General features: G+C 43.8%; 2 protein-coding genes across 10 annotated transcripts; both read right to left on the bottom strand.

Annotated features, from left to right (window-relative positions):
* Positions 1-3,631: 3,631 nt before the first annotated feature.
* LOC147631537 (uncharacterized) lies at positions 3,632-7,114 on the bottom strand. Its single transcript, XM_086808051.1, has 4 exons — positions 6,957-7,114; positions 6,548-6,659; positions 5,867-5,918; positions 3,632-4,643 (listed from the first exon to the last, which is right to left on the bottom strand). The coding sequence occupies exons 2-4, from the start codon at positions 6,637-6,639 to the stop codon at positions 4,131-4,133; spliced, it is 657 nt and encodes a 218-aa protein (XP_086664177.1). The 5' UTR covers positions 6,640-6,659; positions 6,957-7,114; the 3' UTR covers positions 3,632-4,130.
* Positions 7,115-29,756: 22,642 nt separating this feature from the next.
* On the bottom strand, positions 29,757-76,218 carry LOC147631536 (calmodulin-binding protein 60 D-like). Of its 9 annotated transcripts, XM_086808049.1 has the most exons (10): positions 75,973-76,147; positions 75,516-75,732; positions 75,170-75,356; positions 75,004-75,079; positions 74,398-74,456; positions 73,672-74,165; positions 72,866-73,026; positions 72,514-72,717; positions 67,419-67,521; positions 29,757-31,156 (listed from the first exon to the last, which is right to left on the bottom strand). In XM_086808049.1, exons 3-10 carry the CDS (start codon positions 75,250-75,252, stop codon positions 30,564-30,566), a joined length of 1,773 nt encoding a protein of 590 aa, XP_086664175.1. In that variant the 5' UTR covers positions 75,253-75,356; positions 75,516-75,732; positions 75,973-76,147; the 3' UTR covers positions 29,757-30,563. The 9 variants fall into 9 exon arrangements, with proteins under 9 accessions (XP_086664175.1, XP_086664172.1, XP_086664168.1 ...); XM_086808046.1 differs by lacking the exon at positions 75,516-75,732 and having other exon boundaries at positions 75,973-76,218; XM_086808042.1 differs by lacking the exon at positions 75,516-75,732 and having other exon boundaries at positions 73,672-74,168; positions 75,973-76,179.
* Positions 76,219-101,133: the final 24,915 nt, after the last annotated feature.

The raw sequence follows: 101,133 nt of genomic DNA, 5'->3' as shown, positions 1-101,133 counted from the left end.
GCGGGCTACGGTCATAGACGTTTTCACTAGGCACAACGGCCATAGAACGGCTTTGTCTCGAAGGACTCGGCACTACGGCCGTATGCCGTGGGTCTCTCTCGTGGAAAACAGGCACTACGACCATACGACACGACGGCCGTGTGGATTTGTTTCGTGGGGTGTGCCGTTGTTCTGTGTTTTTTTTTTAAATAAATAAAATAAAATAAAGTAACGGGCCGGGCCGGCCCTCGCCGCTTCGGGCGTGGCCGCCCGCCCGTGGAGAGTGTCCAGGCTGGCCGCCCGTTGCCAGGTGTGCGCTGGGCATGCCTGTATGTGGTATCAAGGGCTGGCCGCCTATATTTTCATTATTCATAAAAATGAATAATTAAAAATATATTAAAAAATAAATGGTTTTTTTTTTACCCCCTTTTTTTTTTTTTTTCTTTTCTCTCCGCCTGCAGCGCTGGTGGCTGGGTTGCTTTGGCCGCCGCCGCCGCCTGGCCGGCCGCCCTTGGCTGGCCGCCGTCGCTGGCCGCCGCCGCCGCCGCCTAGGCCGCCTGGGCTGGCCGCCGCCTGGGTGCCTAAGGCTGGCCTGGCCCTGGTTTGACGCCACCGACGCCCTCCATCAACGTGGTCTTCGCACAATGCATTGGGGCTGCAACGTCTTCGCAGCCATTGAAGCCTTTCGCAAATGGTCCGTCGTCGCCCTCGGAACGTCACAAGGATCCGTCCTCTTCTATTCCAGCAAAGGCTCCCTATCTTGAGAGCTGTCAGCTGAGCTCCGTCATTGGGTACTGCTTTGCCAAATGCTCCATCTGACTTTCGTCTTGATAGGAAGAGATCACGGGAGCATCCGAGGATGTCAAGGGAATGATAGATTGGATCCCCACCAGGACTGGGACCAGGCCGCCGTCGCCTTGTTGGTAGGGTCTTCGCCCTCTCAACCTCCACGCGCTTGCGTCGCCTTGTTGGTAGCGCAGGTAAAAGCGTGGGGCTTGGGGCTGCTCTTCGCCCCCCCACCCCAACACACAGTTTTGGTGGCCAGCCACAGCAGCTTCGCGTTTCCAAGGCAAGCCCCCCCCCCTTGTGAGGTACGGGGCTGCTGTTCGCCTTCCCCCATACTCAACGCATGTCACAGACAGTGGGCCTATGCCGGCCTCTCCACACAGAAAACGAAATTTTTTTTTTTAAATTCTTTTGCACACAAGCTTCAACGCAGCAAAATATACAAATTGCTTACTTGATTTTCCTTGCTGTGTGTGACGGGAAGAGAGAGAGATAGAGTTCTTCCCCTCCATTCTTCCATGGTTGCCTCCCTCCACACCCTCCATTCGAGATAAGGATAAGGAGATTGTGGATGAAAACCATCGAGTGGGCTCCGGTCCCCCGTTCACGCGCGGACTCTCACGATTCCCTCGAACCACGCTCTGATACCAGTGTTACATTCCCGTAACGCCGCTACGGGCATTACCACAAGAGGGGACGGCCTCTGGCTCACCACCCAGCCATAGAGGAAGAATGAGGATTGCCCCTCATCCCCCAGGCTATATAGTGTGTGGCCTGCCGTCCACACTAGCCTGGCCGCCCATGACTCCGCATGGGCGTCCTCTCCCACTGAACCCTGGACATGGCCATCCGGTCTGCCGTCGGTCACAGGCATTACAGCCTACGTGACATGTAATCAGCCCCCTCTCCCGCCCACAAGCCTCCTCTAGCTGGAAGCACATAGGGGAGACTACATGTATACTAGAGTAGCACACCATCTGGGTCCTCCTGGGCCGAAAGCGCCCTGGGAGCCCTAGAAGTGGTACTAGAAGAATCTGAGTCGTTATCTTGTATATGATCATTGCCCGTCCTTGCAAACCTTGTCCTGGCTTGGTACCTTTGGGCTTGCAATCCTTGGCCAAATGAACCTGTTGTTCAGAAGAGGAGCAGTGACACAGTCATATCTGTTGCACTATAACAAGTGCCTGATCCTGTCCACTAGGAGGAAAACTTACCTGCTCTTAAGAAACAAGGATAGATGCCTCCTCCAAGAGGGAACCCATACCCACAGCAACAAAGTACACAAATCTCAACTCTCCGAGAAGAAAACTCCTCCAAGTGCTTTCCAACGAAGTGAGGCTCCAAAACCAATCAGCCCCCTTTCAAATCTAAGAGAGAAAGAGACTGGACAACAGCAAAACAATCCAAGAAACCACCGAGAACCTCCTACCGAAAGAGTAGGGACTCGTGGAGGAAGAAGAAGATGTAGTGCCACTTGTCTGGCAACACCACATGCAAGAGAACTCACCAACAACTGTTGCCGGAGAAAATTTGCAGCCACAACACCACAACTTGCCTCTGTAGAACAAAACGCAACCAAGAAGGGCTGGCCGATAGCAAGAGGGTTGCTGGACCACAAAAAGCAGCAGAATAGTGAAACGCAAGCATTGTTTGGGATTGATCTACAACCGGAAGGAGCCATGGAAGAAAACTCAAGGCATAAATGAAGAAAATGAAAAGCTCAATGCAAAGATGAAGCAACCTAAACCTAAGCGAATGATACCATGTTGGAAAATGCACAGGTGGAAGCATAAACAAAACTAGAGAGAGCTTGTGGACAAGAGGACCAACCCCTGCCTCCCCCTTCCAAGAGATGAAAATAGAATGTCTTAATGGAACAAGTCTTAAAACAAAATAAAAAACAACAAACTAAACACATCAAAGACTCCAAAACCTTTAGAGTGTGATCTCCTGATCAACACCTGGCAATATTAGGTGATCCCAATAGCTTGGACTAGACGGATGAACAAAGCTAAGCTTGGGACTAGTCCCTAGCAGTGTGTTCAAGTGTAAAGCTTGCCTTACTAAGGCCTTGCCAATCGTCCCTACCTTAGGGCCACAAATGTAACCTCCTAATGTGGCTATGCTAGCTTGTCCATCACATCCTTACTTCGATGTCACACCAGAATGCTCATTGCCGATGGGATGAAGAGAGCGCCCTATTTACCTAGATAAAAACAAAAAGATGGTCCTTCGCAATAGAGCGAGAGAAAGTTAATACCATCAGAAAACCAACAACCCATCCTATCTAACAAGCATCCATCAAGCATGCAAGATTCGATAGAACACAAGCAAGCAAGAGTAGAGAATAAGGTGAGCTAACTAGTATCCTTTTGCAAGAAAATGATTGTGTTTAGCTTCTTGTCAAAAATAACTCGTATATAAGTGACTAGTTCCCAGTAGACAAACCAAACTTACAAATGTTCTGATCTCTATTTTATTAGTTTTAACTTGTCTATACAGAAGTCCTTAAGACTTTCCCTATCCGACAATAAGCACAAGGTAAGACTGCTTTATATGTTCCAACACCGTCTTTAAGAGCCCACTCTAGCGGTTAAAAGAGCGGTTAAAAGAGCAAAGCACCTTTTGATAGGTTGGACAGGTGAAACCATAACTTACAGAGTGGTCAACACATTCCATTTTCAACGCATAAAATCTAAATCTCAAAAAATCATAAGACCTACAAGTTTTGTTGTATAAAATTTCAACACTTTCCCTCTTTGCTTTGGGCTGCAAGTCACCACTTACCCATCTATTTTAAGCTTCACTACAATAATAAATAAAATGAAGTATGTCATACATGCACTTTAAAGAGGGGAAGAAACAATTCAATGTTTGAGCCAAATGACTCCAATTCAATGTTTGAGCCAAATGACTCGTAAGTACATAAGTGCAAAAACTATACAAATTTCCACACCTATGTAAGTTAACATAGAGCTCCATAAAGTGAACTGTATGCTTGACAGGTATTAAGCTATATATAAACCTTAAGAAGTATGGCCACAACTTGGTAGGCAACAAATAAGACGGTCTTACAATTGTTGTTAATGCCGCATGTCATACTACCCATCTACGAGAAGACCATACATATGTAACACATACTTGAATTATTTGCCAAACAACTTGTGCAACATTTTGAAACATCCAAACCCATGAGATCTTACATATTAACCCGCCTGGATTTTGACCATCCAGTATGAAGAAGCCAAAAAAATATGGATGTGCCATGCTAATAAATCTGCCATAAATCTGGTCTCACTGGTTATGGGCCACTTTGCTTCATGGATTGGACTGAGTGAGTCCGATGAGCTATGAATTGTCGATATTCAACATGGTGATTTACAAGGAATATGCTCCAAATGATCCTCACTATCTTCACTTCCATAATCCACCAAGCCTTCCCACTGTGGCCCAGTGATTTCAACCTCAGAAGGGCTGCTGCTTTTAACAGTCCTTGATAAGCCTGTTGATGCAATGGTTTTCTCACTGCTGTCACCTGGCTTGGCACCCACAATTTTAAGACGCTGTGACACAACAGTCTGAACTGAAGATGATGCCACTCTTTTTCTTGAACTAATTAGAGGGACAATGTCTGCAGCACGCTCTGATCTTGAACCTGGAGTACATTCAGATTCCCGTTCCTTCTCAACCAGGCCAGTATCCCATAAATTCACACCTAAACCATCCCATGGCCCAGGGGTATCTTTGTGCGGTACAGTGGTGGTTGCTTCTCTTGCCATCACTACATAGCTTTTTCCTCCTGCAGCAGGAAAACTCAAAGGTGGAGCTCTTGCTGATAGTAAAGCCTGTTGACGCTCATTTTTCTCCACCTCTGCAGCCTGGCCACACCAACAGAAACTGTAAACACATCCATTAGTCTCATGGGCAAGGTAGAAGGCCCACCAAAACATATGATATTGCATCAGGACTAATGTGCAAGGAAACAGCTCTGTGCAGATTACCAAAATCAAAATCGAGTTATCAAGTCGTTACTTTGACCAACAACCCTCAGAGGAGCATAGATGTTGCACTCAAAAAGACTTGGGCAATACCTAGTTCAACGACATATGCACCTACAAAGAAATGAGCCTAGTTCAACGACATATGCACCTACAAAGAAATGAGGCAAAATGTGAAGGCATGCCCTCTTGGCATAGTTGCATGAAAAGGAAATGGACACCACTGATGTCTACGGCCTGAGACTAAGAAACAAGGAGTCTTAACATTACATAGTACACATGAGAGGTAAAATTGTAAAATTAAATAGAAATGAGGAAAAAAGTTAAGAGAAAAAGAGAAGAAACATGGGGTGGATCATAATTTGGAGAAAATGGCGATGGAACTTCGGGAAAAAATAAAACTCAAAAGGAAAACTTTGTGGGGAAAATCTTTGAAGGAGATCAAGAAATGGGAGGAGACAAAATGGAAACAGCCATTTGAAACTGCATTTCTGCATTTTGATTGAGAAACGGCAGTTTCCTATTACTATGCCTCTTGGTCCCAAATTAAGTGCGGCTTCATCTAAGACCCTGTGGCACAACTTTTAAAGCATCTTACGTGGAACATTGCAAGAATGAGACGGGCGAGTAGGCTTTACACAAAAGTTGTGGACGCCTGCCCACCAAAGGGATGACATGACCTGCCTGTCTGGAGCTCAAACATGGAAAGGCAGTGAGCGTTCAACAGGCCAACTGTGGCCAATCAAATGGCAAAGAGGCCAAATACTTCTCCAAAGCCTGCAATTCCTTCTGCACACCAGTAAGCAAGCCGAACAGAGAGCTCCTATCACAAAATGTGTGCACAGACATCTTGTCCAATTACATTAGATCTCCAGCAGTTGCCTGCCTGCATACAGCTTGTATGTACCCAGCCTAAGAGCACAGCTAGGCAGCTTCACTTAAGAAAATCAAAGGTTTCACCAGTTGAGAAGATAGTCCAAGTTATATGCATGAAAGGAGGAACATCTAAAAAATTTCCACCCTCGGCATGGAGCACCGAGGCCGGATTTGCTACTCTTGGTTGACAAGAAAAATGTAATAAACTGTATTTGAATGTGCAGTACCTTTGCAAAGGGATCGTTGCAAAACTTTGCAATGTGTCCTTTCCGTCCACACCTGGTAAAAAACAATTCATAACAAAACACACGCTTTAGAACTTCATCAATAAACATTACAACTGCCCAAAACAATAGTTCCAAGGAAAAGTGCTCTGGTTAGCAACAAAAGAAATGTCATTTTACTAGGGTCCGAGGCTCCAATTGCACAAAAAGGTGGCCCTCCATCCCTGCGGAGAGTAATCTTAGTGGGGCCACCATAAGTCCCATGTATGAGGAGCTCTCTCTGAAACTGACTCAATAACTCGCTTATATAGACCATCCATAAGTTAGGTGCCATAAATAGCCCAAGCCTCTAAAAACTCCTAAACCTCTCTATTTAAATGCGAGATTCCATCCCTCAGCTAACCTAATGTCATGTGCATCCGTTATTCTCGATGCTCATGGACATGGGCTGCTAAACAAAGGTGGCCAACGCTTCTAAGGTTTTAAGAGCATGAATTTATGAGTTCGGTAGAAATATATCACATTATAAAAATCATATTATGTGTTTCTAAAAAATGTACATACTATCAGCCATTTGAAAATCTATAAACACACACACACACACACACATATATATATGTAAATCCTAAATCCTATCATGTGTTCAAGATAAAGCTAGCATATGTATATAGATATATCTCCTACTTGTGGCAAGACACATTCTTGCAGTTGCGTTGCAGGTGGCCTTTCTCCCCACACTTGCCGCAGGTCACTCCTTCCACGCATTCCCAAGCCATGTGTCCCCTCCTGCTCTTTCCTACAGAGAAAATTTATTAGAAACAAAAAAGAGTACATGCATGCGCACATTCATATGTGTGTGTGAGATTGTATATACATATAATCTCCCAAAAAAGAGAGAGAGAGAGAGAGAGAAGATGCATGCGCACATCCAGATGTGTGTGTGAGATTGTATATACATATATTCTCCCCACACAAAAAGAGAGAGAGAGAGAGAGAGAGAGAAGATTTAGCCGATTTTGTTTTTTGATGCTAAATCAATGTTGGTGTTAATTTCTTAAACTGATTCGAAAAAGGGCAAGGTGAAAATGCAAACCCGTTGCAGCGAAAGCAGGTGTGCAGGGAACAGTCTCGGGCGAGATGGCCACCTCTCCCACACCTGTGGCAAGGCCCGCGCTGAGTTCCCATTCAGACGTCCGATTCGGGGCCCCGTGTGCTGTTGTTGCTGCTGCTACTGCTGCTGCTGCCGCGGCTGTTGTTTTAAGACTCAACCCTTGATCCTTCCGAGGGTTCCGTCTAGAGGCGTTTCACATTTCATGTCAGTAGCCCACTTTTAGTTTCACAAACATCCGCCAACCACCATTTGTCCGGGCAATGTTCACACAAGTCCCGGTCTAAAAAATTCATTGGCGAAGGACATGGTCCAACATGTTCACATATGGCTTGTCAAGGAATGACTCCCTACCCAAGAGAAACATGGTTGCTCATTTCTTTTAGCTATAACCAAACCATATGCAACATGATCGAGGCCGAGTGCAACCATGGCCTAAATGGAAAGCAATGACTGCAAATAAAAAAGAGATGACCTTTATAAATATACAAAAAAAAAGTTACCTTTAAAAAAATTTCACAACCACCTTGTCCTTCAATTGTCAACAAAAAAAAACACCATTCACTAACATCATAAATGTATGTGGTGCATTAGTTAAATTAAATGGCATCACATAATACTCATAATGCTGGTATTAATATCATCATGCCCATTTTCATGCTTCACGTTTTAATATACTACCCTATTAATCCTCTCTTTGCAGGTGTATAGCCTCATTTGATGCCTAAGTGAAACCTTTGTGATTCACATTATTTCATATCCGTTTGGTGGCTCCAAAGTGGGTTTTAAGTGGTTTTGTGCTAAAAATATGCCTAGACTTTCGTGTCAAGACATTGCAGGTCCTAAACGAAGGTCAAGAATGAAGATTTAGCCTCAAACGAAGAGATACAAAGAAGTCGAAGAGAAGGATTCAATGTTCAAGATGAGCTATTGAGCATCCTCATCAGATCACCGAGGCGCAAATGGTGCACCACGAAAAAGGGTTGTTTTCCCAATGTTAAAAAACAAACCATGATCTCATGGGAATGATGACCACGTATGAAGAAAAGGATTGGCACAATTCGACATAAAACACATTAGAGACTTCTCTAAGATAGCTTCTCCATTGACTGATCTCACCAAACAAGAAAAAAAATTTAAGTGGGATAAAAGGTGTCAATTAGCTTTTGACACTTTGTTTGCATTGTCAGCAAGTGAAAATTGAACAATATATACCAAGTCAGCGAGATAGGCAGAATCCAAAATTTCAAAATTCTAGAAATCAGAATCAGTCCAATAATCATAACATTGGGAATCAGAAGAACCAGAAACCAACAGCATGGTAGAATGATCCTCAGTTCATTGAGCGAGCAACATTGCACATTTGAGTGCCCGAACAAAGCTAAATTCAATTTTGGAACTAGACCGAAGATGCAAGCGAAGTTAACTGAGAGGACGGATCCGACAATTGGATAAGTGAATCATTGTATTCACTAGATGAATCCATGCAAACAATCACCTTGAACACTCTTGCATGCAAAGTTCAAATTGAAGAATTGGAAGGACTCATGGATGAGTTTAAGGAACAACAGTGGTGCGAAAGGATGGGTTAACCATAAAGGCCCTCAAGAAGGAGTTAGAATCTACAATCCCTACCAAGAATACAAAGAGTAAAAGCAAGAAGAATGATCATCAAAAAGATGAACGTTGCTCTGATAGCACATGCAGACCTCTAGAAGAGACAAGATCAACTGGATGCAAAAGGTCACCTATTGACTCTAAATTTCTTTTCATATTAAACAATGTATAAGAATGAGTTTTAGGGTTACCTTGCTAGTTGTAGAAGTCATGATGGAGTATCCTCTTGATTTGGTTAGTTGTCATTGTCTTCGTCTTCAATCACGTTCATACATTTCCTTGTTACCTCCTCATTACAGTGGTAATGCACTACCTACTCGTAGGTGGCAATATACTACCCAACTATAACCATGATAAAAAAGGAATACTAGGTCCTCGCGCATAAACTTCATAAATATTTCCAAAACACAAATTAGTACAAGTTGGCTTTTTTGGGTGATGTTTTCTTAGTAAAGTTGAACTGCATTCACTTTACCCTATTTATCTAAAACGCCAAATCCTTCCCTCAATTTGGTTGAGTAACTTTGTACTCATGGATATACTCTTTCCAAGTTGGAATATCCATCTCTTACAAGACGCTCGAGCCACTTACTATGAAATGCTCATTAGATTGACCTTAAACCTTTGGCACTACGGCACAAAGTTTGGGACATTCCAGCACAAGATCATTGTTGATCAAATGATATCCAGTCAACAACTATGTCAATATCTAAATCAAAATATGAGTCTTGCTAGGCCGTGATAGTAGCCTTAGGCTTAATTAGCATGAATAAAAATAGCAAAGTCCTTTAAGAATTTTCCCAAATACTTTGTGAATCTAACTCATGGATATCTGCCATGATTGTGAGCATACTGTGAAAACACTTCCACACCTACCTAAGTACACACTGAACACTCTTGGCAATTGGGCCACACCAAATTGAAAAGTTCAAAGCTTTATCTAGAATAACAAGCACCTAGGGTTTGTGACTTCCATAAAATTTGAGCTCATTGGAAGTCAACAATCAATATTGGTTAAAAGAAGCTACCACTTTTTCCCCCAACAAATTTTATCACCCCCATTTGACACAAGGTCGATTGGGCATGAAGGGTCCACGGCCTGAGCGCTTTGTCTCAATACATAACCCAAGAGATTTGTCTTATCGCTCCAAATTAGCACTCACTCTTCTTCTCGTGGAAACCTCAGCTAATCTCTTCGGATCAGCACACCTTTCTAGTAGTGAGGGAGGCAATGATTGCTAGAAAGTGTGCACGTATACAACAATACCATGCGTGAGTATAAAAACAATCAAGATAACTATTGGTGGGCACTCTATACTAGTAACAAAGCAAGATCAAGATCTACATGTATCACTATGGATTAACACCAATCTTTTGTTTTTTGTCTTTGATCTTTTCAGATCAACTCCAACCTTGATTTTACTTCTCAACCACCATGTTCAGTCCTAAATTTGCTAAACATGTTAGGATGCTCTACTAAGCCTTTCGGCTTAGATTTCTAACAAACACAATCATGGTTTATAAAACTACATTGGATCCAATGACAATAAATAACCATGCTTGTCTCGAGAGCGAAGTACTTTTCACTTTAACCATGTAGTAACCCCATCTCATACTGATAACTCCACTCATCTCCCAGTGCCTTATAACTGGTAGATTCTACAAGAACATGAACTTTGCAAAACTAAATAGCCCAAGAAAAATAAGAATTTACTTTCTTATTCATGAAAGTCATTCCATAATGTGACGCTCCCACTCAACAATCACAATACAAATAAATAAATAAAAACGATTTTGCACAATCTTATTTGAGGCAGAAAGAGAACAATTTTGAATATATCGAGAAATCTTACAATAATCTGATATGATGCACTCTTGAAGGAAAGAGTTCAAACCACCCGACCAACCCCGAGCTATCTCATTCGCACTCTCACTCTCATGAAAATCTCACACTCACACTCGCACTCTCAATCTCTTCTTCGATTTTATGATTTTCTATGTATTCCTCTTCTTCACGTCCAAAAGCCAAAAGTAGCCCCTTCTAGAGCTTTCTCGATCCGCATGCCATATTTTTGGCGATGTTGCCCTTTTTGGAAAAAGCATGTTCGGGAAGCTTTCTTCACACGCAGTCATCATTCCCATGAGATTACGGTTTTTTTTTAACACTCGAAAAACAGCCCTTTTCCGTGGTGCAGCATTTGCGCCTCGGTGATCCAATGAGGATGCTCAATAGCTCATCTCGAACATTGAATCCTTCTCTTCCACTTCTTTGTATCTCTTCGTTCGATGCTAAATCTTCATTCTTGACTTTCGTTTAGGACTTGCAATGTCTTAACACGAAAATCTAGGCACATTTTTAGCACAAAACCACTTAAAACCCACTTTTAAGTCACCAAACGGATATGAAATAATGTGAATCACAAAGGTTTCACTTAAGCAAAATTGTTCTATGTACAAAACAGAAAAACTCTCTCATACAAAACTTCACCTGATTCCACCTCTAACCTAATAAAAAATCACTCACAAAAATGATTGCCTGAAAATGACCAAAACCAAAAATTTCCTGCAGCACAAAATTTTCTCAAAACATGTTAGGTGTCCCAACAAAACATTCTACACACTTTTTACAACAAAAAATTATGAAATATATTTATACAAAATTATGAAGCGTCACAATCACCCCTTCTTTAAGAACTCTGTCCTCAGAGTTTAAGAACCCCTTCTTTAAGAACTCTGTCCTCAAAGTTTAAATGAAGGAAACTTTGCATGCAATGAATCTAAATCTACCCATGAAGCATCTTCTAAGGGATATACATCCCACTTAACCTACTATAGTCCTATTTCTAAGTTATCTCATTCTTCTATCCAAAATGTATTGAGGTTCGACCCTCAAACTCCCATCTTCTTGAATCCTAAATTTATCCTACAAAACATGAGAAGGATTAGCAACATAACTTTTCAATAAACTCACATGGAAAATAGGATGCACTTTTATATTGCTAGGCAATTCTAGTTCATAAGCCAATGTTCCCACCCTCTTTAAGATTTTAAAAGGACTAGCAAAACGGGGTGATAGTCTCCTATCCTTCCCAAGAATCAAGTTACTCTTCTTAGGAATGACTTTCAAAAATACCATATCACCGACTTTGAACTCACTAGGTGCATGCTTCTTGTCATAATAGAGTTTATGTCTATGTCGAGCCTTCTTGATACACTCCCTAATAGTATTGACTTCCTCATCCATCCTCTCAAGCATCTCTTTGGAAACCTCAATTCGGTACTTTGGGTCTGAAAAGTTCACCGGTGTATAAAGGTTTTTTCCATAAATGACCTCGAAAGGTGTCATTTGGATGGAGCTATGCCACCAACTATTGTAAGTAAACTCGGCCAAAGATAAGAATTCAATCCAATTGGTTTGCTTTTCATTGACGTACATTCTAAGAATATCCTCTAACGCTTAGTTTACTATTTTAGTTTCCCCATTTGTTTAAGGATAAAATGCAGTGCTCATCTCCTAAGCTCAGTATACCAATGGCTCTGAATGTGGCTTGCCAAAAATTGGATGTGAACTTTGAATCCCTATCAGACACTATAATTTGAGGCATAGCATGCAAACGAAAAATTTCTTTCACAAACAACTTGGCTACCTCAAGAGCACCATCGGTCTTCTTCATAGGAAAGAAGTCAGCCATCGTCGTCAAACGATCAACAACTACAAAGATAGTGTCATATCCTCGTCTAACAATGGGCAATTCAGTGATAAACTCCATTGAAATTGATTCCCACTTCCTAGAAGGAATGTCTAAAGGTTGCATTTGACCTGGCATTCTATGATGTTCAATTTTCACTTGCTGACAATGCAAACATTCTCTAATATAGCATTGGACATCACTCTTCAAACCAGGACAAAAGTAAGCTTTTCGGACCTTATGGTACGTTTTGTTATATCCAACATGTCTAGAAAATGGTGCATCATGACAATCATGAAGAATTTCGGCCTTAAAAGATGATTCACTAGGCACACAAAGTCTCTCACTATAGTACAAGTTCCCCTTGATCAAATGATATTTTTTGTCAACCCTCTCAGATGGATTCTTGGAAATTCTCTCTAGCATGCTCACATAAAAGGGATCTCTCTCAATTTCAGCTCTAATGTTTTCCATTATGTCCGACTGAACGACAGTCAAGGAATTAATCAAGGGTTGCCTACTCAAAGCATCAGCCACCTTGTTCTCCTTACCATCAATGTATTTGATCTCAAAATCATTATGTCCGACCGAACGACAGTCAAGGAATTAATCAAGGGTTGCCTACTCAAAGCATCAGCCACCTTGTTCTCCTTACCATCAATGTATTTGATCTCAAAATCATACTCGCATAGGAGGTCCATCCACCTCCTTTGCCTATTGTTTAACAAAGGTTGAGTAAATAGATATTTTAAACTTTGATGATCAGTCCAAAGTTCAAACTTCACACACCAAGTAGGAAATGTCTCCAATGCTTAAGGGTAGGCACAATTGCAGCCAATTTGCGGTCATGGGTAGGATACGTCTCTCCTTGGCTCCTAAGTTTCCTTGGCTCATATTCTACTACTCGTCCATCCTGAGAGAGAACACACCCAATTTGTGTTGCACTAGCATCACAAGTTACTACAAAAGGTTTCCCCATTTCTGGTATTTTCAAAATATAATTCTCAACAACCTTAGATTTTAAAGTGTCAAAAGCTAATTGACACCTTTCATTCCACTTGAACTATTTTTCTTGTTTGGTGAGATCGGTCAATGGAGAAGCTATCTTAGAGAAGTCTCTAATGTGTTTTCTCTCGAATAGTGCCAATCCTAAGAAGCTCCTCACATCTGTCACACACTTCCCCATTTCTGGTATTTTCAAAATATAATTCTCAACAACCTTAGATTTTAAAGTGTCAAAAGCTAATTGACACCTTTCATTCCACTTGAACTATTTTTCTTGTTTGGTGAGATCGGTCAATGGAGAAGCTATCTTAGAGAAGTCTCTAATGTGTTTTCTCTCGAATTGTGCCAATCCTAAGAAGCTCCTCACATCTGTCACACACCTAGGTCCAGGCCATTCCATAATCACTTTAATTTTATCGTCAGGATCTATGTGGATACCCTCCTTAGAAATGACACGGCCTAAATACAAAATCTTGTCCTTTGCAAAGAAACACTTGCTCATCTTTACATACAACTTGTGATCCTGCAACTTTTGAAGTGCTTTCCTAAGATGAATTTCGTGACCTTTTTTGTTCTTTGAATACACAAAAATATCATCTATGAAATACAAAAAGGAAATCATCCAAATATTCACGAAACACATTATTCATTAAACACATGAAAGTAGTAGGTGTATTAGTCAATCCGAAAGGAAGAACAGTGAACTCATAATGCCCATACCGAGTCCTAAATGCTATCTTAGGAATGTCCGCTTCTCTGATGCGAATTTGGTGGTATCCAGATCGCAAGTCAATCTTGGAAAAAGACAGAGGACCCACTTAGTTGACTCAACAACTCATCTATGTGAGGTGAAGGGTACTTATTCTTAATGGTCTTCCTATTCAAACCTCTATAGTCAATGCAAAGTCTATAAGTCCCATCCTTTTTCTTTTGAAACAAAACTGGACTACCCCAAGAAGAAACACTAGGTCTAATGAAACCCTTTTGTGTCAAGTCATACAACTGAAGTTTCAAATCTCTTAACTCATCCACATTAAACCTATAGGGTGCCCAGGTGCCCGAGAGTAAGGTTGGGTTCCTGGTTCTACCTCTATGCCATGATCTAAGTCTCTAGGAGGAGGCATCCTTGGGAGGTCATCCGAAAAAACATCACAATATGCATCGAGGAGTTTCTTCACATACTTGGGATGGTCTTCCTTATTTGTCTCTTCCTTAAGCTCATCGACAAAGATTAAGAATGTCTCACACCCTTGCCTAATCCCTCTTAAAAGTTTCATGGTAAAAATTAGAAAGGCCTCACTATTCCTCTCTTTCCCTTGAATAACTTGGGTTTCTCTCTCCTTCACTAGCGAAACTCACAATCCTATCCACACAGTTAATGAGGGTTCTGTTGGAGACTAGCCAATCCATCCCAATTATTGCATCATACCTTACACTTCCTTCTCGCTAAGGTGAAAGATAAGTCTTCTAGGTGTAGTGAGTTTTCCCATTGGCAAGTTGGGCGGGCCTCTTTACTTGATTTCTTAATCTTAAGTGTTGTGATTTCACAAGTTTTGGAGAAATAAAGCAATGAGTGCTACCTGAGTCAACTAAAAATTGAACATCCTGATTTCTAATCTTTCCTTTTATTCTTATCACTGAAGCATGTGTATGAGATGCAGAAGAAACGATACATTTCATTATAGGTCTAGGCAACTCACCTTGTTCCCCAGGCTTGACCACCAGAGCAGATTTCAGGCATTGGAGCATGACTGACGTGAGCTAGTGGGGTTCAAGGGTGAGATATTTAGTGGTCAAAGTGCTTGAACTACCATAGAGCGGAATGGTCGGGTGACCGGGCGGCCATATGATCGGTTAGTATGTATGGACATGCCACATAACTAGGTGAGTGTGTGTGGACACACACATTATCTCTAAGGTTGACCAAGACAACCACATTTATTCCAATTAAAAAGATGTGAAAACATCTAAGCTTGCTAGGCTCTTTATTGAACATCTCTACAAACTATATAGCCTACCTACAGATATAGTGTTAGATAGAGATAGGAAGTTCTATAGTCATTTGGTAGTCATTTGGAAGGGAAACCTTCAAAAAGTTGGATATTAATATGAGTATGAGTATGACAGACCATCAAAAGCTTGACGGTCTGAGAGAAAAAGTCAACCAGCTTTTACAGGATTGCTTGGTGCATATGTGATTAAAAGGCAATCCAATTGAGAGGAGTATTTGCCATGTTTGGAGTTTACTTATGATAATTTGAAACATTCATTGACTGGATTTACTCCATTCAAGTTGATATTGTTTTCGTGGATGAAAACTCTTCTTTAAAGGGAGGGGGGGTAATGTCATGTTGATATTGTATTCTCAGCCACTAGCAGAGTTTGGGCATCAGAGCATGACCGACGGAAGCTAGGGTGAGATACTTAGCGGTTAGAGTGCTAGAACCGCCGTAGAGTGGAATGGCTAGGTGGCCAATGTGTATGGGCATGCCACATGACTAGGTGAGTGTGTGTGGGCACACACATTATCTCTAAGTTTGGGTGGTGAATTGGAGACAAGTCTTCTGCCCCTCCTCTCTCCCATTGCTATGGTGAGGCTGCGTACGTAACACTAGTTTTCACATTTTGAGCATTAATAGGATAGCATATTCAAACGACTAGTTTTCAAGAAATTTGTGCAACTTTCCCCTTAGGCATAAGAGCCACTTTCCTAACTATTTAGGGCTTTTAAAAAAAAACTCTCTTTATCGTGATGTATCTCTACAAAATGCACACCCAATATCAATCAAAACTTTAAATTATAAACTTGAAAATCACTCTAAAAAAAAAACAAAGAAATATGGAACGTGGTGGACGTGGCTTTGTTTTTTTCAATGGCTTTGAACATGGTGAGAAATATGGAAACTTGAAAGTTGAACAAGAAAAAACAAAGCCATTGAAAAAAGCAACCAAATGTGTAGCAAGGGTTTGTGTGAGGCTTCTAAGACTTGCTACTAGGAGCGTAGATGGGCAAGGCTAAGAGTAATACAATGCTAGACAACATGGGGGACTTGTCCGAGCACCAAGGAGCATCGTGGACATTAGTAGCTAGGAGGTGGCAAAACAAGGAAGTGCTATTTTTTCATTGATTCTTGGAAGACTGAAAGTTTTTTGTATTTGATAATATAATTTAGATTATGTGTGTTTACCTAGGCCTAAAAACTAGGCCTCATTTTGAAACTTTGATAACTTAATAGGGTTTCATTGTTGCAACCTTGGGTGAATTTGCAAGCATCATTTGAAGCCCAAAAAGGCCTTTAAAGCCCAAATTTAACCATTGCCCCCTATTGTTTTATGTACAAAACAGAAAAACTTTCATAAAAAACTTCGCCTAATTCCACCTTTAACCTAATAAGAAATCACTCACAAAAATGACTACTGAAAATGACCAAAACCAAAAATTTCCTGTAACACAAAAATTTGTTAAAACATGTTAGGTGTCTTAACAAAACATTCTACAACAAAAATTTATGAAAAATATTTATATGAAATTATGAAGCGTCACACATAATTTGTACCGTAGTAGCAACCAAACATGTGCTAAAAAATAAACTTGAATATTGGATATAAGTGAGTCTATACTCGAATGAGCTCCAAGACCATCCACCGTAAAATGTGGGTGGCGAGCGAGCTAGGGTTCAGGGGAGAGGGCACCTAGGCGTAGTATCGTAGGTAGCCAGGTATGTGTGGGTAGGCAAGCCACCATATATATCTAGCAGTGGGGAACCTTATCCTCATTCTGTCTATGGCTGGTGGTGATCTAGATCTCTCCTCCTTTATAGTGACAAGCTACTGCTACCGTAGCGTGACATTGGTATCATAGCACAGATGAAAACCTCGCTTTTCGCGCGACCTTGCTCCAAAACTAAGATAAGATTTGTTTAGGATTTGCCTAATGATTGAAAAATCTGATCAATTTTTTTTTGGCGATGTGGATAAGGTCTCTTCTCAATAGAAGCGGAACTAGTGAGCAAGATAAGGCTACTTCACTTGATTTGCTGTAGCACAACCTGTTGCTTATAACCTAAAGCCTACACACACAGAGGACTACAGTTGTTTTAAGCAAGCCTCCTTCTTTTGCAACACACAAAGCAAGCCTCACCATCTCTCTCTCTCATGCAGCAACGCACGAAGCAAGCCTCACCATCTCTCTCTCGTCGTGTGACAACGCAGCCTAATAGAAGCCAACGCAACCCAACAGAAGCCGTCAAACGTGGCATGACCAACACACAGCCAGCGAACGTGGAGACGAGTGTACGAGCAATAGATCCGGTAACTCAGCCTCTTCATAAAATACGAGAAAGAGAATATCAGCGTGTGGCACAAGAGCTGAAGTTTTCAAGATTGTAGACTGCTTGCTTTGCAACAAGTAGCTAAGCTCGTAAATAGACATGTTGATCGTATTCTAGTTTTAGTTTTAAATTGTTGTGTTGCAAAGCTCACAATCTCAAGCCCTTCCTCTTTTTAAGAGGTGTGGTGTACCCATAGTCACATATGGCAAGAGGGCCCGTTTCGGCACGAGAAGTGGAAGGCCACTTCGGCGCTTGGAGAAGCTGCAACAAGTCTTGGCATTACTTATGCAGCAACGAGGAGGGAGAAAGCGCAGATTTCTCTCTCTCTCTCTCTCTCTCTCTCTCTCTCTCTCTCTCTCTATCGTAGCCGACCAACGCCCCCTGTAGTGCGCTGGTCATCCCTTCAAGTAGTCCGCCAATGTCATAGTGCATCGACGCCGACATCGAGGAGACCGTGTCTCCAAGAGCAAGACGACACACTCTAGGACTCGGTAGCGAGTTCCAATTTCTTCCATGTGATTTATTTATTTCTCATATTTTGTTATTTATCTGTAAATCAAAAATTTAAAAGATAATAAAATTTAAAAAATTTGATTCCAACATGGCTAGTGGGGGTAGTTCGCCACCGTTAGGTGGATTATGAGGGCGTTCTCATATGTTGTCCTTCGTGTCCGATTAACGCCAACAAAACCCCAGACCTTGTAGGTACCTGCTTCCATGCCTATATCCTCTACTTTGACTCCAATTCAACACCAACAAAATCTATGACCTTGCAAGTACCTCCCTTGAGCTTCCATGCCTATATTCTCTACTTCTCTGCTTTGACTCCAATTCAACACCAACAAAACTCCCAACCTTGCAGATATCTCCCTTGAGCTCTCTTAAGCTTCCATGCCTAAATCCTCTACTTCGACACTAACTAGATGTCACCCTGGCCAATGTATTCAAGAAAAAGCCTAATCTCTAGGCATCATGTTATGAGATCCGAGCATAATACCCTATCGTGCGCCAAGATGTCCCGGACCTCCATCTACTCATGCCAATCATTCCACAAGGTCCTACCACTCTGGACATGAACCCATAATAGTGATTGTAATAAATAAAATATTAAAGATAAATAGAACAAACAAAATACTCAATACACAATATTGGGTCCAATCTACCTCCACACAAGATTGAGTCCACACTTCCTCTTAGTATACTTAAATATATTTCATGGATAGCCTTTAGGGCTCAAAAATAGTATGCTTTACTAAAATGTTGACTTTTTCAACATTGGTATTCTTAAAAAGTAGCTTGCTTCAAAAATAGCTTTCTTGAGCATGCTAGCTAGGTTTCTTTTAAAAATAGGTGTGAGCCTTGAACCTTATAAAAGTGCATGTCTTGAAAAATAAAATATGCACAAGGGAGCCTTCACATGTCCTAATTAACATATACATATTGTTAATAAATATGAATAGCATCCAAATAAATTAATGGCACTTGTTCTCACAAAATTAAATATTATTTGTCAATATTCAAAATTGGTCATCTCAAAATATATTCCTGACCAACATTAGCTCGCTTTCATTATCTGGTCCAATGATCTGTACTTGCACCAACTCGCCAATCAAGTAATAAATTATTGATTAAAAATAAGCATCCATATGAAATTTCATATCAATAAGACGATGTAACCAATACTTCCCGCTCATGTATGGATTCATTCATGTACGCATAAAGTAAGCTACGATCACCCGAATTTAGAAAGACGTATCAATCTAAATCCGTCTAGGAGAATTCATCACATAAAAACCTCGAAATAAAATATTCCATGAATTCTTTTAAGAATCCATAATTACACAACATGGGAATATATAAAATATTCCATGAATTCATCCTCAATAACATCCCCCGGAGGTGATAAGCAATTGCGTTCAGCCTATCACAAAATCATCAATAATAATCATGGGCTAGTATCCCTGTAAGATCTAATCAAGGATGGATAGAGACGGCGAGGGCATGATCGGGTAACCAATGAGAATCTTCAATGGGATGTCCATTATACTTGTCTAGATATCTGTGATAAACATTGCCTTTGCTTGTGGTTGTTTGCTCCGGTCTAATATAAAATTTTTCTCTATGATTTCAAAATCTTTATCTAATATAGGTGGGTCATCATATACTAGATAGGCAAGAAGAGGACATCTAAATGGTTTTAAGAGACTAATGTGAAAAGATTTATGAATATGCCAGTGGAATATCTAGACGATAGGCATTGTCATTTATTTTTGTCAGAACTTTGAATGGATTGTAAAATCTAGAGGCTAGTTTAATTATAGGATATTTGTCGACACTTTTGAGTCTTATTTTTTCAAACGAAGCCATACATGATCACCTTGGTTGAAAGAAAATGGCTTGCATTTATAATTTGCTTTAGTAGTATATTTTGTTTAGAATTTACCTATAGACTCATGTACTTGTTGTAATATATAGATATGGTCTCTGGTGAAATCATTAGCGGGACGGTGGCAGGAAAACAGTGTGTGAAAGTCGAGAAGTAGGTGTCAGTAATTTCTTACCATACACTACTTCAAAAAGAGTTTTTCCTATAACTGAGTGTGGTGCATTGTTATAAGCAAATTGTAGTAAATGAAGATGTTGATCCCAATTTGCTGGTGTGGAGATTGTGTAAGACCTTAATAAATCTAAGATGGTACTATTAGGAGCTTTAGTTTGGCCATTGCTTTTAGGATGGAAAGCAGATGTGAAATCACTTTTGGATCTTAGATTTGAAAATAAAGCAATTCAAAAATGATTACAAAATCTAGAGTCACGGTCGGATACAATTACTTTAGGTAGACCATGGTGTGTGAAAACATGTTTGTTGAAAACATGTGCAACTTGTGAAGCATTCAATGTCTTTTTGGATGCAATAAAATATGCTTGCTAACTAAATCTATCAATAAAAGTCCAAAGCATATCATTTCATACATAAGTAATAGGTAAACCAGTAATGAAATCCATAGATATTTCTTGCCAAGAACCTTCTAGAATAGGCAAAGGCATTTATAAGCCATTCTATTTTCCATAATGTCACTTGACTCGTTGGCAAATAAGACATTCAAGAACAAAGTTGGAAACATAATTCTTTACGTTAGGCACATACAATAGGTCTAATTCTTTTTCTGTACTATAAGTATTACTGACAATATCTAGATGCCTCTTTGCCTCATACCATTGTAAAACGTGTACCTTGGAATGCAGATTTAACCTTATAAAGTAATGGGTATGTTTCTAATTGGAACTTATTAATAACAACACATTCTAAAATAAAATCATGCGTACTACCATTATCATGCAACACATTAATATCATAACCATTGATTTTACCCTTCATCTTAAGCAAAGAATAGAATGAAATAGGGTTACCTGCTGGCATATCGCTTTGTTCGGGATTACCATCATCATGTAGCACGTCTTCAGACCAATCTAGAGCATAATCACCATCATCATTAGGATTACCATCATCATGTAGCATGTCTTCAAACCAATCTAGAGCATAATTACCATCATCATTGGGCACCTCTTCGATGTTGTGTAGTTGAGCAATTGTTGGTCTAACATTCTTCCAACATCGAGTAGCAAAGTGGCTTGGTTGGTTGCAGTTGTAGCATATAGGGCGGCGAGGCTTCTTTGCAGTATTAGTGTTGTGACTAATAGGCTTAGGTTGAGATACATTGCTTTGATCATTATTATTCTTTGTATTTTGACTAGGATTTGTGTGTGTGTTGCTAAGTGCTACCCATGGCTTTCTATTTGCATTAAAATTATTAAAAGAACATGACCCAGTGGGAGTACCATAATGGCGAGGCATTGGTTGTCGTCGATTATTATTGAAACCTAAGGGTTGTCGATTGTTGGATGAAAAAGCATTGAATTGTCTCAAGGGGTTTTGTGCAAACCTCTTTTGTGTTCTACATCATGGGCTAAAGAAATAGCTTCATCAAGTGTAAAAGGTTTGAATATATTTATCTCGGCCTGAAAAGTTTCTGAAACCTAAGGGTTGTCGATTGTTGGATGAAAACGCATGGAATTGTCTCAAGGGGTTTTGTGCAAACCTCTTTTGTGTTCTACATCATGGGTTAAAGAAATAGCTTCATCAAGTGTAGAAGGTTTGAATATATTTATCTCGGCTAAAAAGTTTCTTTGAGTCCTGATTTATAAACGACGTTGAATTGTATCTTAAGGGACTTCTTCAAGCATACAGAGCTAAAGTAGTGTTTACCAAAAAAAAATGTGTATTGTGATATTGTCTCACGATCAGACCGTTAGTCAAAGTATCCCATGCACAACCTGATTTGAGAGTAAACTCGGGTGGCAAAAGGCTAGACTTCACTTTACATTGGATATCCACCCAAGTAGGTGGTTTATCAGTGCTTTTACAAATAACATTCCACCATAATGATGCACGGTTAACCATATGGTTGGCAGCATTCTTCTTCAATTCCTCTCTCTATTTGGTTTCTATCAATTTCTTCAAACAAGAATGGTAACCTGTTGATTAAATTTAGGAAGGGTCTAAAGCCCTAAAAAGGTGTTTTTTCTCAATTCCCCAAAATAATCACCAGTATACCAATCCCAAGAATATCCAAAAGTGGATGTAACAAATTCAACACATTCAGCAAACCCCTGTATGCGCAGCAAAATTGAATGTACACAAGGTTTTCTTCCCAACCTTGATCCCAAGTGGTTTGTTGATAGCAATCAACGATCAAAGTAGCCTTGATGATTTTGGCAGATGATTTTGGCAATGCGAATATCTTTAGTTTGTGTGGAATAGCAACTTTATTACCATCAAATCATTATTCGAGGGCGAGGTGCTTTTGTTGTTCATCTTGAAGTAGTTTCTTGAGAAGTTGAATGCAATCTTCAAAAGTCGGTGGGAAGTCGTGAGTTTGTAAATCCACCATCTCAGAGATGGCTTGGTTGAAATCAACTCTTGAATCCATGGGTTTGTGAAGAAGAGGCTTGAATTGATCAGGTTAGGTAGCCTTAATTTTGCTTAAGTGCTTGGAAAAAAAATTTCAAAAAAAATCAAGGATTTTTTGTAACTTTTCTGTAATTTTTGAGCATAAAAGGGTATTTTCGGGTAAATAAAGGGGTTAGGAAAGATTTAAAAAAATATTTTTGGGATTCTAGAAATTTCTGAACTTTGAGAAAAATTTGCAAGAGCTGAATTGGGCTATGAGCATGGAATTTTAAAGAAAAATGAAAATTTGGATGGGGTTTGGAGATTTTATAAGAAATTTTTTATAAGCTTCTCAAAAAAAAAAGTTTTAATAGCTTTATCAAAGCTTTAAGCTTTACTAAGTAAAGCTTATAAGAAGCTTTGTGGTGGGTAACACGCAAACTAGAAAGTAACTTTGTATAAAAATCTTCATCATGCACCATTGGAGAGAGAGAGAGAGAGAGAGAGAGAGAGAGAGAGAGAGAGAGAGAGAGAGAGAGAGAGAGAGAGAGAGAGAGAGAGAGAGAGAGGATTAATTGCAAGAAAAGGCTCAACCAAGAGTGGTTCCAGGGCCTTCAAGGTGAGGGAAATCTATCGGTGATGGCCGTGAAGTGGTTTTTGTATGTGGTTTTCAAAATGGACACGTGGTTTTCCACCTTGGATGGACCATTGGGTAATATATTTATGGATTTTTGTTACCCATTGGATAGAAATTTGGCTTTCTTGAAAAACCTTAAGCTTTGTATGCTTTGTATGAAAAAAATTACCTTTGGCTAAGCTTTTCCACTTCTTTGTCCACTAGCTCTTCACCGCTTTCAAAATCAATTGCAATCACTCTTGGCTCTAATACCACTGTTGTAAGAGGTTGACATGAACCCATAATAGTGGTTGTAATAAATAAAATATTGAAGATAAATAGAACACAAAAAATACTCAATACACAATATTGGATCTAATCTGCCCCACACAAGAGTGATTGGTGTACTTAAATATATTTCATGGGTAGCCTTTGGGGCTCAAAAATAGTATGCTTTACAAAAATGTCGACTTCTTCAAAATTGGTACTCTTCAAAAGTAGCTTGCTTCAAAAATAGCTTTCTTGAGCATGCAAGCTATACTTCTTTTAGAAATAGGTGTGAGCCTTGAACCTTATAAAAGTGCATATGTCTTGAAAAATAAAATATGCACAAGGGAGTCTTCACATGTCCCAATTAACATATACACATTGCTAATAAATATGAATAGAGTCCAAATAAATTAATGGCGCTTGTCGTCACAAAATCAAATATTATTTGTCAATATTCAAAATTGGTCATCTCAAAATATATTCTTGACCAACACCAGCTTGCTTCCATTATTCGGTTCAATAACATGCACTTGGATGAACTAGCCAATCAATCAATTAATTAATTAATTAAAAATAAACATCCATATGAAATTTTATATCAATAAGACGATGCAACCAATACTTTCCACTCATGTTCGGATTCATTTGTGTACGATGCAACCAATACTTCCCACTCATCTACGGATTCATTCGTGTACGCATAAAGTAAGTAAAGATCGCCCAGATTTAGAAAGGCGTACGAATCTAAACCCGCCTAGGAGAATTCATAACATAAAAACCTAGGAATAAAATATTCCATGAATTCTTTTAAGAATCCTTAATTACACAACATGGGAATCTAAACCCATCTAGGAGAATCCATAATCTGAAAACGTGGGAATAAAATATTCCATGAATCTTTTAAGAATCCATAATTACCCGACATGGGAATATATAAAATATTCCATGAATTCATCCTCCAATAACACACTCATTCTACCAATCATAGGGTGTGGACTGCTTCTACTAACTCACTAATGTTGAAAAGTCCATGACACTTTCACAACCCATAGAGGTCTGGCATGAAGAATCTCTACATTGTCTATCACTTTCTATGTTATCTCCACAAGTTATTTGCCATCAGGGCTACCCAACACTTCCCATCACTTTGCCATGCATCTGATTACACATCGATCTCGAACTAACCACTTAACCTCAGTCGCCAACTCCATGGTGTATCATGGACCACCCACATCATCCACTTCATGGTAGCAACTTCACCATTGATTTGGGTGAGGCGAGGATGCGGCCATCGTTAGGAAGGGGGTATATTAGCCACTCCACTGGTTAACATGGTTTTGCATACCTGACCTACCGTAAGATACCTTAACTTTTGTAAGATGGCAATCCAACATATAAAGAAGCCTTACCATGCACTTAATATCAAAAAAGAAAAGTCTATGGACTTAATGTACCTAGTTGCTTAAGACTAGTAATAGAGGTTGAACCATTTTTAAGTTTGGTTGGCCTAATGTAAAAACTAGTCATTTCAATATGTCATTTTTTGTAATAAGCAATACACAATATTCTCTTGCAATAGTTTTCAATATAAGTCATTTCAATATAAGTCATTTTTTGTAATAAGCAATACAGAATATTCTCTTGCAATAGTTTTCTTGTGAGCTCTTCTCCTTCCCTCTTCTTGATTGCATGCTTGCATGCTATTGTATTCTTATGGATGCTTGTTTGGATAAATGTGATTGTACGTTTCTCTCTTCAATTAGCCTCTTCTTTTCTCGCCTTTTGTGAGAGAGAATCATCACGAAGGACCATCTCTTTTTGCCTCTATCTAAGTATTGAGAGCTCTCCCTTCACCCCTTTGGCAAGGAGTATTCTAGTGCGACACCGGAGTGAGGATGAGATGGACGAGCTAGTGCACCCACAATGGAAAGTTACATTTGCAGCTTAAAGGCAAGACTCAACGATATATGCTTCGACAAGGCTAAGGTAAAATCTTGACTTGAACATACTTTAATGCTCGAATAATTTCAAAAGACAAGAATTTTCCTTGAAAATTGTAGCTCTTATATACATTATATGCCAAGAAAATCCTTAAAGTATATGAGTAGGTATGTCCTTACAAGTCTTTAAGGTAGTAATAATTGGTTTCTACAATATTAGGTATATTTGCCTCTAGACTCACTTATGGTTGACTCATGTTTGTTGACTCACACCTCCAAACTCATGGCTCACGTGTCCGAACTCATGGCTCACATCTCTAGGCTCGCGTGTTTGGCTCACATCTTTTTTCACGGGCTCACATCTTTCAACTCGAAAGCTCATTTGACTTGGTTTTTGGAGTTTTTAAGATGTTTTGGACTTGATAAGAAAGATCTTAATCTTAATTAATGATAGTTATACACGTATTTAAGTGTTGTTTTATTATTTTTTGCTAGTTTTGCATGCTTCTAAGCTATCAATTCCAACAATGAAAACATATGAAATGCATGAATAAAAATTACATGTCTCACTCTAATCCAAACCTAATGGAGTTGAATGCTTATGTTTTCACAGTGGATTACACTCCTAATCACAATTGCTAAGCTATTCCTTGGCTTAGTGTAAAAAGATCTAAAGCCTCAAGGCCTTCAAAATCATACAAATTACTAAGAAACCAAGATGCATTAATGCAAGAAGCTTCAAAACAAAATAAAAAATAACAAAGTAAACACAGCCAAAACTCAAAAATCGTATTTTTCGGAGTGTGTTCCCCTAATCAACACAGAGAGCAGTATTGGTTGATTTCTATAGCTTAGAAAGGATGGATGAACAGAGATAAGCCATACACTAGTTCCCGTTGTTGCCGACGCTAAGTAAGTTCAAGTCAAGAGCTTACCTTAGTCTTGCTGGAGCATGTGTCATTGGACCTTGCATTAAAGCCGCAATTAAAACTTCCCTATGTGAATACGCTAGCTCTTTTCCATCACGATATCGCTTCGTTGTGTCACTCTGGGATCCTTCTTGGGATGAAAGGAAAGCTCTCTTCGACTAGATAGAGGCAAATAGAGATGGTTTTTCATGATGGTTCTCTCTCACAAAAGACGAGGGAAGAAGAGGAAGCTAATATCTATAAACAATTAGCAAGTTTTTTGTTTTTCGAGCCAGGCCAAGAAAAGACATTGCTCGACAACAGCATGCAATGATGATAATCAATGATTTCAACACATGAAAGAAAAGAAAAAACAAGGAAAGGCCCAAGCTCCCACCTCAACACGTAGGTGTCGATTGAACTCGAAGAGGTGAGGAAGAAAGCGATGCAAGGAGGCTCGATTGCTGCGTTTGTGCACACGATGACGGTCGAGATTGCAAAATGACGGAAAAAGGAAAGAACTACAAAATTATGGCACAGCCGTCAGATTGGGCGGCTACCTTAATGAAGGTCAGAGACGAGCGTGCTCGTCACGCTCGTCTCTGAACGCTTTTGTCATTAGCTTGGAAATGAGTATATATTGCTTTTTGTCAAAAAATGACTTATATACAAGTGACTAGTTTGCCTGCAAAGAGTGTCAGCTGGAGCCTCTCTCTAAATAAATCAATAACAAACCGGCAGGGAGCTAAAACATCAGGCTGGGTCGTCAGCATGCCCACTCGAAGGGGGGGTATATGTCTCCCTTGCAGTCCAGCTGCAAGATAGCCAGGCTGTGAGAGGTATCCGTTCAGTGTGGGAACCTTGAGCCTTGGTGTCTCACCCGTAGCTGAGATCTCAACGATCGCGCTTGTCTTGACCTGGCAACGCCTGCGGCGAACTCCCGGTCTTGGGGAAACACCTAACCGAGCTCTCTCGTTTCCAGCCGGGCCCTAGAGCAGGCGCCTGCAGAGAAGAGGGTGGGGAGGCGGAGGCTACTGGCGGTGACGGTGCATCAGGGGCGGACTCCAGATGAAGAGGTTGAACAGGATGTGAGCACCGACCGGGTGCAAGAACAGGCCAAGTGACTCATCTGGCGGCAAACCTGGCAAGCCGGAGAACTTTACCCAGTGAAGGAAGGAGGAGCTGTCCAATCGAGAGAAATCACCAAGTGTCGAGGGAGGTTTTACGGCAAGGGGAGCAACAGCCGAAGGAAAGGGAGTTCGGCTGCCTGAAGGTGCCGTTTTGTCCGCGGGGGCTCCTGTCTGATGGTTCGCCCGATCGTCGGGAGTAGCTCCAGATTCTCCTTGGGGGTCGACAAAGGCAGACGATGACAAGAAATCCTGCTACTCTAGCCAAAGGTACCGACTCCAAAGAGAAACTGTGGATCGGGCTCCGCTCCAAGGTATCCATCGCGAGGATTGCCGAATCAACAAGAAGGGTAGAGAGAGAGAGAGGGAGAGAGAAAGAAGGGGAGCAAGAAAAAAAAAACAAGAAAACAAGAAATTCAGAGGAGGAGGGAAAACAAGAGCGTGGAGGTGAAGGAAAAGAATCAAGAGAAGAGGAGGATGATGAGGAAGGTGTAGGAATGGCCATGCGGAGGCCATTCTTGAGAAGAGAAGAGAAGAGAACTTTTTAACGTCGTAGGAAACAATCCCAAGAGACCAAATTGATCTATCCGACAAGATTCCCTCGGTAATGGTCGTCACGGTGGGAGGCGGAGGTCAGACAGTGCAGTTAGAGCTCATAAATTCAGTACAGTGCAGAATGCAGTTACACATGGCAGCATCTGCTGCATTCCAGATTCTGAGCGCTGAGCTGGCAGCATCTGTTGCATTCCGCGTTCCCACTGCTGGGTTGGCAGCAGCTGATTACATTTTTTACAACCTGGTGATTTGACGACTAAGATTCAATGAGAGAGCAAGAACCTTCACCTAACAACGGTTAAGAGGAGAACCTCCCATCACGAGTAATTTAACAGCAATAATGATAGCTACATGATATGCGTAAAACACCTACATTGGTGGAGAGGGCTACATGTCACATGCATGGCATGTGGGCATGCTTAATCCCACAGTTTTGGCTATGATTATGAGCCTTGTCAGGCATTGACCAGCATTTACGGGATTTTTGGTATGTATTTGTCCAAGAGACCTAGCCAACATCAATCGGGTGGTTGTAGGGGCAATTCCATGAGCCTATAAATAGCAAGGCCTAGTACAGTTATTAGTTATCTCATCCCAAGTTTGTGGGACAAGTCATAGGCTTGGGTGTTTCCTTTTGGAGGCCATGTTGGCTAGGATCTATGTACACATACATACATATATAACATCATCTCTCTTCTCTGTGTTCATCTTTGCATTCTCAACAATTCTGAATACATGCAGTTATTCCGCAAATTGTTTACCAACATCTCAACTTGACCGAGTAAACATACAATAATCTATTGCACTGACTTGGATCTTCAAGGTTGACTTCACCATTGTGCGTAAATGTTCAACAAAGATAAATAATTCCACCAAGAGTAATAAAGTTTTCTTCATTTTAAGCAAGCAGTGGCTTGATACGCGATTGCACACATATAGATCAAAGTATTTCTATATCCCTCGAGCACTAACTGATTACACAACTCAGCTTCATCACAACGAGTGTGAACCACAAATACCTACTCAACTTTGCTGTTTTACAGCATATACAATCTCAGTAAGTAGTTGACGAGCTTTTGTACTCAAAAATGAGAGACATTAGCACCTAATTATAAAAAATCAACTTGAACGTACACAAGATCATCGCCAAAAAAACAATGAGGTACACAAGTACACCTTCCAATAGCAGTTTACACCACCAACAATCCAACGACTATAAATAAGAATCTCTCATCTCCACAAGTAGATCTAGTGCAATCAAGGGAGTTCAGCAAAGTCTTAATGGCCCGGTTGCGTGTGCCGGGGGTATAATCGCCATCACCGACAATGAGGCCGAAAACGCAAATGAAGAAGCCAAGTCATAGGAGCAACTAACTGATTGAAGAAGGCATATGAAAGAAAAAACGCTATATTTGTCAACATTCAGCAGTACACAAGCATCCTCACAAACCAATGCAAAAGATGCGCATTTATCACATTCTTAGGGCTTTACAACAATATTACTAAACCAAGTAGTCCTGATTGTTTAGTCCTTGTGTCTCCAAAACCCCTCTTACATCTTGAAGTGTCATTCTACTTTTCTAAGAAATCCCCAGGGGAGAATGCCAGGAGGGTCATTCATACTCGCTTTCAACTCCCAGAGTGATGGGAAAGGATTACTTACCAAGGTTCAAGGAGCCACCTTTATCAATCATTTGATTACAAAACAAAATTTCACCATATCTTAGCAACTATTAATTGCACAAATTCAAGTGCAAGAGAATAACATGACGAAACTTCACATCAAGCCACAAAAAGGCTCCCTCACATTGACTTGTTTTGCCCATTTTACAAAGAAGAATTCTGATTTGTAGCATCATACACTGTTTTTGTGAATGCTTCACAGTCAAATCAGTAACTAGTGGTAGTGGTATTTTCAGTGAGGCTTCACCAAAATATATGTGGACTGGCCTTCAAAAATACAAATGATAGAAGACAGGTGCAAAGAGTGAAAACTACAAATGGAGGGAGATATTCTCAGTAAACTTAGCTTGCAAACAAGCCCACAAGCAAGGCTTTATTACAGGATTACAACACCCCCTTCGTCTCAACCTTTGAAACTTGAAGAGGTACAAGGTTCATGAACAGATGAACACCTCCAGAAAGTGCAGAGAACCAAAATGAATCATACAAGCTTTTAACATACAAAGATGGGCATATATGATGACACGTACGACCCCTCCTTGCAAGGTTGTATGGTGTGTGTTTAAAAGACCAACTAAACCTGGGAAAGAATAAGGGCTTTGACATTGCCATAATGACTGACGTCTTCTGGAACTTAAGAAACACTTCCAGTATAAGCACACATTTCAATCATTCGCAGACAGCTGAAGATATTTTATCCATTACTCCTGCGATTGCCGTCTCGAAACCAGTATCTTCTTGGAAAATAACTGCTGGTACTTTGATGCATGCTGTCTGCCATAGTATACCGACACAAAAACCAGAGACAGCAGCAATGCAGTTCCAGAAGTTGAAAGGAGACACTTCAAGCATTACCAAACACCTGAAGACATCAAACTGAAACTGAAGAGACTATTAGTATCAGTCCAACTGCTGAATCTGCAGTCGCCGTCTGGAAGCCGTTGTCTTCTTTATGAAATAACTACATTTCAGTACAGCCTTCAACTTTATCCAACCCATGTTAGCCTTTCGATGCGAGTTTTCTTGGCCAACATTGTGATTCTGTGAGTTAGATAAGTTTGGAAATGGATATCTGAGGTCCCCTTGCATGACAGAAGTGGAAAAGGGTCCTGTATTGACACTTGACAGCAATACCAGTTCATCATTCCCCCATGCTCTTCCTTGGTTATAGTCATCTGACAATTTTGTATTTGGTTGACATAAAGGCATATCCTCCCCAATGGGCTCATCTTCCTTTGGGTGATAGTTCCCATAAGCAAAGAGACTTTCTAATGTTCCAGGAGAATAAGCATTACTGAATAGTGATTGCTTGATACCAATGCCAACTGTGGATGCTGTGGTATTGCTCTGTATCATATTGGGTATGTAACCTGTAGAAATTGACGTCGCACCATTTTCATAAAGATTTAGTGCAATTCCCTGTCCTTCAAACTGTTGTCTTTCTGGCACTTCAATCTGTGATGGCCCATCATGTAGCGAGTGAGTATGTCCACCTGTAGTTACATGTCAGTTGAATTTAGCAGGAGGTCTACAGCTTAACTTCAGCTACCAGATCACAACAACATTCAAAGAAAAATTAAACAGGAAGTCATCCAATCTGAAAATGGAATGCACAAGAATTTAGTATTTCACTCCTCCAACCAATAAGTTTTTTTAATGAAAAAACAAAAGACCAACACAAACATGCACAAAACTCACTAACTCAGTAACTTAGTCAAAAAGAAGATGAGAGCTCAAGGGGTACTTCAAAATCCACATGGGCTGACCTCAGGACAACTCCAAAATTTGAAATAGAACGAGCAATAGAGAACTCTGTTAGGTTGGACCCAATTATTTATGGGCCCACGTAATACAAACATTTTAGTGTAGAAGTACAAGAGGACCCAGGGGACTTGTTAAAAGCCCAATGAGGAATGCTCAAATGGTCTCTGCCCGCCCTTCCCTTGCTTGCACAGCCTCTTCCTATATATAGATAGCAAGCTCTTTACAATCATCCTCTATTTTGCATCTGGAATGAACCTTCCCAAAACTTTCCCCCATCCCTTCATCATTTCATTGTCTGTCTCTTGCCCACTGCCTTGGAACTCGGGATCCAACACAAATACAGTTGCATGTAACAGTGAGTGGTAGCAAGCCCACCAATCCTGGTAAGTACCCTTACAGTTTGGTATTCTCTAAGAATCTTTCTCCACCTCTCCAATGTTCTCCATCATCTTGTCAGGCCCCTCATACACCTTGCCAGTGCAAGGCTCGTGGCCATCTATAAGTCTAAGCATATGCAAGAATAGTGTTACAGGACTTAGTACTTTACCTCTTTTTTTAAGCATTGTAATTATGTTTTAAGCATGTTTAGCATTCACTAATCATGTTTTACTCTGTATGTGCATATGTAAGTTTGTACACGTGTGTGGGTACAGATACATGTTTGGTGTGTGTGAGTACGTGTGTGCGTGCTCATATGTATGTACATGTGCATATGTGTTTTTGGGTATATTTCTCTTACTGTGTTGCAGGTACAGCTGATCTCTCCTCTTTTTGTTGGGCACTCAAGGGCAGCTCAAGGGGCTACCCAATGGACAGCCTGTGGGACAGTGTTGGGGTGGGGAACAGCCGGGTAGCAGCCCTGCAGCGCAGCAAAGGGAACAACCGGGTTGCAGCCAGCACAGCAACACTGGCAGCCCATCTAGATGACGTGGCGCTGCCATGTGGCAGAGGCGCCTGACTGCAACACAGAGTGGCGCAGTCCAGTAGGCGCACAGTACAGCGCTGAACCCTAAGCGCAGGAGAGAGAACCGAGGCGCAGGAGAGAGAGACGTCGAGCAGCAAAAAGCAGAAGAAAGAGAGAAAGTGGGCTGAAACCAAAAACGCAGAACAATAAAAGCAACGCCCGTAGTTTTAAAAAATATATATATATATATAAAAGAGAGAGAAGCATTCGAAGAGTTTTTTTTTAAAGGGGAAAAGCTATGCTTTTTACCCAAAACTTGTATAAAAAGGGGGCCAAGGCTCTTTGTATCACACAACGAAATTGGGTGAAAGCTTCAAGGAGACTCCCTCTACGTGAAGCAAGGAGTTCTCTTCTCGGAAGTTGTACAAAGGCTACGCCGACTTCAAGAGATAAATAAATACCTGCGGGGGCGCCATGCTTTGGGGCCTATCGGTCTCTTGTGCAGGAGCGCTCTAGCTCCATCTCTTTTTCTTCTTCTCTTGCAAAATTTATTATTCCAGTTCACAAAGAATTTTAAGTGTGATTAAGTTGTGCTCACCGCCCGTCAAGTCTTTGAAGGCCGGTTTCAAGGTTCCATTGCCAGGATCCATCGTCAACTTTTTCAAGAGGGCGAGCCCATGGTCGACACACTTAACACTATGACTCGAACTAGTGCGGAGATGAAGGATTTGTCTTCAGAAGAGGACGACTACTTCGAAGAAGACGAGGCAAGCGAGCAAGAAATACCTCCTGATATGCCAGAATTTGATGGAGGGATTAATGGAACTCATGAAGGACTCACGTTTTCCACAAAACTTCAAAGTTGATTCCAAACCACGGAAGCAGGGGTCTGAGAAGAAAGCTAAGCCTCAACATTCAGCTCCCGTCTACCCAAATTTTCAGCCATACCCTAATTCTTCTTCTTCTTTCCCCCCACCCCAACATGGGCATGACTGGGAGCTATGGTATGCAGCCAGGTATGTATGGAGGTATGCCAGGAGGTATGTATGGAACTGATGGTGGTGGCGGCGGAAGTGCTTTTGGTATGCCTGGTTTGGGAGGTGGTATGATGGGCATGGAGTCTAATGCTGTGGGCAATTCTTTTCTCAAACCACATCCCTATGATAATCTTGTTCCAAGTGAGAAGCCAAAAGATTATAAAGAGGGTGGTGCTGCACTAAAGTTTGATACTTTTAGTGGTGCAAAGGATCGTTTGAAGGCTCTCACCTTCATTCAACAGTTTGATGCGGCATTTTCTGGTGGTAACTTCACTGAGGCATCTAAAGTACGGAAGGGAGCTTCTTTCCTAAAGGGAAATTCTCTTCTTTATGGTTGACACTGACTTTTGAGGTGGATGTTATGACGGCTTGGCATCAATTAGATTCCAGAGATTGTAGCAATCTGGAAGAATATAACAAGAAATTTTGGGATGCTTTGCTACCAGTCACATCCTTTATACCAGTGTCACTGGTTGAGCAGGTAGAGCCGTATTGCTGTGGGTTACCCAAGGAGCTTCATGACTATTGCATTAAAACAAAGGTCACCAATATGACTCAGATGATAGAAAATGCTTAGACTGGATATGCCATGCTTACTGGACAGATGTCAGGATTCAAGAATCAACGTCTCTTCTCAAAGAAAGCATCTAAAGAGACAAAGGAGTCAAAGGACAAAGACACTGAACCACGAAAGAAGGGGCAATCCAAGAAGAGGAAATTTCAGCCCTTTACCTCAAAGAACAAATGAAGAAAAGAAAGAACTTATAGCTGCCAACAAATGTTTCTTTTGTGGAGAAGAGGGACATCAGTACTACAGGTGTCCGAAGAGAGCACTTAAAAACGCAGATGACTCACAAGAAGAGCCTAAAGCAAAGAAATAGAAACCGTCTGCTGGACTGGTACTTGACTTGATAGGGTTGACGCAAGGGGACGCATCTTCAGAGTTGTGCATAGCTTGGGAAAGATTTCGGGATCATGAGGTTTTGATCTTTTTCGATCCTGGGGCTCATGCAAACTTCATCACCCCCGAGCTTGCGAATTGGGCATCAAACCAGAAGACATGGGTGTGTTGCATGAGGCTACTTTGGCTTGTCTTGGACTTACGGTTGAGGTTACGCCGATCATTGGGAAACTGCGTCTCAGTATGCAGACTTACACAGACAGAGAGGATGATTTCTACATTATGCCTTTGGAGGGTTGCGATGTTTTGTTGGGTATGCCTTGGTGCCATAAAGTTAAAGCAGTACTAGATACTTTCAGTAGGAAAATTACTCTCACTCACAAGAATAAGGAACAGACTCTTGATGTTAAGCTTAAAGGAGACTCTATTCCTGTTGTATCGGCCTCAGCCATTTCTCGTTTAATAAAGAAACATCTTTCTGTTTACTTAGTGTATGCTAAAGAGAATCACGACACAATAGAATCCAACTTGTCTGAGTTGGACAAGGAAAGAATGGATTTTCTCAAAAGTTTTCAAGATTGTTTTTCAGAGACTTTGCTAGGGGAGTTGCCACCTGCTAGGCCTGAGGATCATGTGATTGATTTAATTCCTAGAAGTTCACCTCCGAATAAGCCACCTTATAGGGTGAGTGCTGTCAGAATCGTGTATGCGGAAGCTTAACACACGCAATGAGCGAGAGAGAGAAGTTGACGCAGAGAGAGAGAGAGAGAAGAGTTGACGAACAACTTGAACTTTATTAGCAATGAATAAGATGGTAATTACAATGGGTGGGCATGGGTATTTATACCCTCACAATGGAAATGGCCGACTCATGTAGCACAAATTAAATAATAACTTATGTCCTTTGTTAAGACTCGTTCCCACATGAGATACTACTTTTAACACCCTCTCTGTAGCTCATAGTGGGCATAGATGAAGAAACCAAGTCGATGTAGATGCAACCATGGACACCTCAGTACTGGCCGGATACCGAATACACCTCGGAAAATGCACCAAACAACCTGTCTCCTCAAGGAATGCCATCTTGAGCTTCAGCTGCCACATAAAATAATGAATTGCAGACAACTCCACATTCATGATCCCCCATTCGTTGAACTGCGAACACATCACGTTCAAAAAATCCTCTGAACCTTGAACTGTCGACACACGACGCCCAAAATTCTGCTACACAATGAACCAGGAACTCATCCCATCCATAGTCTGCTACCAATGAACTACGAACACATCACGTCCATAGATTTGTCAAGCTGTTCCATGCCAGATGCATGTGCCTTGAACTCCGACACACGGGTCCAAATCACCAAAACGGGAGCACAGACTGCCCCTCTCTGCCACTCACATGCCTCTCTCTGGCTGAAGCACGTGGTAGCATCCATCCACCAAGCTAGAATGCTGGAGCATGTGCCAGTGTAGTCCTCGCCACACTGGCAGACGCCGTAGCATCCCTAGTAGAATCACTGTCACTGTCATCCTCGTCAGCTTTGCCTTTGCCTTTGTCATTCGTCGAGCCTTGAGCTTTAGCTTTGGATTTGCAATCCCGAGCCAAATGCCCTCGCTTTCCGCACTTATAACAACGGCTCCTGGACTTCTTATTGGATTCCGATGCAGCATGTGCCGATTCTACATCCTTCGGAACTCGAATCTTGCCTTGGGAAATGAGCACTGCTTCCTCCTCAATGAGAAAAGAGCTGAGATCATCAAATTCCAGCTTTTCCTTCGTGACTTGTAAGCGTAATGCCCTCGAGACCATCTCGTACTCCTCAGGCAACTTCGTAAGAACCAAGGCAGCTAACTGGGTACTAGTTAATGCACTATTCATAGCCGATAACTGATCATGGATAACCTTTGCCTTCATTAGAAATGACTGCATAGAGGTCCCGGGTTCAAACTTGATGGAAAACAACTGGCCGAGAAGGGTTACTGCTCGCATTGTTGAGTCTCGATCAAACATTCCTGCAAGCTTTGACCACATTTCCTTGGCAGTCTTTAAAGTCTGAATGGCAGGGGAAATTTCCTTGGTGAGAGATTCTGCAATCGCCGACATCGCCTTCGCATTGTGAGCATCCCAATCCACAAGAGATTTGAGAAACTCCTCCTCCTGAAGACGTGTGAACCGATTGCTATCCCTTCGGGGACGTTCCTCCGAGCCATCAACAATGTCCCATAAGCCTTTTCTGCTAAACCATAGCCTCATGATCAAGTTCCAATGCGCATAATTGTCGCCATTCAGTTTGTCGTCCTTGCTCGAACACGGGAGTCCCATCTCGAAAACTCCGTCCGCCTCTTCTCAGTCAACCCGGTCTGCTCGCCTTGCTCCTTACTGCCTTCCTCTGCGCATCACCACCGGCGCTGCCTTGTAGCCGCTTGTGGTATTCACCCAAGCACTGCTTTACTCTTTGTTCGGCTATGCTGGCTGCTGCTTGCAAGAAAAACCGCTTGTGTGCTCTGCCTACAAAAAACGCAGGCCCTTTCAACACAGCTGCCCTTGCGCTAGACTGCACACCTAGCTCCAGCTGCCTCCTTGCTCACTTTGGTTGGCAGCTGCAGATGCTCGCTATTCCCAGCCTTCACCTTCTTCTTCGTGCGGAGTGCATAGCCGAGGATCACGAGCGCCTACTGCTCCTTGCGTGCAGCCAAGGATCAAGAGCTCAGCTCTGATACCATGTCAGAATCGTGTATGCGGAAGCTTAACACACGCAGTGAGCGAGAGAGAGAAGTTGACGCAAAGAGAGAGAGAGAGAGAGAGAAGAGTTGACGAACAGCTTGAACTTTATTAGCAATGAATAAGATGGTAATTACAATGGGTAGGCATGGGTATTTATACCCTCACAATGGAAATGGCCGACTCATGTAGCACAAATTAAATAATAACTTATGTCCTTTGTTAAGACTCGTTCCCACATGAGATACTACTTTTAACAAGTGCAACCCAACAAGAAGAGATTATGAGCCAAGTGCATGATCTGTTGAACAAAGGGTTGAGTCAGCCGAGCTCTTCGCCCTATTGTTCACCAGTGCTTTTAGTACAAAAGAAAGACGGTTCTTGGCGGATGTGCATTGATTACAGGGCACTGAATAAGATTACCATCAAGAACAGATTTCCTATACCACGAATCGATGATATCTTGGACCGGTTACAGGGTGCAGCTTACTTCAGTCGCATTGATCTGAAGAGTGGATATCATCAAATTCGCATCAAACCAAAACATGTGCACAAGACAGCCTTCAGGACAACTTTTGGACTTTATGAGTTTTTGGTCATGCCTTTTGGTCTTACGAATGCTCCAGCAACTTTCAACAGGATGATGGATCGGATTTTCCGATCCCACCGTGCTTTTGTGGACACCTTCTTTGATGATATGATTGTGTTTTCTCATTCAGAAAAGGAGCATCGGGAGCATTTGACCAAAGTATTTGAGGAACTCAGAAAGCATAGGTTGGTTGTCAATGGAAAGAAGAGTGAATTTTTCATGTAGGAGATTCACTTTCTTGGGCAAATAGTGTCTAAGGATGGCATCACGATGGATCCAGCAAAAATTGAAGCGATAAAGAATTGGCTAGATTTGCAATCTATACATGTGCGAAGTTTCTTAGGACTTTGTTCATATTACAGGAGGTTTATCCGATTCTTTGTAGAAATTGCTTCACCTTTACATTACTTGACTAAAAAGGATGTAAAGTTTCGATGGACAGAGAAGGAAGTGGAAGCTTTCAACAAGCTTAAGGAAAAGCTTACCATTGGTCCAGTTTTGGTTCTACCAGATTTACTGTGGATGGCAAAAAGAATATGGTTGCGGATGCCTTGTCTAGGAAACCACATGTGGCCGCCGCCTCTATTATCTTTCATCATGAACTTGATGATATGCGAGAACAGTATGCTCATGATGTAAATTTTGAGCGGATTTTTTGATCGTTTGACTGAAGGAGAGCGAGTTGATCATTATTCTCTCAAAGCAGGCCCATTTCATTCCAGTCAAGAAGAAGATTAATGCAGAGCAAATGGTGAGGATATTTTTGACAAATATCTTCAAGTACCATGGGATGCCCACATCTATTGTTAGTGACCGAGATCCTCGAATGACGAGTTTATTTTGGAGAGCATTGTTCGAGAACATGAAGACTTCGTTGAAGTTCTCGTCGTCTTTTCATCCACAAACAGATGGGCAATCGGAAATTGCTAACTCAGTTGTATTGGATCTTGTAAAGTGTTATGTTTCGGATCATAAGGAGCACTGGGAAAAGTATCTTCCTTTGGTGGAGTTTGCTTACAACACCACCATTCAGTAAGACACCTTTCGAGATTGTAGAAGGCGGGAAGAAAGTACCTCCGATCCTGCATACAAAAGATAAGATCTTTGAGGCAGACCATTTTGTGGAGAATATGGATGAGGCTTATAAGAAGGTCAAGTTGGCTCTTCAAAGGACTCAAGAGAAACAAAGGAAAGCAGCAAACCTTCACCGTCGATCATTGGTTTTTGATTTGGGTGATTGGGTGCTTTTGAGATTTGAGAAGGCTAGACTCAAGAAAATGAAGGGTAAACAGCACTTATATCCTAAATTGAGTATGCGGTACTATGGGCCTTTTTGGGTGATTGAGAAGACGAGTGATGTTTCTTATCGTCTTCGGTTACCGGATCATTGGAGGATTCATAATACATTCCATGTGAGTCTTCTTAAACCTTTCAGAGGTGAGATGCCTACAGATTAGATTGATGAGCCACAACCGGCAGTCGAAGAACTAGATGAGATTTTTCAACCGGAACAGTTTTTGGCACATAAGAAAAGAAAAGTCAGAGGAAAAGTTTCACGTCGATATCTCGTGAAGTTTGTGAACTATTTACCTATGGATTCGAAGTGGATGGAGGAGGGTGACTTGGCAGATTCACCGAGGATACTAAAACTTTACCTCGAGGCTTTTGGTTTGGAGCCTACCTTAGAAAGCGCTTCAACAGGTTCAGTTGAGGATTCTGGAGTACTACCTGTTACTCAAGAGGGGGGTGACTCCGCTCCCTTGTCACAGAGTTCACTTGGATGAGATCTAGAAGTTGCTTGGTGTTCTTATCAGCACACCCGAGATACTGAACTGACAGTATATCTGCCTATGGAACTTCTATGATATGTGTACTAGTCACATGGTTTGATTCATGGATATACGGATCTTTTGAGAGAATGGGGATGCCTATTTTAGACTTTCATTTGATATGCATGTATATAGCCACTTTTGAGATGTTATATGTTATGTAATCCAAACTTAAAAACATATGAGAACACCTCAAGAAGTACTTATGGGTATGCATGTATGCTTGCCTTGATTGATGCATCAGTGTTTACTCATGTTCATGATATACTGCTGATCGTGGGTCCTGTGGGATGGCCATGAGCGGAGCATGTACAACATCCAGGGGGACATGACTATTCACGAGGTGGATGCTCTTGATTTATGTTATTCAGATGTTCTGTTTCAGTTGGCACAACATACCTTTCTCATTGGTCTCTTAGGTTCTGTTTCAGTTTGGCAGATCCTTTGACTGAACAATCGAGGACGATTGCTTTGCTTTAAGAGGGGGGTATGTTACAGGACTGACTATTTTACCTCTTTTCTTAAGCATTGTAATTATAATTTAAGCATGTTTAGCATTCACTAATCATGTTTTACTCTGTATGTGCATATGTAAGTTTGTACACGTGTGTGGGTACAGATACATGTTTGGTGTGTGTGAGTACATGTGTGTGCATGCTCATATGTATGTACATGTGCATATGTGTTTTTGGGTATATTTCTCTTACTGTGTTGCAGGTACAGCTGAGATCTCTCCTTCTTTTGTTGGGCACTCAAGGGGCTACCCAATGGACAGCCTGTGGGACAATGTTGGGGTGGCCAAGGAAACAGCCGGGTAGCAGCCCTGCGGCGCAGCAAAGGGAACAACCGGGTTGCAGCCAGCGCAGCAAGACTGGCAGCATTGAGGTGGCAAGGGGGCAGCCGGGTAGTAGCCAGCGCAGCAACACTGGCAGCCCGTCTAGATGACGTGGCGCTGCCACGTGGCAGAGGTGCCAGACTGCAACACAGAGCGGCGCAGTCCAATAGGCGCACAGTCCAGCGCTGAACCCTAAGCTCAGGAGAGAGAGTCGACACGCAGGAGAGAGAGACGTCGAGCAGCAAAACGCAAAAGAAAGAGAGAAAGTGGGCTGAAACCAAAAATGCAAAAGAATAAAAGCAACGCCCGTGGTATTTAAAAATAATAATATATATATATATATATATAAAAGAGAGAAAAGCATTCGAAGAGTTTTTTTTAAAAGGGGAAAAGCTATGCTTTTTACCCAAAACTTGTATAAAAAGGGGGCCAAGGCTCTTTGTATCACACAACGAAATTGGGTGAAAGCTTCAAGGAGACTCCCTCTACGTGAAGCAAGTTGGAGTAGTATATGATCTCATCTGAAAGGGCTGCATATGGTGACTCTCCCAATGGCCCTGTGTTCTCCTCCTCCCCTCTACTCTCCTCCTCTGCTGTCATGGCATATCTCGATCCTCTAGGAGAGAAGTGGCATAGAGCAATGTATAACACCCTGTCTGTCGAGAGCTGCAGTCTGATCCACATGTATCTAGCCTCCTGGTCACGTGCTACCACCTGTAGGCGCTCCTGTAGCTCTCGCTTGAAGAGTACCGCTATACCTCCAGATCCTCTCGATGTGCTCTGTCGTGTGGTCCCCCTGTATGTAAACTCCCACTGATAGCCCTCTACTTTGGGTAGCCCCCTCTCTGGGCTCTCGTGCGTCTCTGTAAGTAGTGGAGTCCAGTGTCTCGGCTATACTTGTGACTCGAATGTTGAGGCAACGGGCCTGCCTCATCTTCTCCTCCTCAATGGTTGTGTGAAGGATTTGGTGTTCTTCCCTTTGAGTCTCCTCCCTCACTTCTTTCCGGATGTTCTTCTTCACCACTTCAACCCATCCTAACTACTTGGCTTCGAGTTTTCCCTCCATGTCCTTTGTGATCTCCTTGGAGATCTCTTCTTTGATGGCCGTGAGAGTGTTGTCGTTGATCTCCCCTTCTTCCTTCTCAGTGTTCTTGACGGGTACCAATTCCACTTTCAATGCACTCACCTCCTCCTTGAGTGCCATGTTCTCTTGTTCAAGGTCCGTGACCCGTGCTTCGAGGGCCATGATGTGCCGGTGTAATTTGTTCTCCACCTCATTGAGGTTGGAATCAGATGTCTTCTTGTTCTCCTTGATTAGTGCCTTCATTGCCGTCTCGAGGGCCTCAAGCTTCTCTTGGAGACTCTCTTTATGGATGTTCTTCTTCACCACTTCAACCCATCCTAACTACATGGCTTCGAGTTTTCCCTCCATGTCCTTTGTGATCTCCTTGGAGATCTCTTCTTTGATGGCCGTGAGAGTTTTGTCATTGATCTCCCCTTCTTCCTTCTCGGTGTTCTTGACGGCTACCAATTCCACTTTCAATGCACTCACCTCCTCCTTGAGTGCCGTGTTCTCTTGTTCAAGGTCCGTGACCCGTGCTTCGAGGGCCATGATGCGCCGGTGTAATTTGTTCTCCACCTCATTGAGGTTGGAATCGGATGTCTTCTTGTTCTCCTTGATTAGTGCCTTCATTGCCATCTCGAGGGCCTCGAGCTTCTCTTGGAGACTCAGAGCCATTTCTCGAGATTACTCTGCAGCGCTTCCCACAGGCAAGGAGGGGAGAGAGAGAGAGAGAGAGAGAGAGATGAAATGAAATGAAATGATATATTAACGTCCTCAAAAGGCCAAAATAACCTATGAGACCAAAAAGGCTACAACAATTGGTGGATCTGATACAATGTCTGTGTAAGAAAAGCTAAAACAACTAAACAACTAACTGAAACTGAAACAACTATGAGGAGAAGTAAGGTACTAGGAGCTCCTAATGGATAGCATCTGGGAAGGAAAACTCCAGCAACAAAGGTAAGCATCATATACATCACTATCCAAAGATGTCTCTCATCGGTCGATGGCGGATATCCTCAATGTCCTCCATAGTGAGAACTCTGACTGGACGTCTCCCATGCCGTGCTAGTATGGTCTTGATCCTCTGTTGTAGTCTCCGCCGGTGTCGAGATGGGCCTCTCATCTTGGGGCGCCTGGACCGCCCCAGCTCTATAGCCCCATCAATCAGTGTACCTCTGGTGCGGCTATACTCTGGAGCTAGGTGCAATGCCTGCCGGCCTGACTGCTCAATCTCTAGTCGAAAGAAGTTTGTAATCTGCCTCTGTAGGTGTCTCTCCCTCTCTAATCCCCTCCCTCTCAGAGACCCTCTCTATGTCTACGCAGCTCCAGCAAGTATAATCCGAGGCATCTCTGATCCTCGTATCTCATGACTCTGGAAAGTGGTCCGAAACCCTCTCTGATCAGGCAGTGAAAACGGCCTTCATAATATACTGGATAGTGACATGTGTAATGTAACTCTGTCTCTGGCTCCATCTGGCACAACTGACAAATCTTGGCCTCATCTAGTACTCCTCTGAATCTGCCAGTCTCAATCTCTAGCTAGTGTGAGGATGCGCGCATCTGACCAATAGCACACCGTACCCCATGAGAAAGATGAGTATCCATGTTGTTGCCTTGGGGGCTTGAGGAAGGGTGGGTGGGAAAAGGGAGGCGAACAGATAGCGGCGGACAGGGAGGAAGGGCAGTGAGCGGCGCGAGCAAGGCAGTGTGAAGCGAACAGGTTCACGCCGTTAGGGAGGCGAAGGGACTAGCGAGCGGGTGAGCATAGCACGAGAGGGAGGCGAATAGAATAGCGGGCGGACAGGGAGGAAGGGCAGCCAGCGGCGCAAGGAAGACAATGCGAAGCAAACAGATTCACGCCATTAGGGAGGCGAAGGGACTAGCGGGCGGGCGGGCATAGCACGCAAGAAAGAAAGAAAGAAAGATATATTAACGTCTGCAAAAGGCCAAAATTGGCCTATGAGACAACCAAGTAGTACAATGATGTTCCTCCAATCATCAAGAGGAAAATGTGGAGTGAGAATAAAATGTACAAGTATGACAACACGACCATAGGGGACTCAATGGTGGTGTACAAATGAGAGGGTGTGGATGGAGTACTAGGGCTACTAATGCATCTCTATATGCTGAAGGGGTGATACGAGTATGATATGTTATCTACTCCTAACTCCATCCAGTCCCATAGTCTGGGAACAATATGTCATACATCCGATCTGAGGATGCCGTAAAGCTCGCTGGATGAAGCCGTCTGTGGAGGTGCTCAAGAAGTGGTCTCTGTAGTAGAGCATCTTCGTCGGGAGTGGTTGACAGGGAGATAGCCAAGTCTCCTGTATGTGGCCTTGCCAAATGTCATGTCTCATGACTCTGTTCCTCTCTGTCTGAGAGAGGCGTCTGTGTGGTGCAGTTAGGTCATACTGTAAGGGTGGTAATCTGACAATATCAATCCTGTGTGATGATATCCACTGTACCACTTGGGAGTACCATGACCAGGTATGTCCCTCCTCATCACGCTGTCTGGATGCCTCAAAAGCAACCCGAGATACCCGATTGAGTGGGAGCTCCCACATCCTATGTATAAAAGATATAGTCTGGAACATGGCCTCTACTAACATAGGTGGTACAACAAACTCCGCTCGAAGGATATCATGTGGTACTAAAGGTTTGCTGCAGATCATCCGTGAGAGCATCAAAATCTGAGGGCGCTCTATCTGTGTCCATGAGGATGTAGCCAAACCTGGTGCCCATACTGCTGCTGCATACATCAATGCTGGAGTAACTAGTGTATCAAATAGCCACCCCTTAGTACGGGGCTCCTGGAAGTGTGCTTGGTGACACTGGCGTTCCAAAATTGCTAGTGCTACGTACCCTCGTGTCACTCTGTCTCTGGCTGCCTGTGCCATAGAGAATCTCCCTGATGAGCTGGTAAATGTGACCCCATATGAGCCCACCACCTCTACCTGTCCTCGGGCTAGTGTAAGGATAGTCTGGCATCTGACTGCTGCTGATGTATGAAAGACCATAACCTTGGTTTTCCCAAGGTTCACTGTGAGTCCTCGCTCCGCACCACAGAAAGTATCCAGGGCCTGTAGATGCCTTTGTAGCCCTCTCCGAGTATCTGACACAAGAATGATATCATCAGCATATAATAGAATGTGTACAGTCGTACTTGAGATGTCAATCCCAGAGCCTCCTCCGTGTATGATGTAGTCTGCTACCTCGTCGATGTATAAGCCAAAGAGTGTCGGGGAGAGGGCAGCCCTGCTTCACACCAATGGTGCTGGCAATCATATCTGATAGTCCCCCTGGGCATCTAACTCGTCCAAACACTTGCTCATATAATCTATAAATCCCCCACATCATGTCGGGGGGTATGCCCAGTGTCTGTAAGCGGTGGAAGAGGCGCTCTCTCGGGACTGTGTCGAAGGCTTTGCAGAAGTCCACAAAACAGCAATAGAGTCTCTGTCTCCGTGCCCAAGTTTGGTCAATCAGGCATCTCAGGGTGAAAATGTGATCAATAGTAGATAAGGCTCGCCGAAAACCTGCCTGACCAGGGGCACAAAGCCCCTCCTTCTCAGCGCGTGTGCTCAATTCTGCCTCCAGGATAGGCCCATAGAGTTTGGCCAAGGTATCACCAATCATGATAGTCCTGTAATTACCGGGGTCCAACATGTCCCCAGCTTTGTGGATCGGTACAATAGTGTATCGTCCACTCAGCCGGGAAACCTTCTACCAGAACCCTGTTAAAGAGGTAAGCAATAAAAGGAGAGAGTGTGTCAGCTGCATAAATGAAATGCTCACCCTGTAAGCCGGTGTGATCCTCAGCTCTCCCATGTTGGAATCTATGTATAGCTCGAGATACCATATCGGTAGTAAAGAAAACCGATGAGTCGGTGGAGTCTCGGTGGGGCGAGGGATGAGTGGCTGGTGCGGAACATCATAAAGAGAGAGAGAGAGAGAGAGAGAGAGAGAGAAATGAAATGAAATGATATATTAACGTCTTCAAAAGGCCAAAATGACCTATGAGACCAAAAAGGTTACAACAATTGGTGGATCTGATACAATGTCTGTGTAAGAAAAGCTAAAAACAACTAACTGAAACTGAAATAACTATGAGGAAAAGTACGGTACTAGGAGCTCCTAATGGATATACATCTGGGAGGAAAACTCCAGCAACAAAGGTAAGCATCATACACATCACTATCCAAAGAAGTCTCTCATCGATCGATGGCGGATATCCTCAATGTCCTCCATGGTGAGTACACTGACTGGACGTCTCCCATGCCGTGCTAGTATGGTCCTGATCCTCTGTTGTAGTCTCCGCCGGTGTCGAGATGGGCCTCTCATCTTGGGGCGCCTGGACCGCCCCAGCTCTATAGCCCGATCAATCAGTGTACCTCGAAATCATGGAGAAATGGACTATTTTGAGAGTTGTACTTCGAAATCATGGAGAAATGGACTATTTTGAGAGTTGTGTAGAATGCGTCTCTACAAAATGTAACAATCAGCAAGTAGAAGTACGGGCTTTGCAAATTCCTTTTTTTATTTCTTGATATTCATTGCAGATAGGGCGTTGCAAATTGGGCACCCGTTTCACCTTTTGTCTCACGCCCCATTTTAGGCACATTTGCCCCAAATTTTTGGAATGACCATGGGTGTCGCTTCCTTGCCTGGTGTGACAAGAATTGTCATTGCGCAATGTTATCAACTTCTTGGTCGTCACAAATATGTCCTCCTCTTCTCTTGTTGGCTTTGGGAAGCATCTTGCCCTCACAGTTTTCACGCTTCACATAAAGTGACCTTGGGTTTGACCTCCCTGGTAAATATTCCCACCCCTTACACCTCGAGGATCGCCCTCAAGCAAGAGTTTCCCAGCATGAGTTTGTTCTTGTCAAGGTCAACACGCACCCATTATATGTCAGAAGACACAAATACGTGCACACATGCTCGTCCTTGGGTTTAATCGGGTATCCCTTGGCACACGTACACAAAGATGCTCACAAGCATAAATCAAATGAACAAATGAATGCACAAACAGTTCCTTAGTTTTGACACCAATTTCTTGGTTTTTACATGAGTTCCCACTGTAGTTCAACTACCGGTAGACTAACAATATTCATGTCCATGTACTTAGTTCCCATTTCCTTCACTAATAAACAGTGCCTCCATGAGATCGCTAGTCCCATGTCTCTTGTACTTACTCGAAGATGCATAATTGTTTTGCTCTACAACTTGTCATTTTTTGTCACTCTACTTCTTGCGACATTCTGTTGCAAAGTGACTTAGTTTGCCACAACAAAAGCAATCCTTTGAACCTGATCCCGATTGTTGTTTTCTTTACCAATTGCCTCAGCCTCTCTAGCTCCCCTGCCTTGAGACTAGCCTTTTCCATATGTGTGTGTTTTGATGTGCTCTGTGAATCATTGGACTACTCTACCTCTACTTGAATTTGAATAGAAGGCTTGTTTTGAAGTGTTCTTGTTTTGAAGGAAGAGTCATCACTCAAAGACTCTTCTCTTTTATAATTAACATAAACACCAAATACCGAAAGTTGGGATTATAGCAATAGAGGTCTTGAATGGCATATATTCTTTGCTAAGCCCATTCAAACAAACACTCACCAAGTCATCATATTCTATTGAGACATTAATAAATCCAAGAGATTTAAAAATACCCTTGTTGATTTTCAATGCATACTCATTGATGGAGATGTTATATTCTTCTTCTCAATTGTATGCAACTCCTATTTTAACTCCAACTTCCCCTTGCCTTTGTGTTTGTCTGAAACATCTTCACCACGTTTTGCCATGCAAATGGTGGAGTGTTGGCATACTATATATGCCCTATCATAGTGTCTGTCACATTGATTAAAGCCAATACATGACTTTCCTTGCACCTTGGTTCCAATCTTTGAACACCATTATCTCTGCAAGTGTTCTCTTCACGCAATTTCGGAGGCTCCTCATTATCTCCTTCAATATAGTCTCAAAATCCTTTTTCATCAAGAAATTGATTGTTCTGAACTTCCATACATGGAATTTTTTCTTGTGAAGACAATTTGGTTGATGTTGACATCTTTGCACACGTACATACACCCACAATCAACAATACATGTGCAATCACTATTTGCACATCCAGAATGCAGTGCTGCACTCCAATAAACAAAAGTTTAAAATAAACAAAGACAGTTTCAAACCAGAATTTCCCAGAAGTACCTGAAAACACCTTGTAGTGGCCGAATCACAGCGAAATGTGTCTGAAACATAAATTTGGTCGCAAAATATCAATATGAAGTGGTACAAAGTAATGAGCACCATATAGGTACCTTCGCACCTACGAAGACAGCTCCTCAATCAGAGATGTGTAGTTCTCAGAGCTACCCAAGGGGGTCTCGTACCAAAACAAGAAAGGAAAGAGATGATGATTCTCTTATCCATGTACTCCTTCCTTTGCCTTCGTAGCTTCCTTTGCTTTGTCGTTCAACTCCTTAGCCTGAATTAGGCTTTGATACCATGAAAAGATTAGGGGAGGAGAGAGAGCTTGAGCTCTTGTAAAAGCGCCTACACACTCTCACAACAATGGATAAGACACACATAAGGATGGAAGGCTAAAATCTTCTTCTTGTTACCCTCAAAAGAGGTCTACAAGATAAGTAAAACCAACATAAGTACTAGAGTACTATGTACAAGCGGTACATAATGTGAACACGCTAAATAGATAAGTAATGTTATTCTATCTCAGAGTTGTTTCTTTTGGATACAACTTGGACAACAACCCTCGAGTTCTAGAATACTCAATTCCTTACAATGGAATATAAACCTCATGCACTCTCCTTTATTCATGGTTTCTTGGATGTCAAAATACAAGGGCCGGTGACATCCCTGAAAGAATGTGCACAAGCGGAAGCAATGAACATGAGAGAGAGAAAAATTGCAAGCAAGAACTGAGCTTTATTAGCTTGAGGTTACAGAGTACAAGAGCCAGTAAATAGGGCAAGGAATGATATGATAGAATGAATAAAGGGAGCAACTCTTTATACTTGTGCATGAAGCAGTCGGCTGTAGGAAACAGGCCGACAGCTCCATGACAACATGAGAGATGCAATATTTTAACACCCTCAAGTGAACTTGCCTGTCTTTATACTTGTAGCTCCAACACACGGATCCCATGCTCTAGATTTAATATAAGAGAGCTTTTGAAAGCCCCTCTCCCGCCCACAAGCCGTTTCTAGAAGACAGCACACGGGGAGGATCAGGGTAGGACACCAGTCATGTTCTCTCCAGACTGTAAGGCCTTGGGAGAGCTGGGGTTATCACTAGACGAGTCTGTGTCAGTGTCATGTGACTTGTCTTTGCCCTTCTTTGAAGACTTGCCTTTGTCCCTGGATTTGCCTTTGTCCTTTGACTGACAATTCTTTGACAGGTGGCCTTTCTTTCCACACTTGTAACACCGACTCCGAACTTTCTTCTGCATTGTCGAGTGTGCCTGATCAGGTACAATAGACGATGAAACTTTCAATTTCCCCTGAGAAACTAGGATGGATTCCTCTTCCAAGAGGAGAGTACACAGATCATCAAACTCGAGGGAACGTGTTGTGATCTGAACCCGCAAAGCTCGCGAAACCATGTCATAATCTGCAGGAAGCCTAATGAGGAGGAGAGCAGCTAATTGAGAAGAGGTCAAGGCAGTACCCATTGCCACTAATTGGTCATGAATTACCTTAACCTTCATCACAAATGTCTGCATCTAAGTCCCTGCTGTAAACTCTAGAGAAAAGAGCTGACCCAATAGGTTGACAGACCACATTGTAGAGTCCCGTGCATATAGGTCTGTCAGCTTTCTCCAAACAGAAGCAGCACAATCCAATGTTTGCACGGCGGGGGAGACCTCTGGTGAGATGGCTTGTACAAGTGCAGAGTGAGCTTTTGAGTCTTGATTCTCCCAAGCTGAAAGTTCGGTGAGAAAGGCATCCTCCTGGTCCTGAGTCCACTTCCTAGAGCTGGTAGGGCGTTTGGGCTTTCGTTCGTGGCCCTAAACAATCTCCCAGAGACCCTTGTGTGTGAACCAGACCTTCATCTGTAGCTTCCAGTGATCATAGTTTGTACCACTAAGCTTGTCCTCCTTGTTCGTGCAGGGGGGGACCCATGTCTGCCTCAAAGAAGCTATGTCTCAAACAACCTTTGTAGCTAAGCAATCCACATGCTCTTTCAAGCACCTTTCCACAGGATCCAACTAGGGACTAATAGCCCCCTCAAAAGATGCAGGCTGAACAGCAGCAAAAGAAACCCAAAAAACACACCACCGGGAACCTCCTACCAAAAGAGGGAGGGGATCTTGGAGGGAGAAGAGCTGATGTGCCACTTGTCTGATGCACTCACTGAATCTGCAGCTAGACCTCCTCCACTTGCATTTGTAGAGGAAAACGCAGCCTGAGGGCTGGCCGACAGTAGTTGGAGAGCTTGTAGAGCAAAAACGCAGCTAAGAAAGCGAAACGCAGCCACTATTTTGAAAGATCTTCAGCCTGGAGAATCTAGGGAAGCAAAAAACGTAGAGGAACAGATTGTGCAGCAGCCAGAGCCTAGGCGAATGATACCATGAAAGATTGTGCACAAGCGGAAGCAATGAACATGAGAGAGAGAGAAAGATTGCAAGCAAGAACTGAGCTTTATTAGCTTGAGGTTACAGAGTACAAGAGCCAGCAAATAGAGCAAGGAATGATATGATAGAATGAATAAAGGGAGCACCTCTTATATACTTGTGCATGAAGCAGTCGGCTGTAGGAAACAGACCAACAGCTCCACGACAGCATGAGAGATGCAATATTTTAACAATCCCCTTAGCCAATTGCAACAATATTATACCGCAAAGTACGACTGTGCAGACATCAACCATCTATAGAGAGTGTAGCTGCAGGTTTGTTCTTTTTTCATGGAGAGAGAGAGAGAGGGGGGGGGGGGCCACAAAGGTGGGTTGGTTGGGAATGCATCTAACAAGTGCCCCATGTCGGGCCAGCCCCCACACAACCTCACGGTATTGCGTGCCCATGGATGGGTGCCCTCGCGTAGACGTCCACCCTTAATAGAAGAAAGGGTGCACCCTTCAAGCCCTTGGAGGGCCACATAATAAAAGGCCCAGCCTTATTAATGAAGCGTCCGCTGTCACCATTTGGCCACCTAATTGGTCCACCCGTGCTTTCTTATCATGTATGTACATTGGACTGGTATCCATGGCAGTTGTATATGCCGGGGATTGATGCCACTCATGTGATATTGTGGACTTGGCTATCCGTTGGGACTTGTGCCTCTGTGTACATGCCCGAGAATGCCTAGTGGATTGGTGTTCCATTGGGTCTGGTACTTCATGTACTTGCCTGGAGCACGTTTATTTTGGTATAGTCTCATGAACGGGGATTGTCCATACCAATGCTACATTGCATAGCATCTTTATGTGCTTGCTTGCAATTGAAATTACATGCTGATTTCATGCTTGCTTGACCAATGTGTAGTTCCAGGTAAGGGGACGCCTGCCCGCGAACCATGCATGTGAAACTGTCTGCTGAGTCTTGACATGGTTATGTGGCATGTGACAGGTGGTAAGTATTGGTCATAAACCTAGCTTTAGGAGTTAGCACTAATTTATAAGTGAGTGTGTACACACTTCATTAAGTTTTGGGCGACCAAAACTCACTTATAAATTATGGCCAGCCCGGTGTTCACACACACTGATGTCCCGAGGTGGACATAACCCAATGTCCACCGCCCAGACCTTATCCCCTTTGTACAAAGGGAGTAACCAACCATGTGTCCACTCTAGCTTGCTCCACAAAGCACCTACCTTCCACCTACACTAGACAACTCACCACCTCACTCTTCCTCCTCTCTCTAGAGATAGGCGCCTCCTTCATGAGGATGCTAATCACTCTCCTACACACTCCCAATGACTGAAATTCAGCAAAACAGCTCTCTTTATTGCTGTAATTTCTGGTCTTTTTGCTGAAAACCCTAAATTCAGCCCTCCTTTCTTAAGTTGAACCATAGGGGAAGCTTTCCCCGGGTTCCTTTAATCCTCTTGAAGACTTTTGTCGTCAAGAAATGCGACAAATCGAAGAACTCAACACTCCAAGGACTTCCATCGTGAAGACTTCTACTGTCATCGACTCTACTTGCAATTGGTAAGCTTTTATGCTTAAATATGGAAGCAAGTAACAGGAGGGAGGAACCGGATTACAAGATCACATACCCTGTGTAGTGTTCTCTTGTCCTACGTACTCTCTTGCAGATTGTTGCTACCATGTGTTGGTGGAACAATAGAGAGCAGCTCGTAGGGAACATGGGCACTTGAGAGAGTAGTGTGGATTGCAAGTCTACATCGACAACCACTTGTTTGCAATACTGTATTCATATGCATTGGTATCGAAATCTGGTCAGAAATGCCCATGACACTATGTATTTGATTCTCCCAAGATCAATATAGTTTATTTGAGGAAGGGGTCGGACGTTCCGGCTCATTGTGTGTCTCTTGTCAATTCAACAATTTACTTCTTGTATTTGAGCAAGTGTCCATCAAATCCTAGTGTATTTAAGTGTATTGATTAGCATTGTGTTCAACCAAGTTACATTGGTATCAGAGCATACGGTTCTCTTTCACTTCTATCGTGAGAGACATCACCGTGAACACTAGCTATCTCTACACTTAGAACATTATGGACAGCCATAGAGTGAATGTTGGAGATGCTAACACAAGAGAGAGGGACAATGAAATGCATGCCTCCAATGCTTTACATGATGAGCAAACTCATGTGGTGCACAATAGGGAACAAGAATATGTGGGACAGCCGTCCTGTAGCAAAGAGAAGATGCAAGAAGAAGAGTCCATAATCTTAAGGGCTGAACTTACTCGTATGCAGGCTCTTCTCCATACACAACAAGAAGAATTGAATCTCTACGGCCGCGAGGATCGATTGGTACATGACCGTTTGAAGGCCAAGAAAGCTGAATCTTATATGGATCATGCAATGGCAATGATTGCTCAAGAGTTGCACATGCAACCGAGGGATGCAACACGTGCGTGCTTGGCTCGTACCGAGGATGCCTATGCAGAAAAGGCAACCATCCGACATGTCTTGGAATCCCCACAGGTGCCCGAACAAGAACTTATGTCTAAGAGTATGAATTTCCATGCTATGGGAGAGGAACAATTAGTGACTTCACGCCATGCAAGAATACCTTATGTAGCCCATGAAGGATACAATGTTTATAGTAGTGGTCAAAATATATGTCAAATGCCATTGTCGGCTGAAAATGTGCATGCACAACACATGCAACATGGGTTGCAATTTTCTGTTGGTGCAGGTATTCCGCGTATCTCTCATGCCACTCATGCCTTCGAGTGTGCTCGTGAGGGAGAAGCTATAGCTGAAAATACATGTTGAGGGACCAACCATGCATCATGCTTACAGGACACATGTATATGTGCCTTATGCATCACCTTTTGGTCCTAAAATGATGCCAGTCACAAGGGCTGCCCCAATGGACAAACATGGGACAAAACATGTTGAGTTGCAGGCACATGCATCAAAGTCTCGTGACTTCAAAGCCGGAAACAAATCTATGAAGTTTGACGCATATCATGGGGAATATGATGCATCAAAGGCACTTGCTTTTATTGCCCAGTTTGATATTGCTTTTAGTGATGAGGATTTCACTCAGAAATCCATGATCCGGCATGTAAGGATGTTCATGAAAGGCACTGCTGCCCATTCGTGGCTCACGGAGAAGCTCTCACCGAATCCTGTTAGATCATGGGAAGAGTTCAAGGAGAGGTTCTATGCTCAATTCTTGCCTCCCAATACATTGAATGAGATAACAATGAAGTTGGGATTGGGTGAAGTAAAATGAGGGGGAATCAGTGAATGCATATGTACAAAAGTTTTGGAAAGTGCTTTTGGAGGTGTCTCCATGTATGCATGTCACCGAGGCGGAAAGGAAGAGAAGGTTTAAATAGGGATTGCAACCCATGTACAAAGCAGGACTACAAATGTATCCTGGTCACACCTTACATCAATTAATCGCAGCCGCCACTGCCACCGAGCAATTGGAACTCAAATTGAGTCGATCCAATAAGGCTAAACCCTCATTTCAAGGCAAAGAGAGGGCTGTCCAAAACCTGCAAAATAATGGACAACCACCTAAAAAGGACCAAAACCAAGATAAAAATGGTCCAAAGGCTGAAAATAACACTACCAAGAAGCGTCCCTTCAAACCAAGAGACGATGCCAGATATATTGGACTTCGCAGTCGGGCGGTCATTGCGACCAGATGGCCCAAATGACTGTATTGGATTTCGCAGTCGTGCGGTCAATGCGACCAAATGGCCCAGATGACTTTTGATGAACTCTTGAGTTCTCGAGCGGTCCCAGTGACCAGATGGCCTTGAGGAAAAGTCTGAGGGATCCTAGTGACCAGATGGCTCAGCACGGTTTCAATGAAACCAGACAGGACAACCCATGAACAGGAGGATCAATATTTGTGCATTGCATACTGATGTATGTCTGAATTTCTTTGACTGTGTGTGCTGTTTTTGATGCGTGGACAATGCTTGGATTTATGGCATGTGATAGTCCACTGGGCTCCAGACTACCTGGCCAGTACCTAGAATACCCAGTAGACGCATACTTGTTTGTTAACTAGCTTGTGTCTAGTTTTTGCAGAAGGTGAGTATACATTTATTTTCTAACCCCTGCTTCAGGCTATGAAGATCATGTACCATCAAGAACAAGGACATCGGTCAAAGCAAGGCATAAAGATGTTACCAAAGGAGCAAAAGACACCACATACATTTCGGTCGGCAGCCATCGCCCATAGCTCGCTGAAGCTCCCGCCTCCACCCTGCATTGTGCGCCCGCCTGCACGCCCCCCCTCTCTCTATCGCATGTTCGCCTCCCACCTCTCCGCCTGTTCGCCTTTTCACCCCCCGCCTGCCTTCGCTCCCCTCTGCTCGCTCTTGCGCCCCCCCCCCCCCCCCCTGCCTCGCTGCTGCGCCTCCCCCCTCCTCGCCTTTCGTCCCCCGCCTCTTCGTATTTTCGCCCCCAACCCCCTCTTCGCCTGTTCGCCCCCCCATCCCCTTTGTCGCCTGTTCGCCCCCCTCCTTTCCGCCTGTTCGCGCCCGCCCCCCCCCCCCTTCAGCAGCGCCCCGCCTCCCCTCCCTTTCGCTTTGTTGCCGCACCCCCCCCCCCCCCCCCGGGCTTCTCCTTCGTTTTCCCCCTCTCCCTCCTCTTTCGTGTTGTTCACCCCCAGGGGGTTTTGTTTTTCTTCATTTTCATCCGGTCTTCCGCCTCTTTGGGTGCAGCCCATTTCTTGCAGGTTTTCCGCATTCGCCTCGCCTTCGCCTGAGCTTCAGACTCTGATGGAGACTCCTCCCGCCTCGCCTCAGAGGGACTCACCCGCAGCCCCCTCGCCCGCCCCCCAGGTCATCCCCATCAGGCTTTCTCTTTCGCCGGAAGAGGAAGCGAGCCTCACTGCAGAGGTGGAACGCCTCCAGGCTCATTCCACCATCTGCCGTATAGTCGGCACTCGCCCCAGCAGAGGGGAGATCAGGGATCTTCTTCAGGCTCGCCTTCTTGCAGATGTGGGCAAGATCCTGGATGTACAGCTCCTGGGCCGGGGCCATTATCAGATCGAGTTCGAGGCCGCCCAGAGCGTTGCCAAGGTCCTTGCCATGAGTCCTCTGGACATCAGGGGTGCTCGGGCTTTCTTCAGACCTTGGCAGCATGGATTTGACCCAGCAGCGGCGGAGCAGGGAGAGCGCCTCTTCCATATTACAGTTTGTTTCCCTGGTCTCCGCCGGGAGTATCTTCCGCTCCTCCCCAGGCTCGGAGCATTGGTGGGCTCGGTACTAGAGACGGGCCCCTCAGCAGCTTCAGTGGTGGCCAGAGCAGCGGGGCTACCTTCGGTCAGAGTGTTGGTGTCTGACATCTCCTCCCTTCCTAAGGTCATTCAGCTACCTAGGATAGGGGGGGGGGTGGATAGATCAGAGAGTGGAGTTCTCGGGGCTCCCGAACCAGTGCTTCATTTGCAGGCAGGTCGGTCATCTGGCCAAGGCCTGCCCTCGCAGGAGACCTCGACCCTCACCACAGCAGCAGGCTACTGATGGCCCGCCCACAGATTCGGCTCGGCAGGCTGCCTCAGGGACACCTGCTCAGGCCACAGAGACCTCGGAGTGGCAGCCTGGACAGGGGCGCCGCCGAGGGAGACAGCCACAGCAGCACGCACAGAGACCGCTGCAGCAGCAGCCACAGTCTCAGCCTCACTGGGTTCCCGTGAGGAACAGCTTTGCTCCCCTTCAGGAGGAGACCCCTGCAGCGACCGAGGACCAGGAGATGCCAGCTCCCCCTTCTTCACCCCCCCCACCCCCGTCCCCTCCCACCGCCTCGTCTCCACCTTCGCCTCCTCCCGCCTCCGCTCCGGTTTCGGCAGCGGCTCCCTCTCCACCTCCCTCGCCTCCCCCTCCTCCCGCCTCACCTTCTCGGGAGACCCTGGCAGTTCCCTGGCGCTCACCTGCAGTCCGGAGAGCACTGAGCACTGACCTCGCTCGAGCATCACAGAGGAGACCTATGCCGATTAGGGCCTCACGGATTTCATCTATCCGCAGTCGGCTGAGTCGCCTTGGCATTAGACAGCGCTCGGAGGCCTTTGATTATACCTTTACACGGCTTTTTGGAGCAGAGGGCCCCCATGAGCCAGCACCCATTCGAGTTCATGTAGTGATACCTCCGGCCCACGGGGAGGAGGCACTAGACTCAGCGGTGGCCTTCTCGTTCCCTCTATGTGGACCTTGTGATCGGGAGTGGACTCTAGAGCTCGCTCTCAGCACTTTGAAGACTCAAGCAGTTGAGTTTTCTCACCACATGAGCGATCTGGAGGTGACTGATGTGATAGGCCGACTTTGGGAGTTGGCTCATTTTTTCTTGGATCCCGGGAGTGTGGATACCTCAGGGATTCGGCATTTGGTCGTGCGCATAGTGGCAGACTTGGCGCGCGACCCTGGATATGTGAGTATACACGAGGTTTCTCTGTCAGAGCAGGAGGCAGTCGCCATGGGCCAGAGCCACTGGCGCCTGATCCGGGATTCTAGCAGTACACCGGGTGGGCAGATTCGCAGCCGTTCGGATGGGGACTACTCTCCATCCAAGCCGCTTGCGAAGGCCCGCCGTACGACTGAGACAGCATCCACCTCAGCAGGGCATCCATGAGGATCATCTCATGGAACGTACAGGGCCTTGGCGGAGCACACTTTATACGCTATCGAGGTTGCTTGAGGCAGGAGCTTCAGAGATGCCTGGTTGGTGGCAGCATTGACATTTTGATGATGCAGGAGCACCACTTGGGTGAGAGCAGGATCCGGAGATATGGTTCGGTGATGCCTGGTAGATGGGACACTTTTTGGTCTGCAGGGTTTGGTCCTTTGGGTGGACAGGGAGGAGTATGCATGGTTATTGCAGAGGTATGGCGGCAGGCCATTGTGGATCGAGGGATCATTGTGCCTGGTAGAGCACAGTATGTCATTCTGAGGATGCATGATGAGCTATTGGGTGTGCTCAACATCTATGCGCCCAATCATGCTAGTGCCAAAGCAGAGTTTTGGACTCAGGTTACAGATGCATTGCCAGAGGCCGCACATTGGTGTGTTGGGGGAGACTTCAACATGCTTGAGGACCCGGCAGATAGGGTGGGAGGCAGTCATGTTACAGTGCACGGCACGGAGCTTGCAGCTTGGGACCGGTTTTGCATGTCACTGAGGATCACTGATGCATGGCAGCATGGGGCTTTCTCCCGGTCTCAGGACAGTCTTAGTTTCTCTCGGTCGGATCGCCGACAGGGAGGGACTAATCTATCACGGATTGATCGCTTTTATGTGGGCGATTGGTTAGGGGAGCGAGGGGCTCTGTCGGCATTCTTGCTGGCACCTCATTTTCAGATCATGCGCCAATTATATTGACATTGGAGGAGGGGACACGGGAGCCCAGCTTGCAGTTGAGGATCCCAGAGAGGGTACTTGCAGATCCCAGTCTCGCTGAGGACATTGAGAGGATCTGGCATGATAGTCAGTGCTCTGACCAGGATGCAGCGGGCCAATGTGCCCAGGGACTCATTGATCTTAGCTCTTTTCTACACGCTGCAGCTTTGACACGACTGGGAGAGATTCGCGAGCGGGAGCAACGGCTGAGACGCAGCCTTGCTTCGCTACAGCGCCTTCAGGAGCAGCAGCCTGCATGTGAGTGGGTGGCGTCCCAGCTGAGCCAGGCATGCCAGGAGGTTAGAGAGGTAGAGGAGCAGAGACATGAGTTTTACTATCGTCGTCAGGCCTCTCAGTGGACGCAGCTTGGTGATAGAGTGACTGGGGAGTTTTTTGAGATCACTGGACCCCGTCATGCGCGAGCAGGAGTTCGCCAGCTTGGTAGACCGGATGGATCGATAGCTACTGAGCTCGGGGAGATCAGAGCCATTGTCACTGCTTTTTATAGTGACCTGCTTTCAGCGGAGCCAGCCACTGAGGATCGAGATGTGTGCAGACAGACTGTGTGGGCCCATGTGCAGAGGAGGGTCACAGACCATATGCGCACAGTTCTAGGTGCGCCTCTGTCAGAGATTGAGCTTGCCGAGGCCTTGAGGGTCCTGCCGCGACATAGTTGCCCAGGGGAGGACGGACTGACGCCGGCCTTTTTTATGCGCTATTGGGACCTTTTGGGGCCAGGCCTCCGCAGGGGCTTTCAGCATGTTTTGGACACTGGGGTGATGCCGCAGAGCTTTTCAGAGGGCTTGATCTATCTTATCCCCAAGGGGGAGGGAGTATCGGATGACATTCGGCATTGGAGGCCTATTACGATCCTCAATACTGTCTACAAGGTCTTAGCAAAGGCCTTGAGTTTGAGGATCCAGCCCTTCTTGGGGGAGTTGATTCATGCTACTCAGAAAGGATTTGTCAAGGAGCGCAGTATCCTTGACAACATCTTTACTTTCTGGGAGGCGACGGCCCGAGCTAGGTTTCTTGGCGAGGACTTGGTCGTGATGCTTCTCGATTTTGAGAAGGCATACGATAGAGTTGATTGGGGATTCTTAGAGGGCACTATGCTGCGCCTGGGCTTTGAGCCAGGACGGATCAGAGGGGTGGCACCTTTGTATTCCACAGCTCGCAGCCAGGTGCTGATTGCAGGAGGTCGGGGGCCGAGTTTTGAGCTGACCAGATCAGTCCGTCAGGGGTGTCCTCTCGCCCCTTTCCTTTTTCTCTTCTTTGCGGAGGCTATGAGTATGTATTTGACGACAGAGGAGGTTGGTTTGAGAGGACTTCAGCTCCCAGTCCGGGGGGAGGATTTGCTTGATGCTGAGTTTGCAGACGACACGGGCTTATTTTTGCATGGCCAAGAGGCCAATCTTATTCGGGCAGAGCAGTCGCTCCAGGTTTTTAGTGCAGCTTCGGGAGCATTGATCAATTGGTGCAAGACAGTGGCCTTTTGGATCAGTAGTGCTCCCACTCCGGCATGGAGCCCAGACCCCGGTTTTAGATGGATTCCTCCAGGCACAGCAGTGCGGTATTTGGGATGCCAGATTGGCCTCGATTTGTCACGTGAGCAGCAGATTGCCCCGCTTCTTCTGAGCATTCGGAAGAAGCTATTGTATTGGAGTACAGCTCGACTATCCTTGGCTGGGAGGGTGGTGGTGGCAAATCAGGTGCTGTTAGCGACTATGTGGTACATTACGTCTTGCTGGATTTTCTCGAGCTCTTGCATCAGCCAGGTACAGAGGCTGATCAGGAACTTTCTGTGGTCTGGGCGGGACGGTCAGCCAGCTCGGGCAAAGGTTGCATGGGCAGTTATTACACTTCCGCTGGCTCAGGGCGGTTTGGGCATTATAGATCCAGTCGATCAGAGTAGAGCCTTATTGGGGAAGCTTATTGTTCGGGGGTTGCTTCCAGGCGCTGAGCCTTGGAAAGAGCTCCTCTTGCAGCGACTGCAGGCCCGGGGGCCTCCTGCAGGGGGTACTTGGGCACCAGAGATTCGCTGGATCTTCATAGAGATGAGGAGGACAGGCCTCAGTAGAGGATGGGAGGACAGATTTGCTTTGAGTATCCTGAGAGCTTGGGAGCTGCTGAGACCGGGGCTCTCTCAGCGGCCGCCTCCTTGTGTTGAGGAGCGGGCCAGGCAGCCGCTCATCTGGAGCCCAGCGGTTCGTACAGAGCAGGGTCATATGCTGGGTTCTCGGCCTCGTCGAGCCTGGGGACCTTTAGCGGCAGGCCCAGCTCGTAGTTTTGGAGACTGGCAGGCTTTCTGCAGTCTACCAGAGGAGACCCAGGTGGAGAGGCTGAGTCACTTCAGAGGGGGGTTGATTATGAGGGATGATATTCAGGAGGCACTTACAGAGGAGTGGTTCACACCTCTCGAGCCAGTGGCCCCACGGCCTTTACACAGTTGGAGATCCTGATTGCTGTCAGAGCTAGCACTGAGGATGGCAGATGCCTCTATTATGAGATTCAGGATGAGGGCAGACTCCAGAGAGTGGAGGTGGAGTCGCCTTTGGTTGCAGAGTGCACCTTTCAGAGGATTCGGGTAGTGGCTGCCGCTTCTCGGAAGTGGCATATTGACCCCGACCCTGCTGATGTGCTCCCGGATTGGCGCATATGGGCATATGCAGCGCGCCCCTTGGCCTGGCTACAGTGGGACCCCGGGGAGTACGAGTGGCAAGATCCTTATGCATCCCTTGAGGCCACAGAGATCACCTTTTTCCAGTATACTGTTCGGCTGGGACGGCATATTTTGACGGCGAGGAGGACGGTTTCTCCAGCGGCAGCGGGGCATTGGCGATTGCAGGGACTATCACAGGAGTTCCTGGAGGATTTCTGGGCTCGGCTCTGGGCTAGTCGACAGGCCCGCAGGATCTCGGCTTTTCAGTGGCTGGTCGCCCACAGGGGCTCAGCAGTTGGCACTTGGCTTGTTTACAGCGGTCTTCCGGCGGCCTGCGTCCGATGCGGCCACCCTATGGAGACACAGAGACATTGCCTTTGGGACTGCCCTCAGGCACAGCAGATTTGGCTGCGGATGCTGCGTATTCTGGCCCCCCTCTCTCCAGAGGGTATGTTTACGTGGGGTGCCGCTGCTTGGTCGACTTCGTCAGGGCCTGCTATGGGCTATGAGATGGAGCAGGGCAGTCAGGCCATCAGATTTATTAGGGGCCAGCCTCGCTTGGTTCCGGCACCGGATTTCTCGTCCGCCAGCTGGACACAGGAGAGGGATTTACGATGGGAGCTCCTCAGCAGCCTCACCATCTGGTTCACCTGGAGGGCCCGGTGCTTTACGGCCTTTGAGGGGAGATTAGAGCCACCAGCAGAGACAGTTCGGGGGATTTGGCAGGAGTTGATCCACACCCTGCGAGGACAGTACGACCGCATCCGGGGAGACTCAGATGAGGCGATCTTACGGCGCCAGGCCTTTCACACCACTTGGCGCTGCGGCCCGTTCTACACCCTACACACGGGATCCCCCCGTTGGCACTACAGGCCACCTGTTTGGCTCTTCCCCCCCCCTATTGTATGATTTAGCCGCTCAGTTCTTTAGACTGATGCTTGTATTTTGCAGCACCTAGGGAGAGTCTCCCGGGCTGCCATGATGTATTCACTGCTCTTCTCTCTGTTAGGAGCAGGAGAGATCTCTTTTGTAGCCCTACGGGCGTTTTTTACATAACTAATGAAAGGATCTTTTCTCGGAAAAAAAAAAAAAAAAAGACACCACATACAAGATGCACAAGAGCACCAAATGGGGCTAGTATCATATCTATGCCACAGTTGAGGACAACGGTGATATAAGAGGGAGGGAATGTAACTATTTGGTCCTCCATGCTCTTTACACACGATAGGACTCATGCCCAGACACATGGACAGGATGATGGACACATGGAAACAGGGTTCCTAAAGTTGGAATTGGAAAAAGCACTCGTCTGGGTGTGTAACATAAGAAGGGCAACGGTGTCTGAACACACTAGGACTAGCCATGGCAATGTTTTCTTCTTTAGGAAGTTTTTTTCCCTATGCATGTGAACACCCTAACATTTATCATTTGGGGTGTACTTATCCTTTGTACCTCGTACCACTCATTCTACTTGGTAATCATCATCAAGTTGTGTGCCTCTCACTCTGTTTGACCTCAATTGTGAGCGTCCTGCTATTAGTAACCCTAACTTGCAAGTTCCAACATTTGGTATTATAGCTCCAGGTTGATTCTGCCTCAAGCGTTAGCCCGAAATGTTTCCCCATCCATACATTCTCCGCAGCCATACAATCCATACATGCACGACACCCGTACCTGTACATACAGCTTGACTTTGTAGTGTGTGGGACACAAAATTTTTTGCGCAGTATTATGGCACACAATGATGGATTTGGCATGCTTACTACCGAGGACAAATTGGATGGGACAAATTAGCCATTGTGGGGCATACATGATGAGGCACTTATGGTTGCCAAAGGCCTATGGATCATGATTTCTAGAAGCTCTCAGCCAATCTAGACCTCTTTTAACTAGCACCCTTAGCCCACGTGTGAACCCTCTCGGTCCCTAGGCCCAAACCCTAATCCTCAATTAACCCTAACTCTAATCTTGAGTTGGCACATGCCCCTACCCTAATCCTAGGCATGTCAAGACATAACATGAAGCATGTCGCCCTTCTGATGAGGATCACAGATATGCATTATGTTTTGCAAATGGATGAGTGTAGCCTTGTGTATGAGCAAAAACAATGGAAAGCACATGTGCAGAGAAGATGGCGACCAAGCCTGTAGAGAAGGAGAAAAGAGTCATGCATACTTGCTTGAGTACCCACACCCACCCTTTGCCAATTGGGACATGACTTCCCACTTACTTGGTGTCCATCCCACACTCCATGGCCACCACGGTGCCCACCAAGTTGGGCCCCGGGTACTTTAATAAATTATCCATACAAATTTTAATGTGTGAACCTGCAAAGGTTATAAACATTACAAAGCATTTTAATAGACATTATTAATAAATTAAGACAAAGGTTATAAGCATTACAAAGCATTTAAATAAACATTATTAATAAATAAAAACAAAGGTTTGGGGTGCACTTACCACCTATTCACACACCACAAAACATGTCACAATAAGGGCATTCACATGGTTCCCGGGTAGGCGTCCGAAGGCTGTGAATCAAACATCCATGGCAGGATATCAAACGAAAACAGAATAGTTTCAAACATGCAAACATGTGTGCATGTGCAACCTTGTTATGAATAAATCTCTCGATCAATATGTGTGCATGTGCAACCTTGTTATTAACAAATCTCCGGTCATGGAATTGGCATTTCCAGACACATGACTGGCTCATCAGAAAGCACAGAATTAGGATCCTAAACACTCAGATCCACACATTAGCCACAAACGAGGACAAAAACTAGGATCCCAGATAGTCGGATCCACACATTGGTCTCTACTCGGGTGGTACAAAGGTTGTCAACCCCCCCCCTCCCAAAAAAAAAAAAAAAGGTTGCACAAGACTAGAGAGGACCATTTGGATGGCCAAATAGTAGAGGCTCGGGGCAATTGTCACCATTTGGTCCATCTCCATTTCGGGAACCACTTCTATGGGACTATCACTCCATAGAGCGACCAGATTTGTACCATGTTCACATGTGGCCAGGCCAGTGTCTCATGTGAAAGAGTCAATCATCTTATGTCACATAGATGGGAACCAGTTTTGGTGCCACCTCTGTGACCAGTATTGTGCCAAATGGACGGGGAGCCTATTTGCTACCACCCGTGTATGACCAGGATTGCGTCTTACCCATGGGACTGTCACTCCATGATAGGAATGATATTTGTGCTGAGCTGTGTCTATGGGATTGTCACTCCATGGGAAGGCCCTTGCCAGGATTTGTGTTTTGCCTATGGGACTGTCACTCCATAGGAAGACCAGGACTTCACATTTCTGTCGCACCAGTTTTGTGCCTGACAACAAATTCTTGTACAAGTTTCATGAAAGGGAGATTTCGTCCATTACATGTGCACATGCATTCATGTTTACATGCATAAATTTGTTTTCGCATGACTTGTTTTCGTGTGTTTACCTGCTATGACGTGCCAGTACACTGGACGGAGACGCCTCTAGTGTATCGTGGGTGTGTTGTTTGCTGACGAGTTGGTGTGGCATGTGAACAAGTGGTAAGTATTGTCTTTTTGGTCTTTTTCAAATGTAAAATCTATAAAGTAGTGTAAACCTTAATATTTATAAGCTTGGGTGTTCACACATATTTAAAATTATGACTAGACACCTTTCAATGTGGGTGCCCAAGGATTAACCATTGCTAAGGCCTAATAATATTCAGACTAAGGATTGCATGGGAAAAAAATCCCTCCAGCACGTGGATGGTTGCATGGGGATGGTTGATGGAAAGAGGGCGCCGCCATCAAACCTGCTGACTGATGCTCCTGTACCCACCATCAAACTTGCCAGTTGCTTGTTGCTGCTCATGTACCCGCCATCAGACCTGTCGGCTGCTACTGCTTCTGTACCCGCCATCAGACCTGCCGGCTGCTGCTGCTCTTGTACCCACCATCAGGTCTGCCGGCTGCTGCTCTTGTACTCGCCATCAGGTTTGCCGACTGTTGCTCTTGTACCCGCCATCAGGACTGGTTGCTGTTGCAACCCCTGCCTCTTCTTCCAATTGTCCTCCTGCTGCTGTCTGCACCAATTAGAACCACATTAAAGGGGACAATCTTCTCTCCTTAGATCCCAATTTGAATCTCAATCAGGTACTTGTTTCTGTAATTCAAATTCAGATAAGATTAAATTTAAATGTTGTTTCTCCAAGTCTTGTGTAGGCAATCATCACCACCGGTTTCCCTCGCCATGGAAGGCCGCTGGGATGGTGATCTTTCCCCGTGAGTACCTTCACCGCGCCCTCACATTCAGAGGAACCAGAGGAGCCAATGAAGGTCAATGGGGATTGAGGAAAACTGGGAGCAAAGCTTACTTGGGAGCACCAGGTATCACTCCCTCCGCGGTGCTTCACCCTACCAGGTGTTAGTACGGGCATGCCTGTTGGTGCACGGTCCTGGCAGACCAGTGAGGGACGGGTGTTCACCCAGTGAAGATGGGAGACTGTCTGTGATTTGGTCTACTCCGATAACCGATTCTTCATTGATAGAAATCTTATTGTTTCAGTTGTATTCCTTGAATGTTATGGAGAAATCTAGCCTTGGGGCCCTTGAACACTTGTACATATAAATACTCCAAGAAATACAAACTATATTGAAGGCGGGGGGGCTTCCAGCCCTAGTGATGGTGTCAAGTGTTCTTTATCATTTCTAGTTTTAATGTTGCAAGATATAGTTCCATTGTTTGTATTGGTTAAGTGATCTAATAATGTTGCAAGGTATAGTTCCATTGTTTGTATTAGTTAACTGATCTAATAATGTGTATTTTATCTTCCGATTTGTAGGCCTCCCGTAGGGAGCGGTTACAGCAACCCTCCCCCCCCCTCCTCCTCTCTCCTAGAGTACTTTCTTACCCGCGGAGAAAAATATCATGCAAAGCTTTCGGGGACCACACGCTCTAGATTTATCCACATACGGTTCCATGAATAATTCATATACACGAGCTATCATCAAAAAGGCCCATGAAGATGCCAAGAATATGTATATCTGTGTGGATACCGGCCACCAATATGGCTCATCCAATAAACCCATATGACTGATTCATAAGCCCATAAAGCTGTTCATAAACCAATACGACTCATCCATAGACCCATAAAACTGTTCATAAACCAATAAGGCTCTTCCATAGACCCATAATGTTGTTCATAAACCAATATGGCCCCATGGCAATAGCATGTGCCCAAATGACTCAATTCCATACCCAATAGCAATAGCAAGTGCCCAATCGCTCAAATACATGCCCAATGGCAATTGCAAGTGCCCAATGGCTGTCCATATAAAGACAAATGCCCAATGGCTGAAAATCATAATATAAGGACAAATACCCTTCCCTTCAAGTTTTCTTCGAGATGGAAGAAGTCTGCTTCAAATCGAGTAGAGAGCTCGCTTTAAGATTTCTTCATGATGGAAGCCTTCAAAACAGTTCCCTACAGTCAATATACTTCATGGACAGCCTTTTAGAGAGAGAGTGCAGTCAGCATTAGATCAGCCTGTAGAAGTGGTACGAGAGCCATAACCATGACCACCAAGAATACAAAAGAGTTGCCAAAACTAGAGGTTTCACACAAACTTGCTCCAAATGTGTGTCTACACCTCATAATGCCAATTTTCAATGTAATGCATACCCGCTTGCCCCAAATGCATGTCCACACCACCATAAACCGCATGTCAAATGCATACACACACTTGCTGCAAGAGTCTGCAAAATATGCAAACCCTCCACCCTTGTGAGTAATTTGTTTCACATCACATAAAAGATTAGGTGTGTCCACACCTCATAATGCCACTTGTCAAAGTAATGCATACACACTTGCCCCTAATGTGCGTCCACACCACCATAAACCACATGTCAAATGCACATACACAGTTGCCCTGATAGTTATAAAAGAACCTGTTTTGGTGACAAATTCTTCCCCAAATCCAACCGGCATGCTTTCCACACGCAAGACCGAGCATATGAAGTCCAATGTCGCGCCATAATCTCATTTTGGGTGCCTAGTTCTTGTATTGGATAATCCCCCCATTCCCAAAGCTTGTACTTTCCAAATATTTAGGCGTCGTGAGCTCACCAGACACCTTTCACCCTAGGAAATGTCTAGGTTGGTGACACCCCTACTTTGGTTACAATGGAGTCCTCCCACGAGACTCAGTGTCATTGCCTTTAGAATTGCCTAAGGACACACCAAGCTTGTGGAGCAAATTCGTTGGAGCATATTTTCCTCCATGCCCCGCAAACACCAGACCATCACCTTGAGAACCATCGCTTGCGCTCCATAGTCGAGTATGGTACTCCTCTTTCACAAGGATGGTGAGTGTCTGGCACTTCAGCTCACCTACTTCCAAATCACGGCCATCCCCACCTCCTTAGCTTTGCCCACTCCATAGAGCCAGAGAAATAGTAAATGTGGAAGATGTGTATGTAAATGATGCATCATTGGACAATGCACAAGGAGACAATTACGCAGACGAGAGATGCGAACCTCCTCTCAGTAGCATAATGTTCGGGCACATATGGCAGCATCGCTACCCAGGTGCCACCCCACCGATATGTTCCATCGGGATGAACCTGATACACGCTTCGAGGGTGCTAGGAGCGTCTCACAGCGGTGGAGAGAGCTCTCCCCCCCTCAATTTACTTACTTGCATCATCACCTCATGAGAGGATTGTAGTCTGCTTTTGAGTGGATGCCTTTTCTGTACTAATAAGAGGAGCATTTCTTGGGGGGGGGGGCGGGGGGGGGGGGGGGGGGGGGATTTGGCCCCTGTTTAGATCACCAGACTATTTTGTAGCCATGCATTTTGATTGCATTCTTCTACATTACGTCCCTTTGCACCAACATCCACTACACATTCTAGAAGAAGGAAAAGAAAGGGGAGGGAGACATTGAGATACATTACGGTTTGAGTGTATTTGTCTTTCCTCCCACCCGCCATATTCCTTCTCTTCTTTCATATTATGTTTAACAAGTCTTCATTTAAACATAAAAGTCTCATGGCATCCCAAGTGTCACATGTGACCTCATAAAGAAAGCCCTAGTGTCCAGCCTCTAAATTACAACAAATAAAAAACAGAACAAATACGAAGGAGGGAGCAGCTGCTAAGACAAAACTTTGGAGGTCTTCGAAGATGCCCAACACAAAGAACCTAAACATGAAACCTAAAAGGGAAAAAACTAAAGATGGCAAATAGGTCATGAGAGATCCAAAGAAAAATAAATAAAGAGACCTTCAAGTAATAACGAAACTTATGAAGAAACCAACCAAATCCGTACACATCTCATGATATGTGATATGTTTTCCACATTGAACTTCCTGCAGGATACAGAACTTCAGTTCCATTTCTACTTGGAGACAAACAGACCAAACAAAGTATTCTGATATGAGAACATACTCCTTGCGACACCATCAAGCTCTTGAAATTTTGCCCTCGCTGGAAATTTACACAAGCTGCTTAGATCATTGTATGCCTCCTGAACCAATCTATCCATGTACACCTGTACAAATCAAAAGCTTCCCATATGGGCATTTATCTCATGACTGGAAAAGTCATCATGACCCATCATAAACCCCTTACAGGTCTTGTAAGATATTAAAAAAGGCAGCCTAAGAAATTTAACAACTAGTTAAAAATACACATCATTCCTCTTGAAAAATCAGTCCTATTATATTTAAAACTTCAGAAAATAGAACACATCGAATGGCTTTATTGAACCATCAGCAGCCTTTGCACAGCATTTACCACACCAGGGGACTGCTTAGCAACCAGAATCGCTCAGTTTTTTACAATACTAAAAATACACATCATTCCTCTGGAAAATTCAGTCCTGTTATATTTAAAACTTCAGAAAACAGAACACATACATGCCCTGTTGAAAGAACTTATGGAGCCATCAGCAGCCTTCGCACAGCATTTTACCACACTACTGGACTGCTTAGCAACCAGTTGTTCGGTTTTTACAATACTAAATGCCAAACCAATAAAGAGGAGAGATTATTATTAGATAGCTTGAAAATTAGCAACAAACCAATTGGAACCGCCCATTATCTTGAGCAGACAAACACAACTGTCAGGAGGACTACTTAGTGGCCATAAGAGTGTACAATACCTCCCAAAACGATGCACACCAACTGAGTATAGAGAGTCTATGTGCCATCAATATCCTCTATACATCTCTCTTGTAAGCGCCAGAGGGTGATAAAAACTGCGAAGTTGGGATTGCCCCAACAGCAACTATGAACCTTGAGGGCTGACTCCGTATCCCTGCCCTCATAGACGGGGCTAACCAAGCAAAAAAAAAAACAAATCCAAAAAAAAAAAAGCAAAAGAGCCTGAAGTAATATTCACTATGTATGTGTTGAGACTGCCAATGATTTGTTAGAAGTCATCTCCTGTCTTTCTGTAGACACCAGGGCCTTTGTTGTGGGTGCGCCCGCCCTTGTAGGTGTTGTTCTCATTTTTCCCCCACTCTCCGTATTTTTCCCCCATTTTTCCCTATTTTTTCTTGGCATGGGAGGCTGCCCTGTGATGGCAGGAGGACCTAGTTGCTGGCCGACTGCATCAGTATGCTTGTGTTCACATTGTGGAGCTGGCCGACTGGTCTGGACAGGTCGTGGACCTTTCTATGCAGGCCGACTGCTGTGTGCAGGTCGTGGGCTCCTTTGGTGTCCTGTCGGCTGTCCCTGATGCAGGCCGACTGCATGCTTGGGGCCATATAAAATGGCCCCACAGCCCCTTGCCATTGGTGTATCATATTCGGGATCTTCTTTGTGTATATAGAGCAGAGTTACACGCCTCTATCTCTCTCTCTCTTGTGCTGTTTTTCTGCATTGCGTTTGCTCATGTTCCGAGATTTGGTCATCATCTCCGCTGCGCATTCTGACATGGTATCAGAGCCCTAGGCTCTTGATAGTTCTTGGGATTTGTGTGAGCAAGAGGGCGACTGTTGTGTTGCTGATTGGTGGACTCTTCGGGACTGTTCGGGGAGAGGAGAAGCAAGAGGACGGCGGGCTAATTTGCTGGACAGCCACTTGCAGGTGTAAGTTCTTCTTTGTTCCCACCCACCCACCCACCCACCCACCCACCCTCTTTCAGAGTACATCCCCGTAATGGCAGATCTGTTAGAGATGGCCGAAAGGCATGTGAAGATCCCTACACTCCCCACGTTCCGGTGGACCGTTAGTTGGACGAGAACAACTACGGCATATGGAAGGTTATTATGGAATCTGTTTTGGAGTCTTACGACCTTGCTGATTTCATCGTTGTTGGGGTTCCACGGCCGGAAGTAGAGGAAGGGAAGTTACCGTCGATCCGAAAGGACCAGGAGGCACAGGCACAGATGTGGGATCGTGTCAACGCCAAGGTCCGTTCGTTTATCTTCCTCAACAGCACACCACAGGTAATCAATCATGTAAAGCATATGATGCAGGCCAAAGGTATATGGCAGCATTTCGCTTCTCTTTACAACAGGGTATCGCCCATGAAAAGGATTTCCTTGGAAGTACAGATGCGGGTTATGAGCCCTGCAAAGTTGTTGACGATGCGGGAGCATATTAACAAGCTGCAGGCTCTTCAGCAGGAAGTTCTTCAAGCTAGGAAGGAGATATCGTCAGAGGACATGGCCATAACCTTGCTGTCGCACTTGCCCTCTCAGTACTCAGCATTTTACTCGTCTTTGATTACCAGTGGCAGGCTCAGCACCATCACGTGGGAGGAGCTTGTGCCCATGGTCTTGGACCAGGAGGAACGATTCACGAACCCTCCACAGGGCGGAGGTTCGGAGGCCTTAACCGGCCAGCGGTCGAAAGACCGTAACTCGGGCAAAGGGAAGGCTTCATCGAAGAAGTCTTCTGAGAAGAAGTCCGACGCTGACCACGAGAAACTAAAGGCAGAGAGGACCTGTAATGATTGTGGCGAGAAAGGCCACTATTGGAGGTAGTGTCCCAAGCAGAAGACCGAGAAGGGTGACGATTCCTCTGCAGCGATCATGAAGACTCCGGCTTTTGTGCACTTGGAGGTGATGGACACCAATGTTTCATTTTCTTTAGGCAGGGAGGAGGTTGGAGGACTCGCCGCTACGGATACTCGAGAGTGGATTCTAGACAGTGGTGCTTCCACGCACATGACTCCTTCCCGTTCAGATTTACAGGATCTCTGCAAGTATTCCGGTCACATTCTTACTAGGGATACATCCACTATCCTAGTTCACAGTGAGGGCAGGTTAGAGATAGTTCCCGATGGCAGAGGGGAGAAGCATTCCTCCCAGGTGTTGTATGTTCCGTCACTTGGTTTTCATCTGTTGTCAGTGCATCAGGTTTGCAAGACTAGCGTACGGGTGGAGTTTAACGAGCATTGTGTTGCTCTCCGGGACAAGGCAACAAGCCATGTAGTATGGGAAGGCAGAGTGGAGAATGGAGTTTACAAGCTTTCAGCACTCTCTCCCCCAGGTCCTCAAGTTTGTGATGAGTAGCAGTCTGGTAATGGCCACTTAAGTGTGGATACGCTGCAGGTGCAGGCTTTCCGGGACCAAATGGTGGATAGCTTGCCAATTGATGGCAGCAGTTGGCAAGAACTTTCCGATATTGATGTTGGTGATTCTTGTGTTTGTCAGTCAGAGGAAACTGAACAGGTAACTTATGCTCTGATGTCTCGTAGCATTCGGGACAAAGAAACTCCTATAGGCTGTAGATGAGGATGTTCTTTCCACGGGGACCTCTCGGAAAGCCAAGCAGGTGGCAGTTGATTACTTGCAGAAGGAGGTGGATTCTCCAAGCTTTGTGGTTCCGGACTCAGAGGGGGTGGTCAACAGGTTTCAGAAGGCCTTGCATGGTATTCGGCAGGTTTCTAGGACTTGGCTTTGTACCGTAACAAGAGTTGATCCTTGTGAGCAGTGTGATGCCTCTTTCACTCGAAAGCAGAATGGTTCATTGATTTGGTTGATGGAAACCAGATTGGACGAGAGCTTCCTGATGAGGCAGTTGAGCTCATGGTTGCAGATGACTCTTTGGGAGGCAAGATTGCGTATCTTGTGGTTTCTACGGCATGTGAAGGACCATGGACTCTTTTACACAGGAGGGGGATTGATTGATGGAGTCCAACTCCACGATTGGAGTGACTCAATTTGGGGAAGAGATCCGGACACGAGGAGATCTACTTCAGGCCCAGCAGCAGTTTTATGGAGCAGTAAGAGGCAATCATCTTTTGCCTTGTCGTCAACAGAGGCAGAGTAGCGGGCTGCTTGTGATGTTGCTTGTGCGGTGGTGAGGTTGCAGAGGTTGCATTGTAGGATTGGGCTTCCACTGGAGGAACCCATAGTCATCCAGAGGCACTTTGTTCATGAACAGATCGTTGCTGATGACATCTTGCTAGAGTTCTATTTGACGGAGGACAATACGGTGGACCTCATCACGAAGTCGCTATCTCAAGATTTGCTCAAGCAACACCCCAGCTCCCTGTGGTTGGTTTCACAGCCATGAGCTGAGAGGGGGTGTTAGAAGTCATCTCCTGTCTTTCTATAGACACCTAGGCCTTTGTTGTGGGTGTGCCTGCCCTTGTAGGTGTTCTCATTTTTCCCCTCTCCATATTTTTCCCCCATTTTTCCCTATTTTTTCTTCGCATGGGAGGCTGCCCTGTGATGGCAGGAGGACCCAGTTGCTGGCCGACTGCATCAGTATGCTTGTGTTCACATTGTGGAGCTGGCCGACTGGTCTGGACAGGTCGTGTACCTTTTTATGCCGGCCGACTGCTGTGTGCAGGTCATGGGCTCCTTTGGTGTCCTGTCGGCTGTCCTTGATGCAGGCTGACTGCATGCTTGGGGCCATATAAAATGGCCCCACAGCCCCTTGCCATTGGTGTATCATATTTGGGATCTTCTTTGTGTATATAGAGCAGAGTTACACGCCTCTATCTCTCTCTCTCTCTTGTGCTGTTCTTCTGCATTGCGTTTACTCGTGTTCCCAGATTTGGTCATCATCTCCACTGCGCAGTCTGACATGATCCACGCAACAGAACAAAAAAAATCCTTTGGGAGACTCTGCAGCTCCAAATGCAATGCTAAGCTGACTCAATAACAGCTTATCTACACCAACTACTGCTCTTTATTGATTAACTTGAAAGTCCACCATGTAAAATAGCCAGAACAAAAGTGAAATCTGCTGCCTCCTATAAGAATGCCAAAGCCTATGCTAGAATTTCTTCTACATGACGGGTAATCTCATGGCTCTCCCGATGCGGTCTGAGGATAAGGATCATCTGCAAGGATCTAAGCAAAGACAGCCTCACATTCCTGACCATGTACGCACAGCTACTTGCAGGTGCAGAATGTAAAAACTTGATTAATTTTTTACCTCGACATGAATAGATTTCAACAAGTGAAGTAGACATCAATAAAAACCCCTTTTCAAATCAATCCACTTTTTAAAAACCACCACTCAATCCTAAAGTTTAAAATACCCAACAAACATGAGAGGCAAACATCCGTCAAGCAAACCTGCTCAGTGTCTGACAAAGAACTTGAAGGTACATAAGATCCATTCCTCACAATCCCCAATGGCTGGTAAATTGTGTTCAAAATGACCCCAATGGTATGACTATCATCAGGATAATATACATGTTGAGTCTCATTCAAAATACATGTCTTTGCATGATCAATTATGCAGTCCCATGTTTTGGTTGACATTGTTGTTCCAAATATCTGCAACAACCGTAATTTTGGACAAGGTGAAAGTAAGGAAGAGTTGGGCACCCAACAAAATATTGTTCTCTCTTTGAAAGCTCAGATAATACATTTGAAGAGGTTATTGCCACAAATAAAGCAAAGATGCATGGCAGAGCCTTCTAACCTCACGAAGCCTCGAGGGCCCAGTTGAATACAACACTAGGAAATCCTCCACCGTATTGATACGATATTCACATAGCCTTTTGTGATAGGCACCATCTTTACCTATCTTCTCCAACCGCCACACGTCATCATTTAAACTTGGTGGGTAATGCTTCTTGTACACTGCCGATCAGGTAAAGATTAAACACAATTCAAAATCCTTTACAATCTAACATTCCAATGATATTGCGGTAAAAATTCTGCTGTTTTTTAAGTAGGAAAACCTTATCAAAGCATTTATAACTAGACTAGGAACAGTAAGATGCCCTATGCCTAGCTTAGCTCCAACAACAACTCTTAAGTACATGATATTCACAAAAAATTCATATTGTACTAGTCACTGACATAATTTGAGCACTTGAACATCAGGTGAGACCAAACCTCTCTACATTAAAAAACAAAGAACATCACCGAGCCTGTTACGCCATTCTTTTTCTAGTTTTGTCTGTAGATAATATGCACAAGCTGTATGCAAAAGTATATGGCTGCCTAATAAGGTCTAAAAGGAACATGACCTCCAAAACTCACATAGAAACTTGTGCATCGCTCCACACAGTATGCGAGTGGTGGGTAAAGTACCATATGGATCACGTTAAAAACATTTAGAAATGGATGCTTGGACATGATGGTAACATACGTTGTTATAACACAGAGCATGGACTAAAGAGAGACCTTTATTCTATAATACGAACAAAGGCAGACAACTCAAGTGATCAGACAACTTCAACATCATTACAATGCAACATTAGAATCAGAGGGGTTACTCACATTGTCCACGGTGATCTTTGACAAAGAAAGCTTCTGTTTTTGCTTCACGAACTCGCAACCCATTGAGGCATCCAGTTGATATCTTCACCCCAAGTCTAAACTTCCTGCTTCTGATCCAGCTTGAATTGTCTGTGAAAATAAGTTCCCCAAGGATACCCATTCCGTCCTTCAAAGGTATCGAAAGGTCTCCTGTAAGAAGGGGGCGCTTACCTTCTCTCTCTTTGACCACATGGTTTTCAAAGTCCTCCAAGGTCCAGTCTTCTTCATCATCATTGGAAAAATCCCCCTCAAGAACAACTATATCTAACCTAATTGATGACTCATCATCCATGATAACTACTTCACCTGTAGCTGCATCCTGCAAAACGATTCGAATCGCATTTCCATGCTCTCCTTCTACTTTACAACCAGTGTAAAGTGGTAGTGAGATCTTGTTCTGAAACTGAAGCCGTAGAGATGTAGATTCTGAACCATGAAGTTGTTTTGATGGTAACCTGCTGTCAAAAAAAAAAACTTCAAAATGTATACATAAATAATCAAGAACCACATTGAGATTATGCAGATTAAACAAGGAAAGATTGTGCTTATGGGCAGCATCAAAAAGCTTTCCTTGTACAAAAAACACTTGAGAAAACAGCAGAAGGGGGCAAAGGTAGGACATGTACTGCATAGATTACTTTCAACATCCACAGGAGAAACTATTCACAGGATTAGTAGAAGACATACTTTAGTCCAAGCTTAGAAGGAAGATATTTGGCTATGGCACGCTCCACTTCCTCACTTACCTGCTCCATTAAAGTTCTATCAACATTCAATGCATCAACAATAGTACCAGCGTTCAAAAAGCATAGCCCATTGTAATGCAATTTATTTTCTAGAAACTGCAAAAAACAATAAATCAAGGTTCGTCGATAGCTACAAATGATTTTTTTTACAGTGCTTGTATTGGCCCCTGAATGCCTTCACGTTGTATCAAAAAACGAGCTTCGACAACCCTTCTGATAGAAGAAGACTCCTTGGTGCTAAGATAGTGAGCCTCCAAGGCAAAGACTACAGCTTCACTTTCTTATTTTACGAATGTCAGAGCCCGTAAACATGTAGAGTTCAAATTGAGATTTGCAAATAGTGTGTCAGCTCTATTTCAACCATATTGCTTGCCAAAATACAATGTTTACGCATTCAAAAACATCTTCATAGACAACTCCAAAGCACTAGGATCTAAAATGCAGCTGGAAAATCCGCATGAAGTTGTGTTTAAAGCGCAGGTCTTTGATGTTGACTACAGCTTTTAAAAAATATGTAATCTAAATGATAGAGACGAGATGGCAGTACCACTCTACGAAGCATGGGCTCCAGCACTACCCAGAACTTCTGCATAGCATTTGCCTTCACAGCTTCTAGCACAGCACTGTCAAAGACCAAGATGCATGTGACAGTCATTTTGTTATTCCAAAAACATCATAGAAATCGAATGTTGGGCACATCTGAAGATAAGAACCTTTGAAGATTGGTGCGTTGTCTCTTCTCTTCTGAAGCATTATCATCTGAATCTGCATCTTGGAACGATCGTTTGTGCGCCATGTATGCACTGACAGGTTGTCTGGTGATATGATGAGGTGAAAAATCCGCAAGGCCGGTCCTTAAACTAAAAACTTGATGCAAGCTTAAAACGAGGACACAAACCCCTGCAAACAGCACGGCAGTAATGAAGGCAAAGGCCCCAAAGACATTAAGTGCTAACCCTGATCGTGCCGTTGATGTAAGTCAGAACTGTTAAAGACTACTGTGGTTTTTCATACACTGTAAAATAAGTTTGCACTAACAACGCTAGGGTTTTCACGTACTGTGGAAGAAGCCACCTGTTGGTCGAATGCCCGGTCTCGGCAGGTTTCGCAATCGGATTTTTGGAAACAGAAAGACGTGGGCAGAGGAGTCTTTGGCACGCACGCAGGGATATGGAGTATAGCCAAGCGGTAAGGCATCGGTTTTTGGTACCGCCGCAACTCTTCGAATAGCTGACTAGACCGCTAAGGAAGTCGGTTTTTTATGCCCAGTGGATGCCTGTGAAAGAATTTAGGGTTTGCATACGGGACGTTTGCATCCACTATGGAAGAAACTAGGGTAGCACACACAATAGAAGAAGATAGGGTTTGCAAATTCTGTGGAAAAGGCTAGGTTTTGTGAAAGGAGCTGATCCGGTCCTTACTGTTCCATGGAGGGTGGAGGAGACCAGAATCAAAGTTTCCCGAATTGGCTGCTTTGAGAAAAAGTTACGGTTTGCATAAAATTTTCATGGCTTACCTGAAAGAGCATTAGCTGCTGCTTCCGATCCAGTAAGTCTTCGTACAGAGTGCTCTCTAGAACTGTGCAAGAAGCTAGGGCTTCGGCAGCACCGTAGGAAATATAAGGTTAGGGTTAGCAGAAAAAGCTAGGTGTTGCCATCACAAGGAAAATTAGGGTTCGCAGAAAAAAGAAGCAAAGCTTCGAAGATGCGTCTTCCGATCTCATAAAGCTGCAAGTTTGACAGCGCCGCGGGGATCCTGGATTGATGCCGCGTGGTTCCAACGGCTGCGATTAATAATATCGACGGTTGAGAATATACTGTCCGATGAAGTGGACACATGACGCGTCTTGGACGCGGTGACACGTGGTACGTTGTTATCCTGAAATGACAAGACACACAAAAAATATATTGAGCGTCTTTACACACCTCCTAAGGGTGTCACAATACTGCCCAACATGTAGGCAGCGTGCACTCTTGAAAGGGAGTACCCCATTACACACCAACTGCCCATGCCTGCATTTATTAAAAAAGTGACCGCCCATGCATGGACGCCGCCTTTACACACCGCCCTTTACACAAGGTGTTGTTGGGTACGTGGACATGCACCTTGTGTAAAGGGCGGTGTGTAAAGGTGCATGTCCACGTACCCAACAACCCTACCCAACAACCCCAGCAGCCTATTGACCTACGTATACATGCATGGGCGCCGCCTTTACACACCGCCCTTTACACAAGGTGCATGTCCACGTACCCAACAACCCCAGCAGCCTATTGACCTACGTATACATGCATCTCCACCACCCCTTGCAGCCTGTTAACCTACGTATGCATGCATCTCCACCAGCCTGTTAACCTGCGTATACATGCAACATGTATCCATACTGAGTCAATGCATGCCTAGTCCCAATCTAGTGCTCAACACATACGATAAGAGTCCTTGCATGATAAATGATTGTAAATACAAGTGCAAGTGCAAGTGCTCCTAGTGTCTTACTATACTATGGAAGAATGAATTGGTAATCAATGATCACTTACCGGAAATGATAATATCAGAAACCATGCTTGACCCCCCATTTAAATTCACCCACATACTTACATGCTTCACCCCGTAACTTACAAGATGCTCCCAAACTTCATCAATACCCTACAAAAGCAATTTCCATCCATACAAATACAGAGTTGGGACATCACCACAGTTATCATGGCTACACCCTGCTCTCTTCGAGAGGAGGGGAGGGGATGAACTAGATTTATCTTACCCCCTCCCCTCCTCCCATCTACAAAAAAGAATGAGAATCAGTAGGCATATGAGATTTAAAAACCAAATAAGCATCCTAATAAAATAATCCGCCTAATGTTTGGGAGATATTTTATAAAGCCTACAAAATATGATGTCTTAGAGATAAACAAAATACCTTAGCACTATTTCATCTCCTACTCACTATTGTCACTCTCATCAGTCGAGTCATGATCACCAAATACAATTCTCACATTTATCCTCTCTCTCTCTTTAAACATAACTCTAGCAAGATTATCTCTCCTTTGTGCACCGCGAACCTGGGATGAATCAGGCGGTGCTCTTTCTGATGATTGTACTGGCCATGTCCACAAGGGAATCCTCAATTGTGGTCGTAGATTGGGGACATTGCTCTTCGACGCTTCTGTTTTTATAGAGGATTGTGTACCCTCTCCTTCGTCTACTTCCCCAATTGGGCCATCGGTGTTACCACCCACAGCTGAAGTATGGGTGTAGCTAACCACATTTGCCCAATTGTGCATGTACTCATCAATGATATCAAACCATTGACATGTTACCTTACGGTCATTTCCAAAGATCGAATTCTGGGTCTTGTCCTTCTTGTAGTCTGCATACACACGACCCCATCTCTTTCTGCAACTTTCATAATCTTTGTCACACTCTGGGAATAGCCCTGCAAGTTGAGTGGCAATTTTAGACCATAGATCAACCCCTTGCTTTGGAGTTTTTCCAAACTAAGCCCGAATGTGAATGAGCGGAACAACCCATGCATCCTTCCAAACCTCCCTCTTCTGTGTTTGTTCATCTACATTGGTCTTTAGTGTTGAGGCCTTTCTACCTCTCTTGGTCACGGGGGCTTTGTTGGAAGCTTCAACCTCCTGCACCTCTGCATCATCTGATTGTTGGACTCTACGTTTTACTAGAAGCTGTTTTACCTTTTCTGGAGTAGAAACCCCATCCACATCACTTCTCCCTTTTAGAGGCAAAGATGCGATCTTCGTCCTCTGCTTGTGAGGGTTGCGGGCTTTGATGCACAGACTGGTAGCTGATTGGGTTGGGCCATTGGTATGGCATAAACGCAAACAGTGAACCACCGAAAAGCAAACAAAGGAAAAGTCCTTGGAACAAGTGGGGGACATGCAAATGCTGAGGATAAGGATGTGGGTTTTACATTATAAATAGGACGACCCCTACTACTGCAGCTATTCATGGTATGACACCTAAATAAAAGTTTACAGCTGTTAACCCTCATTGGACACCTCTCCAGCGTTAATGCAATTGTCACTTCATTTGGCCATTGACATTAAAAATGTTAACATTGTATATGTTGTGTACGATCACCGTTTATTTATGAAAGGCGCACCACGGGATTAATTATAGAGATTGCATTCTTAGATTAAGTGTTTGCACAAGCCTAGGCGGCCTTGGATAGCCATGGACCTATTTTTTAAGTATGGCCGCCCAAGGTGTGAAGGCTAGGGGCCAAGATAAGGGTCATTTTGTATTCTCACCATTCATTCTCTTATGCAACTTATAGAGTGCTCTTCTTCTCTACTCACTTGCTCTCTTGTGTGTTTTGCTTGCTTGCCTACTTCATTTAGAGCTACTATATGCTCATTGTGTAAGTGTGAATGCATGTGAGAGAGGGAGATTGAGTGAGAGGAGGATTGACCTTCCATTGAGTGCGGTGGCGGCGTTGGAATGGAGCTTGAAGTGTGGCTACGTGGTGGCAACATCGTCTCTTACGAGAATCTGAGCACAATCATTCACAAGATCAGTGACACATTGCTTATACAATTGTGAGCTAGGTTATGGTAGATTAGCTTCTTGGTTTGATATGTTTTATGCTCCCGAATGCGGTTAGGCAAAGCCTCACGACCTTGGCTAGTTCCTGCGCTCTTTCTATGTTGCACGGGCTTCCCATAAATGGCATCGCTGTCGGGGAATAGCCCTACCTCACGACCTTGGCTAGTTTCTACACTCTTTCTATGATGCAAGGGCGCGTTGCTGCTGTTGGGGAGTAGCCCTATTGCATAGCCATAATGCATTTTGAATGTGTGTGTGTGTGTGTGTGTGTGTGTGTGTGTGTGAAAGAATTTTGTTTTCTATTTTTTCAACAAGGGTAGAAATTAATTTGTTGAAAATGTGTCCATTTTGTGGCATTGTTGTTGAAATCTAGAATTTATGCATATTGTTCAATTTTTGCAATTCCTACATGATTCTCAAAATCTACTTGTTTTTCATTTTTTGTGAGTACTGCAATTAGTGCATTTAGATTAATTCTTCTCCCACATATCATTTGCAAGTCCAATTGTGATTTTTGTATGTATTGGTTTTTGCTTTTTTTTTTCCAATTTTGAAATTAAAAAACAATCAATTGAGCATTAAAATGAAAGAATTCGGTGAAATAGACAATAAAATCGGTTTCCTGGCATAGTGTTTATCCCAATTTCGACTCCTTATGTGGAGAAATTGGGATAATAATGGAAATTAGGGGAGGATTTGGCACACATAAATTTTTGTGTTTTCTGCATTTTTGCATTAGTGTAATTAATGCAAGTTAATTACACTTAATCCTCTCCTTGATTTGGGGACATCTTGATTGGCTGGCTACATTTAATGTATGTAGGCTTTTAGGCCACCAACCAAAAATTTCCAAAAGTCTGTTTTGAGTGGCTAGACGCATTTAATGCGTGCAGGCCCCAAGTCAAAGATTATAGGAAAATCCCTTTCAGTAAAATTAAAAATTAAAACCGTGAATGGTAAACAAAAAAACGTTTAAAAAAGTAAAAAGTAAAAAGTAAAAAGTAAAAAGTAAAAAGTAAAAACGTAAAAGGGGAAAGGTAAAAGCTACAAGAAAAAAAATACAATTTTTTTTTCAGAAAGTGCTCGCACAAACTTGCCTAATATATGTTTTAGGCTATTGCGATCATATTGATGCAACTTGTGTGACACCCAAAAAATTTATAATTTTACATAGTTAAGGAGCTTGCTTAACTATGGGGCCAGCCGACCCGAGAAAAATACACTATTTCTGGTGCCAGACAATTAAGAAACACAAAAGACATGTTTCCAAGGCATCTATAGGACTTTCCTTCATCCTATAATCACATGCACCTATGATCTAGACATGTATTAGAGGCCAATATAGACGATAGTGCATCTATCTAGCTAGGTATATACCAGCGTACATTGGGCTCAAGACCTTTGGTCGGAATCCAGTTTAGCATTGTATAAGGACTTGTACTAGGGACCTATGATACATCGTCAGATTTCGAGTTAATGGAAGGATCCCCAGTCCCAAGAAGCCAGAATCCTAACTAGGTCTCACCAGTTAAGCCAGCTACCAGTCTTTTTAACTACATAGCTAGCTACCTCAGAGGTTTAGCCTCAACTGCTACCTTTGAACCAAACCTTACGACTTACAGACCATATGATAGAGTTGAGGTCAACTCTAGAGAGACACATGGTGTACTTTCATCATTGCAAGCAGGGAGCGTTCATGTTGATATTCCTATCCATACAGCTCCTGTTGTACCTTCTACAATTGTGACCATTGAACCACCCCCCACACAAGTGCTTATGCCCGATGGTCGGACATTAGAAGAAGTGCAGGCGGTAGAGACATTGATCCAGGCTGCTAGAGCAGAGGAAGAAGAGACTTTGCAATTGGCACAACAACGATTAGCAAACCAAACAGTTCAATACACCCAAAATGAGCCCTGAACCAGGACTGTGCAAGTAGTGCCCGATAGTCTCGACACAAGCAATAATATTGTGTTTACCTTGGGGAAAGAGCTAGGCTTGCAAATCATGGATCAATGTCTTCTCACAAATGATTAGGAGTATGACGCATCCACAGAGACTCTTGTGGATTTCGCCACCCATAGGCCAAGCATATCCATGGTGTTAGTTGGGAAGGGATTGTCCAATCCATATCTGGGGCCACAACAGAGGAGGAATGATTGTAAGATATCTACGATCGAATATATAGGGTCATTGAACTTGAAAGGATCCAAAGACCTACGATGCAAGTTGGGAAATCCAAAGCAAGAATGCCCACAATGAGTGAAGTGCTAACACCTCCTGTGAGCCTAGTGGATCCTACTTTTGTGGTATCACCCGGCTATACCATGGACCAACCCACATCTTCCAACCCACAAGGCCATGCTATAGGTCTCAAGGGCAGGCTAGCATGAGCTTCACCTTCTTAGATCCTAGAGCTGCCCCCGCCCAAGATAATATAAGTACAGTGCCTCATCCAGTGGCAAGTATCACACCAACTATGGCACTATGACTAATGTATAATTAATTGCCTTTGAGCCACATGCCCATGGTTACCACAGTAGCCAACACCACTTCACACATGAAGCTCCCTGTGCTACATGAAACATCCCTTACCTAGAGTGAGTGTGCTACCAACTCATGTTGGCGAGAACGCCTACACCTAATTCCCACATGACTAGAGTACCTATTGGGGCACCAGTAGGGCACATACCTTATGTAGCACATCTACCCCCACCAGGGTTTAGACCAATGCATCCTCTCATGAGGTGCCATGTGTTGCACCTCCACCTACTCCTATCATTGCTCCTATTATGCGCCAGCACCATCTCTACCCACAGACCTAGTTGCTTTTGCACAAGTTCTGGGAAGAGGGATAGTGGAAAGCATAGCTCCTGTTGTGAGAGATGGTGGTCGACAGAGCCATGAAAAGGTCGCCCAGATAGCTAAGCTAACTCATAAATTCACTGGAGATGGTGATCCTAGGAGACATTTGGAAGTATTTGATTAAGTGTGAGAGGCCCTAGGAGAACGAAATGAGATTTCCAAGACCGATGCCTTCAATATAACATTAGACGATAAGGCTAGGAATTGGGGATTGGTATACAACTCTCAGGGTCGAGAAATGCTTGAACTTCACTGCTCTTAGGAGATTGTTCGTGAAGGAGTCTTATGGGGTGTAGCTTCATAACTACACAAAGTCGAGAGGGAATAAGAGGAATCGATAAGAGAATTAGCCGTCTCAAGCATTTGAACTCTCATTGCCTTCCACATGAACGCTATTTAAATAATCAATTGTTGGATAGATTTATCTACAAGAGGAATAAGAGGAATCGATTAGAGATTTAATTAGTCGTCTCAAGCATTTGAACTCTCATTGCCTTCCACATGAACGCTATTTAAATAATCAATTGTTGGATAGATTTATCCACAAGCTTAACCATGAAGCGATCTATAATGGCTTAATCATTAGAGGGATCACTACATGGGATGAAGTCACAGCAAATGCCATCCAATTAGAGGATAATCTCATGGGTCAAAGGAATATCGTGGTTAAAGGAGCTAAAGCATCGGATTCTAAATCTATTGCTTCCGAAGTCACAGGACATAGCACTTCTACAATTAAACCCCTACTAAAGACAACACTTTAGTGGAGGTTAATTTCATAGATTTCATGAAAGCACTCCAAGAGGGGATGAACGCCAATAGAGCCCTCGAGAACATACATATGTACCCAAGGAGAGAGCTTCAATGGTGCTTAATTTATCGACAAGGACATTCGACCAGTGAGTATCCAGTCCTAAGGGCGTCCTAAGGGCACACTATAATGGTAATTATACTTTTTATGGACGTTATAATCATGAGGGTTCATAGTGCCACACACGTTTGCAAACCCTTGCTAATGCTTCTAGGCCTCAACAGTTGGCTTTATCGGCCCCATCATAGCCACGAGTCATAATGCCTACGACAACGCCATAATCTCGGGGGGTGCACTATATGGAAGCCCCTCCTACGACATGCGTTCAAGGGGTATTTAAAAAACCCCTTATCTGTGAATTTTGAGCTGATAAAACTACCCCTTTTTCTTTATAGACTTACGGGTTTTTTTCCAAAGTACAATTAAAATACCCCTCTTGTAATTGTATTTCTGTAAATTTACCCAATATTTTGGATTAAAAAAACCCCACCTAATGATCGCACGTGGTAGACTTACATTTTTTGAGGTGCACCCCCCGAGGCCATAATACTTTACCGGCCCCATCATAGCCACGAGCCATAATGCCTATGAAAACGTCTCAACCCAATACTGATCAAATGACACAACAACCTATTACAAGGGGGATTTACAAAATGTGTCGTTACCTCCACAAATTTTGGGACCTCAACCTCCACCCCCGAGAATCACACCATTAAATTAAATAGGTTTCGAGGAACCTTTTGAGTGTCTAGTCTATGAGGTTGACTTGGACAGTGTCTCACATGTCGTTTTGAGAACTCCAGCGAGCTTTATCTAGACTATTATACAGTGGATGGCAGAGGGGGACTCAAGCCAGTCTACCAACTTGCTGCGATGGGAAGGGGCCTCTACATTAATGCCATAGTTAGAAGAATGCCTCTTCAATGTTACCATTGTCAAGGTCCCCATTGAGTTTCGGAATTCCCTATGAAGTTTCCTCATCTTAACCAAGTAATGCCCTCAAACATGCCACCGGCTACTTGTTAGCGGACTCCTATATGAGGAGTGTGCATACTCAATCCTTCGTGTAGCCTTAGAGCTACTCAACTTGCAAACCATGTATGGTTGGAGCAACACTATTGCAAGCCTCTTTTGATGAGTGCTTATCCATTGTGGTTTGCAATTTATTAGAAACTTTATAAATAATCTCCAAAAGTAAACTGTGTTATATTTTGTGCACACATAGGCTCATGAAGAAGATGCTTCCTTCGACAACTACATGCCAAATACAAGGCGCATGCTAGGATAATGGAGATATTGCTTAAGCATCTATTGATTTGCTGCTCTACTGTGGGGCAACATCATTACTTCTTACATCTACATCTTTTGTTGCCTTCACTGGTATATACCAGCTATTCATCTCATCAAAGACAACATCTCTGCTTACTCGCATCTCATGAGTGGTAGGATTATAACATCTACAACCTTTCTACTCCAAAGCATAACCCATGAAGATGCATTTCTCTACCTTTGGATCCAACTTTATTCTCATTTCATTGGGAATGTGCACATAGCAATCCATCTCTGCTTACCGCATCTCACGAGTGGTAGGGTTATAACATCTACAACCTTTCTACTCCAAAAGCATAACCAATGAAGATGCATTTCTCTACCTTTGGATCCAACTTTATTCTCATTTTGTTAGGAACGTGCACATATACAATACATCCAAACACTTTCAAGTGAGACACATTTGGTTTTATACTTATTGGGAAGCCCTTGCACCATAGAAAGAGTGTAAGAACTAGTCAAGGTTGTGGGGCTTTGCCTAAAACAGCTCAAACCAAGAAGCTAATCTACCAGAACCTAGCTCATAATTACATAAGCAAGATATGTCACTCACCTTGTGAATTCTTGTGCTCAGATTCTCATAGGAGACGATGTTGCCGCACAGCCATACTCCAAGCTCTACTCCAATGTCACCGCCACACTCCAATGGAAGTTCGACCCTCCTCTCACTTGATCTTCCTCTCTCACATGCACTCACACATACACAATAAGCATATAATAGCTCTAATTGAAGTAGACAAGCAAGCAAAATACACAAGAGACCAAGAGAGTAGAGAAGAAGAGCACTCTAATAGTTGCATAAGAGAATGAATGGCGAGAATACAAAATGACCCTTATATTGGCCACCTTGGACGGTCATACTTAAAAAATAGGTCCATGGCTATCCAGGGCTGCCTAGACTTGTGCACATTTAATCTAAAAATACAATCTCCATAATTAATCCCGTGGCATACATTTCATAGACAAGCGGTGATTTGCACATGTAAAATATACAATGTTAGCATTGTTAATGTCAATGGCCAAATGAAGTGATGGTTGCGCATGGATGGCGTCAACATTGGAGAGGTGTCCAATGAGGGTTAACATGCTTCCCTTCCTAATGCAGATTTCGTCCTTGAAATATGTCGATAAAAATGTAAGGCAACATGGTACCACGAGTAAGGTGCTCTTATGGAAAATATTTGAATTTAAGCATAATGCAAATATCAATCAAGAAGTGAGAAAAGATTTTTACGACTGAATAAATTTTATAGTTAAGACAAGGGTAATATTAAGGTTGGTCCAAATTCAATCTAAACTAAGATGGAATAAAAAGCATGCCACGGGTTATGACCTTAGTCTCGACACTATCAATTTGATGAAACCATCTCTAGTTATTATCTAGCCTCATAAATGAAACTGCTAAGTGATTATTATAAGCGTTTGTTTTGATTTTAAAAATATAAAGTTGGCACCACCATGCAGAGACCCAAGTAATGGTCTAGAGACCTTATATAAGAGTATCTAAGAACCGCTAAGTACCTCCACATCGATGGTTTTTTTTTAAGCCCCTTATTGATTGGTTTTTAGCCAAAAGGTCCCATCCCATGGATATCAAGGCTACGGTCCCAAGGCTCCATCTCTAAGAGCCAAAAGTCCTACCAAGATCACACATGGCGATGGTTATGTTCTTGAGGCTTTTTTGGGTTTTTTTTTAATAAACTAGTTTCACTTTCACAATTCACTTAGAAGACTCTATTCTAGCTAAAGAGGGCATACTATAAGGAAGGTGGAGTACTTGGCATACTCTAAGGTTGATCTCAAGGAAAAATGAACTAGGACCAAAGCCTAAATGGTTATCTAAGTAATAACTAGAAAATTGATAGACTAGTTATCTAAAAATGCAAGAAAGTACTCAGACAAACACTAAATGGAGAATCATAAAAAGATTGAAACAATGGCAAAAGGTGAGGATGAGTTAGAATACATATGGGAAATGCGGAAAATTATGTCCATTTCAAGGTTGCACGTCCACATCATGTTGTAATTCTAGATCTGGTCTACACGATTGCACCACCTCAACAACCTATAATTCAATACTCATCTAGCAAGCTCATCGTTAGATAACCAGAGTTCGTAAGCATGCTCCGATTCTTCATCACTTAGTTGATTTTCCTCCTCACTTGGGTGTGCTTCATAAATATATGTGTCCTTTAGTATACTAGACAATGGTCTAAGTGCATCCTCATTGTGAAATGGCATGAGTACTATAGGTAAGTGAGCTAACTAGCTACCGTGAGCTAAGCTATCTCGAAAATCACTGACCATGCTCCATAAGGGACAATGAGTCGGACATATTACTTCAAAAAATGATGGTGTAAGTCCATAAGTTCTTGCCTTACTCCATTGATCTACAAGCTGTTCTTGTGCAATTCTATTTTGATAGGGTCCTCCCACTTGGTAACGTACACTCACATAATTGTGTTGTTGTGGTGTCTCTCCTACCATGGACTACGATAGTCCTGTCCCATAGCACTTAAAATAAGTTCTACATTACCAACATAAGTAGAACGTTGCATACAACATGTGATGCCTACCGGTAACACATGGTGCAAGGGGATGGAACTGTAGGTGGAACAAGTCCACAAAGGTGGCTCCACAACGTCTCTCCCCTAGTGGTGCATAAAAATAGCGTGAGTGGGTCTGGAAAGGAGGAATACTTAGGTGTCCTCAATAGTACTATTCCTAGCAATCTAGGTCCAGGATAGGTTCACTCATGTCGGTCCACGAAAAGTCCATGCTCACGGCTTGTAGTCACAACAGAGTCGTACTTCACTCTTTTATTTGATATGTTCTCTTTCTCATCATCTTTTTTTATACTTTTTTTATTTATATGGTTAGTCAGATTTTTAGTATGTGTATAGTTGCTATATTACTGTAGGGGGGTCAATTGGCAAACCATGACCCTAATGCTTGGGAACCAATGACCCTAGTTTGTAGGATCTCTAGGGGGTCAATTTTTAAAGGATGACCCCACTGAACCAAACCAATGACCTATCATGGGTTAGCTTTTTTTCCAACAGGCTCCCTCTTGATATGGACATGAACTTTGTCAGGGAGCAAAACATGGATAGTAAAAGTAATGATATTAGCATGTCCCCCCTTCCTATTTTCTATCATACCTTGACCTCGGATAAGGTATTGTAGGTTTTTTGTAACCATCCCTTCCAAATTTGCTCCATCAATGTTTGTTGGCTAGAAGAGCCCTTCCTTACTTGTTGTGGCATGTCAACTTCTAGCTTTAATGGCAATAAAGGGATCTCATAAGACCGGATGGAGCTTATGAATTTGCTAGTATAGATGAGCAATGGAGTTGACACTTGCATAGTGGGTTGCTTTAGAGAAACCAATGGGGTTAAGGCTTGGATAGCCAACAATGGTTTTGTAACCTTTAGTGATATGCAGAGGCTTCAACATCAATTGTCACCATGTCTCGTGTGATAGAGTTTCTCTTTGGAATCTGGATAGAATTTTTTGGGCATTGATGGTGAAGGTTCTTTTACAATAGCTTTTCCTTTGTTAGCATTTGAGCTATTGAAGCCTTTATCCATCATTGATGAGGAGATTTTGGAATTTGTAAGCAGCAGCAATGAGACTCGTGGTATACTTTTATGTTTTGGTATCCAAATACAATTGTTACCCTCGTAGTAGCCTTAATCTTTCAATAAGTGTTTAGGGATCCATTTTGGGGTAACTTCTAATTAGGACTTCCTACGTCGATTCTTGTGTTGAGGTATTCCTTTCTTGGTCAGTTAAGGTGGTATGGATTGAGAAATCTTGGGAATCCATTTCACGATAAATTTGGGTTGCCACTTTGTAGCTCATCCTATCTATTCGCTCTTTTGATATGTAGGTGTTTGCTATGTGGAGGTAGAAGAATTGAGAGTTTTTTAACTATTGGACACTGAAGTGGGAGGGGGTTTCCATAGATTGTTTGGATGTTGAAGCTTCCTCCTCTTTGCAATCCTCGATATTAGACACTGTGAGAGGTGGCAAGGGTTTATGAGTAGATTGTTCAATTGTGGTTTTACCCACAGAGACACACCCTGTTGACCAGTCAGTCATACATCCTACAACCCAAGTATTATTGGTTCAGGTAATGTTCAGACAGGCATAACCAGGAAGTCTCCCACTAGTTGCTTACTACCATCACAGTACATCTCTATTTGTAATAGCCCAATAACCTTGGTATTTCTACCATGGATACCTTTCACCTTTAAGGAGGTATCTACGGGTTGGAGTTTTCCCAACTGGTTCCATGCATTAAAGGAAATTAGATTGTGACTAGCCCCCATATCAAGTAATGCATTATAAAGCACTTTACCATAAGGGCTAGGCAATTAAATGAATGTTTGTAGAGATGCTATGTGCTCCTCTGTGTCCCCTTCAACCTCTCCCACAAAGGCTTGTGCAGCAGGTCTAAGGTTTGCTTCTCAACGTTGTTGATGTTTGGCTCATCTTTCTCTTGCCTCCTCTCGGGCTTGCTTGGGTCTTCTTTTGAGCGGCCCTTTCCTTGGCAGCTTTTTTGTCATGAGAAGCACGTAAGGATTCTATAGGAAGAGGTCTATAATATTTTTTAAACTTACTACCATTAAGAAAACCCACAGTTTCAACTATGTCAAGAGCTTCAACATGTATAGTACCTTGTGGAGTAACTTCACAAACCCTAAATGGTCCCTTTCCAATATATTTAAGCCTTTTCATTTCATTGTGGGGACCCCATACATAAGTATAAGATCTCCTATATCGATCTCCTTGTCCTTGAGCTTTCGGTCAAACCAATTCTTTCTTCGGTCCTTTTTTATCAGCATGTTTTGCACTACAACTCCTCGATGAGTTGTTCTAAAACAAATAATCGGTCAGCCAATTCATTACCATTAAGATTTTCACTTACGGCTACCCTTAAGCTAGAGATCATGAACTCCCAAGGCATTATTGCCTCAAGTCCATACACCATATTAAAATGCATGCAACCAATTACAACTTTGTATAATGTGCGATAGGCCCATAAAGCTGTTGTGAGCTTAGACTCCCAACAATCAGTGCATCGAGCTTCAACATTATTTGTCAGTATTTAAATAAGAACCTTTTTGGTGCTCTTTGCTTGGCCATTTACTTGTGGCTAATATGGTGTTAACTTACGGTGAGTGATTATATGAATGTATTAGTGAGATTTTTTATTACATCATTGAGGAAATGCTTACCTTGATCACTCACTAACTCAAATGGACATCCAAAGCATGTAATGATGTTCTCATAGAGAAACTTAACAGTCGCCATGGCATCCACTTTTCTTGAAGCTCCAACCCATTTGATTACATAATCTATGGGGCAACAATGATGAAGCGTGCTCATGTGCCATGTGCAACAGGACTAATAGGACCAATGAAATCTAAGCCCCATTTTTCAAAAGGTTGGTTGACTCTGACAAGATGTAGTGGCATCATGTCCTTCTTCTGTGGCTTTGCGCAATGTTGGCACTCGTCACATCCCTTGATAAATAGTGCACAATCTTTGAAGAGCGTGGGCCACCGATACCCCAATTGGAGTATTTTTCTTGTTGTAGCGTTGCTTGCGAAGTGTCCACCAGCTACCCCTTGGCTTGTTCGATGATGTATAAGTATTCATCCTCCTTAGGGGAGCGTCTTAGAATGTCATCCTTACCTCGTCTATATAAAGAGTTCTGGCAATAAGTTGGTAAGGTGCACTCTCTTTTAGCAACTTTCTTGCTAAATCTTTCCTTAGTTCCTTTCCTTCTAGAAATCCATTAGCTAAAAAGTTAATGATTTTCTCACTCCATTGTGGAATAACCTCAACCTTGAATAACGTGGCATCCAATAACTCATCATCAACCCTAATTGGTGCTTCGTCATTAGATACGTGGGATAGTTGCTCTGCCATGACATGTTTCTTGCCAAGCCTCAACCACTGTAAAAACAAACTCAAGAAGAACCAATAACCACCTTGTTATCCTTCCCATGGAGCATGGTTTGTTTACAAGATACAACAAGGCTTGATGATCAACATAGAAAACAAATTTGTCATAGCAAGAAGGTAATGCTGAAATTTCTTTACAGCATAAATATTTGGGATTCATTGGATAGGGTCGTTTTTGTTGAACTAGTTTAACTTCGGGTACCATGGGGATGGTGTGTTGTACCACTTCTGCGAGAAATCCCTTCATATCATGGTATGTCCACGCAAAGCAATCCCTATACGCATTGAAGAGAGCTACAAGTTTAGCCTCCTAGGCCTTATTTAATGTATACAAGCTTAGGATCTTCTCCTGGTTCAGCCAAGTCTACTTCCTTGACCTCTGCATTGAAGAGAGCTACAAGTTTAGCCTCCTAGGCCTTATTTAATGTATACAAGCTTAGGATCTTCTCCTGGTTCAGCCAAGTCTACTTCCTTGACCTCTGCAGGCTCGACTTCTCCACTCTCACTTGTGGGGTTACACTTGGCATTATCAAACACTAACTTGCATTCCCCTATGGTGTATGACTTGTAATACTTAGGTGTGCTGGGCGCAAATCAGGCTCATTTTCCTTCCTTCATCAGCTGCTTTAGCTACAACCTTAGCCTCTCATTCCTTCATCAAGCTCATTTTCCTTTCCTTCATCAACTGCTTTAGCCAGCCTTAACCCCTCGTTTCTTCTGTGTGAGTTCACGATTTTTTTTCCTTCTAGCTGAGCGACTCAGTTTTGGTTCATCAGAGACTTCCACCTTAGTTATATCAATTGGGGGTGGTCTACAATACTTGACCTTTTATAACTCCTCTCCCCAATCGTCTATAAACTTTTGATGTAAGTCAATTGCACCCATGTACTTATTCTTTCTTGCAACCTTTTATGATCATTCACTGCATAGTGTTTATGTCTATGCCATCTTCGGAGATTCTTCTTAGCGTCTTGACGAACTTCATCCCTTCTTTTAGATTGGAATTCGTATCAGGCTCGAAGCTACTCCTTGTAGTTTCTTTGGACATCATGGGCTCTGTTTTTCTTGTGGTGAGGAGTTAGTGTCGCTTTTAGTCTTTGTTTCATACCCCTCATCACTATTGGTGCTTGAGCTTGAGTCATCCCATGTGGACTCAAGTTCACTATAGCCTATCTCCTTGGTATTAGAAGGTAGAGCATGAATCATTCGTAGGGGCACGACCACATGGAGCTCCTCACCACCCCATTAGGTGTAACCCATGTAGATCCTCTAGCTCCCCAGCTATCGATTATAGCCATCATATGTATCAATTTTAGATCATCTTCAGGCTCAATAGCTTGTATTTTAGCATCTTTGTAGGGTGGGTTCTTCCCTACATCGGTTTCTTCTCTGCAAAAGTATAGTAGAATTGCAATAGGGTTGAATAAGTGGTGGTGTCTGAATAGTTTTCAAAAAGTTCTCCACTATTCGTAAGATGTACGCAGCCAGTCACAAGATCAACCTTGATGATGGAATCATCGAATTAGAGGTAGACATGGTTCTTAGACCAGTCATGTACCGTTTTTACTTCTCTCAAGAATGAGCGTCCTAAGATCATTTCATATGATTCTTGTTGTTTGGAAAAATCCATAACAATGAAGGTATGCTTAACCCGATGCTTGAGAATCTTGATCTTTAAATCTTGTAGCATCCCAATAGGTTTGGTGATAGTCTCGTCAACCACCTTGACAATAATGTCTGAGACTTCTAGACGTGGCTTAGCCATCTTCTCCCATCATTTCTTGATGATTATACTGACTCTTGCACCACCATCAAGGACTCCCATTTTACCGTGATTCCCTTGGCCGTAAATTGGTAGTAGTGCGTTAGACTCATCACCTTCAAAATATTGTCCTAGTTTGTTAAGTGGAATTTTAACCATAGATTTGGTATTTTCTTCTTCCACTCGGACTATTGATTCGGGTACATCTCGAGGTGTCTCCATTGTATATTGGGGACGTGCCTTATGCATGTCAGCAAATGGTGGTAATTTGACATTAAGTTCCCCATTAAGGAGAGCTTTGATCGCTTCAAACAATTTAGAATCTCCACTCGATCAGGTGATTATAGTTGTACTAGTTTGTGAGGCCATAAAACAATTTGGGGATATTTAGTGTTGCATTCATGACCTCCTTTCCATAAGTAGGTGCCCGTGAGACTGGAAAATCAATTTCTGAGATGGGCTCAGGGTTTAGTATGGTAGTTGTCCCTTGAACCAATCAGGGATCAAACTATGAGAAGTCGAGGCCTCAGTCTCTTCCATGATGACACTCGATACATCTAGAGGTTTGCGAATCTCAGTAGTAGGCGTTAAGGTACTAGGGTGTATAGTATCTGAGACTCTCACCTGCTTGGGTCTTGGGTCGAGCTCCTCTTGTGTTTTCGTTAACTAAATCACTAATTTCTTAGAGGTGCTCAATCTCCTTCTGAGGGATAAGAGCCAAGTTTTGTCATGTGTGATCTAGTTCTAGGAATCGCATGTTTCCATGGGGTTTCCTTACTTGTGCTCTTGGTTTTGGAAGGTATTTCCCTACTGTCACGTAGGCTGTAACGCATATGACCGACGGCAGACCGGATGGCCAGACGGGGCTTTAGTGTCAACGTCTCGGCCAGAGTGCCGAGGACGTGGCCATCCCCGGGGCTCAGTGGGAGAGGACGCCCATGCGGAGTCATGGGTGGCCAGGCTAGTGTGGACGGCAGGCCACACACTATATAGCCTGGTGGGGGGTGAGGGGCAATCCTCATTCTTTCTCTATGGCTGGGTGGTGAGCCAGAGGCCATCCCCTCTTGTGGTAACGCCCGTAGTGGTGTTACAGTAATCTAACACTGGTATCAGAGCGTTAGTTTCAATTGGGTCAGGGTCCGTGCGTGACCGGGGACCGGAGCCCACTCAATGGTTTTTCAACCATTCAAAAAAAAATCTTATCCTAATCTCCACAATCGATTCTATGGAGGGAGGCGGCCATAGCTAGAAGGAAGAATTCTCTCTCTCTCTCTCTCTCTCTCTCTCTCTCTCTCTCTCTCTCTCTCTCTCTCTCTCTCTCTCTCTCTCTCTCTCTCTTCGTCGCACACACCAAATCGCTCCATTTTGCAGGTAAGCAATGTCGTTGTTTTTGCTTTGGAGCTTGTCTGCGAAAGAGAAGCTTTTCGTCTAATGTAAAGAGTGGTGTCGACTTCAAGTGAGAGAACGGCTGTGAAGAGAGAGTCGGCTGGAGCTTGTCAAATTGTGTTTCCTCGGCGCTAGTAGTAAGGTCGCTGTTTGGAGCTGTGGAGCTGAAGATCTGTCTGGGGCTGTGAAGTGCGTCGGCGGCGGCCAGACCATATCCGGCCAGCCAAGCCAGCACGATGGTGGCCAGCCACACCAGCACGGCGACGGGGGCCAGCCAGGCCAGCGCAGCAGGCGGCCACCCAAAGCTAGCAGTCGGCGGCCAGCCATTTTTTTTATATTTTATATTTTATTTTTTTTAAAAAAACGAACACCTCTCTCCCGGCAGTGGAGGGATAATCCCGGAGGTAAAGGGATAAGCCTAGGTGGTTCAAGCACAGGATCCCGAGGAGATTGATTTTTTTCATGAGTTGCAGGCACCTTTCTCTCGGATCGGAGCATCCCGGCGTAGCGACGCTTGTTGAGGCTCGCAGTGCAACACAAATCGGCAGTCTCGCAGACGACCGTAAGGGGGGTGACTATTCTCTCTACAGCACTGCTCATTTTATTAACGTTTTTTTTGGTAATTTCGGAGTTCTCGCATTGTCTTTTGTGCAAGAATTAAAGATGTCTGCTAGGCATAGTGTGTCCCCACCGCCTTCTACTTCTCTAAGGTTTTCAGGTCTCTTGTCCTCGGTCGGCGAGTTTGACCCCGATCGAATTGTCAAGCCGTATACACTCGGTCCGGAGTGCGCTCGTCGATCACGCGTGATCCACCAGCACCCTCCTCGTTTGTTGACCCCGCCTTAGAACCCAACGAGCCCGCAGCGGCCGCAGTAGCAAATGACCCCTGGCCGATGAGCCAGATGACATGAACACCGACGTTCCCGCCGTGGGGACCGAGGAGGACCTCTTGGAATATGACGACGACGATTATGACCTATTGGACCCTGCCGATGTCCTGACAGAGACGGAGCTCTCTAGTGGACTTTTTAAATATCTTAATGCAAAACTGAACAATATGGGTAAAGTCCAGGGTGACTTAGTCACGATGCTACAGAGCATCTCCACATGGTTAGATGCGCTGACAGCCGCCTCGGCTAGTACTCCGACTCCTCGTGATAGACGAGCTCCTGTAACACGGGTGAGCGTAGCCTCGCCAGTGGTTGCAGGAGTACAGGCCGATGCACCTGCGCGGGGCTGTCCATAGAGACAGCTTCGTCGTTATTGAAAGACTTGAAGCCGCCTAGTTTTGGTGGCGAGGAGAAGGGGAGAAACAAGGACTCGGTCAACATGTTTCTAGCGAAGTGGTCAGACTTGCACGCGCTGCGACAGTAGCCTAGTCAGATACAGCCCGTAGAGGCTAGCCTCTCATTAACCGGCAAAGCATACAAGTGATGGATGAGTTTGACAACTCATCCTACCACTTGGACGGAGTTTGAAACGATGTTGTTTTTGCTTGTTAATGAGGCAGAGAGAAGCTGGGAGTTATGGGACAAGTGCTCGATGGAGAATAAATCCCAGACTCAATACATCTCAGACTATAGGGAGATAGTACTCAAGCTAAAGGGGATCGATGCATTCCAGACATTGCGAGGCTTTAAAAGAGGCCTCAAAGATGATTACCTTGAGTACGTAGAGCCCTTACAGCCTAAAGACTTAGCAGAGGCAATTAAGTATGCGTAGATATTTGATGACATCAAGCGCCGTAGTGCACGTGGTGGTTCTAGCAGGGTTGAGGGTAGTGAGAAGAGGAGGTCAGGTCTTAAAATAAAAGAGTTCCGTAGTGATAAGCAAGGGGATAGGATGGACCAGGAAGGACAGGAAGGTCATTGGTCTAAAAAATCGCGACCATCCAAGAAGAAAAGAGACAGCGAAATCCAAAAGCAAGAGCAGTATATTAAAGCGCGAAAGGAAAATCGCTGCTTTAATTGCAATGATGTAGGGCACACGAAGGCTGAGTGTCCAAAGCCTAAAGCCAGTACGAGTGGCAACGAGCCCAAAAAAGATGGTAAATCCTCTAGGCAGCTGCATACAGTGCAGAGACTCCCTCTCAGTTCCGCATAGTTTAGAGAGGTGACAGTGTGTCATTGTGATGAGCATCACGCTTGAGTGACACCAGCGATGTGGCAGCCTACTGTAGGTCCGCATGACATGGTGCGCATGTATGGCACCATAGGTGGCCGTAGAGTCACAGTTTTTATCGATGATGGTGCTAGCCACAACTTCTTGAACTACTCGTTGGTCAAGAAGTTGGGGTTGACTAAGACCCAGAGCGATCATGAGTATACTGTTGGCCTAGCCAACGGGTATGACAAAATGGTATGGAATACCGTAGTATTGGGGGTCCCATTATCTATGAGGACTACGAGGCTCTGCTTGACTTTCAGGTCATGCACTTTAGCCAGAGCAGACGTATATCTAGGCAAGGAGTGGCTGTATGGCTTAAGCCCTAGTCTAGCTCGGAATTACCTATATAATACTCTATGTTTTGACCATGGAGGTAGAGTCATTACCCTGCAGGGCAACCGTGCTGTCCCCGCCACACCACTTATTTCCTCCATGGAGCTGTGCACAGTGGTCCGCAGAGACCAGATAGTAGAGGTATATGCTTGTTACCCTCTTTTAAATTCTGTTTCCGTGATGAAACTGTAAATGATGTTTGCGTAGACAAACAAGGAAAACAAAATAACCTTGGACGAGACCCACTGTTTGAAAACCCTGTTTGGCATGCATGCGATTCAAACAAGAAAAAATCTAAGGTGAAAGAGACATTAAAGAAAAAGTACGTAGATACTTTAATGAATTTATTATTAGAGGAATTTCAGGATGTTTTTCCTGATGATTTGCCAGATGATTTACCACCATCTAGAGAAGTAGACCATGACATCGAAGTTATGCCAGGATCAAAACCTATAAGCAAACGTGCTTATAGATTAAGTCACTCTGAGGCACAGGAGGTGGAAAAACAATTGACGGAATATTTGAACAAAGGCTTCATTCGGCCTAGTTCAAGTCCGTGGGCATCGCCTATTCTTCTGGTAAAGAAGAAAGACGGATCTATGCGGATGTGCATAGACTATAGAGCTCTTAATCAAATAACGATTAAGAACAAGTATCCGATGCTACGCATGGATGAGTTGTTTGATCAACCCTATGGATCGAGATACTTTACAAAAGTAGACCTAAGATCAGGATATCATCAGGTTAGAATGAAAGCAGAAGATGTTGCAAAGACATCATAGCAGTTTCGGGCATTTTGAGTTTTTGGTTATGCCATTTGAGCTAACCAATGCTCCAACGATGTTTATGGCGCTGATGGACATCATTTTACGTCCATATCTGGGAAAATTCGTAGTAGTTTTCCTAGGTGATATTCTTGTGTACAGTAAGACAGAAAGAACACATAGAGCATTTGCGTCTAGTGTTCGAGTTGTTGCGAGAGCACAAACTATTTGCAAAGAAGAGCAAATGTGAATTTTTTGAAACAGAAATTCACTACCTTGGCCATATTATATCTGCCGATGGTACGCGGATGGAGCCAGAAAAAGTAGAGGCTATTCTTAAATGGCCAGCGCCGAAGAATCCCGAGGAACTGCAGATTTTGCTTGGCATGTCGGGGTTCTACCAACAGTGTGTGAAGGACTACGCAAAGATTGCAGTCCTGTTGACCAGTTTGCAGTCCTGTTGACTGACCAGTTTGCAGTCAAAAACTAAAAACATTAGTTGGGGGGAAGCCCAACAGAAGAGCTTTGATAAGCTCAAGGTAGCAGCTGCACCTATTTTGACTATTGTCGATCCAAATGAGCCGTTTGTCTTGGAAACAGACGCTAGTAATGAGGCCATTGGGGCCGTACTTATGCAAAGGGGATGCCCAATTGCATTTGAGAGTAAAAAGTTAGATCATTCGCAGCGTAACTACTCGGCTTACGAGTGAGAGTTACTAGCGATAGTTCATGCACTGAAAAAGTGGAGACACTATTTATATGGTGCTTCTTTTGAGGTCCGGACGGACCATGAAAGTCTGAAATGGCTTTCAACTCAAAATGAACTGAAGGGTAGAAAATCTCGGTGGGCGGAGATTCTACAGGAGTTTGATCTTCAGATACGTTACCAGAAAGGTAAGTATAACGTGGTGGCAGATGCACTTAGTCGCATGCCACAGATTAATGAACTTAGTTTCAAAGTCTTCAAGAATGATTTCTTGGAGTCACTACGTGGATTATGTGAGCACGATCCATCTTTTACAGAGGTCTGGTGCGCTGTACGCGTACGCACATCTTCACAGACGCGACCACCTCCCTCGTTGGCAGGGATTGCTAGTCTGGAGAGACTGGCCGAGGGTGCAACTGGAAGGGAAGCAAGAGTTAGTCCAGAGAGACTAGCCGTGTCTTCTGGGTATAGTTTGGAGCCGGAGAGCTCTGACGTAGGCCCTTCATCACCTTTGACTGCCACGGCTTCAAAGGGGAGTGATAAACTTCGTCGGGAGGAGAAATATGCTAATTACTCCATTGACGATTGGAGACGTAGTATATAAACTTGAGTTATCGGAGAGTTCTCAAGTCCATCCTATCTTCCATGTCAATGAACTGAAGAAATCAGTTCACAGGTTCGAGAACGTAGTTTCTCCAGAGATTTTGGTGGACTTGATAGAGCCACCAAAGATACCACATGAACCTGAGAAGATTCAAGAGTATCGTGACAGACAAACCCGACATAAAGTATACCAGGAGGTACTTGTTAAATGGACAAACATGGATGAGGAGACACCTACTTGGGAACGCCGTAGTGCAATTTCCAAGAGGTTTCCCTAGTTTGTTTTCGAGGACGAAAACTCTTCTTAAGGGGGGAGTAATGTCACGTAGGCTGTAACGCCTGTGACCGACGGCGGCGGCGGCAGACCGGATGGCCAGACGGGGCTTTAGCGTCAACGCCTCGGTCAGAGCACCGAGGACGTGGCCATCTTTAGTGGGAGAGGACGCCCCTGCGGAGTCATGGTGGGCGGCCAGGCTAGTGTGGACGGCAGGCCACACACTATATAGCCTGGGGGATGAGGGGCAATCCTCATTCTTTCTCTATGGCTGGGTGGTGAGCCAGAGGCCGTCCCCTCTTGTGGTAACGCCCGTAGTGGTGTTACACTAATCTAACACCTACCCTGTTTATAATCAGCCCTTGTGTCCAAGGAGTCCGAGTCTTCATCTAGGTCCCTAATGAAGATGGGCTCTTGAGGTGTCCCAAGATTTGTCTTTTTGGTTTGATTTCAACCTTCCCTCTCTTTATTTCTCCAAGTACTCATCAAGCATCTCATCTATGGCCAAATCCTCCTCAACTTTATGTAACGATGATGGAGGCATTTCTTGATCATGTGTTCTTAGTCATGTCATGACCTCATTCACACCAATATTTTCTTGGAGGTCTCTAAATTCCCTCTTTAATTATCCACTCATGAGACAGAGTAATGAGGCATTGAATATAACCTTCAAGATGTTTTGAATTATAACATAATAATGAAGCATTTCTTTACTCTCTTGCTCAAAACTTGCCACATGACCCCATAATTTGGAGTATTTCTTTTTGAATCTACATGTTGAGTGCAAAAATTCCTTCCCTCATACCACATTGAATTGTATACTTTATACTACCAAGAACACCAAACAAAATTTATATACAAGAATGGATAACCATATAATATGATATAATTTGGGTTAGAGAAGAGATGTAGAGACACTCTTACTTGATGCTTCCATCCTCTTGTGTGCTCCCATTCCTCTTGTGTCACCACCTCATCTTTCTCTGTCTTTTTCATTTCCTCATCAAGCCATTTAATGATACAACCTTTCAAAACTGATGCAAGGTAGGTTGGAAAGAGCAAGTGTATGATATAATTTGGGTTAGAGAAGAGATGTAGAGACACACATACTTGAGGCTTATATCCTCTTTTGTACTCCCATTCCTCTTGTGTCACCACCTCATCTTTCTTTGTCTTTTTCATTTCCTCATCAAGCCATTTAATGATACAACCTTTCAAAACTGATGCAAGGTAGGTTGGAAAGAGCAAGTGTATGATATAGTTTGGGTTAGAGAAGAGATGTAGAGACACACATACTTGAGGCTTATATCCTCTTTTGTACTCCCATTCCTCTTATGTCACCACCTCTCCATCTTTCTCTACCTTTTCCATTTCCTTATTAAGCCACTTAATGATACAACCTTTTGTAAGTGATGGTAAGTTTGAAAGGGCGAGCATCTCGAACGTATCCTAAAAACTCTTTTTTCATCATTTCTAATCGTTCTTCATCATTGTAACTTCACTATTAAGAAGATAAAATGTATTTTCCCTATTCAACATTGTTCTATCCATTGTCCTTGCTCTTTCTTTGCCTTGTGGTACATACAACACCATTTGCTCATCATACTCATTGCTCCACAATCATGCAATTGTAGAATCCACCTCTTAGAGATAGTTTGAAATGTAGACACATGTTTCTTACACCAACCACCTTGTGCCATGCTTCTTTCTAGTCGTGCTCTTTGCCTAACAAAATCCTTCAGGATCTTTATGAACCACTCGAGGAAGAACATCCATCGAGCATGCACAACACCATACGCCGAACACTTTATCCACTACTAAATGTACCACAAGATGTAGTTGACAAGTGAGTAGAGATCTCGAAAAGTTTTCCTTGATTATATACACCACCTTTGATGCCTATTACTTGAGTTACATTGATAGTGGATAGATGTATCTTCTTTGCACTTATGTACCTAAGATGGAGATGACTCAATTTAATTAGCATAACCAACCCTCAAGACTATCACAACAATGAAAGGTAACCATGTTAGAATTTTACATATGCATATTACCTCATGTGGTTTTTTATCTCCACACACCCATTAATGCATATGGGAAGAATTAACTATATACCACAAAATACCATAGTCAACCTTGTGTCATTGTAATTATTAATCATGAACACTAGAAACAAAGATTGAAACATAACTGTAACATCTTGTTCCAATCCTTTCCGTCACGCGTGCATTCAAAGTAATGATAGCCAATGTTATTAACATATCCCCCTACCTAATCACAGTTTCATCCTTGGAATTAGGAGGGAATTAGCAATGAACTTCAAGCAGAGGCTAGTGGGTGGTAAGATCCATTGAAGTTCCAATAGAAGTCAAAGCGAGATTTCGTGTACTGGGTGGTTTAGTGAAAGGGCTTATAGGATGTCTAGAAGATTGTTTCAAACATATCTTTAAATGTTGCACCAATCCACCATTGGAAGGTGATAGATGCTAGTGATGGGACTATTTCACTATTCTCATTGAGGGGACTAACATGGAATGGGAATTCAAGGTTAATTCTCACCTTTATGAAATCTTCATGGATGGATTTTGGGTAAATAGTTCTCACTACATTTGGAAATATCAACATAATTCAAGCTCAACTTTATCCATGGCATGAACTTAATCTCATGATCCTTGAACTCTAGGAGTTAGCCTGCACTACGAGCTCATCCTGAGTGGATTCCTTTCATGTAGGACATGAATACGCCATGTTTGGAACAAACAATCGACAGGTAAACTAATCTCATTAACTACAAGTTTTTTGTGATTGAGTTTGTGTTGGAAAAGGAATTAGTTATGGGAAGGGAATGGATTATTACTACCAATGCTAAACTGTGCTTCATTAGTAATACAATCACCTTGAAGGTCAACAACACAAAAATGGTAGTACAATTTTGTGAGAAAGAGGATATGACACTAAAGTACCTATACGATGCGGAACGTAAAAGGCTACAAGCCTTCTTCCATAAAGCGCCTCAACTTGAAAACTTGCCTTCTCCATCAGAAGTTGTTTCTGACAAAGCCTCTATCCCTTTAGCTCCATCCTCACCATCAAAAGAACATGTTGCCACCTTTAACGCCACAACCTCGTAGCAGTTATT

This window comes from Cibotium barometz, chromosome 14 (genome assembly GCF_041138505.1).
Source record: "Cibotium barometz isolate CiBa-2024 chromosome 14, ASM4113850v1, whole genome shotgun sequence".
Taxonomy (NCBI): domain Eukaryota; kingdom Viridiplantae; phylum Streptophyta; class Polypodiopsida; order Cyatheales; family Cibotiaceae; genus Cibotium; species Cibotium barometz.
The sequence above is the reverse complement of the archived record's forward strand: the minus strand, read 5'-3'. Positions and strand labels throughout refer to the sequence as shown.

Coding starts and splice junctions, on each gene's coding strand:
- LOC147631536 (XM_086808042.1), bottom strand. CDS start 75,252: ATGGCGCACAAACGATCGTTCCAAGATGCAGATTCAGATGATAATGCT. Junction 75,080..75,169: donor CAACGCACCAATCTTCAAAG/GTTCTTATCTTC, acceptor GGTCTTTGACAG/TGCTGTGCTAGAAGCTGTGA. Junction 74,457..75,003: donor AGCCCATGCTTCGTAGAGTG/GTACTGCCATCT, acceptor TTAATGGAGCAG/GTAAGTGAGGAAGTGGAGCG.
- LOC147631537 (XM_086808051.1), bottom strand. CDS start 6,639: ATGGCTTGGGAATGCGTGGAAGGAGTGACCTGCGGCAAGTGTGGGGAG. Junction 5,919..6,547: donor AAGAATGTGTCTTGCCACAA/GTAGGAGATATA, acceptor GTTTTTTACCAG/GTGTGGACGGAAAGGACACA. Junction 4,644..5,866: donor GCAACGATCCCTTTGCAAAG/GTACTGCACATT, acceptor TGGTGTGGCCAG/GCTGCAGAGGTGGAGAAAAA.